Here is a 104,106-nt window from a genome sequence, read left to right as displayed (position 1 = left end):
TGGGGGGGTGGGGAGGGGGTCGCGGGAGGCTGGACAAGGGGGGGGGGGGCTCCACCGCTTCAGAATAGAATAGAATAGAATAGAATCTTTATTGGCCAAGTGTGATTGGACACACAAGGAATTTGTCTCCGGTGCATATGCTCTCAGTGTACATAAAAGAAAATACATTTGTCAAGAATCATAAGGTACAGCACTTAATGATTGTCATATAGGTCTAGTAAGCAATCAGGAAACAATCAATAGTAATAAAAACATAAAATGTAAAATCATAAAATAAAATGAAATGTCAGCACAGGCTATAGTCATACAGTCATAATTGGGAGGAGATGGGTAATAGGAATGATGAAAAAAGTAGTGCAGTAATTATATAATAAATATATAATAAAATAGTTTGACATTATCGAGGGAATTATTTGTTTAACAGAGTGATGGCATTCCCGGGGAGAAAAAAACTGTTCTTATGTCTAGTTGTCTTGGTGTGCCAGTGCTCTGTAGCGACGTTTAGAGGTAAGAGCAGCCAGTTTATGTCCAGGATGCGAGGGGTCAGTAACATTTTCACAGCCCTTGACCCGTGCAGTGGCAAGAGTCCTCAATGGAAGGCAGGTTAGCAGCAATTGTTTTTTCTGCAGTTCTGATTATTCTCTGAAGTCTGTGTCGATCTTGTTGGGTTGCCTCCTCATCATGACCCAGCACTGAGAAGCCCGGCGGGGGGCGTCCCTATCTCCCTGCAGGGCCAGTCCTGCCCATCGCCCCGCCAAGCGAGCGGTCAGCCCCTGCCAGGATGGGGTGGGGGCTCTCCTGCTCCCCCAGCCCCACTGGGAGTGAGTGGGCGGGCGGGGGAGGGGGCAGGTGGGACTCCTGGCGGGGGGAGGGGCCGGCCGAGGCTGGCGAGGGAGCCCGTGGGTGGGTGGGCGGGGCGACCGGCGCCCCCGAGTGTCTCCTCCCCCTCTGACGACAGTAGCCGGGCGGGGCTCCCGAGCGCCCCGCCTCACCTCACCCGCCGCAGCTGGGGCTGTCTGCGCACGCGCCGGCTCGGGCCGGCCTCGGCCTCTCTAGGCGCGCCCAGGGAGCGACGAGAGGGCGCTTCCGGCCTGCCTCCTTCCTGCGCCGCCGGAGATGCGCGTGGAGCGCTGCTACTTCTGCGCGGGGCCGGTCTACCCGGGCCACGGCGTCGCCTTCGTCCGCAACGACTGCAAGGTGGGCGGGGGGGCCGGGCTGCTTGGCCGGGCGCCCGCGGAACTCCACGCCACGCGGCGGGGCGCCAGGGCTGCCCCCCCCACGCCACGTTCCGGCGCCCTGGCAGGGAGGGAGGGAGGGAGGGAGGTGCGCCCCTCCTGTTCTGAATGGGGGCGGGGGGGTGGGCGATGAGCCGCCGCCGCCCATCCTGAGCCCCCCCTCTCCCCCCCGCCCCCCCCGCAGGTGTTCCGGTTCTGCAAGTCCAAATGCCACAAAAGCTTCAAGAAGAAGCGCAACCCGCGCAAGGTCCGCTGGACGAAGGTCTTCCGCAAGGCCGCGGGGAAGGAGCTGACGGTGGTGAGTGGGGGGGGGGGGGCTGACCCGGCCCGGCGGTGGGAGGGGGGCGGTGCGGGGAGGGTCTCCCCCCGGCCTGGATGCTCACCCGTCCTCCTCCTCTGCTGCTGCCTTCTGTGCCCCACACAGGACAATTCGTTCGAGTTCGAGAAGCGCCGGAACCAGCCCGTGAAATACCAGCGAGAGCTTTGGCAGAAGACCGGTAGGTGCCCTCGCTGCCCGTGGGTGGGGGGCAGAATGCCCAGGGTCGCCCCTCCTGGACTGGGCTTGTGTGCCCACAGCAGAGGCACGGGTGGGCCCAGAATCACAGGGCTGGAAGAGACCACCGGGGCCACGCAGGGACACACCACCGAAGCACTCCTGTCAGATGCCCCTCTAGCCTCCGTTTGAGAACCTGCACAGGAGGGGAACTCCGCTGTCCAGCAGCCCTGACCCCCCCCCCCCCCAGGAAGGCCTTCCTGATGTGCCTGCTCTTTTCTGCCTGGCGAAGGTGGGAGGGGCTGTCTGACAGCTGTCTTACCAGCCAAAAGGAAACAGACGCAGGCAGGCTACATGCTCATGCTGTGGGGAAAGGGCTCGGACCTACCACTAGGAACCCCATTTGAAGGCCAAGCAACGAAGATAGCTGCCGCTTCCCCTTCTCCCGCAATACAAACCAGAGCGTGCTTCTATTCTTCCTGCGCTTTAATGGTCAGCTTTTAGGAACCGGATGAGCAGTCAAGCCAGTGATTTTGTCAGATGGCCGATGAGTTCAGCTGGGAGCAGGGCCAGTCAGTCTCATGAACTCTCAGCCGAGGCGACCTTTGAATCTGGGACTTCCCAGCCGATCAACTGTAATTTAAAACAGGCTGCAGTTAACCACCTTGAACTGGTCTGCACATAAAGGCCATCTAAACTAAATGTAAACACTCAGCCACGATGCCCCAGGAGCTTTGATTGGCTTCAGGCGCACACACTGTGATCCCTGGATCAGGAAGCTGGAAGAAGAAACTTCCACCAGGTGAATTTGTGAAAAGCTCATGTAAATGTGACGTCCTCTTTGCTTTTCCAGTTGATGTCATGAAGCGAGTGGAAGAGATCAAGCAGAAGCGGCAGGCCAAGTTCATTCTGAACAGGTACGCATCCCTTTGGGCTTCAGCTGGGCAGAGTTGGGACCCCAGTCGAGAGTTCTGGGCCCAGAAACCGTTGGACCGCTACGAGGGCGATGACAAGGACTAATTCAGGATCCCCGCAGAGGAGGTTCTTGGGAAGAGGCTGCCCACAGGAGGCAGAACCCATCCTGAGCACGGGGAGAAAAGACTTTCTTCTCAGGATGAATTGGAGGGGGGTGGGGGGTGGGAGGACATATCAGTGGCACCCCAGCCTGTCTCTTAAGTAGCCAAGGGCTGAATTTTCTCTCAGTTCTCATCAGCTGCAGCTTCCATGAGCAAACTCACCCTGTTCGTCCTTTTTAAAAAAACACAGAATGTTCAATTTGCGTTTAAATTCTACTTCTGTGGTATCTGTGGATTTTATTTGGTTTTGGAATAAATAAAGAACCTTTTCCACTTCCTCTTCCTCCAGATTAAAGAAGGGCAAAGAGCTGCAGAAAGCGCAAGACATCAAGGAAGTCAAACAGAACATCCATCTCATTCGAGCACCGCATGCAGGTGAGCCTTGGGGGGCGAGGAGGTTGATCACCTGGGGCATTGCGCTGCTTGGAAGTAGCTTTCCAGAGGTCCCCAGCGAAACACAGTTCACTCTACTTGTGAGCTATGATGCAGACCGCGTGTTCTCCTGAGGGCCTGGGCCTTTCTCCAAGCTATCTCTCCTAAGCTAGCAGAAGGGGTGGTGTTACTGATTCCCTGGAGCCTTTACGAAGGAAGTTCTCCTGTGATGAAGCTCAGGGACCCATCTCCGGCAAGGCCCTTGCGTACTGGGCCGATAGCAGGGCTGTGCCTGGCCAGGCCAGCCCTCTCCCCCCAGAGCGCTTCCCCACAGGGGCCGCTTGCAGAGGCTACAGTCATTCAGACTTCTGTGGTGGTAGACACAAATGCTGCCGGGACTGGGCTCCTGCCCACAGGTGGGAGGGAATCAGGAAGCTGACGTGGTTGCGAGTGAGACTTGCTGGGGATATTGTTTGTGGGAGCGCGTGTGGCCAAGCTGGAGCCTGCATGTGCTTGGGTGTGGGAAGTGGTTCAAAAAGGGATGGAAGTGGGGGGAGGGGGACACATGGGTCACTCGGTTGGGTAACTGTGATCATCACTGGTGGGGAGGGTGGACATGGAGGGTTTTACTGGGGATGGTCGTGGCCCCTGAGATCACACCTTGTTCCCACTCTGTTGGAGGCACTGCAGTGCAGAGCAGAGGTCAGGGGGCAGCGAGAACCACAGCAACATGGCTGCGAGAAGAACTCCAGTCCCTTTGGAATAAGAGATTTAATGTTGCGGCCAACAAGAAGAGATTGGAATGCCTGACTCAATCCTGAAGGGACTAGAGCTCAACAGTCTTTTTATTTAGTTTCAGGCAAAGCCAAACAGCTGGAAGAGAAGATGGTCCAGAAACTAGAGGAAGCCGTAGCCATGGAGGACTCTGCCTAGAGAGGCTGTTCCTCTGCAGGTGTTGTTGGCTGACCTTTGGGCTGGAGGCATCCCCAGAGCAACCACTTCTCCTTGGGTTCAGGGCTCAGCTGGGGCTGGTGGTCAGCCTGTTTTCAGAGGGCCCCGTGGGAATGCTGTTGTTTATATAATAAAGTAGTAAGTCCGTGAAAGAGTTGTTGCAGACAGCGCGAGTTTTTTGTGCTGAAAACTGCTGTGATTAGGAAGGAGCTGGAGTCTGCTTTCTGGCAGTTGTGTGGGGGGGAAGTGTCAGGGCCCTCCCTGGTGGTGTCTCACGGCCCGTCCTCTGTTTGGTGGGGCATGGCCCTCCCTCTTGGTCATTCCAAGTTCTACCCCTTTCCCCTGGCTGTTCCCTCTTCTGTCCTTCGGCTGCCTGCAGTGCTCTACCACGCTTGATTTGTTTTCCCTTGTTGTGGCCACGTGGGGCTTCTCTGTGAGGGGTGCTTCGTGCCTCTGGCAGGGCAAGAGGCATCGTGGTGGACTCCAATCTGGAGAACTGGGTTTGTCTCTCCACTCTTTCACATGAAGGCTAACCAGTCGCAGTTCTCTCAGAACTCTCTCAACCCCACGTACGTCACAAGATGCCTGTTGTGGGGAGGAGAAAGTGAGGGGATTGTAAGCTGCTTTGAGGCTCCTTAAAGGTAGAGAAAGGCGGGGTATAAAAAACCAGCTCTTCTTGATTTCTCATGCGCACGACTCTTGGCCCCACAACTGAGGAAATGCCATCACTGTTCCATGCGTGGGGGGCAAGGAGGGGGCAGTTTGCTTTTTTAAAGTGCTCGGAGGCTGTTGCTGGCTGCTGCAAGACGGTGTGGGTCTTGCGGCCTTCAATAAAACAAGTGGAACTGCCCGAGACACAGGACCGGGCCATGTCTCCAGCCGCCACTGGGTTCAGCCAGATCCTTGCCTCTCTTGCAGCGTGGGGCAGGACCTTCTGCCCCTGAGCCACGGCCCGTCCTGCCACAGACCAAGACTCTACAGAGTGGTGCCTGACACAGCCAGCAAAGGCGTTTGGTACTCTTCGAGTGGGGGGGAGGGTTACAAGTTGCCCCCTGGAAGCCCCTGTTGGGGATGGAGGCTGAGTGGCTGAGTTGCCATTGAACCAAGATGACGGGCTCCTCTGTACTGGTTGCTGCTTAGCTGCATCTGGCTTCCCCGGCTGCGTGTTGCGTCAGCATGAGCAAATCTTCCTCATCTTTCAGAACATTGGAGGTGCGCAGCCTGTAGATAATTGTGTGGTTTTATTAAGCCCTGAAAGTCTGAGCGGAGGGCCCCTCCCTTCCCTTTCGGTCTGCATTCCAATCAAATGAGGAGCTTTTTTTAAAAATAAGTTTTTTGTCTTTCTCAGAAAATTACAAAAAGAAGAGAATAAGACTCAAACACATTACATTGCATAAATTAATAATACAAAAATGAATTGGCTTTCAAGAGCTGAGAGGCGTTGATGCCTTTTGCAGCATAGAGCCACTTCACTCGTGTCCAAATTGCTGCAAATGTTGTGTCAGGCCAGGGCAGTGGCATCCGTGGGGTTAAAAAAGCACTCAGTTGGGAGGGGGGAAAGCCCAGGAGGGGGCCTGTGGAGACCAGCAGCCTTTTGTTCACTACAGGTCTTTTCTGGAGGGGAGGGGGGAGGAGAAGGCCTGCGTTCGGTTTGCGCAGGGTCTGTGTGGCAGGCAAGGGTTGTAGCTGCTGTAAGTTCCCTGCTTCGGTGCCGCCACCATCGTGCCAGCTGTGCCCCATTCATGTTCTGCAGAGATGCTGCCAGCAGCACAGAACGATGCTGGAGAGTTCCCAGCCGCCCCCAGCAATCCACAGGAAAGCCCCCTCCCCCCCTTTCCCAGCCTCCTGCTCCAGCCGACAGGCAAGGCTCTGTTGCTTGTGTCTAGCAGCCCGTGAGCGGAGCCTCCTGTGCTTCATTATCAAGCAAGTGGATCGTTTGCAAAATCCCGGCTGGAGAAATCCGACGCAATCCTTGTCTGTCTGGCTCCGGGGCTCCGCTCACTCCCAAATACTGTGGACGACAGGAGCGTGCGGGTGGGAACGGGAACGTAGCTGGCTTTGCTGAGTTGCAAGTGGCATCAGAGCTGCCCGAAGAATGCAGATGCCGTGAAAGGAGATGGGGGAAGGGGGGGAGTTACCTCTCCGACGTGTCCAGCGGGCAAGATTGTTTGGCTCTGCTGGAAGCGGGGGTCGGTGAGGCAGCAGCTGCACCAACTCTTTGGATCTCAGCCAGGTGTTTTGCATCCAGCCCTGCTTATTACGCTCCGTTCTCTGAAATCAATAACTATTTTATTTTAAGGCAGAAGGCGCTGAACAAGAGGACTCAATTCCCACCAAACGTTAAAAGGAGCCACACGTCAGGGGTTTTGCTGCAACCCCCCGGGACCCAGGCACAGGCCTCAAAAATAGCCCCAGCTCGGTTGTATCTGAATCGAACGCTCCTTTTGCTCTGCCTCTGGCTCGCTCGCTGCCTGGCCTTCGTTCGTGGCAGGGAGGACAATGCAGCCAAGGGAGGCACCGCTTGCCAACAAAGGCCTGGATGCATCCCAGTCCAGGGCCCAGTGACCACGTACTCCCTCCCCCTGCCCCTTCCACCAGTAGCCACGCTGCCTGGTTCTGCTGTTCTCAGCACAGCCTGGTCCCCTGGGTGCTGCTGCATGGCCTTCTGGGTCATTTGGCGCACCACTGCAGTCAGGCAGCAACGCCTTGGACCCCCCCTCCCCCCACCTGCTGTCGCTGCCTAGAACAAACACGGGCTGTCTCACTTGGTGATCTGACCTACTTTCTGGGACCTGCCAAGCGCTTCCTCATTACTGTCGACTATAATTCATGGCTAATTGACACATTGCTCGCTTGCAGGGTGAGCGCGCGGTGCCAGCTGCCGGGAGCCGGTGCTGAGTTTGCAGGTCATGCCAGAATCACTTTGGCCTTCATCGCCAACCCTGCAGGCTCTGCTTAAATATAGTTCTTATTAAACCCCAAAGGGGCAGATCCGGAAAGGAAGCGAGCGGTCTTATTTGGGGCACCCCAATCATAGCCTGGGCTCCTCTGCAAGGCCCCCTCCCCCTGTCTTCAATGCTCCATCCTCCTCATTAAGAGGCGGGGGGGGGGGGTGTTGCACAGGCCCTCACTGCTGTCGTTCCCTCATTCTGGAGATTTTTTGCCTTTTTTCCTCCTCACAGATGAGGAAAGAAACTGATAATCTTAGAAACTTTCAAGGGACGGAAGTGCCACTGAATGCAATTGGGTTTAAGTCCCTTTCCCCTCCTGTCCCCATGGAGACGACTCAAGGGGGCAGGCAGGCTGGCTAGAACTTCAGTTCGTTAGTTTCTCAGCTGCACTGCTTAGAATAACGGCAGATTTGTGAATATTGGTCCCCAAGTCCTGATATCAAGGACTGGACACATTAGAGAAGGAAATGAAGACGATTAAAGAAAGATGACATCTCATCTGTCTGGCTACAGGATGGCTTCATCCACGGATCGGAACGGAGCCTCTGGCCCTTCCCCAGGGAGTGAAATGAGTCCAAAATCAAAGGCTCTCCCTCCTCCAGTCCCGCAGGCGTGGAAAGTTGTGGAGACGGATGGGTTGTACCAGGGGCCCCTCCCTCTCCCACAACATCCTCTTTAATGTTCAGTTACCCACATTGCCACCAAACATTTCCCAGCCACAGTGCAAACCTAATGTCAGGTTAGGGGAGCACTGTCGGTTACATCTAGATAACCCTCCTATGGAGGAGTCCGGCCGTTCCCTAGGGGAGGGCTTTAAGAAAGCGGGTTTACTGGACGCCTTCTACTATGGTATTAACTGCTGTTTTAAATGAAATTCAGTATATTTTAACGATGGAGCCTCTGTGGGTTGCTGTTGTTTTAATTATATAGTTTGCTCCCGAACCTGATTTGTATTAGTTTTGTTGTACGCCGCCCGGAGCCCCTTGGGGATAGGGCGGTATAAATAGATAGATAGATAGATAGATAGATAGATAGATAGATAGATAGATAGATAGATAGATAGATAGATAGATAGATAGATAGATAGATAGATAGATAGGGAAGGGGAGCCCAGGGGGGCATCCCCGTATCTCACACCACAGGAAAGCACCGGACCTTGGCTGCACAGGAAGCTTGCCCAGGGAGTGCTCTATGGAAGACCCGATTCACTGGGGCAAGAATGCCTGCAAGAAACCTCCAAACAACGGGCATCTTGGAGCTGCCAGCACAAATCCTGCCAGCAGCAGAGGCAGCAGCTCAGCCCCCTCCCCCGCACAGCTCCAAGTGCTTTCAGCATTTGTCACCGCACCATCAAGGGAGCCTTGTGCTTGGCAATCCAGCTTCAGACATTCACTCCCCGGCAGCAACAGCCAACTCGATTACTGTCGCACACACCAAACAATCAGTGACGATATGATACTTCACTCCACAGGGATCTGTGTGGAAACCAGGGCTTGGGAAGAGACATTTCAACACGCCATCTATTAATGCTCAGGGGTTAAGCGAAGGTTGCCTTCATGTCAGCTAGGAAAAATGATGCAAATCACGTTCTTCTAGCTAGGTTTCAGCCTGTCTGGCGGAGAAGAGGAAGAGGACAGTTCACGCAGCCAACACGACAACAGCGCACCTTGCTCTGGTTTCAGGACTCACAAGCAGAGGGTCCAGAAAAATGTCAGAGAACACAGCGGACCAGTAATGTAACCGGCCAGTTGTCCAAGGAGGGCCCCTCATGGGGCAGGGTGCAGAAGCCAAGGGCTTCCCCTGATGTTGCCTCCTAGCAGTGGGTGCTTCAGGTTCGTTGCCTTTGAAAGTGGAAGTGCCCGTCAGCCAGTCTGGCCAGTAGCCACAGACTGGCATCTCCTCCACCAATCAGTCTAACCCCATGGTGGAATTTGGTACTAGATGTTAGTGGATCGTATCAGCTCTTCCAGCGTAATAATTGGCCATGCTGGCAGGGGCTGATGGGAATTGTAGTCCATAACATCTGGAGTGCCAAAGGTTCGCCACCACTGGTCTAACCCCTTCCACAGTTACCGACACTTGGAGCCATTACTACATCCCACGGCAGTACATTCAACCATGTGATTACTCACAGAGTAGAGAAGTAATTGCTGGAATCTGTCTTGAACCTGTTTGCCTGTACATTTCACTAGGTGCCTTCAAGTTCTAGTGCTTTGGGAGGAGGGAAAAAGCCACTCCATAAATCCTCTACACCCCACGTATAACTTGATAAACCTCAGTCCTGTTTCCTTAACCACCTTTTTCTCTAGACTCGAAAGTGCCAACGCCTTCAGCCTTTCCTCACGGGAATAGGGCTCAGACCTCTTGCTCACCTGTGGTACATTTTCCAGCTCTGAAATGTCCTTTCGGAGAGACGATGGCCAGAACTATCAGCCGTGTTCCAAACATGCATCCAGGACGCTCTCGGCCACTTTTATTTTCCATCCCTTTCCCTAATAAGTCTTAGCAAAGGAGTCTGCCTTTTTCACGGCTGCCACAACTGAGTTGACACCGACACGGAACCCCAAGATCTCTTTCCACCTTGAGCTCAGCCAGTTCAGACTCTAACTTGAGGTTAGGATTTTTGGTTCCAAACTCCCATCATTTTAGATTTTCCTGAACTGGACTTCATTTGCCATATACTGTTGCTCACTCATCCCATTGCGGGACGCCAATCTCATGTAGCAATCGCTGTTTAAATTAATATTTTAAAGTTTATGGGGCTGAGTTCTTAATGTTAGGTATTTATTGGTTGTTATTTACTTGCCCCTCTTGTTATTGTATTTTATGTTGATGTTGTACACCGCCCAGAGCCCTCCGGGGATGGGGCGATGTGCCAAATTGAATCAATAATAATAATAATAATAATAATAATAATAATAATAATAATAATAATAATAATAATAATAATAATAATAATAATAATAATAACAACAACAACAATAATGATGATGATAGGGCAGCACTTGAAACATCTTCGAATTGACAAAGTTAACATCTGTCAAATTCAGAAAGCAGCCCTGCTGGGATCCGCACGAATACTACACTGATACATTACAACTTCCTAGGCCTCTGGGTGAGGCTCGAATTGTAATGAAGGCCAACAACCAGCTAAAGATCTGGCAGCTGTGAAATCTACAATAATAATAATAATAATAATAATAATAATGATAATAATAATAATACCGCCATCCCCCAAAAAACACTAGGGCAGCACTTGAAACATCTTCGAATTGACAAAATTAACATCTGCCAAATTCAGAAGGCAGCCCTGCTGGGATCCGCACGAATACTACGCCGATGCATTACAACTTCCTGAGCTCTAGGTGAGGCTCTGGTGTAATGAAGGCCAACAACCAGCTAAAGATCTGGCAGCTGTGAAATCTACAATAATAATAATAATAATAATAATAATAATAATAATAATAATAATAATAATAATAATAATAATAATAATAATAATAATAATAATACCGCCATCCCCCAAAAAACACTAGGGCAGCACTTGAAACATCTTCGAATTGACAAAATTAACATCTGCCAAATTCAGAAGGCAGCCCTGCTGGGATCCGCACGAATACTACGCCGATGCATTACAACTTCCTAGGCCTCTGGGTGAGGCTCGAATTGTAATGAAGGCCAACAACCAGCTAAAGATCTGGCAGCTGTGAAATCTACAATAATAATAATAATTCAGAGAGTTCTTTCTGTAGTTCTTTAGAATCCAGTGTGGTTTTCACCATCCGGAATAATTGGGTATCATCTGCAAATGTCACCAGTGCCCAGTTTCAAATTTGATGAATAAATGAAATAGCATCGTCACTTTGGGAAACTGTCCTCCTACTCAGGGTGCCACTTAGGAAGCAGCGGTCCCAAAACAGCCTCACATAGCCTGGGATCATAGAAATGGATCTGTGATCATAGCCAACATGTTCTTCTTATGCTCTTTCTATCAGGAGATGCCATATCCTTTTGCACACTAGGACAGGCAAATGGCTATAGCTTAGCAACGCTTAATTACAAAATCATTCAATTACTGGTTGTAGTGGGTTTTCCGGGCTGTGTGGCCGCGGTCTGGAGGACCACAGCCCGGAAGACCCACTACAACCAGTTGAATCCGGCCGTGAAAGCCTTCGACAATACATTGAACACCTCTAAGGGAAGGAAATGTTCCAACAGACCCGGAAAATGGAGACACTCAAGAAAGCAAACCTGCTGTGCTCTTTATCCTTTCTCCTGCGTTGCAGAGACACCAAAACTATTCCAGCCTTTCTCACAGCAAAAAGGACTTTTACATCCCCACAGGCTAACTGCATATATGACCGCCCTGGAATGTGCATTATTACGTGAGAGGATCCACACCACCCGCAAAGAACTTGCAGCCACAGACAAGGAGTTGCTACCACTCCACATCCACATCAGTCAAAACGTGAGAAGCCAGGACTGGGACAAAATTGACAACCTCGCCTACAGAAAAATGGAGAAAGACACATTGCTAGCCACACACACAGACAGAAGCAGAAATTCAGCAAAATCCAAAAGCATCAGCATCAACAGAAACCCTCATTGGACACTTCAAGAATCATTATAAATTTGACTGAACTTTCCAGTGACGAAACATCCATCCTGGCCAAGGGAGGCAATTTTGCTGTTACTCCCACCAGAGTTCCCGTGGAAGACATAGTTGCTGACCTAGAATCAGCCATCCGGCATATTTCAGAAGAGGAAGCAGAGGAACTAAGAGGAGAAACAGCAAGGATATTACGAAAAGCAAAGGAAAGAATTGCCATTAAGAATCTCAGATCCAGAAATCATCATACTTCCAGCAGACAAGGGGAATGCGACAGTAATCTTGAAGACTGAACAATATCAAGGAAAAATCAGAGAACTCCTGGATCCCACAACATACAAAAAACTGAAACAAGACCCAACCAAGAAAATCACTTGCTAAACCAGCACATTGATTAAGAACTCCTCCATTCAACCAGACATACCCCAACGACTCAAGTCAGAAGCTCTTCCACCCCGGTTATATGGGCTCCCAAAAATCCACAAGGAATCCATTCCACTCAGACCAATTGTGAGTGCGATTGGTTCCCCCACATATGAACTGGCAAAATGTTTGACTTCACAGTTACAAAGCCACATTGGACACAACGCATTATGTTAAAGACTTAGCCCACTTCATTGAGAAAATTAGCAATCTCCATCTCAACCCCAGCGACAGACTTATCAGCTTCGATGTTGTCTCACTGTTCACCAAAGTTCCAGTGAAAGACACACTTGCACTCATCGGCCAGGTTTTTCCAGACGACATCATAGCTTTGTTGCAACACTGCCTAACAACCAGCTACTTCCAATTGGACAATGATTTCTATGAGCAGACAGATGGGGAAGCCATGGGAAGCCCCCTCAGCCCGGTGATAGCCAATTTTTACATGGAACATTTTGAGAAAGAAGCCCTCAAAACAGCACCCAGGAAACCTGCAACTTGGTTCCGATTTGTGGATGACACTTTTACAATCTGGAGACACGGCGAGGAGGAACTGCTGAATTTTCTGGACCACCTTAACAGCATCCACCCAAACATCCAAGCTGAAAAAGAAGGGAAACTGCCTTTTTTAGATGTCTTGGTCTTTCGCAGACCCAACCATCAACTGGGCCACACAGTATACAGAAAACTGACACACATAGACCGGTATCTACATAAAAACTCCAATCACCATCCACAACAGAAAAGGGGTATAATCAAAACTCTGACAGATCGTGCAAAACGAATTTGTGAACCTCACCTCCTCCCTGATGAAATCAGTCATCTAGACTGGGCTCTGCAGGCTAATGGCTCCTCCACTACAGAAATCAGAAGAGCTCTAAGACCAAGAGAAACCCTGAGGACTGAGGAGAAACAGCCCCCCACAGGAAAAATATTTCTACCATACATCAAGGGAATCACTGATCAAATAGGGAAACTGATGAAGAAACGTAACCTATAAACCATCTTCAAACCTACCAGGAAAATACAGCAGCGGCTACGCTCAGCAAAGGACAAGAGAGACCCCCCTCACTTCTGCAGGAGTCTATCGCATACCCTGCAGCTGTGGAAAGGAACCACGAAATGCAGCATTCAGACTCGCATTAAGGAGCACGAAAGACACTGTCGGCTTAACCATCCTGAAAAATCTGCAGTAGCAGAACATGTCTTAAACAAAACTGGACATAACATCTTATTTGAAAACATTGAAATTCCGGACAATTCAGAAGGTTACTATGTCAGACTGCACAGGGAGGCCATTGAAATTCATAAACACCAAGACAACTTCATCAAGAAAGAAGAGACTTTGAAAATTAACAAAGCTTGGCTACCAGTACTTAAAAACACCAGAAGCAAAGGCCAGGGGGATGCTAACTTCATGGACAATGGACTCCACCCGAGCACAGGATTTGCATTCACCAATACTACTGCTGAAGGGCATGAAAAAGTGAATCACTTCCTGGACTGCAAAGCCCCACCTGCAATACTATACTATCAACCACACCTTTGCATAGCAAGTTCCACCCAAACACTCACTGATTGGTTCCCCACCCGGGGACATGAAAATTTATACTCCACTAAAACATTCCCTTCTCACTGGACAAAGTGTGTAACAGACTTCCCTCTGTGATACACCTCTGAAGATGCCAGCCACAGATGCAGGCGAAACGTTACGAACAAGATCCACCAGACCACGGCCACACAGCCCGGGAAACCCACCAGAACCAGTTGAATCCGGCGGAGAAAGCCTTCGTCAATACTTCATTCAATTACTGCTAAACTCCTAACTTTCGATTTTTATCTTGCCTTTCCTCCAAGGGGCGCACAGTCTCACTTGCTCCTCCCACCAACCCAGTGAGGTAGGCTAAGCTGAGTGTGATTGAGGGAGCAGGGATTGGAACCCAACCCCACCTGGGTGGCTCTCTTCCCGGACTCAAGCAGCCACCTGGTGCTCTGCCGAGTCTGTCCTTTGGAACCGCGCTGGGGCTTTTGCGACAGTGCTGGGGGGCGGCCGGGGTGGGTGGGGGGACCTCTGCGCTTAACCTGGGCCTGCCCCACTCACGGCAAGGAGACGATAGGAAGCAGTTTCTTGTTTTATTTTACAATTGTTCACGAAATATATTTACAGCACATGGATTTTGCCTCAGTGCAGGACACAGTCAAGTTGCATAAGTAGAAACCTTTGAACTTGTATGAAAATCAAAGTACGAAAGAAAGCACATAGCCGAGTGAGACATCAGCTAAGGATGTAAAGAAAACACGTCGGTCATGGTCAGAGCAACGCTGCTTCTCCTGAAGGGGCTGCAGGCAGAAACCCACCTCCGGCACCCTCCGCCTCACGCACCTGGTACACCACACAACTGCGCAATGAGCCTGGAAACAATCCTGTACCGACTGCCCGCCCCCTGGCTCCAAAGCCCCGGCTGCCTCCTGGGGCACTCCCTGGCCCTCATCTTGGGGGAGGGGGCGTGGTAACAAGGCCCACCAGGAACTCCTCACAGGCGGGCGCCCCCCTTCCTTGCAAAACCTGTAGCAGATCACTGATCTGGGGGGTGGGGGTGGCTTGCCCTTTGAAGTGCAACTGTGATGTTGTTACCTTGGCAGTTTGGGAGAATAAAGTTATTTCAAGATATCAAATATCAGTAACAAACGTGGTTAAGCACAGCGTCCCGAGGCCATGCTGAAACAGCATTTCTTCACAGTGGTATCTATGAAAGGTTGGAAAAAAAGTCAGCATAAAACATTTCCACTTTTTTAAAGTATATGCAAAAATTATTTCTTTATATCAGCAATTATAAAATTACAAACCCTTTCTTGAAGTAACTGCATCTGTAAGTTATGATAGAAAAAGGTCTTGGGGAGGGGGACTTGAGACGGAGTTTGCATAAAATGGAAAGGGGGTGATCAGGCCAACCAGAAGGGGTGGGTGGGAGGAGAAGACAACTCAGTTGAGACGACAACAACGTTGAGTAGGCAGCACGGTAGTTCAGTGGAGACAGCTAATGACTCAACCCAAAAAACAGACACATTATTTGGAAACCTTTACAGCAGGGGAGATGAAATCAACATTTCAAAATATGCCATTAACAATTTTGCTCTTAACTGTAGTTTTGGCACTTCATTGAATCAGTTACTTCTTTTCAAAGACCAAAATACATATAAAAGATATTACAGCTCTTTGACATACCTTGCAAATATAGTACTTATGTTCTGCAAACACGGAAACAGAGTTAGTTAAACATTCCCACAGAGTTGCACACACATGCGTGATTCAGACGTCGATAACACTGGGTCAAGGATCTTGGCGCTGACATTTTGCATTTACTTGTGAGGAGTATCAGGCAGTTTCCTCCACAGAGCGGGTTTCAGACTTGAGTCGGACAAACTCTTTGGCTACATCGTCATTGTTCCGTTGAGAAAGGATCCGCAGGATCGTCAGCCCGGTGGCGTCCATGTGGATGCTCCGCAGCAGCGGGTACCAGTCCGCGCCGCTGCCTCTCTCGGCTATGCTGCGCAGCTGGATGACGGCCATCCCAATGATGCGATCCTCCCGAGCAAAGCAGTAGTCCTTCACGGAGAGGTGAAGCTCATAGGCCGCCACTCTTTCTTCCCGGCTCAGCAGGCTGAGGAGAAGAAGAAGAAGAGTGTGGATTTATATCCCCCCTTTTTCTCCTGCAGGAGACTCAAAGGGGCTGACAATCTCCTTGCCCTTCCCCCCTCACAACAAACACCCTGTGAGGTAGGTGGGGCTGAGAGAGCTCAGAAGAGCTGTGACTAGCCCAAGGTCACCCAGCTGGCATGTGTGGGAGTGCACAGGCTAATCTGAATTCCCCAGATAAGCCTCCACAGCTCAGGCGGCAGAGCTGGGAATCAAACCTGGTTCCTCCAGATTAGATACATGAGCTCCTAACCTCCTAGGCCACTGCTGCTCCAGAGGCTGCTCCAGAGAGAAGAGAGGTTGCAGACAGCACTGACCACCCTCCAGGCCTTTGCTACGACCAGTTTGGGTGGGCAGAAGTCAGCTCGGAGCGGCCCCCGGCACAGACGGTTTGGCCACCAGCGACACAGAGCATCCGATCAGGATGGCTAACCATCCTGCGCTGGTACAGTCTGCTTGGCGTGACTTGGGTCACCACCAGGCAGACGGTGAGAGCTGGATTTGCTGTGAACTGGGCAAACCTGCCCCCCTGCCCAACTCAGGGAAGACAACTGGGACTGGTCCTGTGTCTGCAGACCGCAGCCTCCTCGGGAGGAGAAAAGCCGAGCTCCACTTACAACTGGAATGTCTCGTTGTATTTTGGTGACCACGTGTTGCTCTTGGTCTTGGTGCCGTGCTTCCTCCTCTTGTCGCCGAGGCTGGGGCCCAGCATGCAAACCTCCACGAAGGGCCGGAACATGGCGCTGGTTTGCCAGTTTAGATTGTTGATTGCCACCACTGCAACAACACAACAGACAGGGTGAGGCCGTGGCTTTTTGGGCCAAGCCTCTGCCAGGCAGGTCGAGGGGGCTGCTTGCATCCCCAGCCCGAGGAGTCAGGCTGCAGGAGAAGTAGAGGAGTCTCCGCAGGAGATTCCAGAGAGACACGGCTGTTGAAGCAGCGGCTTACTCGTGAGTAGACCACCTTGCAAGATGCAATGCAAACAAGAACTGAAAGACACACAGTCACCAGTGCAGTTCTGTTTATTGCTAACTACTGTCAAAGTGCTCCGCCAGACCACAGGTGTTTCCAGGCACACATCACCCTGTTGCCTGTGCTTACTATATACAATTGAGGTGCCAATCAGGTGCCCATGCCTTATCTGTCTTTGCACACGGTACACAGTTGTGCACACAGCCCTAAGTATGCACACGGCACCTGCTGGAAGGAGGGTCCACCTGTCATCTAGATTTTGTCCATCTAAACACATGTTCTGACAACGGCCAGGTGGGGTGGCCAAGAGTGACCTCAACAGACCCAGGGCTGGACTTGGTAGAAGGCACCACACACATCCCGAACCCTGCTCCTCAGGGAAAGCAGGGATTCCTTGGCCACGGACCCAGTGGTGTAGACACCAAAGGAAGCACAGAATCCCTTCCTCCCCCCCAAAAGGATTTGCTGTAGAGTGAAAACATTATCTGAAAGGGTTGTGTCAATATGTGTCTGTGAGTGGGTCTGAGCTGGAGTCCCAAGGGTGGACTGACCCCAACCAGTTATGGACCATGGGATGCTGAGCAGAGCAGGAGGAAGAGATGAGCCAAGCCCCTGGATACAATCTCAGGAGCCATCTAACGGGGCACGCAGGGCCGAGGGACCGGGGAGGGGGCGGCTGGGGCCCTTTGCGGCAAGGGGCTTCGAACCCTGGGGAGTTCTGCCGGCAGCCCAGCCCCACCTGCAGAAGTGGGGGGGGGGGGCAAACAGGGCTGCTGACCAACTCACCTTTGACGGCGACTTTATGCTCTCCGGTGCCCGGATGAACGGCCAGGTCCACCTGGACCGAGATCTCCCCCACGGTGCTGTTGGTCGCCTGACCTGCAAAGGAAGGCCCGTTTCAGCAGGGAGCGGTTTCAATGGGGCATGCCCCAGACACAGAGGCCAAGGGTTTCAATGGGGCACGTCCCAGTACTCCCTCCTAGCATTGGGCTTCAGAGGTTCATTGGACCAGTAGCAGACATGTGATCCTTCGGGCCCGAACATGGGGCACTCCTCCCTAATTCTAAGCTGGTACAGTTGCTAATTTAGAGATGGGGCGTTTCCAGACCTGATTTTCCAAGGCTCCTTCGAGGGCGGAAGAAAGATCATTAAAATTCTGACCCACTGGAGGACTTGAGTGTTCCCTCGTCTGTACATCTTGCCCCAGATTCCTGCTGGAGCCAACCAAAGCCATACTGACTTCCCTGCACCTCAAGGGTGTCCCTAAAACCGCCCCCCCCCTTTTCTGCCCAGTTCCGAGAGCTTCCTTCTTAAGGATCGGAGGTTTGGGCAGTTTAGTCAACATTAATCCATTTAGCTCATCTGCCTGGATAAAGGCTTTACTTCCCAATTACTTTGTGTCTGTACACAACTGTGTGAGAGTAATTAAAGAGGTCTCCAGCGTTCATCTTATTTAATCATAGTGCTTCTGCAAGGCAGATTAAAACTCCCCCATGACTGTGTGGGTGAGCCGTGCCTGGCTGTGCCGAAGCATGGCAGCCGCCCAGAACGGCCCGGCCCTTCGCTGCTGTTGGGCTGGTTTCTGAACGGGGCTGGAAACAGGGGAAGCCACTGGGGAGCGAGGCTGGTTCTCACAGCTCCTCCTTCACCCAGCCGAAGATTCAGCCCCGCTGGTGTTGGCCTCTAAGTTGCAAAGAGCCAGACGCTCTCTGCTCCGTCTCGGAACCGCCACTCACACCAGGAGCAAGAGCCGGATGGAGCCCTCCTGGGTGTTTCTTCTCTGGCTCTCCTTTGAGGAAGAAGCAGCCTGTTCGAAGGTGCCGGCCCACTTACTTTGGGACGTCTGGGTATCAATGAACTTCTTGACCAGGGCATCTGTCGTCTGAGTGTAAAGGTTGAGCGCATATTTGAGGGACTGCATGTCTGGACTCTTCTCCAAGAAGGTCTTCTTCAGACCGCTCCCCCCGGCATGGAAGTATTGCTGGGAGGAAGAGCACGGAGGTGAGGGAGTGCTTGCCCAGCCTGACCTGGTAGGTTCCTCCCCCGCCCCCCCGCTGCCACTAGACAGAGGCCACGGGACGTGGGCTGAGCTGAACTCATGGCCCCTCCAGCGTAGAAAAAGGTCTGTTTCTCCAGCAAACATCCCTGCGGAGCTCTGCTGAACAGCGACGCAGGCGGCCACTCCTGCCCCAGACTCACTCCCTGAGGGAAGGGCCTTCATGCCAGCCCCTCCTCTCACCACTGCCCCCTCCCCCCGCCCTGGCACAGGCTGAGCGGCCCTGTCCCCTCGCGAAGGCGCACCTTGATGGTGGCCAGCACCACGTCCATGATGGTGCACTGCCTCAAGGTCAGGCTCCTGGCTTCTTCTCGAATGACGTGGTCCTGGAAAAGAACACACTTGCTGGGAACCCACCGGGAGCCACCACAGCCAGCGGAGAAGAGGAACCGTGGAGGCCAGGGCCTGGCCTAGCCAGCCCCCACACGGCCCTCCCGCAGGACCCCTGATCGAAAAGCACGGCCAGCACGCCCCATGGCAAGGAGGCCCCCGGGGTTCTCTGGGCATCATGCAGAGGCACCTACCTTCAGTTTCGACAGCTGCCCTAGGTCTTTGGCTGCACTGAAAATCATCTGGGGGCCCTGCGGACGGAACCCGGCGAGGACAGCGTGAGACGAGTCTGAGCTGCTTCCCTGAGCCCCAGCAGACCCTCCCACCCTTCTGCCCGGGGAGGCCCTCACGCCCAGCCCTTGCAATCGGCCATCGCCTTCAGGGAGCCAGGAAGGCTCTACAGGAAGGCCTGCCCCCCCCCCCGCACCCTGCCATGCTTGGGCTGGAAGGCCCCAGGGAGAGGCAGCCATCCTGTCCTACTCACTGCCTGGTTTGAAGACCCATGGACTGCAGGCAGGGAGGGTGCACAGTGGGAGGGGAGGGAGGGAGGGAGGAGGGGTCACCCTCCTTGCCCCTCTCTTTCAGCTGCCCCACTTCTGCTTCCCCACACCTGTGGTGTCATTGGGGAAGAAAGGGCTCCCCCCAAACCAGAAACAGTTCTGGGCTGGAGAAACTGACACCCACTGGAGGGCGAAAGCCAGGCTTTCCCAGTGGGGCAAGTGTTGGCCCTCGGGGGCAGGGAAAACGGCACGGGTGGGCAGGGGAGTGTGTAACCCCCACCCCCTTTGCAGCGCAGCAGCCATCTCGGCTGGGCAACATTTGGCCTCAGTGGGTGGTGGAGGAGAAAGACGTACGGTTTGGTCTGTCAGTGGGGGGAGCACGATCTGCGCCTCGATTCTGTTCAGGACCTGCTTCCAGAGTTCCTTTAATACCCGCTTCAGAACCGTCTTCTCGCAGATTTTGGCTGAGAGGCTTAAGCTGAAAGAGACGGAGCAGAGCGCCAGCCCCAGTCAGTCAGACGCGTCCGAGTCAGCTCAGGCGAGCGGCGGCGGCTTTTGGAGCTGAGCCTCTTTTGGCAGCTACAAAAGGCAGGATGCGGGGAGCCCTGATGCCGCCTGCTTTGCGCCTGTACGGGGGAGAAGGCTCCAAATACGTGGCGCAGAAGCCACTCCGTGGGAGGAGGAGACCGGAAGGGATCTTCCTGCAGCCTCAGTCAAACGCAGCCCCCTCCCCTCCCCCTGCTGCCCAGTGGCGCCTTCACACTGGATGCTGAAGGGGGCAGAGGCCTGGGGCCCTTCCAGTCCACAGATGTCATGAGCCACATTCTCGCTCATTCTGTGGATTCTGCCATATTAGACACCAGAGTATTCCCCCCTCCCCCGGCCAGGAGACAAGCACGGCTGGTGGACTGGGTTTTCCTACTGCATAGCTTCCCCATTCAGAGGGAGGGGCGTGGCCAGAAAGCCACGAGAGGTGTCCCTGGCAGACCCAGCAGCCGGAGTGCCACAGAAGCCGCCACAGAGGCTGATGCCACAGAACAATGCAGGAAAAGCTGTATGTGGCCGAGCAAGAAAGGCGCCCACCGGCCGGCACCCATTTGGACGGGTCTTCAAAGATTCCCACAGAAAAACGACAGCTGAGCTAATAATGTCTCCCCTTTGCAGACCCCGGAAAGGGGAGACATGATTAGCTCAGCTGTGGGAATTGCATACACAGAGTATATAGAGTGGGAATTGCATACACAGACCACACGCGCGTCTCATAGGAGGCCCAGAGGCTACCCTGACACAAAAGCCCATGTCCAGAGACACATGACCGTGTGCACGCATCATGGCCTTGTTAAGAGGGGCAGTGGGGGGGGGGGGAGCAGCTGCAGCAACCCTGGCCCTTGGGGCTGGCTGATGGGGGGCTGCAGCACACTCAGCACTTGGTGCATGAGCGCACTGTGGCTAAGAGGGCAACACGGGGCCCGAGGGGGGTCAGCCGCAGCACACAGTCCATGGTGCTGAGGCAATGGGAAGCATGGGCCGGGAGACCCCCTCCGCAGGCACCCAGCTCTGCCACAGCCCCTCCCCCTGGAGGCTCCTCCGCCCACAGACCCCCCTTAGCCTGTGGGCACTGCTTACGTTTTGTCCAGGAAATCCATCAGTGGGCGCAGCACTATTTCCGCCTCCACAGCGGGAGGGGCGGCAGCTCCGTTGCCTCGCATCTGGTTCAGCTCCAAGCTCATCTGCTTGACACAGTCCTCAATGACAAGCTGGAAACTTTGGGAAAAAGCACCCCCCCCCCCAAAGAGTGGGTGAGGGTGGAAAGGTGGAGGGCGGCTCATACATTTGATAAAATAAAAATAACAATAAATAAACTTGCCCTGGACTAAGCACATACTTCGCCCCCTGCCCCCCAGAGCCTCTTGGCCCCCCCTTGTAGCTCAGTTCTGGCAGCTCCAGGCCTCGAGTGTCCTCAACTGCCCTGTTCTATGACCTGCTTTTTAGTTTAGAAAGCCTTTCTGTCTCCAGAGGCAACCAGCCCTCCTCCCTCCTCAGCTGTGGCCACGGAGGAGGAGGAGAAGAAGAAGAGTTTGGATTTATATCCCCCCTTTCTCTCCTGCAGGAGACTCAAAGGGGCTGACAATCTCCTTGCCCTTCCCCCCTCACAACAAACACCCCGTGAGGTGGGTGGGGCTGAGAGAGCTCCGAGAAGCTGTGACTAGCCCAAGGTCACCCAGCTGGTGTGTGTGGGAGTGCACAGGCTAATCTGAATTCTCCAGAGAAGCCTCCACAGCTCAGGCGGCAGAGCGGGGAATCAAACCCGATTCCTCCAGATTAGATACACGAGCTCTTCACCTCCTACGCCACTGCTGCTCCTACTTGGCTGATACACCCCACTTTTCTCTACAGAACCAGGTGGCCTGCAGTAGCCCTGTGGGGCAGGAGGGGCGGAGGCAGGACTGGGACTGGCCCTGCTGGCTCTGTGTGCAGGAGCAGGGCGTTCAGGCACGAGTCCGCCGCTCCGTGGTGGCTCCATTGCTTCGGGGGGCAGCAGCCTGAGGAGGCCCCCGAGGACCCGGCGGGCTTCTTACCTGGCCCCATAGATCACACTGAGCTCGTCCAGGACGCCGCTGAGCTGGATCTGGAGCTCCTTCAGGGCGGCGCTGGCCTCGGGGTCCAGCTGAAAAGGGAGGCGGGCCGTTAGGTGCCCGTTAGCACCCACCGTTAGTGGGAAGGACCACACAGCCCTGGGGGTGGGGGTGGGGTGACATTAATGGAAAACCACGGTGGAAACTCCAAGGCAGAAACTACGGAGCGCCTGCTAATTCACCTGGGGTCTCACCTGCCACGCAGGGAAACGGAACTGGTGCAGGAGAGCGGCCCAGTGGCTTGCCCCCGCGGGGGATCCAATTGCACCCTCACCTGCCATTCAGGCCACACGGCGAAGGGCCTCCTAGAGGCTGCAGGGCTAAGGCAGGCCCCAGTCAAGCAAACTGGCCCCGTTCGGCCCCCAGCTGCGGCTGCTTCCCCATCGCCTTGGCCACTCCCCTTTTGGGTGGGGAGGGGTTTCCACGCTGCTTTGCATTAGTGTAGAGCGTCCTGCCGGCAGGAGGCTCCCTGGGCCCATGCTGTTTCCGGGGGCAGGAGATGCAGGAGGGGGGGCAGCTGAGCAGACATTCCCAGCCTTCCGGGGCTCTGCCCAAGGAGCCGGACCCAAGCGTGGGCGGGGTGAGCCAGAGGGAGCCAGGCACGCCTGCCCCGCCCACAAAGGGCCACGGGAGCAGAGTGGGCCTGGACCCCTCTGGCCCACGCCCTTTGATGCTGGGCAAACTGTGGCACTCTCTTGGGTCAGAAGGATGCAGGCAGAGCCAGGGGGCTTCGGGGGGGGGGGGGGGGGGGTTTCCATGCAAAAGCTCCTACTCTGCCCCAAGAACCAGCCCAGCAATGGCCTCCTCCTGCAAAGCTCCTACTCTGCCCCAAGAACCAGCCCAGCAATGGCCTCCTCCTGCTGCCCAGATGGTGGCAGCACCGGGGGTGACGGCCCCAATCCACCTGCTTACGCCCCTTGCCTTGCAAGAGTCCTTGTCCATTCTCTTCCCAAACTCCCTACAGGGTGTGGGGGGTGGGGTGGGGGGGCTCTTGGCCCTCCAGAATAGCTGGCTGGATACTGTGTGGAAGAGGACGCTGCCCTAGACGGGCCCCTTCCTGGCCTGATCCAGGGGGCTCTGCGTATCTTCTCACTGTGGGGCACCTGAAGCCGTCCAGAGAGTGCTCTCTGACTGCACGTGGAAACCCCTGCTGAGCAGACGGGCAGAGGGGCGGCCCAGGTGAGGTGGGCGGATCACAGGTACCTTCCTGGCTCTTTCCAGCCACAGTCGCCCGGGTGTGCATGGAAAAGAGGCTGCCCAGTTCCTGGTCAGGAGAGGGCAGCCTGGAGGAAGACGGAGGCAGCCTCCCTTTCCCCTGGCTCTGCAGATGCCGCACTGGACATGGGGAGCCCCACACGTAGGGAAGGGCTTGTGACGCACATGCCGACCACACAGCGACCTGCCCGCCTGTGCAGAAGGGTGAGATGGGGGTGGGGGTGGGGGCAGGAACCGGGGGCGATGGTGCATGCTGGGGCTCTGGCACCCAACTGCAGCTGCGCAGTCCTGGAAGGAGAAGAAGATGCTCGGCTGGCGGCTGAGGTCCAGGACCTCCACAGCCAGCTGCTCCAGGGCCGGCTACAGAGGGTGAGGGGGTGCCACTACAGGCAGGGTATTGGGGGCCAATCTGACCCCACAAAAGAGCCAGGCTCAATTCAAAGCAGGCTTTTAAAGGTGTCTGGTTCGATTCTGATTTCGAATGCCTTTAATGGCATATAAATGGTTTAACATTAACACTGCAAGATAATGACAGCCTTTACAACTTCTGACGAGTTAAAGTAACACCATTTAAAAATTTAGCCACCGCTTCCAACAGCTCGTAGTTGTGGCTGTTTAAAAGATATATAACCTTCTGTTTATCTGTGATGCCTTCACTTCCATGCAGGAAGGGGATTATGTGCTTCTTCCTACCTATCTCATAAAAAGGACAATCCAACAGCATGTGAGATACTGTTTCCACAGGACCCATGCCACACGGGCATTTCCTTTCTTTATGTGGAATTCCAAGGTGGCGTCCAAGGCTAAAGGAGGAAGGCAGGGCATTACACCTAGCTAAGGTGATTGCTCTACGCCCCCGGGCCTCAACCAGGAGATAAAGGTACCGGGCTACAATTAATGTATCCACAGGTATTCCCAGAGAGATCGGGGAACAGGTTTTGTTAGCTTCCTCTAGCATCTGTTGAAACTATCAAAAAGTCTCTTCTTGATAGCCCCAGAGACCTCCTGCTCTGTTAACATTAGCAGGTCCTCCAAGGAAATGCCCAACTCATTAAGTTTGGCTTCGATTTTAACCCACCACTGGGTTGTGTGGAGGAGTGCCTGGTTCCTAGGAAGCCGCCCGGGAAATGGACCAGGCCCTCCAAAGGGGGTCAAGGCCGATTGCAACTACAAGCAGGCGCAGGCTGTTCGAGAAGAACAAGAGGACACCGGGAGAGTGTTCATGCCGAGGACATTTGCAGAAGGAACCTGGACGGAGCGTCTAGCACACTGAGTCAAGAAAGTGGATCTGGGAAAGGAGCAGAAAAGGGCACCCATAGGCGACCAAAGAGCCCTTCCTTTACGGAGAAAAGCTAACGGGTTTAAAGGTTGCCAGGTCCTGAAAACGACAGCCCCAGGTGTGAGTTCGTGTGGGTGGGGAATTCAACCTAAATGGATAGACGTATGGGAAGGGCAAAGAGAGCAGGTGGGGAGAACGTCTCCCTTTCCCACAGTGCTGGGAATCCGGGTCACCTAAGAAGACTATGCTGCCACAGGAGGTGGTGATGGCCACTAACCTGGGTAGCTTTAAAAGGGGCTTGGACAGATTGATGGAGGAGAAGTCGATTTATGGCTACCAATCTTGATCCTCCTTGATCTCAGATTGCAAATGCCTTAGCAGACCAGGTGCTAGGGAGCAGCAGCAGCAGCAGCAGAAGGCCCTTGCTTTCACCTCCTGCCTGTGAGTTCCCAAAGGCACCTGGTGGGCCACTGCGAGTAGATGGACTCCGGTCTGATCCAGCAGGCTCTTTCTTGTGTTCTTATGACTGGTGGGCAGCTGATTTCTTAGGCCTATCCTGACACAAGATGCAAGCACCGGCTAGGATGGCTCAAAAAGGGCACCAACAAATTCCTGGAGGAGGAGGCCCCCCCACCGCCCCCTGGCAGCACAACAGAGCCTCTCTGCTGACAAACAATGTGCCACGGAGGTTTGGGGAGGGGCAATGTTTAGGCATCGAGTTGTGCCCTTCCTGCCCTGCTGCAGGGCGTTCTGGAGACAGGTGGGACTCTGAGGGACCGTGGTCCTTGTCGCACCTGACACTGCTTGTGCTTTGAAGTGGGAGGGTTTACAAGCACCCCTGCATAGGAGACACTTCGGAGCACTCTGGAAGCCTCCTGGCCATCATCGTACGAAAGGAGTTCTCACTGGGCCTTCGGTGAGGCTGGCCGCGGATCTCCTGCCCCCCACTGAGGCTGCCAGTTTTCCATCTTGGCAGAGCCTTGATTCCATCTTGGGCCCTGCCTCTCCCCTCCCAGCCTTTTTGATCGGGCGCCTGTCTTTAATTTTGCTTGCTCTTAACTTTGTTATTTACATTTTAAGAAACTGCTGCTGTGGAAATTTGTTTTAATGTGGTTAGTTTTAGTTATGTATTTTATGTGCTGTTATTGGAACAGCTGTATTGTGAGCCGCCTCGAGCCCTTTGGGGGTGAGGCGGCCTATAAATCTAATAAATAATAATAATAATAATATAGGGAGGCGGCTGATTTTCCGGCTTTACTTGGCCCATCCGAATGCGCTATTTGCTGGGAATTCACTTTTTGCACTGATTGTCCAGGGATATCAAGAGCCCGGCTACGACAGCACTCGGTGCCACTTCCGTGACTGAAAACGTTCACGTTCTCATGGCCTCTGAGCACAGGATTTAAACCCAAAGGGAAGAAAATGGACCCCCAGGTGGGCGGGCGGAGGGAGGCCAGTGGAGGGGGGGGTGTCTTGTCGGCCTCATGACCACTTGTTTGCACCTCAGCAGAGGCAAGCAAGGAGGCGCTTCCATGCCAAGACATGCTGGGACCAGGAATTGTCTGTCTGCAGAATCCATCAGGGGCGGTGAATCAGTGTGGGAGGAGGGGCTGGGGGGAAAGACCATGGGGGGCCCCCAATGCCTGGCCCACCAATCAGATTCTTCCCCAGCAGGAATGAGGGGCTGCATGGGGGGTGGGGGTAGCCAAGCCTGCCTGGAAGGCTCCGCACACAACCCCGAGAGGAGCGGCTCCCCCCCCCAGCCTCAGCTCCCCAGAAGTGAAGCTGGGAAGAGGCCGGGAGTCTGCCCTGCTCTGCTTCACAGGGTGAGATGACGGCCCCTCCAGCCCGTCAGAACTGCACCTGGGCCACCGCTGTTGAGCAGGCGGAAGCGCTCCTACCCATCCATGGGGCAGAAGGCTGGGTCCGAGTTCTGGCAAACGTTTGCACCGAGGAAGAGCTGACTGTGGCCCCCTGCCACAGTCCCCTCATCCGTTCCGTTCATTGGGGGGGGGGACTTCTGGAAGGTCTCTCGAGGGAGGCCACCAGATGACCCCCCCGCTCCCGGCATTGAGCCGGCTGGTTTCCACGGCATCAAACCACTCCAAAGATGGGACAGGCATCTGCCAAGCAACATTCCTTGGCCCTCATTCAGTCTATGCCAAGAGAAGTGTCCTGTGAAGAGCCAGCAGCAGCAGCACCGGCTCTATTGGGCTCTACTGGACCCTTCTGGTGACTCAGCCACACTGATGCACAGGCAGGGAGGGGGGTGAGGAGGAGGAGGAAGAGGAGGAGGAGGAGGAGACACCGGCCAGCACAAACCTCAAAAGAGAACCTCTCTCCTGCTTGCTTCTGTGCAGGACGCGGCAAGTTAAAGGTGTTAGACAAAGACAGGGTGACATGACCGACAATGCCCGGCACCCCCCTCCCCCCCACAAAGCAAACCATCACACCAAACAAACCACCACACAGAACCACAGCAAAGGTCCACTGGAAGCATTGGGCAGAAGATGGCACAGCAAGATGGAACTCCCCCTCCCCACCCAGGCGCCCACCGCCAGCCTCGCCAATGGCAGGGCTGGCTCCTCCCTCCAGGAATGGAACGTGGTGCCGAGCAAGCCACGCCCCCGGAGCAGCGGAGGGTCTCCTTCCTGTGCCCCCTGGCGCCCGTGGCTGGGGAGGGGCTGGGGTGGGGGAGGACACGCACCTCTTTCCCCCCCATGGCTTCAAACATCTTCTCCAGCTGGACTCGCAGCTGCTGGATATTGTTCATCAGGATGCAGGGCTGCAAGGAAGACGGGCGGACATGACTTTCGGCACCCTCCTGAGGGCTGCGGCTGCCAGGCAACCCCACAAGGCAGGGCCGTCGACGTGGAGGCTTTTCCGGAACCAGCACCCCCAGGGTCAGGGGGCGGGGCTGAGCGGTCTCCCCAGCTGGAAGTCTGGCATCCACCAACCAGCATCTTCACCCGACTGCCTCTGGGGAATTTTAATTTCTAGGGTCTGTATTTTTCTCTCCCATTTGAACGGGGCCACTTGGCACACTACCTGTACTGCTTAATAAACCCTGTTCAAAGGAGAGCCATAATGCTTGCCAGGTTTAATGTTATGCCTTCTGCCTTGTTGCATGGCAGATTTAATAAGCAAGAAAAGGCTAAAAGATTGTGCCCATGTAACGACGGCTCAGTTGAATCTCTGGCCCACCAATTACTACACCGTCTCAGATTCGAGGAAATCAGATCCAAGTATGTGAATCTCACTCCTTTACATTTACCCCATCTCCCTGATTTAATTAGATTACACTACTTGTTGGACAACCCTGATCCTTCTCTCTGTATGACAGTGGCAGACTTTCCCCTGGAAATTATTAAATGCCAGTAGATTTCCTTTGTCCTAACACGTATATCCTGTATTGTATATGCTTTTTAATCTGTTTTTATTATTGTTGTAGTGTTTATGCCAATAAAGGCTTGCTTCATAAATTTCTAGGGTGACAGATGATCCCTGCTCACCCCGCCCCCATTCTCCTGCTTCCCTTATCTTTTTTTGGAAAATTTTAGGAGATGCACACAAGCAGGCCAAGAAAGGCAAATAAAGCCCACAAATTGTTCTATGACAAACTCAGCAAGCAAGAAAGGTGCCCCCCCCCGCCCCCAGACACAGGTCAGGACGGTCTGTGGCAAGAAGGCAGCGGCAGCAGAGGTGGGTCTTGGTGTGCAGGCCTTCAGAAGAGCTGGATGCTGGACTAGATGGACCCTGCCTGCCTTTTCTGGCCCCCCACCCCATTCCCCCCTTGACTGAACAGCCCCCCCCACCCCGAACTGCTTCTATTATATCCGAAGGCCGTAGAAATGTGGCAGACAAAACAGCTTTGGACTCACCACGTTCCCTTTGTCACAGAAGGAGCTGAAATCCCGGCTGATAATTGCTGCATATTGAAGAAGCACTTTGTGGATTGTCTGGAGCAAAGAAGGGAGCCCAGTTATTGCAGGAACCGGGCAGTGCGCAAGAGCCCCGCGCAGAGTGTGAAAGACTTCCCCAGCTATCTTAGAATCCCTACAACTACCCTGCAAGGTAGGTTGGCAGGGCTGCAGAAACCTCCCCGAGGCCTCCCCCAGTTTCTCACGCACGCACGCTGCTGTCCTCGCAATCCCACTTGGGACCCTTCAACTCCCGAGTCCTGGCTAGCTTTTTAGGGCAGAGCCACAGCTGTTGGCAGGCAGAGAGGAGGGGGAGCTACTTCCAGGGGTCCCTTTCGCCCCTCTTTCTTGGTGGGAGGGGGCTGGGGGATAGGGGCCCTCTTGTCCGCTGCGGCTGAGGTGGAGGGTGTGGTCCTTCCCTGGGGACACATGCCGTTTCCATGGGTAATTTCCACAAGCCACAGCAGAGACGCTCTCTGACAGGGTGCCAGCTCAGCACAGGCGGCCGCTCGGTCACCCGTGAGGAGATGGCTGGAGAAGCCGGCTGCCGCTTCCAATCAACCCTCCCAGACACAACGGGGCAGATCCCAAGAGGACGTCGCTCTACCTTAGCAAACCTCCGCATCAGATGAGACAGGGCCTCGGGATTTGGGCACTCCAGCTTCTTTATGATCTCAAAACTCTGGTTGAGTTGTGTGAAAACGTCCACCACGGAGCAGGAGAAAAGGGCGTGGTCAGAAGTCTGCTGGAACTACAGGAAGAAGAAGAAGAAGAAGAAGAAGAAGAAGAAGAAGAAGAAGAAGAAGAAGAAGAAGAAGAAGAAGAAGAAGAAGAAGAAGAAGAAGAAGAAGAAGAAGAAGAAGAAGAAGAAGAAGAAGAAGAAGAAGAAGAAGAAGAAGAAGGAGAAGAAGAGTTTGGATTTATATCCCCCCCTTTCTCTCCTGCAGGAGATTCGAAGGGGCTGACAATCTCCTTGCCCTTCCCCCCTCACAACAAACACCCTGTGAGGTGGGTGGGGCTGAGAGAGCTCCGAGAAGCTGTGACTAGCCCAAGGTCACCCAGCTGGCGCGTGTGGGAGTGCACAGGCTAATCTGAATTCCCCAGATAAGCCTCCACAGCTCAGGCGGCAGAGCGGGGAATCGAACCCGGTTCCTCCAGATTAGATACACGAGCTCTTAACCTCCTACGCCTTCTGCTCCCTGGAAGAGCTGCTGTACTAGCTCAGGAGACCGAGTGGCTACTCTGGGAAGGGCTGTGGCAGAAAAAGGCAAGGGGCGGGCCCTGCCGGGCGGTCCTCAGCTGAGTGCTGCTTGCTCTTGTCCACTGCGGCTGAGGTGGAGGATGTGGTCCTCCCCTTCCAGGGTGCCACCCGGCTGCAGGCCTTGGACTGGGACACTGGGACTCCGGCCGCCTGTCTGATCCCGTTCAATCTAGGATGAACAGCTTCCGGGACAACAGTCTGGGCACAGATGCTGCCCTTCCTTTCAGGAGACCCCCTGATTGAAGGATTGGAGCACCTTCCTTATGAGGAGAGGCTGCAGTGTTTGGGACTCTTTAGTTTGGAGAGGAGACGTCTGAGGGGGGATATGATGGAAGTCTATAAAACTATGCACGGGGTAGAAAATGTTGACAGAGAGACATTTTTCTCTCTTTCTCACAATACTAGAACCAGGGGGCATTCATTGAAAATGCTGGGGGGAAGAATTAGGACTAATCAAAGGAAACACTTCTTCACACAACGTGTGATTGGTGTTTGGAATATGCTGCCACAGGAGGTGGTGATGGCCACTAACCTGGATAGCTTTAAAAAGGGTTTGGACAGATTTATGGAGGAGAAGTCGATCTCTGGCTACCAATCTTGATCCTCCTTGATCTGAGGTTGCAAATGCCTTAGCAGACCAGGTGCTCGAGAGCAGCAGCAGCAGCAGCAGCAGGCCATTGCTTTCACCTCCTGCAGGTGAGCTCCCAAAGGCACCTGGTGGGCCACTGCGAGTAGCAGAATGCTGGACTAGATGGACTCTGGTCTGATCCGGCAGGCTAGTTCTTATGTTCTTATGAGAAGACCCCGCACTTGGCCCACGGAAGGAAGGCGACCTGCACTTCTACTGGATTCTCAGTCCTCCCTCTCCAAGCAGACAGCTGCCGCCAGCCCACCCCCAGCCCAGGAAGAGCATTTTGCAGACACTTTCTGAAAGCAGCCGTCGTGCCAGGGTGGGATCGGGCAACAAGATGCAATGCAGGGAGGAGAGGGGGGCGGCACCTCAGCCCCCCTCCCCCTCCCAGCCAGGCCCCCGCCAGCAGCCCCCTCTCACCCCATCTTTCTTATCTCTTCCCAGGGCAGCGTGAAGGAACTCCAGGGAGACGTCCTCGTTTTCATCCAGCCACTCAATGACGAATGGCTCGAACCACCTGGGGACACAGACAAGCAAACAGGCAGCCTCCTCAGATAGATGCCGCTGCTCTTGCTGCTTCTTTTTTGCTCTAGCAGCCATTTTTCAGAACAACAACAACAACAAAACTGCACGCATACATCCTTCCACGTAACAGGAGAGGATTTTCGAACCGGAACGGTCCAGAGTTAAAGGGAAGGCGCTGCATCCAGACAGGTGGAGAGCCACAATCTCTGGGGTGTGTGTGTGTGTGTGTGCGGGGGGTGAAGGAGGTGAATAGAGGTGGCTTGACTTGGGCTACCCCCTTGCATGGACTGGAAAGCTTTCCCGCCCTGCAAAAGAGAGTCCCCCCAGACCAGGAGACGGCGGCTACTGTGCCATGGGAGGCAAAAGCCAGCAGCCTCCAGCCACCGTGGAGGAAGAAGAAGAAGAGTTTGGATTTATATTCCACCCCTTTCTCTCCTGCAGGAGACTCAAAGGGGCTGACAATCTCCTTGCCCTTCCCCCCTCACAACAAGCACCCTGTGAGGTAGGTGGGGCTGAGAGAGCTCCGAGAAGCTGTGACTAGCCCAAGGTCACCCAGCTGGCGTGTGTGGGAGGGCACAGGCTAACCTGAATTCCCCAGAGAAGCCTCCACAGCTCAGGCGGCAGAGCTGGGAATCAAACCCGGTTCCTCCAGATTAGATACACGAGCTCTTAACCTCCTATGCCACTGCTGATCCTTAGCAGATGGAGGATCATTTCTCTGGAAGACAGTCTCTGGGGCACTAAGGGCCAAGGAAAGCATTTGCCTCTTTCTGGGGCCACAGTTTAAGCAGACTCTGTTCTTCAGGATGCCGAGGCTGAGCCCTGAAAGGACACCTGAGTTCAACAAGCAGAATAAAAGCCCCCTCCCCCCAACCCCTCCCCCCCCAACTCACAGAGAATACTCAGGGGCAGCCTCTCTGAACGCCGGAAGGTCTCGCACATACTCGTTATAAAACCACTTCACTTTGAAGTGCAAATTCATATAATCTGTGCTCTTACATAACCGTTGCTTTTCGTGCTCTGTAATGGAGCGAGATAAAATAAAAAGAAAATATTTAATAAAGCTGCAGCTGTAAATAAAATTACTGCATCCCGACGCGCACCTTCGCCACATTACTGGCCCCAGCAAAATACATCCCGTCAGGCTCTCACACCCCAGGTTGGCTTCGTGTTGTTAGGATTGCGACACACACCGTTCCTTCAAGGTCTCTCGGTGCTGTGCAAAAAAGGGCCTCAGTCCTGGCACTGCAGCCCAGGGGGAGGTTGGCTCCTTCTCAGCACGGACAGCTCAGAAGGGCCAGACAGGATGAGACACCGGGCCAGAAGTCCCCTGATCCAGCTCAGATCCCGCCACTGCCGGACGTGGCAAGCAGGCCAGGGTGTGACCTGGGGGCCCCTCTGCCTCCCCACCCCGCGCTGCTTTTCTAGCCAAAACAGCTGGGCAGGCTATTGTGAGGGGAGCGTCACTCCACAGGCCCCCCTCACCCACCTTGGCCCTAAGCTAGCCAAGCCAACGAAAGGGGCTGGTCTGGACCTAGAAAAATACAGCAGGAGCCCAGCGGTTCCTTCGAGGCTGAGGACACCTGGAAAGGTGATCAATATGCCAGTCATCGTCTCCTGCCAGGATATGATGAGAGCCGCTCTGCTCCGATTCTATCCAGCAGCTGGAGTTATATGCAAATCCTGCCGCCGCTGCTAACGAGCTGGCCCCTAACCAAGCCAGTAAGGCCCATCAGTGCTGCCTGCACATCGCTCAGGTCTTTGGGGCCAAGAGCTCAAAGTGATGAAGACAGCTGTGGCTGCTGTTGTTGCATGGAAGAGCCCAGGGAGACAGGGTGATGCCCCCACCCCTGGGCCATTAGTGGCAGAGCAAGTGCCCACCCACCCCATTTGCCAGGCCCACCCAAGCAACGGGGCTCCGGGACGCTCCCCACATGAAGGAGCATCTCTGCAAGGAAGAGCGGCTGCCACAACTCAGAAACGACCAGGCCACACGTCTAGCTGCCCCGGGCATCTCTCTTGAGAAGCATCGGCCGCCTGCACCCACAGCCAGGGGCCTTGCAAAGGCCGCTGAGAGCGGCTGCAAAGAGCAGTGCCCCTAGTAGTCCGGTGCCACTCTGACTTGCGTGCCCAGCCACCGCCAATCGCTCGGAACAGGCTTCCGAACTCCCCAAGTGCCACAGAAGTCCCCACAGATATTCACAGCAGAGCTTGAAACCCCCCCCCCCCCCCCCCCCCCGTGTCATGCCAGCTTCCAGAACCTGCCCATGCGGAGAAACAGCCCTCGGCCTTTCGCCCATTACCTTCCAGAGCGTACTTCATGTCCTGTGCAAAGAGGGTCCACATGAACTCCGCACTGACTTTGCCCATGTCCAGCTCTTGAGGGAACCTGAAAGCAAACCCAAAGGCACGGTCAGTCTGGCTCCTGGACGGCGGGAAACGGACACCCCCGGTCCGCCATTCCTTGCAGCACCAAAGAAGATCCAGCTGCAGACCACCGGCGGGCGCGTGGAAGCTTCAGACTGGAGGGGTGACAAGCAAGTTCTTTGAGGAGGGAGGACATGCCCCACTCCTCTGTGGGCCCTGCACCGAAGGGGGGGTGGGCAACTGAGAGTCAGCACGGAAAGAGCAGCTCAGGACGGCCTTGATTGTTCACAAGCCTAACTGAGCGCACACGGCCATGTGCAAAGGGCACCAGTGCCCTCCGACTGCCTTTCCGAGCAGCCTTCCAGTGGGAAGAGACCAGGGCCCGCTATGCACGGAGTGTTTCCCTCGGGGCTCTTCGCTCCGCAGCGGGGTTGTAGTTGGGTTCTTCTCGCGTTTCTCTGTTTACACGTGAGGAGGCGTGTCGCTGCCTGCCGCGCAGCTTGCTTGCTTGCCCCCCAAGGAAGATGGCACTTGCTGCTCCTTGCCAGCCACTGACTCCCCCGTGGCCCGTTGCAGTGAAGGCTTATTTAGGGCAGCAAGCATCTGGCCTTTCGGATGCCCACGGCCACTGACACGCGAGCTTTCTGCCCTGGCTTGGGCGCTACTGGGGAGTGGGAGCTCCCCCCACCCCTCCACGATGTCGTGGTGCTTTGGGGCACCTCCTGGTCTCCCCACATCCTTCCTGCAGCCTCGCCCAACCCCCCTTTGCAGGGCTGTTTGGGTGAAGAATGCGGAAGTGCTGGGCAGGCACCTGTGTGGACGGGAAGGCCCATCAGTTCCCGGCCCGTTTCCCCTGACCCAGTTATCTGCAGCAGCCCCTCTCCTCACGAGCCCCAGGGGGATGTTTTCGGTTCTAGGCTTGCGACTGACATGTCATTACGATGACACGTCTATCAGGCCCTCTGAATTCAGCAGCCGTGGGGGAGCTGGGGCAGCGAAAATGCGGGGAGACACAACATGTGACATCTCCAATTCTGCTGCGTGGCATCAGCACCCACGCTGGCGCTGGGGAAACCACGCAAGCCCATCTCTGCGTAGAAAGGACCACGGTGAGTCACGGCCTGGCCTAAAAATAGCTTCCTGGTGCTGTCCTCACAGAAGGTGAAGCCCTGCCCCCTTCCCCCCCCCCCCGGCACTTTCTATTGGGATCACCAGCATCTGTCTGGTCTGGAGGTGCCATGCCCTGTTGGAGGGGTTGGTTCCTAGCAGCCAGCTTAAGATGCCAGCAATTACGAGTCCACAGCAAAATCGAGAACCCGAAGTCACGTAACTCCAGAAGGACACGATAGAGCCAGTGCAAGCTTTTGAGTCCTTCAGAGCTCCTCATCAGGCTGGATGTTAAGAAACCAAATTGGAGGTGGTGGTGGTGGTAAAGAAAAAGAACTCCCGGGCCCTGTGCGGAGGAGGGGGGGGGGTCTCGGATGCATCCGCAAGTGCAACAGGATTTGGAGCCTCTCTCTCTGCAAAACATTTTCTTCAGCTTTCCCTGGTTACTCCCTGGGCGTCAAAGTGTGGGGCTGCCAAGTCAGGCCCCCGGATCAGGCCCCCCACAGGGCCTGGGTGTGAAACTTGCTGCGTCTCTCTCTCTCTCACAGGCTCACACGCCTTCCTTGGTCCCCCTTTCAAAAAGAGGCCGCCCACCCAGGGGGTCCCAGGGAAACCTCGTTCCCGCCAGGATCCGGGGGTGGGGGGGTGGGTGCCTTGGCCTCTGGCTTGGGAATGCGGGGCCAGCTGGTGGGAGAGACCTGCTCCCCCATCTGCCAAGGCTGGTCAGGGCCGAGGGGGGGAGTTCTGCAGCGCCAGACATCGCAGGGAAGCCCCTGGAAAGCACCGCCGGGTTCCCAAAGGGGGGCCAGAGGATGCCGGACTGACCCTCAGAGGCCCAGTGGGGCCTGTGTCCAAATGTCTGGCTGGGGCCTTCCAGACTCTTCCCCTTGGGAGACGGTCCAGTGCAGTGGGGGGGGGGGAGCCTCGTCCCCTCCGTGTTTGGCATGAGCTGCACTGCGCCGAAAGCGTTCGCTGCCAGGGAAGGACAGGGACAGATTCCTCAGAGGGCTCATTCACAGATACGGAACGTGCCACAACTCCATCCCATCACAGCAGCTCCAGAAAGCGCCATGGCAACGGGGCTGCGTCCAGGGAGTGAGGCTGCCTGTCCTCCTCTGCAGTCAGAAGCCCTGGCCGGAGCCACGCAACCTTTTGTGGAGGCCATTCAACAACAGAGCAGGGCTCTGAAGGCGAGGAGGAGCAATCATCCTCTCTGCATGGCTTCCCTCCAGGAGGCCTCCCCCCTCGCCCCCCGCCCACATCAGCCTGACATCACGGAGTCTGCTGGAATTGCTCAGCCACATCCACACGTTAGAGAGCCTGTCCCCCACCCCCCAACCCCCAGGCGCCTCCTTGCTCTTCCACTGAAACACACGGGGGATGCCCCCCCTCCTCCTCCTCCTCCTCCTCCCCCTCCCTGGGCACAGGGCAGAAGAGGTCAGCCGGACCCCCTCCGCTGCTATTCATCAACAGGCAGCAACCGCAGGCCGAGGGAGCCGCCATTCCTGTGTAGACGAACCTCCGTTATTTAAAAGGATGGTGGAGATTATTCTCTCAGCTACCTTCTGAGGGTGGGAAGAGCTGTGGCAGGCGGAAGTGCCCCCGGGCATGCTCAGTGCTGACAGTTGCAGCGTGAAAGAGTGATGGGACAGGGAGAAGGGGGGAGGGCAATCATCGCCTTTCCCCGGGGGGCAGGGAGCTTGCTCTCTCCCGGAACGGCCCCCCCTCCCCACCCTCGGGCACCGGAGCACAGCCTTACTGGTTCAGGACTGGGGTGTATGCCGTCCGGTCTTCGTCAATGATGGTCACCATCAGGGTAATCAGCTGGGCCCAGAAATCCAAGTTCTTCGTGGTCGGGCCTTGCTCTTCTCGAGGAACATCTTGCTTTTTACCCTGTGGGCAAAGGTTTGGGAATTCCAGCGGCATGGAAGGGCGGGGGCGGGCACTTTGGCCCTTAGGGGGAGCCTCTGCCCTTTCTGTCCACAGTAGCCTCATGGAGTAGCAGGGCGGATCCACCTGGTGGCTCAGGCTGCCTCCCCTCCCCATCACTAGATGTCCCCAGGGACAGACTAGAATTCAGTGGTGGCGAACCTTTGGCACTCCAGATGTTATGGACTACAATTCCCATCAGTCCCTGCCAGCATGGCCAATTGGCCATGCTGGCAGGGGCTGATGGGAATTGTAGTCCATAACATCTGGAGTGCCAAAGGTTCGCCACCGCAGGACTAGATGTTCCAGCTAAACTCCCAGTTCATGTTGGACCTCCAAGCATTCCTTCAAAGCCGCAATTTTATAAGCATCCTCTCTGCTTGGGTTGGACTGGACTGAAAAGCCCTCCCAGCCGGCTGGGCAAAGGAGCGGCTGCCACTCAGCTGGGCTGAGATGCAGACAGAGTGGGGCTCACACACCCTCTCGGCTTCTTCTTCTCCCCCCCCGCCCTCGTTCATAAGTCGGGAGGTCCCTGTGATCACCCACCAAAGATCTCACCCAAAGCAGAATATGAGAGAACAGATTGCCCCTAGCCTGGGAAAGAGTCACCCAAACAGTCTTTTCACCACTTGTCCCCAAGGCCAAAGTCTGGGACACTCAGGTTGGGCAGAGAGGAGCAGAGCGCCTTGCAGGTGGCTGTGGGGGGCCAGAGGGGCCATTAGACACCACTCAGAAAGAGCCCCATAAGACACCTATGAGTGGTCCGGAGTTTCTTCCACAGGACAGCAGACAGCTCCCCTCCCCCCTCCCTTAAGCAAGAGCCACTGCACAGCTCACGAGGCAGAAGTTTGAAAAACAAGGGCCCCTTCTGCACAAGCAAAGTAATGCGTTTTCAAACCACTTTCCCAACTGTTTGCAAGTGGATTTTGCTATTCCGCACAGCTTCCAAGAGCACCGAAAGCAGTGTGAAAGTGCATTATTCTGCATGTGCGGAATGAGCCTAGGATCCCAAGGAAAGCTCTCTGCTGTACGAGGCACTACTGGGCATTTCCACCTTTTTGCTCCAAGCAAGAGCTGAACCTCCCTTCAGTGGTCCCGCTTCCTAGCAGCGGGCTTGCTGTTGGGCTGCCAGACCCGGCCCACCCTTAAGGGAGGTGTGATGCTGGAGGATGAACCACAGAGTGGTTCGGACTCGGGGGGCTCCTGGGTCAGGACAGGCAGGCCCAGGGGGCCCTTTCTGGTGAGGCTGAGCCCTGCTCAGGGGTGGCACGAAGGCAGCTCCCCAACCCAACTCTCGCAGGGCCGTGGGAGGGAGGAGGAGGCCTCCAGGGGTTCCTCAGCAGAGCTCACCTGTTCCATCAGCTGAGAGTACAGCTCGTAGCAGTTGTCAAATATGTATCTGTAGGTGGAGTCCAAGCAGGCTCTGACACAGTCCTTCACCACAGCGCTGGCCCGGGGCGGGCTCTGCAGCTCCAGCACCTGCGCAGTTGACAAGGCACGTTTCACGGCATGCGCCTCCTACCTCCAGCACTGCGCTGGCCCAAACGGGAAGGGGAACAACCCGGGACTTGGTTCCTTTACAATACTATGTGGGTTTTTCTCTAGACAATATGCCTGAAGCAAAAATAATAAAACCACCGGAACACAATAATGCCATTAAAATGAAACCGCAGAAATTATTTTGAGCTGACGAACTAACCGAGTATCTCCTTAGCTTTAGGAACTTCAAAAAATTCTTTGGGAGACTCTGAAGACACCTGTGAGGTGAAATGCTATGGAGTCTCCGCCACCACCTGGAGGGCCCGATCTCATCTGACCTCAGAAACTAAGTAGGGCTAGTCCTCAGACGAGAGACTTTCAAAAATCAAATACTGGGTGTTTTTGGTACAAGCCTGGAACGAGCGCACAGGTTCCATATTCCGTAAAAATTGCATCTTGGAAGAAAATGCCACTTTTGAGCCAGATGCAAGGTTTCCCCATGCACCCCCAGACGCCGTGGTCTCCAGGGGGCCAGGAATGCAACAGGATGTCCACGGACTGCCCTGCCGCTCGGCTTCTGAGTTCTCTGAGCGCTCCTCTCACAGCAGTTACCTTCAGGCGGAAAAAGGTGATGCTGGTGAGCAGATCCACTGTGGATTTCAAGTCTTGAAGCCTCTCTGGACTGCTGGCTGGGAAGTTCTCCTGATGCGTGAACATGGGAGCAAACAAGCCTCAGTTGAAGCCGGAGACCGGCATCGCCAACAAAACCCCTTCTCCTGCACGCTCACCCTGCGGGGACAGCCTGGAGAACATCACTGAGGAACCTGCCTGCCTGAGGAAAGGCTGCAGCAGAGCAGGGCCTCTTCACCCTTGGAGTGGCCCTTGGAGACTGCTTCTATCGCCCTGACTGCAGGGGGAGGAAAGGGGCCAAGGGGCTGGGTGGGGGCAGGACTAAGCCCCAGGCACAGGAAGACAGGACGGACGCCTCCTCTGGGCACTACTTCGGCTGCAAGGGGCTCGCCATGTTCCTTCCCTACAGGAGGCCTGTCCTGCCCGGCTGCTTCTGAGAGACCCTGCCCCAGAGTCGCCATGTACAGGCCTCTCTGTGGTGGCCCTCGTGTGTAAGGAGGGTGTGGGCCCCCGTCCTTGCCTAGGTGTGCCACCCAGCACTGCAAGGTAGGGAAATCCTTGCTTGAGCAGCATTTTAAGCATTCATCAGTATAGCAGACACTGTGAGTGTTGACTGCACTGACTTACATTTAGAAGAGAAGAAGAAGAGTTTGGATTTATATCCCCCCTTTCTCTCCTGCAGGAGACTCAAAGAGGCTGACAATCTCCTTGCCCTTCCCCCCTCACAACAAACACCCCGTGAGGTGGGTGGGGCCGAGAGAGCTCCAAGAAGCTGTGACTAGCCCAAGGTCACCCAGCTGGCGTGTGTGGGAGTGCACAGGCTAATCTGAATTCCCCAGAGAAGCCTCCACAGCTCAGGCGGCAGAGCGGGGAATCAAACCCGGTTCCTCCAGATTAGATACACGAGCTCTTAACCTCCTACGCCACTGCTGCTCCTTTATTTTTAGCCCATTTTATATTCTTAAAGTGGTCAACTAAGTTTAGAGCACGATTCCCAGTCTCCTGTTTCCACTCAGTTTCCCCCCCTTGTGCCAGAAAACAAAGAAGAGGCCAGCAGGGGGGGGAAGGGCCTGCTTCAGTGACCCCCCCCCAGCACATTTCCCATGCCTTGGCGGGGCTGGGATGGGAGGGGCACACACCTTGTATTTGGAGAGGTCGATCCGCAAAGAATTGTGAAGCTGGTCCAACAGTTTTATGAACTTTTCTCTCTGCAGGGAAGGGGGGGAAACACCACAGACGTCCGTGAGCGACACACACTGACGGCCTCACACCTGCTCCCCTCACACCAACGGCTGATGTCCGAAACAGAAAGGCGGGGGCTGCCTACGAAAGGTCCAGCCTGAGCAGGAGAAGAGCTGGCACAAGAAGTCCTTTGTCCTCCACGCAGGCTGAGCTGGAGCCCCCTGCCCACCCCTCATCCCCTCCGTGCTCTGGAGGCCGCCTGGGAGCCGGGAGGGCAGCGCTCCAGACACAAGCGGGAGAGCAAAGGCACATGAAGCACCGCTGGACCCAGGCCCCAAAGGGCTCTCGCTGCTCCCTTGGCCGAGGTCGCCAGGAGCTTCTTCACGGAGAGCTCCCTTTCAGCCACAGGACTCTCCCAGCACCCCCACCTTCACTACCTGGAAAAACGTTTAGCCTCAGCCTGGGCCAGGGGGCTCAGAAGCATCTCACGGCTGCACGGCCGGTCATCCTCTGTATCTTCCCAGCCACAACCAAGAGGCAGTGACTGGCTGCAAGTCCCTGGGAGGGGCCCCCTGATGCCCGAGTGGAGATCCCTGGTCCAAGGCTGAATCCTTCCCAGGGCCCCCTGGCCTTCTCCACTGCTGGAGAGGGGGCTGCATGGCTCCCTGCCCCCCTCCCTTCCAGCCATTCCTGCCTTGGCCCTCTGGTTGCCAGGGTCATCTGGGACCTCTCTGGAAGCTTGCCCTGCAGCTGCTGGGGTGAGGTTGGTGTCCAGTCTCCTCCTCCCCCTGCCTTCACCCTCAGACCTGGGCAGTACTACGAGGTCTCAGGCGGTGCTGGGTCTGAGGGGCAGGAAAGGCGGCTGCTGGACATTCCTCCGCCTTCCCAGATCTCCCTGCTAGGCCACGCAGCCTGCAGGGACTCCGGCCCAGGGCCCCTTCCTTCCCGAGGCCCTCTGGCCTGTCTAGGGAGGGGTGTGTGTTTGTGGTCCCGCCCCTCCAGGCAAAGGCTCGCCAGAAGCATTTTAAAAGCTTTTAACCTCGCTGCTGCTGCTGCCAATGCTTCCTGAGGCCTTTCTGGTCGTGCCTTTACAAATGGATTGATGCTTGCGTCAAAGGTAAATTAGCATTAGCTTGAGAGAGGCCAGCCTCTGCACAAGAAACCGCAGAAACAGAGGCAGGCTGGCCACTGCCCGTCTCGAAGGCTGCCTCAAACCTCTCGGCTGAAGGAGGGACCGGGCTCTGCAAGAGGCCTGGCTATGGTGTCATGAACCTTCAAATACGCTCAGCAACCTGCAGGCCGAGCAGACGAGCGCTGGCTTAGCCAAGCGCCAACAGGGCACTCAGCCGGGCTGCTGGATGGTTCCGAGTCAGGCGGCGCAATCTCTGGGCACCTGAGCATCTTTTGCCTATCAAAACAATGCTTGCGTAACACAAGCCAGCGGATGGCGTAAAACCACAGAGACACACGGCACGTGTGGGGAGATTTTCCATCCAATCTGGACTGGGGGACTGAGCTATTGACTCGGAGCGGGGTGTGAGCGCTAGCCAAAGGGCGGGATTTCTGCTCAGCTGCACTCTGCAAACCCACCCTTTATCTGGGCACCAGGAGAGAACATAAGAACATAAGAACATAAGAAAAAGTCTGCTGGATCAGACCAGAGTCCATCTAGTCCAGCACTCTGCTACTCGCAGTGGCCCACCAGGTGCCTTTGGGAGCTCACATACAGAATGTGAAAGCAATGGCCTTCTGCTGCTGCTGCTGCTCCTGAGCACCTGGTCTGCTAAAGCATTTGCAGTCTCAGATCAAGGAGGATCAAGATTGGTAGCCATAGATCGACTTCTCCTCCATAAATCTGTCCAAGCCCTTTTTAAAGCTCTCCAGGTGAGTGGCCATCACCACCTCCTGTGGCAGCATATTCCAAACACCAATCACCCGTTGCGTGAAGAAGTGTTTCCTTTGATTAGTCCTAATTCTTCCCCCCAGCATTTTCAATGAATGCCCCCTGGTTCTAGTATTGTGAGAAAGAGAGAAAAATTTCTCTCTGTCAACATTTTCTACCCCATGCATAATTTTATAGACTTCAATCATATCCCCCCTCAGCCGCCTCCTCTTGGGGCAGCAGAGGAGACACTTTCCCGCAACCAGAAGCAGGGCAAAGCAGGGCCAAAGCGGCAAGAGTCGGGTCAGTCCGCTCCGGCCACTTCCACACCGCAACAAAGGCACTTCCGCAGGGCAACGTCCCCACACTGTCCTTGCAACTGTCCCCTCACGGCTGCCGCTGGAGGGCTTGTTTCCACAAACTGGCCACTGCGAGGGCACCACTGCACAGTTCAGGCAGTAACAACGTCATGCCGTGCTTTAATAGGGGGATGGCAAACATAGGAGGGGACAGAGAAGGAAAAGTTCATCAATGGGGGCGGGACCTTAAAAGATCTTCCTGTTCCCATTCAGATTCTGAACAAAGACAGCTGGGGTGGGCTCTTTCAAAAAAAGATTGTATCAAACCAGGTTTGGGAAAGATCAGAGTAAAGCAGGAGAAAAGCAGACGGTTGGAGGACCACGGCACACACCGCAGCCCTAAAGGAACCTGCTTGCATTGGGCGCCCGAACAGGAGCACAGCCTTCGGGAGGAAGCAGATAAACTGAGGCTCGTCCCTGTGAGCAGAGTACTTGCCCCAAAGTTAGTAGCAGCGAACCGGTCGGAGGCCGAGACGTTGGTGGTGGCTGTCGTGTGAGCGTAGAAGGCGTTGATGTTAGCCAGCAAAGTGCTCATCACCGCAGGGACTCCGGGGCTCATGTATTTCGAAGACAGGCAGGAGAAATGCCTGCAAGACAAACCAGATGGCCGGCCGTTAAAAGACGGGGAATGCCTGGCGCCAGCCCCCGGAGCACAATCAGCTCTGCCAAATGACGTGGAGGCATTTTGACTCAAAAGCTGCAAATGCCTCCGCTGAGGAAAGGGGCAGGGGGGTGGGGGCTGCATGAGGACAGGGTGTCCTTCCCATGGATGAGAGGACAGGGCCTTGACCAGCGGCCCCCACTCTGGGGCTGCGCCTTGACTGGGGGGGAGGGGCGGCCAGAGCACCTGTCCTGCCCCCCCTCCCTTTCCCATCAGGGCATGTGAGTATGAGACGTGAATGACGCAGGCCAAGTAACCAAGAAGTAAACAGGAGAGCCGTTCTTAAAATGGGGCACAGCTAACACAACACCCCAACCGCGCAGGGATGGCAAAACATACACAGAACCGAAGCCGGCTGGGAAACAACCAAGCTCTCTAAGGTCCCCGGTCTCAATACCCAAACCTGGACAGACACCACCCCCGTCCAAAGCCGCCTCACTACCACTCGGTTTGAGGGAGAGAACCCCCTCCCTGGGCAGAGCCTTCTATGTACTCTGTCAGAATTCTGCCTGCACCCACGGAAGCCCTGGCGGAGTGGAGATCTGAACCCAGAACTCCCCAGCCCTCGTCTCTCCAAGGCACCACGCCAGGTCTCCCTCCGCAACGTACGTCATTGCTTGATAGATGAATTCAATCCCGTAACGCATGGCAAACTCGTCCACGATTTCCTGGGCATCGGCATCAAAGTAGACCTTCCAGGCTTCGTCTCCTTTGACTCCGGGGATCTGGACAACCCCGCTGGACTTCACTTCAGTCATGTAATGGAAGAGGTTCTGGAGGGGAGGGACAGATGTTTCACCTTCACTGGGGACGCCAACTGCCAAGAACCACTGGCAGAGTCGGCACTAGGCGGGGTTCCTCTCTGCTCTGCTTCCCTGACCAGGAGCACTGAAGCAGCTGGAGCCGGCAGCCCTCCCAGAAGACAGCGCCTGCCTCAACCTGAAGCTTTCCCGGCCCCAGAGGAAAGGGCTCCCACCCTGCAGGGCCTCAGGGAATGGGCTCTGGAGCTCGGCCTGGAGTGGGGGTCACATCTACCTTGAGAAGTCAGGGCATTTCCTGCTGGGAGAGACCTCTGCAAATGCCCCCGAAGCCTGTGTGGTGTGGCAACTCCCTCCCGCCAGCTCCACAGGTAGCCATGTCTCCTGCCCCACAACCAACTCTCTTGCTTTGGCCACCCCATCCCGACCAGTGGGCTGCCCCAGCGCAGGGGGCACAACAGTCTCTGCGTCCTCCAGAGCCCTGCCGGGGAGTGGGCGGCCGGCCGGAGGACAGTCCTTGGGGGCTGGAGTGGAGCTCTCTCTGGGATCGGGTGCGCGTCCTCCACATACCTCGTGCAGACAGGCGTACTGGGCGTGGTACGGAGTCCCCTTCTCCTCGCCTTTGGTTTCCACATTGAGCTTCAACCGAACGGCCCCCGACACCACAGACCTGTCCGTGCGCTTCTCTGGGGTGAACAGTCAGGGAGGGGGGAGTGACAACTTGGCTGATGCCAAGAACAGATTTTCAGCAGCTGAGCAAAGTGACTGTCCTATTTAGGAGCCCCCCCCCTCCCTTGTGTCCGCAAAAGGCTACAAGCAAAATAAGATCCCCACCCACCAAACGGAGAAGTGTTGGGTGGGACCCAGTGGCTCTGCTCTTGGCTCCGGGGGAGCAGGCCCCTTCTGCGTCTCCAGCAGACGACGCTCCTCCGCTAAGCCATGGCCCCTCCCTCCCTGCCACTGTCCCACCCACTTGCCCATCAGGCAGGGGGCCACCCTCCCCCCCACCCACGGAGCGTGAGGCAGATGCCAGAGGAACAGTGGTGCTCCAGAGCCAGCTTGGGGAACACTCGGCTCTCTGAAGTCAGGCTGCCGTGACGGCACGGGGGCCTTCGAACAACCAGGGGCAGCTTGGAGCAGTGGCCGGATCGGGACCACAGCCCCCACGTGGGGAGAGAATTCTTCGAAAGAGAAGACAAAAGCCCTGCTGGAAAGTCCAGTTGGAACTAATGGGCCACCCCGGACAGCTCCGGCACCACAAACGTGCCACGAAACACGCCTTCTCTTGGCCAGAAGTTCAAAGGGAAGGTGGCAAAGACATCTTAAGATCATGGGGGGGGGGGGGAGGAGACACACTGGGACTCAGGGAAGGCGGAGCACTCAGGTGCTGTGCCAAGAAACGCCCTGTCAAGAGGGTCGCAGGCCAGGAGAAGCCCCCTGCTGTGTAACGGGCGGGCGAGAGAGCAGCGTACCCAGGTTATACCAGACGTCCATCTCTCCGCTGAGCGTCCTCACTTCAATGATGGTCTGCCCCAGGAAGTCGTCCGATTCCTTTTTGAAATGCTGCTTCACACGAGATTTTATATCGTCATCTTCATCCCACACTCTGACTTTGATCCTGTCTGTGGAGTTGCTGTGGGTAATTCTCGCTGGAAACTTGCAAAGAAGAGAGGAAATGGAATTCCGGCTCGCGTGGAGATACTCCAGCCGCCCCGGCTGAAGGCGGGAGAGCAACGGCCCACACCTCACTCCAGCAGCCCACTTCTGCCAGGTGCAGCGTATGGCCCCGGGGGGGGGGGGGGCAAAGGCCGTCTGGGAAAACCTGTCTCACCTTTTAAACTCTGCTGGTTCTCCCTGGGGGCCCAGGTGGCACACAGCCCCCCCTCCCCCTTCTCTTTGCAACAACAAGCATCAAAGGACCGGCCAATAAAAGCACAGAAGGGTGCTGTGGATCTGGGCAAGAGTCTGGCCCTCCCCCCCACACACACTCCTGGCTGCCTCTCACAGGTACCCAAGAAGAGGCAGGGCGGCCCCTGCGATCCAGACTCACCAGGGGGTCAGGCTCCCTGGGCAAGAGCGGCTCATGCAGGCGGCCAAGAGGCTGGGGAGCAGAAAGGGATGGACGGCCAGGGAAAGATCACCCAGAAATCGCCAATGCAGCGTGGCATAGTGGTTAGAGTGATGGGCTGGGATCTGGGAGACCCAGGCTCCCTGCCAAGGAAGGCCACTGGGTGACCTTGGGCCAGTCATGCATTCTCAGAGCCTGGCCTACCTCACAGGGTTGTTTGCAGAGGAAAAGAATGTGAGCCATTTTCGGTCCCCGCTAGGGGGAAAGGTGGGACATAAATAAAAGAAAGAAGTTCCCGGGGGGGAGGGAGAAAACGTGCTCAGGGGAGTGATGTGGGGGCTGAGCCAAGTGCATGACGTGTGCACTCATCCCGTGCAAAGACAGAGCAAAAGGGATCGGGCTGGGCAGGGCTGGGGCTGCTGGGCGCTGAGTTCAAAATCAGCTGCCACAGAAGCCACCACTCTTCTGCCTCTTCGTTTTCTCTAACGTCAAAACCCGAACAGCTAATTCCAGGCTCTGATCTCTTCCAGTTGAAACAGAACGTTGATCCACCCTCCGTGGCGTTCCCTGTCTGCAAATCTAGGCCAGGGCACCGGCAAAACCTGGAACTGGGACATCTGGCTGATCCTCCCTGCCTTGAAAGGTCAATTCCCTCCTCTAATCTTCTCTCCCCCCCATCCCGCCCCACCCCCAGTCGTGGCAAGCCAGGCATCCAGATGCTCAGCTGATGTGGTTTGAGATTTCAGAGCCCGATCCAGAAAAGGTGCAAGTCGAGAGGCTGATTTCCCCAGCTGCAGGGGTGTGGGGGGGGGGCGTGGCGGCTCTCGGGGGCTTCTATTCCTCTGGGTAGATTCAGACAGCCACCTGCTTTAGGGGGAGGGGGAGCAGGGGGGATCTGTCCACAGCAGCGGTCCTCTCTCGCTGCCCACTCTGGGTTTTGGCCTCCAACTCAGGCCCTGGTGTCAGCCCAACCACGGGGGCACGTCCAGTGCTGGGATCCAGCCGGTTCACACCACTTTGGCAGAACCGGTTGTTAAAATGGTGCTTGTAAACAACCGGTTGTTAAATCATTTGAATCCCACCACTGGGCACATCCCCTGACCCCGAGTGCTCACAAGAGGGTCTCTGGGAATGCCACGAGTGTGCCGCCGGCTTCTCCTTCCTTTCCCATGTTTACACGCCCCCTTTCAATCCAAACGGGACCCCCAAGACACCAGGGGTCCCATCCCCATCCACTCTGAGGAGGGGCTTCCGTGCCCCCTCTTGGGTCAGTGCGGAGGCATGCTGGTCTGGGAGGAGTCAACCCACATCTCCTGCTGCCCTGCTGCCACAGAAGACCCCAAATCCTCCTGCATCCCCCTGCACACCCCACCAGCGGCCAAAGGCACCCCCTCCCCGCCGGCCACCAGCCCAGGAGGGGAGGCCCGAGCCCCTGGCTCCTGCTGGCCCCTCCCTCACGCTCTGCAGATGCTCCCCTCCGCCCTCCCTAACTCTGCTGAGAGCCAGAGTATTTTTACAAAATCAATCCTTCCCCACAATGAATAATTGAAGCACCAAGAAAATGCAGCCTTTGAGGGCGGCTTCAAATAGCTTCCACAAAGTTGCAAGATGCGGGTGGAGTTGCTGGGGGACAGGCGGCCGCGGAAGGCTGCCACAGGCCCCTTTCCAAACCAGCGGGCAAGGCGGGGGTGGGGGCAGCCACTCCCCGCCCCCAGAGGTCCTTTTCTGGAGGGGCTTCAGGCTTCAGGGTTCAGGAGCACGAGAACAGCAGCAGCAGCAGCTTCCCAGCCCCACCGATTCCGAGCCAGCATCTCAGGGATACACACAGCCTTTCCTAAAGGAAGCCACCGCACACGGACTGGGATCAGACTGGGCCTCAGGCATTGCCTGCCTGCCTGCCTGTCACTAAGCGCACCAGGGCAAAGGTTAGCTGTGGTCCCTGACCTGGCCAGAGTCTGGGGGGGGGGGATCTGTGCCTTCGCAGGGACGGACAGAATCAGGGCCGACTGTCCACCGTCCTGCGTGGAGGGGCCAAAGCACAACATTAAAAACGACCAGTTTCCATCACGGTGATGCAACGAGAACAACGACGCCAGTTGTGAGGGGACTGCTCCTGACGGTTCCCACCTCCTCTTTTTCGATTCCACCAAGAACGGGCCACGGAGCACTTGAAACCAGGCCCAGAACCTCCTGCTTTCCGAAACCGGCTGCTTTGAAGGAGACGGCACTACTGAAGGCTGTGTAAAGTGCATGAGGACGTAACTCCAATGCTGTTGCCAAACAATGCCCTAGTGGCAGCTTCAGAGACTGAACAGGGACTCTCCCCCATCAGACAGAGAGCATGGGCTCTCCTCTCCCTTACCCCACCCCACAACCTGCAGTGGAGTCCTGAACTCCCCCTCATAAGAACATAAGAACATAAGAGCAAGCCAGCTGGATCAGACCAGAGTCCATCTAGTCCAGCTCTCTGCTACTCGCAGTGGCCCACCAGGTGCCTTTGGGAGCTCACAGGCAGGAGGTGAAAGCAATGGCCTTCTGCTTCTGCTGCTGCTCCCGAGCACCTGGTCTGCTAAGGCATTTGCAACCTCAGATCGAGGATCAAGATGGGTAGCCATAGATCGACTTCTCCTCCATAAATCTGTCCAAGCCCCTTATAAGAACATAAGAACGTAAGAAAGAGCCTGCTGGATCAGACCAGAGTCCATCTAGTCCAGCTCTCTGCTACTCACAGTGGCCCACCAGGTGCCTTGGGGAGCTCACATGCAGGATGTGAAAGCAATGGCCTTCTGCTGCTGCTGCTGCTCCTGATCACCTGGTCTGCTAAGGCCTTTGCAATCTCAAATCAAAGAGGATCAAGATTGGTAGCCATAAATCGACTTCTCCTCCATAAATCTGTCCAAGCCCCTTTTAAAGCTATCCAGGTTAGTGGCTTTACGATCCCCTCCTTCCACACCTTAAGAGCACCAGCAACTCCATCGCTGGACAGGCCAGAGACACGCCGGCCACAGGGCCAAGCTGGGCCGCCTGGCCCAAAGGCGCCTCTGAGGAGCCTCTGATGAAGGAACCAGACAGGAGGAGAGGCAGGGGCTACAGAGCGACCCCCCCCCACCCCCCGCCGCCCCAAGCACAACTATTCCTTTTCTTGTCAACAGTCTTCAAAACCAAACACAGGATTATTTAAAGACCAAGCAGGGTCACAGAAACAATTTGCATAATGCAAAATAAATCCACCCGTGATCAAAAAGCCACGTGCTTTAAATCCTTGGCCATTTCTATTAATCTCTGAAGCTCCATGTAGATTGTTATGTGTAGCGGTTTGACTAAACCATTCTTATATGGTGAAATCCTTGGGCATTAGCAGGACGGAGGCTTTGCAACCTGCATTTTTCCTTGTCCAGGAGCTGCCCCCGGGGATTCCGACACTGGCCAAGCAGTTGCTGTGAGAGGTTGACTAAAAATGGCTTAGAGCTACACGGAGAATAAACTTCCCCAAGTTCCCCCAAGGAATGGAAAGTTATTCTAAAAATAATAGACTTCCTGCCCCAGCCAACTGGCCCTGGTCCCAGTCTGCTCCGTGGGGATATCTGCTTGGTTACTGCGACTCTTTTTTTTGTTTTGTTTTAATTATTCACTACAGCACGTGGAAACGTGGCCTCAAAACAGTACAGGGTGTGATAAGAACTAAGAAAAGAGATAAAAATAAGAGACTGAGTTGAACCGTCACCTTGGCACTCCCTTTCTTGAAACGGACACAGACCACCCGAAGTTTGAAAAGAGAATGACTTCACTCTTCCCCACCCACCCACCCCACCTCCCCAGTTCTGGACTTGATCGCCTCTCACAGCTAGAACTTTTAACCATGCCCATCCCGGGGGGGGGGGGGTTCCATTTGTTCCACCCATTTCTCCACCTTCCCCCAACTCAGGTTATCCAAATAGCCATTCCTGGCAAATGGTCATCTCCACCCAATTTGTTGTCTCCATAAAGGAAGTCTTGGAGGCGCTTCTTGCTCCTTCCCCAGGTAGGAAGGTCTTCTCTGACAGCCTCCCTGAAAGCAGAGCGAGGGGCTCCTGCCTCTCTTTGCCATCACGCCAGGCGGCCCTGGATGGAAGCGGGGAGGGAGGAAAGGATGGGGCAGATAATCCCACCAGACGGCCTTGCCCCTGCCGGGCTCCTTTTTCACCCCTCAAGTCAGCGGACGATGCTGAGCGACTGGGCTGGAGGGGGCTGTCTCCCAAAGCAGCACTTGGTGCTTCTAGCCCAACCCCCCAACCAGCTGGCCGATGCTTTGTGACTACTCTCCAAGCTGCCCTTGGGCCAGCCAGGGTGCTCAGAAAAATGACCTTTGGAGGTGGGAACAAATGGCAGAGGAAGACAGAATGCCCTTTGCCTGAAAAAATTCTGTGTGTGTGTGTGTGTGTACGAGCATGAGCATGAGCAAACTCTGTGTAGTTAATTTTGTCAATTTTATCACTGTGCTTTAAATTTAATTTAATGGGGTTTTATTTGTATGGGTTGTAAGAGAAAATTATGTTGTGCACTCCCCAGAGCCCTCCGGGGGTAGGGCGGCATATAAAACCCATTAAACAAACAAACAAACAAACAAACAAACAAACAAACAAACAAACAAACAAACAAACAAACAAACAAACAAACAAACAAACAAACAGTTCCAGTTGCTGCCTGTCGACTCTCTGGAGCAGGGGGAGGGTGCTGGTGGTCTTGCCTCATTGTTTGTCTGCTGGCTTTTCAGAGGAACTTGCTATTATTATTTGTTTTAACTGTGTTGAAAGCTGCCCCAGGGATGGTTTTTTGAATGAAAGGGTGGGGTTTAAAAGGCGGGCTTCAGGTATCAGGGAGGGGCTTCTGCTGCACCTGGGACCAGTGTGTTCCTGTGAGTCTGCTCAGTGGGAAAGAGCTGCAGGGAGCCTGTTTCCCCCCCCCCCACCCCCACCCATACACACCCCTCACTTGCTATGAGGGATGCACCAATTAGACCCAAATGAATGAGGTGGCAAAAGCAGCCATTCATAGACTTCCCTGTGTGTGTTATTTGAGTTAATTAACATTTATTTGCTTATTTTGGAGAGAACAGCCGGCTCACGCAGAAGCCGTTGACTCACGCCAGATGGCAAGTCCCAGCCAGCCAGCCAAAACAGGCACCCAGAGTCAGCAGAAATCAGCCATCAAGCTAGACTACAAAGGCAACACATTTCAAGTTATGAATGTGTTGCTCTGAGATGCACAGATTGCAGCTGGTTGTCAAACTGAACTCAAACCCTGGAAGCGTAAAGTGGGAGGCTGGGGCAGGCGTGAAGCTCCAAGAGAGCCTCTTTCAAAACCCCCCAGGGCTGGCTCAGCCTTCCTGGCCCAAAGTCTCCTTCTGCCCCACACTGGCCAGTCCTGCAGGTGCTCTGGGGCCTCGGGAGGAGCTGGCTTCCAGGACAGGGGGGGGGGGGCAGGAGGGACTTTGATTCAGTGACAGGTGGGCAGGCAATGGAGTTGCCAGTTTGAGGCCCTACCAGAGCAGCTGCACCTTTCCGAGCTGCAAGGGCTGCTGGGAGCTAGCAGAGAACAGACTGAATTCCAAAGGAACAGACATTCAGAAACCATTTGCATTTGGCAGGGAGAGGTGCTGAAATATCCCTGGCCGATCTTTCCTTATTGAAATGCTCTTTCTCGTGCTAGGAAACAGATCTTCAGGAACACAGGCTGGGAATGAGAAGGTGGCGACAAGCTTTGGCGGGGGCACTCGGAAAGGTCTCTGGGTCCCCCACGGAGGGCCGGTTGTGCATGGCTTGTGTGGCATGCTGTTGTGGCTTGCCTCGCAACACAAGGCTCTCCAGTGAAGGGAGAAGCTGCGTCCGGCAGAAGTCCCCCTTCCAGGCGATTGCTAAAGGCACCGTTAAGTGGACCCCGGAGCCGCCCTCTCTCGAATGAGCTCGCTTGCATCGGAGCCTGAGCCGAGCCTGGGTCGTCCTCTCTCCACAAATGTTTCCTCCTCATCCATTTCTCTCTTTCTCTCTCCCTCCCTGCAAGCGTGGGGGTTTTCAGCCTGGGGATTTCCCACTGGGGGCCATGCAGCCGGAGCCTGGTCAGCCACACTGCGGAGGAGCCGTTCTTTGGCCCCTAGCAGGATGAGAGGAGCGGGAAAGCTGTCCGTCCGTTCCCAAGCTGTGCTCCCGTGGGCTTTGCCTCGCAGAGGCAGCCTCTGCTGCATGTTGCTCAGGTAACCATTCCCGAAAGTCTCTCTTCCTGCCTCTCCGTCAGCCGTCTCCTCCCCTGCCGGCTCTCATCACTGCCTCCCCGTCCTCAACTCCAGAAGGCCTTCCCCCCACCCAGCCCTCCTGGCAGAAGCAGCACCCACCGGGCAGGCTGCACTGCAGGCCAGGACTCCCGGCAGCGTGGGGCTGAGCCCAGGAAGGAGCCCACACGTCCTGGGGCAGAGGGGCAGAGGGGAGGCCCCGCAGAGCACTCCCGAGGCCTCTCTCTCCAAGTGCCTCGACAAGGGAGGTGGCTGAGGGGGGCAGCCCAGTTTGGACCAAGGCTCACCTGCTCCTGGGAGGGCGCAGGCGGGCGACAGGTGCTGCACCATGAGGTGGCACGAGCCAGGCTGTGAAGCAGACAAAAGGCCCCGGGCCTCAAAACAATCCGAGGGGATGATGGCAACACAAGAGACTCAACGAGGGCAAATATTTATTTATATTTTATTTATTTATTTTTATTTATTTTATACTTTAAATTTCTATCCCGCCCCGTCCCCGAAGGGCTGGAACATGTAGACAAACACAAGCGGAGATCCACAAGGGACTTTCCAAGACAGGCCTGATGGGAGCCGAGGGAAAAACAGAGCTCCACTCACCTGTCACTGCTCTTCAGCAAGTGGTCCTCCAGGCAGGCAGACGCCGCTGGCCACAGAGAAGGCCTACAAGCTCCTTCTAGGTTCTGCTCCGCAGAGCGCCCCTTTCCTCCCCACTCTCAGTGCCAAAGGCAGGAGTTTCCCCCATCTAAACAGTCACATGGCCGGGGGGTGGGGAACGATCCTCCCCCAGTTCTTTCCTGTGTGAGGAGACTCACTGAGGAAACTCAAATTCTGCCCCTCAGTCTGACTTCTGCTGAATGCTGGGTGATGCTGGACATCTGCCTTGTGGTGTTTTATAGGCGTCTGTTCCACTTTGCCTTTTTTTTACCTCATCCCGCTACTTCTTCCTTTCCTCAGAATGTGACTTCAGGGTGTCCCGCCCCCCCCCACATCTGATTCCCACCCTCAGCCTCCCCAATGCTCCGTTCCAAGCCTCACATGAGTGCCTCTGAAGGCTGCCCTGAACCGCACTGCTAACAGCCAGGGACGTAACGAGGCAAACTGGAGCCCTGGGCAAAACCTGAGTTTGAGGCCCCCGCATGGGCAGCAGAAGGCGATGGAGCTCCCCCGTCCTCCTCCCCCCCTGATTATGCCCTCAAGTTTGGTGCAGTTTGGTTCAGGGGTCCAAAGTTATGGGTAGCCCCTATCCCCCATTGTTTCCAATGGGAGCTAAGGAGATGGGGGCTGCACCTTTAAGGGCCCAGAACCAAACTTCACCAAACTTGGGGGGTATCATCAGGACAGTCTCCTTATGATACCCTGAGATTTTGGTTCCAATGCCTCTAAAAATGCACCCCCTGCAGGCCATAACGTGAAAAAACACACAAAAAAACGCAGGAGCATGCCCTGAAGAAGAAGAAGAAGAAGAAGAAGAAGAAGAAGAAGAAGAAGAAGAAGAAGAAGAAGAAGAAGAAGAAGAAGAAGAAGAAGAAGAAGAAGAAGAAGAAGAAGAAGAAGAAGGAGAAGAAAGAAGAAGAAGAAAAAGAAGAAGAAAGAAGGAAGAGAAAGGAAGAGAAAGAAGAAGAAGAAGAAAAGATAGAAGAAGAAGAAGAGGAGAAAGAAGTAGAAGAAGAAGAAGAAGAAGAGGAAGAAGAAGAAGAAGAAGAAGAAGAAGAAAATGAAGAATATTTTTGATTTATATCCCCCCTTTCTCTCCTGGAGGAGACTCAAAGGGGCTGACAATCTCCTTGCCCTTCCCCCCTCACAACAAACACCCTGTGAGGTAGGTGGGGCTGAGAGAGCTCCGAGAAGCTGTGACTAGCCCAAGGTCACCCAGCTGGCGTGTGTGGGAGTGCACAGGCTAACCTGAATTCCCCAGATAAGCCTCCACAGCTCAGGTGGCAGAGCTGGGAATCAAACCCGGTTCCTCCAGATTAGATACACGAGCTCTTAACCTCCTACGCCACTGCTGCTCCCTGTAAAATTCCTGAGCCCTGGGCAGCTGCCCACTTTCCCAATGGACATTACGCCACTGCTAACAACAAAAGACAACCCCAAGCTCTCCATGGGCTTTCTCCACCACAAAACACACCCAGAGCAGCACCACGAGAACCTCGGGCCTCCAACCAAATTCATCAACGGACCTTTACGGTGCAAAGTCCATAAATAAGCCACGCACGGTGATGGTTTTCCTGCCTCCCTCCAAGATGGCCCGATATGTCCAGGGCAGCTTTTATTAAAAAGAGTTTCAATTCTAATTTCTGTCTGCAAACCCATCAAGGACTTTAAGAGGTCTCCCTGCAGCAGCAAGAGCTCATACATTTCTGTCTTCATTGCTGCGTACATAGAAGTTATCAGCAAGACGGAAACACGGAGGGCATCTTGAAAGAAAGGCACGCGGCTGAATCAATCAAATGTATGAACTCTCAGACAACTCCTAGGAATCATCGCCACAAAAATACTAATCACAGCTTTGAAACTGCCAGGCTGGCGTGAGATTGCTCTGGCAATGATACCCATCCATCTCATTCACTCACTCCCTCTATAGAAAGGGAAATATTTCCACAGAAGAACAAACTGCTGAAAAAACACCTCCCCTCCCCTCTGAGAGGGACATTACCCGGCACCCTTCTTAGCAGCAGTGGGGCTTGGAAGTCAGGCCTCCTCCCCAGTAATCTAGGCCTCCAACCACTACACCACGCTGCCTCATTCACATGGACTTCCCAACCACTCAAATGTTCATTCTGCAACTCAAATAAAGATAACAGCTCAGGACAAGAAGCTGAAATGCAAGTCGACGGCTTTGGGCTGCTCATGAGGAATTAGGTATCTAAGTTAAAGCAGTGAATAATCCAAGGGTCACAGAGAACACACATCGTAGCAGAAAGCAGAAACATAACAGATGTACTCACAAATAAAATTTTTCATCCCACGTTGGGTTGAGGTTTCCAAAGATGGTCTTTGTCCTCCTCTTGGTTTTGCCCACCTGCACGGTCACGTAGGGGTCGCTGGAGCCCGTCTTGTCCTTGGCTTGCAAACCTTGGGCACAAACCACTGTGGGGAAGGGGAGGGGGGTCAGGGGAGGCCCACGAGGCAGGGCTCAGCACCCACCTTCTGGTGCTGAGCCACACCTCCAGATCCAAGCCCAACTTCACAAACATGGTTTCCCACGGTGCTGCTGGGAAGGGAATCGTGTTCTAAGTGCTGCTATGCCAACACTAGAAGCCTCTGGGCCAAGATGGGAGAGCGGGAGCCCTTGGGGCTACGGGATGATTTAAGGATAGTGGGGGTAGAGATGTGGAGGCCTGGGGCTAAAGCAGGAAATGTGGCAACACTGGGAGACTGCAACCATGCGCACATTGACTAGGGAAGCACGTACTTGGGCATGCTGCAGAAGTTAGATTCGTACACATCATAAATGATCGTGCACCGGAGCAGGTGGCCCCAGAACTGACCCAGGGGGGCTTGGGCGTGGCTCTGAATGAGGGTCAAGACCTGGTCCAAGATACAGATGTTTCAGCCTTCGGGTCAATAGAAAGTTTCCTCCAAAGTCCAAAACATTCCCATTTGATTTCAAAGAGGGAATTTTATGAAAAAGAGGAGACTAGTTACAAAATAGCCAATGGGGAGAGTTAACATAGTCAGATCCCTACATGAGGTTTGGAAGGTACTTAAAATGGCCCTAGTTGAGGCCCAGAGAGAATGCATTCCCCAAGTTAGAAGACGACAAAGAAAAAGAAGAAGAAGAGGAGGAGAAGGAGGACGAGGAGCAGTTTGGATTTATATCCCCCCTTCCTCTCCTGTAAGAAAACTCGAAGGGGCTTATAATCTCCTTTCCCTTCCCCCCTCATAACAAACACCCTGTGAGGTGGGTGGGGCTGAGAGAGCTCCGAAAATCTGTGACTAGCCCAGCTGGCTTGTGTGGGAGTGCCCAGGCTAATCTGAATTCCCCGGATAAGCCTCCACACTCAAGCGGCAGAGCTGGGAATCAAACCCGGTTCCTCCAGATTAGAGTGCACCTGCTCTTAACCACCACTGCTGTCCTAGAAAAGATACCTGGACAGTCAACAACCCAAGTCAAAGAAGCCATAAAATACAAGGAAACAGAAGGGAGCACAAGGTCTGGCGCAATCCCTGCATGTTAACAAAATTAGGGAAGCAGAGAGTGAATTGCTAAGAACTTCAAGACAAGCAATAAGCATTTCTTTACATATCAGGAGCAGGAAACAAGCCAGGGAGGCAGCTGGGCCACTAGATGACAAAGGAACAGAAGGAGGTGGTTCAGGGACGAGCCACTTAGTATGTTCCTCAATGGCCTGTAGTTGAGGTGAGTTCAGACTTGGGACAGTTCAACAAATGGATATTGCTACTGCTCTGAGCAGAGACTGCTGGGTCGCAATTCACAACTCCAAGTATTTCAGCCAATATTACAGCTGTCACTTTTGGACCAACTGAAGCAGGAGGAGATAGCCTCCATCCATCCCCTGCTCCACCAGGGCGTGTTTCCCTGTCACAGCCTGAGCCAGTCCTGTTCAGAGAAATGACAGGGCCAAACTGCCCCTCTTCCCCAACTCACCAGCATTGTTCCCTGCAAGCAGATTTGCTGGCCTTGAGGGAGAAGGAGAGGAGTTCCACCATCAGATGGATTCTCTCCGAGGTGCAAAACACAAGATACGTGGCTACCTTCGTGCCTAGGGCTACTCGTCAATGTGATCAGCACCTCCCAACTCTAACCCTTCCTAAGGAGACCATCCAAGGCTAGGTAGGTTGGCAGCAGAAACAGAAGGGCCGGCTGCTGTTCTTTGCTGCCAGAATGGCCATGGAGGGTGTGAAGTCATGCGGTGATTGTAAAGAAAGCCAGCCGGGATGGTTGCCAGCATCTGGGAAAGGGCACGCCACTCTCTCTCTGGCAGCTACAGCCGCAAGTGTTCATCCATCTGAACTGACCAACACTGAGCAGAAAGCAACGCGAAGCCAGAAGAGACCGGAAGGCAGTCACTGCCGGCCACTCATGTCTGTGGGTCACAGGAGAACATGGCAAAGCACAGGGGAAACTTCTCCACCTGCTCTGACCGCAGCAATGGTGGCAACGAATCCCAGTGGGAACTCCATAGTTCCATGCATGCTACGGAGCACGTGCAGGGCTTGGAATCCAAGAGGTCCCAGAGACGTGGTCCAAAAACTGTTGCTCTCTATTTGATCATGCAGTCCATTCGTCCTTTCTGCCTTTCCCCCAAAGCATGCACAGAAACACCCCACTTCTGCTGCCCCACGGCCACAGGACACCAAGATGAAGTCAAAACACTCGGAGCAGAAAGAAGAAGGGAGCACTCGTGACAGGAAGGCACACTATAAACAACGTAACATGAAAGAAATGTACAGAGAAGACTTCCGACTAAAATCACAAATGCCCTCACCAGTGATGGTGATCTTTGCTGACCACTTCGATGTCCCATCCAGGACGCTTTGCTTGGCTGCCTTGGTGTGCTGCACAAAATCTTCCTTGGGGATCAGGAACACTTCCCGGATCAATTCAAACACTTCTGGCCTGTTCTTCTCCCTGATTTTCATTTGTTCCTTCATAGCTGTAATAATATTCTGGGTTTTATCTTCTGCCCCATGTTTTGAACTCTTTTCTGCAGCTCCTGAGAACAGAAGGTGGTAAGAAGGTAACATAGTTCAACAACTACATAAATAGTCCATCCATCCATCCATCCATCCATCCATCCATCCATCCATCCATCCATCCATCCATCCATCCATCCATCCATCCATCCATCCATCCATCCCATCCATCCATCCATCCATCCATCCATCCATCCATCCATCCATCCATCCATCCATCCCATCCATCCATCCATCCATCCATCCATCCATCCATCCATCCATCCATCCATCCATCCATCCATCCATCCATCCATCCATCCATCCATCCATCCATCCATCACACATCACACACTCATAAAGTGATGTTGAATGATGCTGGATGATGTAGAAATCTGGAAAAAATAACATTCTAGAATCTAGATGATTAGAAGGGTCAAATCTAATCATACAGACCATGACATGAACCAAGGTTTCCAGCAAGGTTTCTAGATATACAAATCATTATCTGTACATACCAAAACCTATTATATGTGTAGGTATGGACTGTGGCTGCTTCTTCTACATCCCCAAACAATATTTTGGTTTAACTGGACTTTCTTCAGAGTAAAGTCAGTATAATGTACTCAACCCTAACCATATTCACAACCATTCTGTTCTTCCTCCTCTAAACTGTTCCTAGAGAAACACAGATGTCTTGCTACCCATGCAACATAATCGGCGCCCTCACAAAACTCCCCAAATTACTCCCAATTTAGCCCCTTCCTTGCCTGGGACAGAAATCAAGAGATAACCCACCAAAGTTTGGGTCTGATGGAAACCACAAGTGTATGACAAGAAAAAAACAACACCCCTCACACAATTGGCTGGCTGCAGCACAGAAAGTAGTACCATGTTTCCCCAAATATAAGACAGTGTCTTATATTAATTTTTGCTCCCAAAGATGAGCTATGTCTTATTTTCAGGGGATGTCTTATTTTTCTGTGTTCTGTTCGTCGGGCATGCTTCCAAACAAAAACTTTGCTATGTCTTACTTTCGGGGGATGCCTTATATTTCGCAATTCAGCAAAATCTCTACTATGTCTCATTTTTAGGGGATGTCTTATATTCGGGGAAACAGGGTAAGCCGTGAACCAGCAGTTCATTGCATGTGAACGACCATTTGCCAGTAACAACCTCTGGCCCCTAAGAGGAGCAGCCAAGTGATTCCCACAAGAGCCCCCACATCAAATAGCTGCACACGACTGGGAAGTGAGTTACTGGGACGCAAAACCACAAGAAGTCTGACAGCACCTCTATTACGGCTCAAAGCTTTCTCGTAGTCTCGTTAGCCAACTGGATCAAACGCATAAAAGACATTGGGTGGGCGTTGATACAGTGGAAGAGAATGCACTCCTCCCTGTGGAGCTAAGAGGCAGAAGAGGCAGCCTGATTAATGGAGCCAGCAGGAGGGCTGAGCAAAGAACACAGCCCAGAGGAGCCCCGGCTGACGGGGCCAACCCGCTCCAGCTCAGCCACTCTGCCTCCAAAACTGCTTTGGGCTGGAGCTGCAACCCCCAGTCCTGGGAGGAAGAACTTCTGACCCTGCACTCGGGTGGCTGCCTGTTGCCCCTTTTAGGGGACCTCTTATTCTTTTACACCTATAAATGATTGATACACAATTAATGTATTAGCCAGTTTGTAATGTTTGTATTTCATTGGCCAGGAGTCACCTTGGAGGATGGAGAGGGGGAGGGGGGATCACAATCTCCAAACAATCCAGCCGGCTGCTGGAGCAGAAATGTGGCTCAGTCTCCAGCCTCTCCGGTTAAAGGCGCTGGGTCTGTGAAAGAGGGCCGGAAGACCTCCCACCTTATGTTTTAGAAGAATGTCCTCTGTACGTACAACTGAGGACTAAGTTTCGTTCCAGGATTTTAAGTATGATACAGTTTTATTCTGACTTAGATAAATTACGCCTTCTGCTTCCAGACACTGACTCCTTTGTATCCTGTAGGATGGCTCTGTTTGCGCGGGAAGCCGGCAAGATCGGAGTCAAGGTGGAATCAAAGTAAGCAGCAGACGTAGAATAACTCTCCATTTAGTATGATCTTGTGCCCTGTTAATACCCTGTTTCCCTGAATATAAGAAATCCCCGGAAAATAAGACGTAGTAGAGGTTTTGCTGAAGTGCGAAATATAAGGCATCCCCCAAAAGTAAGACGTAGCAAAGTTTTGTTTGGAAGCATGCCTGACGAACACAGAAATATAAGACATCCCCTGAAAATAAGACATAGCACATCTTTGGGAGCAAAAATTAATATAAGACACTGTCTTATTTTCGGGGAAACATGGTACTATCCATTTAACTAGTGGGAAAAACTCTAAAGTGGGAGTCTTGTGATTGCTGTTTTTACATTTTTCTGTAATTTATATTTTGTTTCATCTAATTTATCTTTTTGTTTTTTCTTTTTGTACCTTACATTGTGAAGGCTATACAGTAAAATGGTTGATTGATTGACTGACACACAGCAAAGGGTGGCCTCAAGGAAGTTCATGTCTTTCCCCCTCCAGATAGAACCATAGAGTTGGAAGAGATCACAAGGACCTTGCAGGAGCACACAGTCAAAGCACTCCTGACAGATGGTCATCCAGCCTCTGTTTAAAAATCTCCAAGGAAGGAGGCTCCACTCTGAGGTGGCGGATTCCACAGTCTGACAGACCTGACTGTCAGGAAGTCCTTCCTAATGTTTAGGTGGAATCTCTTTTCCTGTACCTTGAACCCATGACTCCCTGTCCTCATCTCCGGAGCAGGAGAAAACAAGCTTGCTCTCTCTTCCACGTGAATGACATCCCCTTCCAGTATTGAAACATGGCTATTATGGCCCCTTCCGCACATACAGAATAATGCACGTTCAATCCACTTTCGATGCATTTTGAAGCTGGATTTTACTGTGCGGAATAGCAAAATCAACTTGCAAACAATTGTGAAAGTGGATTGAATGTGCATTATTCTACATGTGTGGAAGGGGCCTATGTCGCCTCTTAATCTTCTCTTCTCCAGACGAAACGTACCCTGATCCTCTTTAGGGCTTGGAATCTAGACCTCTGACCACTTTGGCCACCAGCCGCCACTGGTTCGTCAACAAGCCATTCCCTGAGACCCACTGCAAGCCTCACCCACCCTCCAGAGAGCGACAGGAGCCCATCCCCCAGAGCCGGAGACAGCGCCATCCCAGTGGGCAAGGGATGCCATACAGACTCGAGGAAAGGGGAGAGCAGCCAGAAGGCCAAATACTTACTCTGCAAGCAGTCGGCGTTGAGGAGGTCTTGGCACTTCTCGTGGCACTTCACCCCACACTCGGTGCACTTCATCCCTTGCCGGGCGATGCCCCACAGGAGCCCCTCGCACTCGTGGCAGTAGGTGGGGGCCGTGGCTGTCCACACTTCAAAGTAATGCGGAGTCGTGGAGGACATGGGGTACAGGAGGGCCTGCAGAGTCTTTTTGAAGACATTCATTTTCTGTAAGGTGGGAGACAGAGATGCTCAGACAGAGACGCTTCAAGCAGGAGAGCCATTCACCGCTCACAGTTTTCCTCTGGGCATGACTAGACTCCCGTTACAAAGCTCTACGTGGAATCGGCACAGGAGGGACCTTTGTGCCAGCGGCCCGTCCAACTGGGTTCGATTTCCAGCTCTGCCGCCTGAGCTGTGGAGGCTTGTCTGGGGAATTCAGATTAGCCTGTACACTCCCACACACGCCAGCTGGGTGACCTTGGGCTAGTCACGGTTCTTGGGAGCTCTCTCAGCCCCACCCACCTCACAGGGTGTTTGTTGTGAGGGGGGAGGGCGAGGAGATTGTCAGCCCCTTTGAGTCTCCTGCAGGAGAGAAAGGGGGGATATAAATCCAAACTCTCTTCTTCTTCTCTTCTTTGGGGAACTAGATTAGCCTGTGCACTCCCACACACGCCAGCTGGGTGACCTTGGGCTAGTCACAGCTTCTCGGAGCTCTCTCAGCCCCACCTGCCACCTCACAGGGTGTTTGTTGTGAGGGGGGAAGGGCAAGGAGATTGTCAGCCCCTTTGAGTCTCCTGCAGGAGAGAAAGGGGGGAGATAAATCCAAACTCTTCTTCTTCTCCTCCCCCTCCCCTCCTGAGCCAGAGCTTCCTGTCCAAACCAGCAGTGACAGGAACAGGAACAGGAAGTGCGCTTGGTAGAGTGGTCCCCCCCACCAAACTAACACCTACCAGCCCCTCTACTGACCTAGAACAACCAAACCCCTGGTTCAAAACATCTACAGCCTCACCTGGGTGAGAGGAAAAGGAGACAGAGGGTTGTGTGTCGTCTGTCTCACAGTGATGACCTCACATCCCAAGTCTCCGGACAGCCCCTCCGAGGGGGGGGGGAGGAGTCCAGCAGACCCCCTCATGGCCTCGCCAAAGAGTCACCTTTGCCAGCACAACCTTTGGGAACCGGCCCAGTTCCAGGCAGGCAGAAGAAGAAGAGTTTGGATTCATATCCCCCCTTTCTCTCCTGCAGGAGACTCAAAGGGGCTCCTCGCCCTCCCCCCTCACAACAAACACCCTGTGAGGTGGGTGGGGCTGAGAGAGCTCCGAGAAGCTGTGACTAGCCCAAGGTCACCCAGCTGGCGTGTGTGGGAGTGAACAGGCTAATCTGAATTCCCCAGAGAAGCCTCCACAGCTCAAGTGGCAGAGCCGGGAATCAAACCTGGTTCCTCCAGATTAGATACACGAGCTCTTAACCTCCTACGCCACCGCTGCTCACTGCTAGGAGACTCAGAATGGCTCTCGACTGTGGCAAATAGTACCCAGAGCCACTCAGACGCCACTTGGGCAGGAGGCTGCTGCGGGCAAAGGAGAACTGAAGAGAACTCGGGGTGCCTCCTTACAGGAGGAAGAAGAAGAAGAAGAGTTTGGATTTATATCCTCCCTTTCTCTCCTGTAGGAGACTCAAAGGGGCTGACAATCTCCTTGCCCTTCCCCCCTCACAACAAACACAACAAAAGCGGAAGGTTTCCTGACTGGACCTTGTGCTCCAAGCTAGAACTATTCCTCTCAAGGGCTAAACAGCACGGCCCTGAGAGTAAGGAAGATCCACTCTCTTTAAAACATCTTGCACAAGAAGCATCAGTACAAGAAGATGCCCCTCCAGCCGGCCTTCTGGCCAAGGAACCTGCCGGTCGGCAGAGCAAGAGTTTGGCTCGCAAGGGGCTCCCCACCCCCACCCCAGAAGCTCAGCTCCGAGGGGACGCAGGACTGGCATGGCCACAGCAGCAGCAGCGCATGCGGGGGGTGGGGGGGTGGGGGACTACACGCTCCCTCCTTTTGAGTCCCAGAGGGTCTCATTTGCAGAAGTGACATTTTTAGGGACAAATCAATTTTGCTGGGCATAGGAAGTAGACTCAAATTTTCAGGATAGTCCAAAGCGTTTGTAAATTCTATGACAAATGTTTGCTTACTCTGGGCTTTTTTGTTTTTAAACCAATCGGCTACCTGACATTCTGATACCATCGGAGGGGTGACATGATCCCTGACTCGAAGAAGTCACTATTTCCAGTAACAAGACGAGGCTATTTTCCTTAAAAGAAGCAGCAGCAGCACTGACGGGGAATATGGCACCAAGGGAAGAAGAGGCCACGAACGGCTTGGGGAAAAGGAAGAGACAAATATTTGTGACTGGGGAGGGAGATTTCAGTTTCCTCTCCTGCCGGAAAATGTGTGCGCGAGAACATTTGGCGCAGCCCCACTCTCTACGGGGGGAACAAGCGGCACGCAGACACTGACTCGGCCCTCATTAAGCACACCTCAGCTGGCTGACCTTCAAAACAGTGTCCTGGCAGCCGACTTCCTGACAGCCCAAGGATCTGCGAAATCTGCTGCACTGCTCCGTAGAACCCCCCCCCTCCTCCAGTGAGTATGAACAATTCTCTTCATGAGTACCTGTGGGAGGTGTGGATGCGTGCACACGTATGGGAGGCAGCGCAAGGGCTGAGTCACAAATTATGGGGGAGTGAGTGTCACAGTCAGGTGTGACACACAGGTGGTGCTGAGTGACTGTGAGTGGGTGCCTGATTCCAGCAGGACCACGGCCTCTCCCCCCTGTTACCCTGACCTAAAAGGTGAAACTCCTTGGCCCAGAGGAGAAGCCCTCGTCACCCCCCTGTTTATCCCAATTGTACAATTCATTCGTGGGGCGCCATCTCTTTTCTGCCAGGCGAGTCTTCTAATGAACGCCATTTTGTTTTAATATCATAGTACTCAGTGGTGGGATCCAAACATTTTAGTAACAGGTTCCCATGGTGGTGGGATTCAAACTGTGGCCTAGTGCCAATGGGGTGGGCGGGGCATTCCGGGGGCGTGGCCAGGCATTCCGAGCTGGGCATCTCCGGGCGGGCTGTGGTGCGGACGCAGCTGCTGCTACTCGGTCCTTTGGGCAGGAAACGAATGCACGCAGGCGCAGGCTGCCACGCACGCCGGTGCACCTCCTGCTAGACTGCTTCAAGTTCTGCGCGCTACTGCTGAGAGGAGGGGCGTAACTAAGGCAAAAATCACGTGGCAAAATCACCCATTAGTAACCCCCTCTCGGCACACACAAATAATGAGTAACCTACTCTCGGGAACCTGTGAGAACCTGCTGGATCCCACCTCTGATAGTACCTCATTTCTTAACAAAATAAACGTTTTTCCAAAAAAGGGAAAACGTCGCCCGTCGTCTTCACCTGCTCCGGCCTTGCAGAGAAATAATTTTTAGTTGCCTCCTGTGGAGTTTCCACCTTCCACCAGTCACATGCAGCTCCAGTCAAACACCACACAACGCCCACAACGACACAATGCCTTGTATTCCTGATGAACAAAGATGCTGCGTTCCCCAGAGCAGGGGCGGCTCTGGTGTGCTCGATGCAGAGGCATTTCCCCAGCTGCTCGTGCTTTCTGCCCACCACTCTAAGGTCTTCCTGAAAGATGAGGAACATGCCGGGGGAACGGGGCGGGGGGGGGGGGGGGGCCACGATTCTCCAGCATCAGGGGCCCAAGTGTGGCACTTCCCTGACTCTGATGGGTCCTTGTGGCCAGAAGATTCCTCTCCTGGCAATGCAGCAAAGAAGTGGCCAGTGTGGCCCTGAAGCCTTTGGAGGGAAGGAGCCTGCAGGTGACCTTTCGGTGGGTGTCCCACAGGCAGGCCTGGGCCCGGGAGCTCCGTCTGGAGCCAGGGAGCCCCTCTGGGGTGAGCTTCACAAGCCCTCCGCCTGGCCTTCCTCTAAGGTAGCAAAGCGATTTGTTCTCATGGAAAAGAACCACAGAAATTATCCGTCACAGTGATGACCAAGACAGCCCCGTGGCAGCCACTCTGGCCGGAGACAGACCTCGGCACTAAAGAAACAGACAATGAGCTCGGAGCAGAGAAGAGAAGAGGCCTCTTACCAGGTCTTCGTTATTCAGAGACGTCCGGATGACCATGGCCAGTGAGATGCCGGACTTCCGAGCAGCAAGGGTCTGTCCGAGGCAAAAACACAGAGTTAGGCGGAGGGCAACTGTGGGGGGGGGGGGGGAGGGAGCAGTGATTGCCTACAGCTGCCTCTCCCTGCCCTGGCGCCCTGCAGGGCTTCTGCGCTACCAAATTCTGCCCATTTGTGCACTCAAAGTCCAGCATGAAACACACAACGGGACGCGGACAAGACACTTCCCCCATCTCTTTAGAGTCTCTAAATCTGAGAGCTGAGAACATAAAATACAAAAGTACCAATTAGGAGACCATACATTTGATGGCGGCCGGAGGGGGGGGGGAGCAAACTTGAGTGAGGTGCTGGTGATCAACATTTCCCCCCTCTCATATTTGATCTTCCCCTCCTCTTTCCTGGGCTCCAGATTTGTCCTTCCCTTTTGATGCTGTTCCCTTTTGCTCTCCAGTACAAAATGAATGATGTCTCTGCTGCCAGGTGGGCCTCTTGCATCAATCCCAAAGACTTTCCCATGAGCAACTTTCCACAGGCCAGTGTGGTGCAGGGGTTGGGAGTAGGTGGGCCACTCTGGAGGGTTGATCCCCCCCCTTCCACATGACCAGCAGACTCTTATCTGGTCAACTGGGCTGATTTCCCCATTCTTACATTCCTGCTGGGTGACCTTGGGCTAGTCACAGTTCTCTCAGAACTCTCTTCAACCCATCTGCCTCACAAGGGCTCATTCCGCACATGCAGAATAATGCACTTTCAAATTGCTTTCAGTGCTCTTTGAAGCTGTGCAGAATGGCAAAATACACTTGCAAACAGTTGTGAAAGTGGTTTGAAAATGCATTATTTTGCATGTGCGGAAGGGGCCAAGGTGTCTGTTGTTGAGAGAGGAAGGGAAAGAAGTTTGCAAGCCCAATCGAGGCTCCTTGCGGTTGAGAAAAGCGGGGTATAAATCCACCCTCCACCTGTCACATGCAGCGCCAGTCAAACACAACACAGCGCTTCTTCTTCTTCTGAGTCACAGCTGCTAAACCTTTTCACCCTGTTGTAACTAGTGCCTCTCACAAGCATACTCTGCTGCAAGAAAGGCTACCCTCCCAAGGGCAAAGAACCCTCCAATTCAATAACCAGATTTCAAGGGATTACAATCGTTTATATTATCATTCTAAGGGGTTATGCTGTCTGCTCCATTCCACACTCAGTTGTTCTAATGCTTCATAAGGGGAAAAGGGCTGGAAACAGGAACCCGGCAGTAGAAGGGGCAGCATTTCTCTAAGCAGCCCAACACGGCCTCCCTTCTGGGACATCAGGATGGCCACTTCGAAGAGCACAGATTCACTTGCAGCTGTGCTCTGCCTCTGGCTGAATGGAAACACCCAGACCAGACCAGCCTGGGATGGCCCAGAAACTGAACTCCGGACATCTATGTTCAAAGGTTCAGCTGACTTTGCTTTTCACCTTGTCTCAGGCTGAGTGTGTGTGAAACAAACAGGACCACACAGAGGAAACGCAGCCTCCCCCCTGCTGGCCCCTCCACCCCTCCGGTTTGGCTATACTCCAGTTTTGCTACTTCAGTCCACACACTGGGTTGTGGCTGTCCACACACAGCATGAAGCTATGGCGCCTCCAGGTTTCCTAACTGGCTGCCTTGCGATGGCTCTGCTGACCACTGAGACACTGAGACCACGTCCACAGCAAGCATCTGGCGTGGGCCCTGTTAAGAGGCAGCATCTCAAAAAAAAGGTTTAAATCGAAAGAGAGATCCCTGGAGGGTCTCTGTGTGAGCCCACCATTCCCAGTCACTTCTCGACTGCAGTGCTAAGAACACAAGAACTAGCCTGCTGGATCAGACCAGAGTCCATCTAGTCCAGCACTCTGCTACTCGCAGTGGCCCACCAGGTGTCTTTGGGAGCTCACATGCAGGAGGTGAAAGCAATGGCCTTCTGCTGCTGCTGCTCCTGAGCACCTGGTCTGCTAAGGCATTTGCAATCTGAGATCAAGGCGGATCAAGATTGGTAGCCACAGATCGACTTCTCCTCCATAAATCTGTCCAAGCCCCTTTGAAAGCTATCCAGGTGAGTGGCCATCACCCCCTCCTGTGGCAGCATATTCCAAACACCAATCCCACGTTGCGTGAAGAAGTGTTTCCTTTTATTAGTCCTAATTCTTCCCCCCAGCATTTTCAATGGATGCCCCCTGGTTCTAGTATTGTGAGAAAGAGAGAAAAATTTCTCTCTGTCAACATTTTCTACCCCATGCATATGATCGATCGGCTCCTGCATCAACGCCTTCATGGGTGTAGCTGCTTGCAGGTAACTGCTTATAGGGCGCTGCCAGCCTGCATGGAGGGTCCGGGGAAGCCATTTTAGAAGCTGGGATGCAGTTCTGGTATGAAATCCTGGCCGAAATCTTGCGGTAAACACATTTCTGTTTCTTTGGCACTGCTGAAGCCTGCAGAACATCAATAAACTTGAAGGACAGAAGCAAATATTATTGATAGAAGACGCCTCATCCTCAAGGGCTCCAATGGATTTTTAATTATTAATATTAAACCAGGAGCCCAGGAAAGGCCATCTATTTTCCTGCAGAGCGGAGTGCGGAACATTTACAGCCTCTGCCAACAACTCTTGAGGTCATTACGAGTATTAAATGTGAACAGTTCATGGGGAAAAGAGGAATTGCATCGCCAGCCCGGGAAATTAATGACAAGACTAACAGAGAAAAGGAAAGGGTTTCTGCACAAAGAATCCCACTCCACCAGGGACGGAGGGGCCTGGGATGCAGCCTGGGGCCACAGAAGTCACCCCTGGAGGGGTCGGGCTGGGCTTCAGGGGGGTCCCCAGGCTGAGCTGCGACCAGAGCCATTCCTGACTCCCAGAAAATGCAAGACACGCAAACAGAGAGGACGGCAGACTGCTATTGATCTGTTTTGGTTGCAGCAGCGTTGGACTGCGTCCTCTGGGGCTGACGAGGGCACTGAGAGGGCAGGTAGGAGGCAGGAGCTTATGGGGGAGGCAGGCTGCTCTCTCAGGGTCAGGATGGGAGGGTGGCTGGGCCTTGCAGCAGCTTCCAGGGCTGGGAGAGACTGTCAGTGCAGAAGCCAGAAGAGACAGAGAAATCGGTGGTCTGGGCCCTTGGCACACTGAGTTTAGGTGCATGCCGGAGGGATGGACACGTAGAAGGCTCCTTGGTCCCAGATTGCAGTCTCATCACAAGAAGCAGAGAACAAAGTACCGGCCAAGCTGTTCCTGAAGAAATGGGGCAGCTCCTTTCCTCGTGAGGCAGAGCAAGATGGTTATGTGAAAGGGCCACGCGGAAACGGGGAGAAGGGCGTGGCTAGGTGAGAGCCACTGGGGGTGTTGAGTCAAAACGTGGACCTTCTGGTCTGCAGACGCCACCTTGGATTCCACCCCTGGCGGCAATTCCAGGATCATTCCTGGCCTCACAAAAGGGTCAGTGTGGAATTCCAAAGGGGGGGGGGGCGCCAGGGCCCTGGGAGAGGTCAGCAGAGTCATGCAGGAGGAGAGTTTCCTGCTTGAGTGGCCGTCTGTTGAAGTGTATAACGTTTATTGTTGGGTCCCCCCCTCCTCCCCCACTGTGTGGCTCAGCCATCTTGCGCAAGCGACTGGAGAGAGAGCGCATCACAACGCGCCACACAAGGAAGGCTCTGAAGCAGCCCGGCTCCTCCAGCCCGACCATTCTGCTGCCAGAATGTAAGATGATGCTGCCTGTCAGCCCCCCCCCCCCACTGCACAGATGCCGTGGGATAAACAAACAACAGGCTGCAAGGAAGCCACCCAACTCCTCCTTTGCACAGCTCCCTCACGTTAATTCCCACAGGGCGCTGTGACAGCGGCGAGCGCCACGTTTAGAAGTTATTCGCCAGGACAGGGCAAGCGCTGGTCCCTCCAGCGACCAAGATGGGTGGCACAGACAGCCACCAGGCTGTGCTTTGGACTTCCCCTCACTGCCCCCCCACCCCCCCACCCCGGGATCTTCTTGGCCTCATTTTGCAGCTACGAGTTCGGCCTCTCTAATCTCACCAGGCACGCCAACTCCCACAGCAGCCTCAGCCTTGGCCACAACGACAGGGTCCTTTCAGCAAAGGACAGACCTGGGGACAAACTCAGACTCCCACACCGCTTCGGCCCTGGAGCCCAGCACAAGACGCCAGGCCACCTGAGCCTCCCAGCAATGCCCCGGCAAAGCACCCAGCTCGAGCAGTTGCCCCCCTCCCCCTCCCCCCGGGCTCCAGCTGTGCTCATGCAGTCAGGCCTTTTCACTTTGCTCAAACCCTCCTTCCCCATTTGTTCCACCTCCTCCGCTCAGCCCAGCAATGGGGACGGCCTATGAGCAGCTTTCCGGCTGCAGTGAGATATCCTGCACACCACACAGCTGCCCCTTGGGAATGTCACCCTGCTCCTGAGTGGAAGGGGCCGGGGGGGATCCAGGATCTCTCCATCCTGGCAGACCAGAGTTCCAGCCTGGGCGCACCACCACGCTGGCACATTTGGGCACTGCCTCCCCTGTCTCTCCCCTGGGGCTTGGGCATTTGCAGTGATACCTTGACTGGCCTGCTGGGGAGAGGGTCACGGCCAGATATGCACGAGAACCCCCTGCAGAAAACGTGGCCAGAGAATGAGAGGGGGGGGGGGCGCATGAGCAAACCCCATCCCTTTCAGAAAATAATTTCCAAGCTAAGTGAGAAAAGCTCCAGAGAGGGAAGCCTGCTTTCTGGGGCCATTTCCAGGTCCTAGTCAGAGACTCAGAAACACCCTGTTTAATCACCCTGTATCAAGAAAGGCCCCAAAGCTGGGGGGGGGGGCTTCCCCAGGTTCCTTTCAGCCCAGGAGCATTTCAGACCACTGCAGGCAGCTTCGAAGTCCTTCCTTCCACAGCTTTGGCTTAGCAACTCTTGGCACTGAGCTGAGTGGGCCTGACTTCCACGTAAACGGGCAGAGGACCGCTGCCTCGGCCAGCTACTAAACTGGGCCCGCTTGGCAGTGCCTTCCATCGAAATGTGTTCCATCAAATGCATCCCTCCCAGGGCTCAGACATCCATTCTGCCCGTTTAAAAGAGGTTCTGAACCTCTCCTGCAAATCTTTCTACGAAGCATCACGAAGACGCATTTCCCAGTTTCAGTGAACAGCTGCCTGGGAGCCCAGGATTAAGTATGACATTTCAAAGCCTCCGTCAACAAACAAGACGGCACTTACCATTGCCTGGGAAATCCAACATTGATGAGAAAGGAATAAGAGAAAGAAATAAGAGAAAGTCAGGAGTGGTACGGAATGATAATAAGCAATGGTGAACATGCTGATGGGCGCCGGCGCTGCAGAGAAGTCATAGCAGCGGCTAGCTTGATCTCCCCACTTCTAAAAGTGGAGGGATCCATGTAAGGGAACGTGTAGGAGAGGATGGGGATTCCGTTCTCATTTCCCCCTTGGAAGATTTATTCAGTGCAATCGACTGCTGTGATGAAATCGCAGCTAATATTGGTAATCATTTTATTGCAATAAGTACTTTAAAAAAAACCCTACCAGCCCCACCCCACCAATCACAAGCACTACAGAAAATGTCAAGTGTGCATCATGTATTACTAGCTGTTATGCATGGAATATATTAGTAGCATTCTCCAGAAAGCCTTTTGACCCAATGATAAAACGGCAATTGCACAACATAAACCGACAAAATGAGCCAGGATCTCAGAAAGCACCAAAAGAGATCGACCAGAAGCAGCAACAACAGACCAGCCCCTGGGGAAGAAAGACGCCTGTGCTTCCCCACGTTGCCAGAGAGCTGAAACGTTTCCACGCAGGAAACACGAAGACGGCATGACAGGAAGGGCAATTCCATCCTGCCTGTTTGATGACCAACAATGTGCACAAGCGTCAAGGGAGGAGAAGGCAGAGATAGTGGCCATCAGGAGATGGGAATTCACCCCCCAGCAGATGTGGCAACATTGAACAACAACCACATGCGCTAGCTGCCCAAGCACCCTGTTACACCAATACCACTCTATGCAGCACCCACTGAGACACCACAGGGAGAGAGTATATTAACCCATGCGCTGTACCAGCTGCACTGGTTGCCACTTGAAATGTTTGAGCTGTGGATTCTGCACTGCAGTGTAGACCCCCCCAAGTTCAAAAGTCCCCCCTCTTGCCTCTAAAGACCCGGAGAACTCCCTCAACCCAAAGAGACACAAGGCCACTGAGTGGGGGGTGGGAGATAAAAGCGCAGCAGCCACGCAGGCGGGCCACGCCCAGCACAGCGACCATCAAGCCGCCCGTGGCCTTAGAGGGTCAACGTGAGGAATCACGGGTGACTCTTTTGCTGTCTTCTGCTAACTTCACAGGCAGCAGGGCGGCCTCCAGCAATCCATTTACACGACAGCAAGGGACGATCCCTCGCCTCTGCCAGGGGCGTTCAGCTGGCCCGGCTTTAGACAAGGACTGGCGAAGTGGCTTGTGGTTTGGGGCTCATCCGTATCTTGCTTCCAAAGAGAAAAATCCCCCTGCTAAGGCAAGTGGAAGCCCCTTCCCACAGAACGGAGACCGCTCGTAGCTCACCCCGGGGAACTCACCACATCGCGGACGAGGGGAAAGGACTTCTTGCGTCGCAGGTCCGGCATGCTGTCAATGCCGTACAGAGCGCTGCCTGGCCTGAAGAGAGAAGAAAACAGGGATGAGAACAAGGGAGAGGGAGATCGGCACTGCCCAGCGAGCTCCTCCGGTCCACAGGTCCCATCGGCATAGTCCAGGTGAGTTCTGGGACTGAGGGATGCCTGGGCAGCCGAAGGGGTCTTTGGCCCTTTGAACTGCAGCATCAGGAAGGCAGGTGTGGTTTTAAATCCATTTTGCTGCCGGGTAAGTCATTCATCAGCACAAGACCACGCCCGGCCTCGCTCCAAAAACCAGCCTTAGCACTGGAAGAGGAAACTAACACGTCAGTGTAGGCCAAATGCACGGCAGATCTCAGAACTAAGCCAGCTCTGTACTTGGAAGGGAGAACACGAAGGAAAGTCCTGCAGAGGAGGGCCAGGACGACCCACTGCTGCTTCTCACTTCCCGGGGTCGCTGTAAGTCGGCTGTGACCAGACAGTCCTTTACACACACAGAGGGACGATGCAACACACGTTTGCTCTTTCATCATGGCCCCCTCAAATGGGACACATCCAGACCTCTGGCTTAGGACAACGGGTGATTATCAGATTCAAAACAGCAAACTCAGATCGGAGGGGGTGGGACAGCCACGACAGGGAACGCGGTCCAGGGAAGGCCAGATTCCAGCAAACTGCCCCCAGTTGGCTGATGGCCGGCTTTCTCGTGGAGTCTGGCCTTCCTGTGATTGAAGAAGAGCACGGGGTCGGGATGATTAATTGTCCTGGCATCGTAGCATAATAAGCCCTTTTAAGGATAAGAGGGCAGCATCACAGAGGTCCCTCGGCCAGTTCCAAAACCAGCAATAATTTGAGCAGTCAGCTTGACGTCATTTTTCACCTGCCTTTCGGCTACCACAAAACTCACAGGTGTGTACACCAGTCTCCCAAGCAGCCTACCAAGCAGGCCAACAGCTGATTGGCTACAGCCAGCTGGCTACATCATGTACTCCCAACCATCTGGAGCAGGGGTAGGGAACCTTTAACACTCAAAGAGCCATTTGGACCCGTTTTCCACGGGAAAAGAAAACACTTGGAGCCACAAATAATTTTTGACATTTAAAATAAAGATAACACTGTATATATTGGGTTTTTTTACCTTTTACTCCACTCATTCTGAGAAGCGCATGGATGCGCCCGCCCTGCTGCCTGCAGGGCGGGCAAGGATGAAGCCGGCGGCTTGGCCTTGCCAGCCGCCAGGAAAGCCTACTCGCCCCGCTCGAACGGGAGTGAGCTTAGAGGGGAAGCCCGCAGGCACTGCCCTCCAGCCGGGCTACGGGCAATTGGGTGCACTCCGCCTGCCACACTGCATGGGCAAGGATGAAGCCAGTGGCTCGGCCTCGCCAGCCGCTGGGAAAGCGCCTGCCCCACTCCAATGGAGCGGGCGAGAGGGGAAGCCCGCGGCGCGGCCCAGCCATCCGCGGGCAGCTGGTGCCCCCATCCTGCTGCCTGCAGGGCAGGCAAGGATGAAGCTGGCAGCTCAGCTCGTGGAGCCGCAGTGCAAGGGCAGAAGAGCCGCATGCGGCTCTCGAGCCGCAGGTTCCCTACCCCTGATCTGGAGCCCCTTCACATTCTGCACTGCTCCAGACCACCACACAGAGTGAGTCCCTGCTGCAGACCAGAGCCCCTGGTTCATGCAAAGGACACACAGACCCACCCCCAGTTCCCCACACTGCAAGTTGCAGGCTGCCAGCACTCTGAAAGCCCAGCCGAGAGCAAAGGGGGCCACAGAGCTCTCGGGGTGCGCCTCTTCAAAGGTATTCTCCCCGTGTCCTTAGACCCTGCCATAGGCCCTCTTTGGCCTCAGCCAACCCCCAAGTAATGGCATCCTGTTGCTTCTTTTACTGTAGGAGAACACAAGGACATGAGAAAAACCCAGCTAGTTCACTCAGTGGCCACCCATCTGCCCAGACCTATCTGGGCCTTTCCCCTGCATTGCCTCCTAGCACTGGGGTTGAGAGGTTTGGTTCCTCTGGACAAAAAGGGCTCCTTCAGTGACCTCGGCTTGTGGCGGAGGATGGGCCCCTCCCCCGGGAATCTTTTAAACATGGCCGCCACTCCTCCACTGGGGCAGGGGAAAGATGTGTTTGCTGGTCGCTGGCCTGTTCCTCCGGCCCATCGACTCCATTAGGCGTCCATCCCCAAGTCCGGAGTCAGCACCATGGCCAGCTACTACAACACATTTGTTTATGATAATTAGAAATCTCCTGTGTACAGCATGACTTATATAAAGCAGTTTCATGTGTGTTCATGTGATTCAAGCACGTGTTTTCCCAGTTGAGGTCACCCAATAGTTTCTGCTTCAGTCATCTCACTTATTTCTCTGTCCATCTCAAAACCTGCCTGTAGGTTTGGTTAAGGGGCAGTGGTGCAAGTAACCCTTTGGGCCTGGTATTCGTCGTCTCTGTGCCTTCTTTAAAACACAAAGCAATGCTGCCACCCCAACACGCTCCTCCCTATTTATGTCCAGACATAACAGCACGCCACTGATTTCCCCCATTCCACCAGGTTTTTAAGAAACCCACCAGGCATAGATGGCCATTGAGCACCAAGCCCTCCAGCCCCACTGCCTAGAGATCAGAGGCTTCTAAGCTTTATTGGCACAGAGGCCGGCCCCTCCCCACTCTGCTCTGAGGTCTCCTCACACGGTCGGTCGGCCCTCCTTTACTGCTCGTCCTCAGGCCATGACCTGCTCCCTGCCTCCTGTCAGCCCTCTGCTGGGAGACCTGCTGCTGCCGCCTTTTGGTTCGCATTTGTACAGATGCACAGTGTGTTCCAAGTGGATCAGTGCCTCACAAATCTAAATGCTTCTTTCCGACAAATTCAGCACCAGCCTTCTTTGAAATGAGGCGAGGGCGCCAACCGAGGGGTCCCCCACGCAGCATCGTGTTTCCTCCTCACAGAACACCACAAAGACAAATTAGGAAATGGGTCGGAAGCTTTGCTCTCATCCCAGTGTGGGTTTTCTGGAGAGGCCGCGCAGCCCTGTTTGGCAACAGGAAACATCAGGAAGTCAGCGATTCCTACTTTCATTCAGAACTAGTGGGGATGTGAATCCAAGCAGCTGCCAAGCAGCAGCGTGCGTCGTTCATGGGTGGGCGGTGAGGGTTCATGAGGCATCCCACCCACCCCCTGCTTTGTTTGTCTCATAAAACAGTTGGGCCTCAAGATTTCAGTCCTGTCGGAATTCTGATCACTGCTGCAGAATTAATGCAAAACTGGGATAAATGGTGCAAAAGATGAAAGAACAGCATGCGCATATAGGACTTGCAGCTTGAGTTAGAACGAGAATGCCATCACAGAGCGAGCTTACCAGTCTCTCCACAAAGGGATTAAAGATGCTTTAATAGCAGCCAAAAACATCAGTTCAGCTCCTCTGTAATGGAGCAGCCACAAGCACGGGGCACTCGGCCTCCTTTGAGCAACTGCTTTAGACGCTAGGAGGGGAATGGCAGGTCAGTTTCACGCTAGGATCGAAGAAGTGAACGGCACGCTCCAAGACACTGGGCTTGTCCTACAAATTAATATGAGGGAGGCCAAGTGCTTAATTCTGTTCATGTAATTCTGTTCCCCGGCTGCCTTTTTATTAGCTGGGATTATTCTATGTATGTTTTGAGGCAGATGCCCAGCTCCTGCTTGGGGAGACCATTTGCTTTATCCAGGCCAACTAGAGGCTGCCAGAACGACAATGGAAGAGCTTGTTTTATATCGCTGCACTGTTTAAATGGTGAGCAGCCTTCAGCAGTACCTCTTCAAGCACGGAAACATCCTAAATAAGTAAACAGAGCTACTCTGGATGGCGTGACCCCTTTCTTTGTGGTAAACTCTCCGGGTTCTCTGTTCTGTCAGATGCCATCGTATGTCAATCACACACACAGCACAGAGAACAGAATGAATAAATAGTTGGACCATAGGGAAGTCCCCGTGTTGTTTAGATAGGGAAATGTCAGCAGAAGGGGCAACACCGCATGGCTCTCTGGAAGGTTCTGGGAGCCCGGCTAACTCGGACCAGAGGTGCATCTAGTCCAGCAGTCTCGTTCGCACACACAGGGAGAGCCAACCAACAAGAGCGAAGAGGCCACGGCTCTGCCCCCTAGCACTGGTATTCAGAGGCTGACTGCCTTGAGCCAACTTGACAAATATTATACTCAACAACTGTGAGCAGTAATGACAAGAACTTGACTTGCTTGGTGGACATGATCAGACTCCTCCCGGAGTCTCAGTGGTGTCCCAGGACGCTTGGGAACGGAAGTTCCGGCCTTGGCCTTCTCTCTCTGCCCCCCTGCCCCGCCGTTCAGTCCTCCGGGAGGTCCATCGAGGTCTCCCAGATTCTGTGCTTCCCCAACCACCAGCCAAGGCAAAGCACCTGCTTCTTTCTCTTGCGCATCACAACACTGCAGCAGAGCTGAAGGAATGAAAGGCTGCACAAATGCCAGCTGACATTAGGCATACGAACATTTCTGCCAGAAGCCATCTGCGAACGGAGGCTTTGGTTTTAAGCCACGGAGGGTCAGCAGCATAAAGGAGGGCCTGAGGCAGGCCTGGTGGCCGGCAGCAGCAGCCTGTCGGCCCCCCTGAGCTGAAGGCCACGGGTCATCACCGGGGGGACGGCTGCCTGCCAGGGCTTGCCAGCTTGGTTCAGTGCCCCTCCCGACAGCCCCACTATTGTCTTTCTGGCCGCCGCTGCTCCCCAGCCGGCACACGCAAGGCCAAACTGCTTCATTTCAAAGAATCACACTGAACTGGTTCAGAATTCAGCTCTGGGTTTATCAGGATATTTACTCCGGAAAACTAAGGCCCTTTCCCCACTCACCTTTGCCCGAGGGTTGCTGTGGGCATTTCCTGGCGCGCGCCCTGGCTTCCCCACGACCCTGCGCTCTGCGCGGGGTCGTCCAAAGGCGCAATTTCGAAAGGCACCAGGAATTACGCGTGTCAAGGGGGCGAGAGAGAGGCAGAGTCGGGGCGGCTGCGTTCTCGCCGCCCCTGAAGTGGGGAAGGCAGCTGGACCCCGCGCTACTTGAGGAGAGTAGCGCGGGGCTTAAGGTAAGTGGGGAAAGGGCCTAAGAGAGGAAAATGACAAGAACCCACGGCAGGTACCTCCGATCTTCCTCAGATCACAAAGGCCACCTGTTGCAGCAAAACAAACAGGAGCCCCACAGTACCTGAAAGGCATACAGGTGTATCAAAGCTTGTGCTGCAGTAAACCTGGAAGCCTTTAAGGTGCCACGAGACTCACACAAGGAGGCAAGTCCAACACCACCATCCGACGCCTGTCCTGGGCATCCACGGCTTCCCTCCCTGACCTAGAAGGGCCAGCCCAGCCCCGTTGTCAGTATCAGAACAGGAGACCACCAGGGAATAGCAGAAGTCCTGAAACAGAGACGGGCCTCTGAACACCTCTTGCCCTGGAAACCCCATCGGGGTCGCCCGAAGCGAGCCCTTCCCACAGCCAAACTTTCAGCGGAATAGGGGACTGTGTGGAAAACTACAGCTGCAGCCTGAACACCCCCACCGCACCCAGAATCCCCTGCTTCATGCCAGCACCATGTGAACCTCCCGAGGAATCCCCGGGGGGGGGGGGTCTCGCTGCGGCATTCTTCCTAGGAAGTGGGTCTCAAGGAACCCCAACAGCTGCTTCTGAATAAACATGAAGGTGTCAGGTAGATGAGTCAGGATTAGAAGGAGAACTGCCTGGGGTCACCATTCAGGGGCAGAGAGGAGGAGGCTAGAGGGCCCTCCGTGTGCAGTCCAGCTGGCCGTGGGCCAAACTGCCTGGGCCCCTTGGCCACTCGCCACCCCTCCAGCCGAGGACAGTCCTTGCGGGAGCTTGGGAGCTGCCCTTCCCCACGCAGGCCACAGTCACAGTCTGAATCAGGCCCCACTGGGAAGAGAACGGAGCAGCCCCTGCAACTCCCCTCAGGGCAGCCGTGTGGGGCTCCGCACTGGAATCTCAGGCCTGTGCTCGGCACACCTGAGTAAGAGAACCACCACCACCCCCACGGGACTCTGGCTGCAAACAGTTTGGCCTCCAGGAAGGGTGAGGAGGACCACAGCTCATCTCCTCAATGGCAGCAGCAGCAGCACTTGGCAGCCACACAGACCCCCCAGAGCTGAGCAAACACTGCCTTTCCTTGAAGGAGTCCGGGTTGATCTACACGGCTCTCCTCTCCCACATTTCATCCTCTCTCATGGCCACCCTTTCAGGTATGTGAGGCTGAGTGTGTGTGACTAGCCCCAAATCCCCCAGCAAGAGTGGGGATCTGAACCGGAGGAACATTTGAGCCACGAGACTCAACAGCCGAACATTTGAGCCACGAGACCCACCTAGACCTCTTCTTTGCTTGAAGAAGGACCTGTCCAGATCTCCAACAAAGAGCTCTGTGGATGCTGCCCCGCAAAGGCCGGCCTCTCGGACGCAAATCTCGGGCACCAAGTTGGCCACTGTCTGGGTGCCACAGTCCAGCCGCACTCCCTACGAAAGTAGGCTGGGCTGTTCTGCGCCACAATGTTCCTTTCTAAGGGACAGATGAAATGCCGCTGCACAGCATCTGCTGCTCTGCGCGCCGCCCTCCCCTCGTGATGTTCTACAGCCCACATTTTTGGACTCCGCAGTCAGCAGTGGAATATCTATCGAGCAGCCAGCAGGCTTCGGAGCAGCAAAATTACCAAGAATATTGAGCAGCCAGAAGGCTCCAGAGGGGAGCAATGCAATTGCCACGAATGAGGAGAAAGAGAACAGGAGTACAGGGAATTTATTGGGGTGGGGGGGGGATAGGAGATGAGAAAACTGGAGTAAAATGTTCTGGACGTATGCAATCTGTGGCGCTGATTGAGCCCTGCACAGCTGTCCAAGAGCGAAAATCTATTAACGGAAACCTGGGCACCCAAAATGCAACTCAGGAATGGCTCGGCCAGACCCCGTGAAAGCACAGAGAGCCCCACCTCAGAAGAAAAGCCTTATCAGCTACGATGGGGGCTCAGACACATTTCTGGCACCTGACCTGGTCCTGAGCACCAGGTCTGATTGGCAGAAACAACGCCAGAGTGGACGACCCACCCCCCCGCCACAAGCTGCCTCACAGCTGTATGGACAATTGGGAATATCTTGGTCTGCAAATGTTACTTCTATTAAAAGAAAACAGATCTACGTGAAAATAATCTATTCTCAACAATATTCAGAAGTGAGAATTATTCTGCAAAGAAAACAAATGTCAAAAGAATCAGTTCTCAACAATATTCAGAAACATGAGAATTATTCTGCAAAGAAAACAAATGTCAAAAGAATCAGTTCTCAACAATATTCAGAAACATGAGAATTATTCTGCAAAGAATAGTTTTCAAGTTTCTGAATATTTTTGAGAACTGATTATTTTGACATTTGTTTTCTTTTAATAGAAATAATAAATTTCAAACAACAGACAGAGTATCACAAACTCAGAATCTCAGAATCAAACAAATAACGTTCTGGACATTCTAAGTTCATATTTCAGTCCAGAGAGAAGACGCTGCAATTCTTGAAGAGGGGGGCGTCCCAACAACCACAAACCCCTCCAAACAGTCTCACAAAAACAGGGAATTTGAGGTGCTCCTGGTTGCTTGGGGGTTGTCTCTCTTTTGTTCCCCTCTTACACAACCAAGAACGTGCCCCTCCCACCAGAGGGAAGGATGTGTGAATCAGGCCATAGGGCTATGCTGTGTAGATGAGGCAAGCTGAGATTTCCGTGGCTCCTCATTGTGTGTGTGTGTGTGTGTGGGGGGGACACAGTGCAAGGCATCTGCCTGGCTTGGCTACCCCTTGTCAGGGCCATCCCCCAGCCCAGCCTTCGCAGCCATCACACCCGCAGGAGCAAAGGGAGGCTGCCAGCTTTTCACCTATCAGAGAGGTCTAAAATTGTGTGAGAGACACAGCAGCCGCCTCCTCCACAACTCCAGCCCGCCCCCACCCCCGAGTTCAGGCAGAGCTGGAGATTATGAATAAGCCCCCCTCCCACTTTCCCCAGCAACATTTCTGCTCGCAGCAGCTTTGGAAGAGACCATCCCTTCTCGGTCTGGCCAGTCTTCCTGAGATCTGCACTGTGCTTTAAACCCCGCAGGTCACAATACAGAACAGGGAGCAGTGCAGACAGTCTGGAGGGAAGAGGGGCTCTTGGCTGGACCCTGAGAGCGGGGAAGGAGGTCATAAGAGCAATCACATCAGTGTAGAAGGAAGCCACGCCCACCCACTCACCCACACACAGGTACACACTGTACAGACTGCACTGAACACTTTTCTCAGATGCAGTAGGAGGGTGAAGAGACAAAGCCAGAAGACTACAACAGTGGCACGCGACAAGCACCCACCGCGAGGCCCCTCGAGGGAGGGTCTGTGGCCTCCTTCTCAAGCAGGTAGGGTCCCCAGACTGACTACTGTGAAGAAAAGCAGCGGCTGACATCACTTCACCTGTCTGTTTGGGGCTGTGCTTAACAGGGGAAGTCAAGTCGTGAGTCAAGCAGTTCACCTCTAAAAACCCTTTTTGAACCTTGTGTCCCGCCAGGGTGGCCTCTCACTTCCTCCGCCCCTGGTCCAGCTCCTCCTCCTCCTCCTCCTCCTCCTGTCAACAGGACCACAATAGCCCCCCCCCCCCCGGTCGCACCCCAGCCCCACCAGGCTTCGCCTCCAGGGTTCAGTCCATCTACTCCCTTTGCAACGCTTCTTGACTGCTCCATTCCACAGTAACACACCCTGACTCGTTCTTCTCTCCCCACGGATTTTCTTTGGGGAAACTCTTATCCACGCACCAGATTCTTCCTGCCAATCACCCCACCTTCTCCCCCATGGATCAAAGGCGCTGGCTTTGGAAGGAAAACACCGTGTGAAGAATGCCGCAGTCTGAGGGGGCGCTGCTTGTGGCAGGGCGACGTACTTACCCGGCAAAGGCTTGGATGGCCAGCTTAGACGCCTCCAAGGAACCTCCACCGACTATGCGGGCCTTGAATGGAGAAGAAGGAAGAAAAGCTGCGTTACTCGGGGGGTGGTTTGGGCCGGCCTTCAGCCGAGGACAAAGTGCACCAGACACAGAACACCTAGGATGGGGATGCTAAGCAGGGCCAGCTCCACGCCAAAGCTAAAGTCATCCTTCTGGCTGGAAAAGACAACGGAGCCACGTTCAGCATTTAGAGAGAAACCTGCGCTGGCGACGGCCAGGATCCGCAGTGCCCCCCCACCAGGTTTCCCTTTAAATCCTGGAATGCAGCAAGCAGCAGCAGATACTTTTACCACAGGGCAGCCAAACCAGAGACCAGGTCTGGCAGCAGCAGCAGAGCCCTGAGCTGGCACAACTTATGACGGAAAGAGAACCACAACAGTGAGGGTGTACTCTGCGTATCAATGGGAGGCATTTGGAAGACACCAAGGAAGGGAGGGAGGACGACAGAAGCATGGGAAGCCAGGGAGACATGCGCATCTCACAACTCAAATGGAGGGACCCAAAAGGTCAACTGAGTCACAAACACACGCCAACAAAAGACATGACCCTTTTATGAAAATATATGATTCTGGAACCTTTTCATCCACAGAACTGCTGTCTGAAAGAGAATTGGAAGAGGGAGGGGGGGATAAAAGTTAGATCGAGGAGTCTGCAAGATACTGTGTACAGCTCAAAGCGAACAGCTACAGTCCTGCCTGCCGGCTGGCCACGAAGCCCTCCAACTTTCAGAGGGAGCATGAAGGAACAGAGCCTGAAGAGAGACACAGCTCACCTCACCGCCATCATTGCCAACGTTACAGCTGACCGGCAGAGCCCTGCTCGCGAGGAAGTTCAGGCAGCAGAGCCGGCCACTGGCCCTTCCTCACCTGACGCCACCACACAGCTGAGAGAGCCTGCTCAGTCTTCCCTCGAGCCAGTTCTGTTCTGGTCGCCACATCTCAAAAAGGATATTGAGGAGATAGAAAAAGTGCAGAGAAGGGAAACAAGGATGATTGAGGGACTGGAGCACCTTCCCTATGAGGAGAGGCTGCAGCGTTTGGGACTCTTTAGTTTGGAGAGGAGACGTCTGAGGGGGGGATGAGGGATTGAAGCTCTACTAAAATTATGCATGGGTAGAAAATGTGTGGACAGAGAGAAATTTTTCTCTCTTTCTCACAATGCGCTAGGAACCCAGGGGGCATCCATTATGAAAATGCTGGGGGGAAGAATTAGGACTAATCAAAAGGGAAAGCACTTCTTCCACGCTAACGTGTAAGATTGGTGTTTGGAATATGCTGCCACAGGAGTGTGGTGGGATGGCTACACTCACCTGGATAGCTTTTAAAAGAGCCTTGGACAGATTGGATGGAGGAGAAGTCGATTTATGGCTACTCAATCTTTGGATCCCTCTTTGATCTGAGATTGCAAAATGCCTTTAGCCCAAGACCAGGTACCTTCAGGAGCAGCTCGCATGTTTACAGAAGGCCCTTGCTTTCACCTCCTGCACGTGAGCTCCCAAAGGCACCTGGTGGGCCACTGCGAGTAGCAGAGAGCTGGACTAGATGGACTCTGGTCTGATCCAGCTGGCTTGTTCTTATGTTCTTATGTTCTTATGAGCCCTGTGAGGAGCCAGCCGTGCACCGGGGGCAGAGACAGCGGCGGCGGCAGCTCCAGAGCCAAAGGAAGAGGGCTTGTTTCTCTGCCAGGTATGGCACAAGAGCAGAGCCTGCATCAGAGGAAGACTAACTCCTTGCAGGATCTCTGTGGCAGCCGTCAACCCTCTCCATAAAAGCCCTGCTTGGGGGCAGGGAGAGCACTTCCTGCTGCGTCTCCTGTGCTTGCTGGATCTCCCAGCCTGCCTGCCCGCTTGGCATCCTGAGCTCTGGACCGGGGGCTGTCTGCTCACACCTGCCTGCAGCACCGGTGGCCTATCTACGCATGCTTCAAGTACAGCCACTCTGTCTCCACAGCTGTGTACCAAGAAGTCTAGAAACAGACAGGAGAGGCAGAGTGCACAAGAGCAAGTGACAGACAGAGGGTGCTGTTCTGGGCCCTTCCAGGCAACACACAACATCTACAGGGGGCACCTTTTGCTCCGATGCTGTGCCTCCCAGGAGGGTTCGACAGAGGGATGAAATTCCTTCTGCTCCAGCTGCCCAGGGAGAATGAGAAAGGATCTACTGCAGAGAGCCAGATCGAGAGCCGGCGTGGCACAGCAGATACTGATTCAGAAGAGAATGGGGGAGACCTGGGTTCAAATCTCAGCATTCATTTCACTCGCGTTGTTGCTGCAAAGAGACCAAGAGGGGGATGCACCCTCCTGAGCTCTGTGAAGGGGTGACGTGATCAGAGTCAACATTACAAGTTAGGTGCGGCAAAGTCTTGACCGACCCGTCCTCCTGGACTATGAACGGTTTCTAGCTTCATGTCGGTTTCACTCCCAAATTTGGAGGAAGGCCAGGGTTATGTGAATGCTGACATCCCAGACTCCAAATCATACTGGCATGTAGCATGTGTCCGTTTGGATTTAGGGATGCTGTCCTGGCGTGAAGATAGTTCTCAGTCCTTTTAAGCAAATTAAATCAATCCCTCCACAGAACTGGTAAGAAGTTGTGTCTACAATCACAGCCTCTGCACCCAGGCACAGTATAGAGTTGCACAAGAATGAGCACACAAACCAAACCACTACCTTTTGGCCTGGAAGTTGGAGGACAGTCACACAAGTCGAGGCACCTCAGTGCAGGTAGTCTGGCCTCTGCCTGTGGGCTCTGAAGGGAGGATGTGATGCAGCCCGAGAGGTGGGGGAAAGGGGAACCCCTGGGCCCAGGAACTACCCAGCAGCACAGACGCCCACCCCAGCTACGGCCAGCCAGAGAAAGGCCCCGCAGAGCTGCAGACCTGGGCAGTGTTTCATTCCCAGGAGAACAAGCAGGGAAAAGTCTGCCAGTCAGGCAGTTACTTCCTCACGTGAGCACCTACAGCAGCGATGGTGAACCTTTTCGAGACCGCGTGCCCAAACTGCAACCCAAAACCCACTTATTTATCGCAAAGTGCCAACACGGCAATTTAACCCGAATACTGAGGTTTCAGTTTAGAAAAAAAACAGTTGGCTCCAAGGCGCATGTTACTCAGGAGTAAGCTTAGTGAAGCAACCATGCAACGCTTTAAATGATTAAATCACGATCCCAGGAGGGTTTACTCAGAAGCAAGCCCCATTGCCAGCAACCGAGCTTACTCCCAGGTAAAGGATCATGCCCAGACCAGCCGAGATGTGTGTGTGTGTGTGTGGGGGGGGTGATTTTCCACCCTCCTCCCACATGATGAACTCTGTGCGCAAGTGCCCACAGAGAGGGCTCTGAGTGCCACCTCTGGCACCCGTGCCATAGGTTCGCCACCACTGACCTCCAGCCACGCTGTCCTCCCCTTAACAGCAGCCCAGTCAGCCCTCAGGGCAGGCAAGAGGCTCAAGGGCATGAGAGCTCCCCCCCCCCCGGGCTGCTGCCTGCCCCCCTCTGCCCACAGGCAGCTCATTGCCCCTCTAACCTGCACGGTTAGACTGGACAGAAGTAAGACCGGGCGCTGCTGCCAGGGTAGTAAATCTCACCCATGCATCGCAATTAAATCCAGCCATCTAAATAAACCCATTCAATTATAGCGCCTTAATTAAAGCAGAAGGGGCCGATGTGTGGGCCGGTGATTCAGGGAGGGCGGGGGGTGGAGTGGAGACGCATAACATGACCCCACGGCCCCTTCCGCACACGCAAAATAATGCATTTTCAAACCACTTTCACAACTGTTTGCAAGTGGATTTTGCTATTCCACACAGCTTCAAAGAGCACTGAAAGCAGTTTGAAAGTGCATTATTCTGCATGTGCGGAATGAGCCCACGTTAGCTACGATCCTCCAGCAGAACGGTGTGTTGTGAACAGCATCCCATTAGTCAAGGTTCTGCAAGCAGCCCGGCTGCATTTAGCAGCGATTCTCAAGGCATCTTACGTAAGACGACTGACACGCTGCTTTAATCAAGACGGAGAGCACCAACGGAGCAGCAGCCTGCTGCACCATCGCAGCTTTTCCTTCTGCAGCTGCTTCCCCCCCCCTTTGGAGGGGAGGGAACCACGGGACGCAGCAGCAGACCCCCCCCACAAATCCCCCCCCCCCCCCCGCCTGCTCCACTTCCTCTGATCTCCACCAACTGCAAGCACTCCAGTCAGGCAGCAGAACACCGCATTTATGCTGGCACACTCTCAACCCTCTAAAACATTTCCTGGTAACTGTTGACACACACACACACACACACAGACACACAGACACAGACACACACACACACACACTGACGTCCTGACCAACAGTGAATCTGTGTGTGGGAAATATGATGAGTGAACATTAATGAACTGCTTTCTAACGTCTTTGTTCGGGAAGAAGTCAGGTTCAATAATTGACTTTTTCTTGGTAACAAAACCCCCTGGAGACGGGACGCCATGGAATAAATTTCCCAGCACAACGGCACGGCCTGTAATTGTGGGTGTTTGGCCAGAGGTGGTGGGTAGCTTGATCTGAACAATTCCCTAATTAGTGCCTGATTGCTGGGAGGGAGGAATAAAGACATGACGAGGGAGGCCGAATGAAAGCATCAGCCTCAGCCACTTCACCACAGAGGAAACCATGCAGGAATAATAGATTCTAAAATTATCACTCCAATGCAGCGTATTAGAGCCACTTTGCCTAAAGGGCGTTTGGTTGCCTGGAGCAGACCACGGGGATGCTGGAAAGAGGCCGCGAGAGCTTCTGCCCCAAAAGGCAGCACAAGGGCCACTTGTCTGATCTAGAGGGCTGGGGTGGGGCGGGGCGGGTAGAGCCAAGATGAGCAGCTCCTGAGCTTGCCTTGTGGCTCACTAGTCCCCAGGGACCATGAAGATCAGCAACTCTGGACCAAGGCTGCTGCCATTCCCGGCTTGCCCACCTTGCTCTGCATGCAAGAGGACACTGGTGCCCCTCGGCCAGGTCCTGCAGCGGCTGCCGTACACCTCGGCCCTGGAGCTACCGCACAAGGGAGTGTGCCAGCCAGGCGGAGGAAACCTTGAGCGGCAGGCAGGGTGGGATCCAGCCGGTTCACACCACTTTGGCAGAACCGGTTGTTAAAATGGTGCTTGTAAACAACCAGTTGTTAAATTATTTGAATCCCACCACTGGAACCGGTTGTTAAGTTATTTGAATCCCACCACTGATCTGGGGGCAGGGCTCACATACTCCTTGGTGCTTGTTGCATCTCCAAATTATTTGGGCATTGCCGGGTTTTAAGCCAGTGCCTGATTTCAACACAAAACCATGATGGAAGTTTCTGAAGAGAGGCTCCGTGCAGGTGCAAAACCTATCAGGGCGTGGCTTCTGTGACTTATGCTTGGCTGTCAATCAAAGCATCCAGGAACTGGTACCTGATCATGGAAAACGACAACAAAGACCTTACTCAGAGGATTAACCCTGTTCTGGAATTGCCTCTCAGCCCCCGTACTATAGGAATCAGTCTCTCGGGGGAGTACCAGGCTCCTCAGAAAGGAGGAGACGGGCCAGATGCTGGGAGTTACGGAGGAGCACGGATGCTCGCCAGGCCTTGCTCCCCCCAACCCAGGCTGATCAGGCGGAACCAACAGAGGACGGGCCTCCTCCTAGCCGACAACACGCAAGCGCAGGCTTCGCCCTCACAGGAGGTTACAACGACTGCCGCGATCTGGGGGTGCTGCCAGGAGCCCAAACAGAGCAACCCTGTGGGAGGAGTTCCCGCTCTTTTCTAGACAGCAGAAAAGGATTTCGTGCCGACACAAACTTGAAGGATACAACAGGGTGGCAGAGAGTGCTTTTTCACAGGGGCTCAGGAGGTGCTGGGGCAGGGGAAGGCCGGCAGGGCTGCTGCATACGGCAGAAAAAACCCATCACTAAGCTGATGGTGAGGACACCACCACAGCTGCAAGCAGGGCCGCCTCAGGCTCTGCTGCAAAATGGTCTCCGCATGAGCAAGGGCAGCCTCTCAGCAGCCCACCAACAAAGAACCACCAGAGCGGGAAAGACGTCTTCTCTCGTCCACCTGGCCAGTCCGAAGCAAGTCTGCAGAGGACAGCCCAGCAGCCCAGCTAACTGGAGGGGCTGATCAAACAGCTCTAACCCCAGCCCTGCCCCCCAAATATAGAGGAACTTTCAAAAGCAAGCAGGGAGACAGGATTCACACTGCAAACCCCCGGAAGCAGCATTTACAAGGGAAACCTGGCATGCATGCAGGACTTCTACGGCAAAGGCCAGCAAATATTAATAAACCACAACAACAACAGCAGCAAAAGGAATGGAAAACACCACTTCAAATCTGCAGAAAGACTTGGTGTAATTGCTCTGCTGCAGAAAGACTTGATATAACCCCTCTGTGCACCTAAATAAAGTTTCAGTAATTCAACTAACATATTTGTACACTGAACTCCCCCTGCAACGGCTCTCAACTCAGCTTCTACACACCACAGCACAACAATTTAAAACTAAGCACCAATAACGTCAACAAAATGCCACCATGCAAGCCAGAAGTCAAACATAACACATATATAACCCAACCTATAAAGAGCAATCAAAAATAAATGAAATTTTAATTTTTTGAACAAACACAATAAAATTCTTACACGACAAAACAACCAGTCCAGAAAATCCACAACAGCTAGAATACACTGGCCGGCTGGAACTGATTCAAAACAGTTTGGCCATTTCAGAGGTCTGCAATTACAGCTTCAGAGTCACAGGTGGCTCAGCGTGGAACACAACACTTCAAAAAAGAAATCTTTAGATTTGGTACTATTGAAGTGATATGTGGGATGTGAAAATGACCAGTAGGTGAAGTGAGTGGCAGGCAACAATTTTTGTGGGATTAAAGGCCTCCTCAGTGATGCTTTATAGCAGGATGAAGGGGTGCCCATGTGCGGTGCCTGATTGGTCCTCACATTCCAGCTCCGTTCATCTTTAGCAAACAACCTGTGCATGGAGAAGGTGAGGGAAGTGACAGTCACAACTGAGACTTCGTAGAGCTTACATGACCCATCTACAGCGTCACGCTGACTCAGCTCAAGCCACAGTTTCCACAGCCAGCCTCTCTGATCACTTGGGAAGAGGCAGGAAATGTCTGGCCCCTTCCGCACACGCAAAATAATGCGTTTTCAAACCACTTTCACAACTGTTTGCAAGTGGATTTTGCCATTCCGCACAGCTTCAAAGAGCACTGAAAGCAGTTTGAAAGTGAATTGTTCTGCATGTGCGGAATGAGCCTCTGTTTCACAGAGTCTAAATGGAGACTTCCAAAATGCATTGATTAAGAAAAAGGGGATCAGATTCAATCCAAGCTGTGAAACAGAAATATCTGCCCCTCCCACACCTGAAAGTACACAGTGATGTATAAAGATGCCCTCCATGCCCTGCTAACTACATTATAATATATTTTTGTCAAGAAGTCATGGAACTTCGAGACACACAAGCCATTTCTGAAATATGAATCACTGAAGGTAGAAAAGCATAAGTGACAATAAGATAATACAGTCCACGCACCAAATAAATCCAAGTGTTTGGATCTGAGCCCTTCCAGCCTTTGAAATTGTGCTCCACTGAAACCTTGACCTTCCTCCAGGAAAATATACCGGACAGCAGTTCCTTGATTCAAATGGGGGTTACGTGGACCTGGGACTGAATGACCACAGAAGTGACCACAAGCCAGGACAAAACCGTGTTGCACTGACCTATAACTATTGTTCATCGAGTGGTCCTGGGGGCAAGCACGCACGGGCCTGCGCTTGTGAAGTCAGCAGCCAAAGAAAGGGACTGCGCAGTAAGACCATGAGGATGAACAAGATTTCAGCCCCAAGTGTGGAAAGCTGAGGCAGACGAGACCCTAACAGGAAGATACTAGAAATATGGCACCAAAAAGCTGGGCAGAGGGACATGAACTTTATGAGCAGGAGAATAACAGCCAGTGGGACCCCTGGTGTTAGAGACGCTGTGAATAGGTGGGGTTTTCACATTCCACAGAGAATATTGTGTGCCCCAGATGTCTGGCAAGTTTGAAACCATCATCAAGGTTTTCATCAGAAATAAAAGTAATGACAGCATGCACAGACTTCGGCATAACAGCAAGAGAGACTGCCCAGGAGTGCCCACCTCTGCCACCTCTGAACACTCAACACAACCTGTGTATACCCACACTCCTGCCCCCGATTGATGCCCCCACAACTGGGAACAGAATGCAGGTGGAAGCCAGCTGCTCAATGAAATCTGGATCTGTGCCCCGCAACGGAAGCTTGCACTGCCTAGAACTGTGGTGGCGAACCTTTGGCACTCCAGATGTTATGGACTACAATTCCCATCAGCCCCTGCTAGCATGGCCAACTGACATGTTAGTCCATAACATCTGGAGTGCCAAAGGTTCGCCACCACTGGCCTAGAAGCATCCATCCTACGAGACGGCATGGTACAGTACATTATAACACATAAAATCCCTCCAGAGGTCGATGCAATTACTACTTGGGCCTGGCCTTACAACAATATCTGAGGCCAGCTTGGAGAAAGCAGAGAGAGCGGCTTTGCCCCTTTCTGGCTGGCACGGTTAAAAGACTCTCAACAGGTTTTTCAGATACTGAAGAACCCAGAAAATATGAGACACTGAGGCGGATTCCGCATGGGCCAAAACCAGTGGTGTGCAAATGGTATAAACCCTTTTACATCACTTTAAGCCATCTTACACCATTTTCACACTGCTGTTTTTGGCCAGCTGGTACACATTTTGTAAGGTGGCACCAGACATACTTCGTTCTGTAGGTATCTGATTAGGGGATTTCAGAGAAACAGATGTGGACCGGGCAGAGCTCCACAGGCTGGAAAAGTTTCTGAATCCCCTTCTTGGATTCTCTTTCACTGAGCATGGTTAGTGCAGACCCTGGACCCCTTATCACAGTGGTGGCGAACCTCTGGCACTCCAGATGTTATGGACTACAATTCCCATCAACCCCTGCCAGCATCGCCAATTGGCCAGGCTGGCAGGGGCTGATGGGAATTGTAGTCCACAATATCTGGAGTGCCAAAGGTTCGCCACCACGGCCTTATCATGAAGAAAACAGCATGGATGTGTACATCAGTTTGGGTTGGTCAGATAGATTTCTATAACGCAACGTCAGAACTCACATGATCTTCTGCAGAAAATGGCTCTTGATCAAATATTGTAATCCTTTCCCCACAACAGTACAGAACATGTCTCAATACATGCAGCAGAATTATTTTAACAGTCTGACAGGGTTGGAGACATTTTCTAAAAGTGCTAATGGTTTTTGTAAATTGACAGCATGATCACAAAAGCATCTTGCAATTAAGCCTCAGTAACTGGATTTAAGTATTTTCTTTGGGACCCCCCACAAGTATGAGCTGGGCTGCGTACCACAGGGTTTGATTTCAGCCACACATTCTCCCACAGAAACCAGCATCTTTGACACTGACGTGCAAAGTGGGGAACGGGTTCCCATCACAGACACGCTGCTGCAATATGAAAAGTACAGAAAATGTCATACCTCCAGCTAGGATCTTCTCCTCCAATTCACTCATCTGTTTCTTGTAGGCCCTTAAAGCAGCTTCTTTAAAAGATGGCCGTATTTTTTTCTTCACTGGAGTTTGAACGGGGGCTTCGGGGACGTTTTGGTTTTCATCCTCCTGTGTTTCTGACTCAGCAGGCAGGGCACCAGCAAATTCCAACGCTTCATTGCCACACCCATCGTTATCAAAATGTCCATCAAGAGCATCCTCTTGCCCAGTGTCTTGAGGAGCCTCATACTGGGCCTGATCCAGCTCATATTCCTGAGTCGTTTCTTCTGTTTCACTGGCACTAGTTCTGTTTTCCAGTTTCGCCAGAACTTGCTCCATGACTTCCACATAATCAGTTTCATTCTCGACAGCAGGCTCACTGTAGTCTTCCTCATCCTCCACTTTGTAATAATAAGGCTCCGTATAGACATCAGAATCCAGAGTTGTGCTTGATTCATTGGCAGTTGACTGGGACAGAGTTCGAAACCTCCCCATAAAAGATGACCCGCTGTCCTCGTAGCCGCTCAAGCTCTGTGTGCTTTTATTCCACACCACTTCCAAGGCTGACTTTGCTCTCTGTAGAGTATTACCGAATTTAGGGAAGCTGAACGTCTTGTCTGAAAGGTCAATGCTCAGCCTGCTGTGCCAAGACTTAGGAGGTGCCTCTTCAGAGTCATCGCTTGGCAGCTCACTCTGGCTTCGGTACATCATGGGCTTCCTGTTCTGGTTCTGATACAGGCTGTTGGCGTTGGTTTCTGGGTAGTCGTCGTACTGGCTGACCCACTGGCTCTGTGTTTCACTGCTGAGGCAGGTGCCGGAGGGTGAGGTGCCATCCAGGGTGAAGTCGTAACTGTCCATGTCATACTGCATGTCAGAGAGCTGACCGTAGTCTATCTGTTGGTCAGAAGAGCTGCTCAGGTCATAAACCAAAACTTCTTGTGTTGATGAGTCCACTCCCAAGTCTGTGTTTTGATCCAGCTGATTCCAGTCTTTCCAGGGTGAAAGGTCATCTTGTAAGGAAACTTGAGAGTTGCTGTAGTGACTCCTGTCCCCAGACGCACATATTATCCCATTGCTTACCCCACTGTCTGCTGTCTCTGTCTTCTCAACTTCGTTTTCTCTTCTATAAGGTTGGCCCTCTTGATTAGAAGTCTGCTCTTGCAAACCAACGCACCAGGTGGATGGATCGTCGTGCGTCCTTTGCCAGAGTTCTCGATCGGAGGAAGACAAGAGCGAGCTGCCATTAGTTCTGCCGAAATACTGATTCTCTGAAAAATCCTCCGAATAGGATTGGCACAGTTTGGAAAAATCAGATTCCGAACGGCTGAGCTTGAGTGTTGTAAAGTCGTTCTGAGACGGCCAGAGAGGAGTCATGTCGGAGTGGCCACAAGACTTTGATTCTTTCCGAAGGCTCTCTGCTCCTGAGGACTCTTCATTATAAATTATCTTGTTTGGAGAACTGTTGCCTTCTGCAGCTCCTTTAAGGACTTTCACATTTGAGGACCCTCCCCTCCCCTTGGCGGGGCTTCTTTTAATTTGCGGGGCTGACTTGGATATCTTTGCATAAGTGTTACGATTGATATCTGACTCCAGCTCTTTATCGCTGCTGTCAGGTGACTCCCAATCGTGTTTTTTAGCTTTGAGATCAATCGCTAGCAATTTCAAGTCCATGCTCTCGTATGTCTGAGATGAAGGCAGATTTTTATCTTTCCTTTCTTTCACATCGTGGGAAAGAATATCAGTTGAAATTCCAATGCCAGTTCCTTTGAGCTTGTAAGACTTTTTTAAAACTAAATCTCTCTGTTGTGGTGTTTCAAAATAAACAAGGATGGGTCTGGGCTTTGCATTTGGGCAGTCCCTGTGTGGTCCCACTCGATGAGCAAATTCTACTTTAACAGAATGCTGCGCCTCCAAAAATCCCATTTTCTCTGTTAAAAGTTTGTATACCGTATTTTCAGTGTTTTCACATTTATCCTCAGGCACATTTAAAAACCGAAGACTTGTTTTGCTTCCTGCATGCCCTATTTGTTTGATATAGTCGTGAATGTCACGCGTTTCTCTTCTCGACTGTACAAACCCTGTTCGCAACTGTTCAATTTCACTCTGCACGACTTCAACGCTACTGGAGATTTCATCAATGGATTGTTTCAAGGCGTTGACGTGCCCCCTCAGCTCAGAGAGTTCGGTTTCGATTTGACTGATTCCCTGCAGTTCCTTGAAGATCATTTCCATAACATCCTGGGTCTGACTGATGCAGCCTGTCGAGCTGAAGCTGGGCTCAAGGGTGCTTGCCTTTGGGTGGCGCGCCGTCCGGTCCAAAGACTTGCTCCGCAGGCCCCAGGTTCTCTTCCAGGTGCTGAGCTCAGAGTCCGAGGAGACGCACTCCTGGCTCTTCTTCCACTTCCGTAGCTTCCGCAGTGCGCCCAGCTTCAGGCTGTGCAAAGTGCGCTCCCCCTCGGAGCTGCCGTCGGAGGGAGCCAGGCTGCTCATGCTCTTCCTGTTGCGCCTCACGGGCATCGTGGTGGGCGACAGCCGCTCTTTCCTCCGGCTGGGACCTCGCGTTTCACTCAAGGACTCGGAATAGGAGCTGCTCTCGGAAGATACATCTTGAAAGGTTTCCTCGTTATTATTTGTTAAGAAAACACTCTTTTGCAACCCATTTGCAATCGCTACCCGGTAGCTGAAAGTTGGGGACAGGGAAAAATCTCTGTTTTTCCCCTCTTCTTCGATTGAGAAATTGCAAGTAGAGGAGCACTTGGCAATCTTTTTGACTGTGCTTTTCAACGTATTAGTAAATTTGGGGTTTTTTATCTGTTCGGTTTGGGAAATATCTTGTTCCTTTTTGCTTTGACAACTCTCTTTCTTTTTTGTACTATTTCCCGATTTCTTTGTAAACATTCCTTTGTAAATCTTATATATGTAGGAAGAGATCAATTTCTTGAAGAGAGCAGACACCATGGAGGGCAATTTCAATTAACCCTTTCCCACAAGGATGGCAATATTCTAACCAGGAGAATAGTTGCTGCTTTTCCACATGATCACAAGATAGGATCCCCTGAACCAGCTTTAACTACTTGACAGGTGGGATGTGCTAAATAGCTATCAAAGTTTTTGTGTCATCTGACAGCGAATCAGCTCCTGAGAGAGGGCCGCGTGAAGCAAACTCTTCTTCTGTTTCCCATCGTCTTCCACACAGGATCTAGAAAGCAGGAAATGGTGTTACTGTCAATTCATCATTTTACATATTTGGTCTATTAGCAGTGCCACGTGACATTCTGCAAGAACAAACGTTTCAAAAAGTTGTATTGCATTAATCGAATGACTATTTTTGCTAGGCACATTAATCTAAAAGTAGGTGTACAACGACTGAAGTCACTTGCTGACTTGAAAAAGAGAAAAGTAAAAGTCATTTCACATAAATACTTTTCATAATGTTGTTTCAGATCCTTTGTATCCATAGACAATGGCTATTACATTAGAAATACAGGGAGGCCTCTAGAATAGGAAAAAATATTTTAAGTGCCCTGGGGAAGATGATTATAAGCTGCTTTGAGACTTGTTATGGTAGAGAAATGCAAGGTATAAAAACCACCCCTTCTTCTTCTTCTAGACTGAAGTCATAACTCAGAAATCTGTTGCTCTGGAATAACTATACAAATTCAGAGGAATTACAGAGGGAGTAACTGCTCAGGAGTAACTGCTTTGTAGAGTATTCAGGGAATAAGTGGGCATTCTTCCACCTATGCATCATCTGCTAAATCCAGGTCTCATCTCCTTGCTCCACCCCCACCCACCCCTCTTGCTTTGTCAGAAGCAACAGGGGCTTATTACCTGAGCAAATGGTACAAATGCAGGAACAAAATCCACCAGACCACGGCCACACAGCCCGGAAAGCCCACCAGAACCAGTCCTATCAGGAGGTTTTTAAAGAGAGGCTGGATGGCCATCTGTCTGGAGTGCTTTGATTATGTGTTCCTGCATTGCAGGGGGTTGGACTTGATGGCCCTCGGGGTCTCTTCCAACTCTATGATTCTATTCTAGCGTGCTGCTACTGAGGCACAAGAACAGATGGAGGCCCAAAGGGGCTGGAGAGTTTCCCACAAGATGCAGTTACAAGGTAAACAAAGCCAGCAACCACCTCCCTTTCTGCCAAGCAGCGACTAACATCTACAAACAAAAAAGCAACCCTGTAAATGTGGTTTCTGTTAAACCGCTTTGCTGTTTTTCACCAGCTTAGGTTGGCGTCTCTTTTAGCCAAGGCTGCTCCTGAGAGCCGGGCGGGCAGAAATGTCATCTGCCCACGTTCTCCTTGCGGCAGGGACCGGCTGCCTTCCGGCACTTTTTTTCTGCATCAGGATTCACCCAGCCTCCTCCTTGTTTTTATTTATTTCATGAGGTTCCTCCTATCCCACCCTTTCCCACTTTACAGGGTAAAGTTTAACGACCATCAATGGTCAATTCACACATTCTAGAGATAGCTGGCGTCAGCTTGCGAAACCTTCACATTCAAATGAACTAAATGGTGCCTTCGTGACAATTCCTGCATTATGCCACGTTAAAATAGGGGGAATAATTGTTTAATGAAGTTCAATTGGTCCTAGAGGGCAATAGCAGAAGACCTATAGTACAGTGGTGGCGAACCTATGGCACGGGTGCCAGAGGTGGCACTCAGAGCCCTCTCTGTGGGCACGCGTGCACAGAGTTCATCATTTCAGGGAGAGTATTAGCATTAAACCTAAAACCTAGTTTTGGGGAAGCAGTGTGGGTAACCCTGTTAAGTGCTGTTAAACCCCACTGATTTTCATGGGAAATAACTAAAGCATGATCCTTTACCTGGGAGTAAGCTCAGTTGCTGGCAATGGGGCTTGCTTCTGAGTAAACCCTCCTAGGGTCGTGATTCACCCTTTCGAAGCATTGCACAGTTGCTTCAAAGCAAAGCCACTGATTACCACCAAGCTTACACTCGAGTAACGCGCACCTTGGAGCCAACTATTTTTTCTATACTAAAACCTCAGTATTCAGGTTAAATTGCCGTATTGGCACTTTGCGATAAATAAGTGGGTTTTGGGTTGCAATTTGGGCACTCGGTCTCGAAAAGGTTCGCCATCACTGCTATAGAACAAGAAGGAAGCATCAGATCAGTCAGTCTGATCCGAGTGATCTAACAGGGACCAGGAGGGGGAGGAAAGACAGAAAGAAAATAAGGGTGGAAATGAGGAATGGGGAAAGGAAAGGACGGGCAGGTGCTGCAAAGCCATTGCTGCCATCCACCACTGGCCCAGCGGGACATCCCTTGTCCTGCAGGCCTTGAGGAGCAGAGCCAGGTCCCACAGGGTCTGGGTCTCATTAGACAGAGAGTCCCATCAGGCTGGGGCCAGGGCCAAGAAATCCCCAGCCCTGGTCAAGGACAGCTGGATACATTCTTGGGCCAGGGGCCACCCAGGGAGTCGTCCTCAGCTGAGCATAATGGGAGGTGTCGCAGGTGAGAGGCAGTCCCACAGGAATCAAAGACAGGACTGCCCCCCAGGACCCCCTTCCACAAAAGGGAGCTGTGCCACATGCCTGCAAAAAGATTTGACGGCAAGCCCCTACAAGTGACTAACTGGATGAAGGAGCAATGGACAGAAGAGTAACGTCTGTGTGAAGGAAGGGAAGCAGCCAAGGGACACACGTTGCCTCTCGGGGCTCAGGGGAAAGGGACTGCAATGGGGGCTACGAGACCCTTCAGGGTTTCAGGACTGGGGGACACACCAGAGTCAGGAAGCTGCTACTCCAGGAACAGAGAGCGTCTCTTTGAAAACAAGGCCCCCTGCGAGGTTCCAACCCTCGAAAGAGCCTGCCGTGCCAATATGGTCAGCGTGTCCGAGCAGAATGGGTTCAAGGCCCCTCTCAGCCAGGCAGACCTCTTGGTGCGGCTTCGAATAATCCTGCATCTCTCTCATGCAAATTATGCTCTCCAGGTGGAGGACAAAGCAGAGGAGGAGAATTTGTAAATGCAGATGAGTATTATGGAGAACATGTTTTACATTCCCAATCGTTATCCGCTGGAGCAAGAAGTGCTTATGAGCACTGCATGGGTGGACTGGCTGTTAAAGGAGAAATGCCTCTCGGTTTATATCCATCCCAACTGTGATGTTGAACAATTGTTAGCACAACCTGACAGATTTCACCGATTCAAATCAGGTGTGAGGAAGGAAGAGCCGGGCAACATCAGACCTTGAATTTGGTCCCAGTGATGATCAGAGATGCCAGCAACCCCTCCGAGCCTGATGTCCAATACCATGCAACTAAATTATTGCCACTGCAAGTCAAAATGACTTGTGTAGATTTACCCATGAGTGTACATAAACCACTCATTCTGATATATACTTCCTCCTGGGCTGCTGGGAAAACAATATCCCTGTCTGCTGCTCCAGCAGGCAATGCAAGCAAATCCCTATCAGCTGTGGAGTCTTGCTGCAATATGCTTAATTATGCCCCACGAAAGGGTCAGATTATTCATTTGATTACTTGCTGGGGTGACAAAATCTAACTTTGCTCCAACCAACATCTGGCCAAACGTATTTGCAGGACGGATTAGTGTCTCCAGCCAGACACTGGAGCGGGCCTTGCCTCATGAAATCCACCCTGCCTGCATGTGTGAAGCAGACCACTCCTGCAATAGGAAGGACTTACTGCACGATGCAAAAAACCAGAAACTAACTTTCCTGCAAATCTAATGGAAAGAAAGCTACCGCCGTCAGAATCTGTGACTGGTTTTGCAGTGGCCTTCGGGTAAAAGGTCAACCTGGTGCAAAAACAGGGTCATTACTGACCCATGGGGTAACATCACATCACAAAGTGTACTAGGTAGACTATGTTTTCCCGAGTCAGCTATGCTTTATCCCCAGCAAACTGGGTGCTCATTTTACCGACCTCGGAAGGATTTCCATCAGGATCGAACTTGCACTGCAGCTGACCACCTCGTGCCACAGGGCTTTTGACCACAGGGCTTTTGACCATTATCTTCAGAAATAACACACAAAGGACTACCACGCGTGGCTTCTGAAAACATCCTGAGTGAACACAGCTGGATCGACTTGGCAACTCCAAGCCTTCGTGGGTGAGGTAAATTGTGTAGCTCCTTCCCAATCTGGTTGCAGGCTTGGTTATGGGGCTGAAACAGCCTCGATTGCCCGGGGGGATGGCCTGTGCCAAGAGATGAACAGAGAGCGTGTGACTCTGCTGCTTCTCCTGGGCTCTCAGCCCCGTCAGTCACAGAATCCTTCTGGGCCACCAGTCTGGAAGCACCACCCTGCAGTGGCATCTGGGGGGCAGGCTTCAGGAGGGGCTGGTGCCGCTGGGGGACTTCGATCCCTTGCTATCGGCCTTCCATCTTGTCCCCGATGCTCTTTAACAGCCACATGAAACAGCCAGGTGAGGCCATCCAGAGATTCAGGCCCGGCTGTCACCAATATTTTGTAAATAGATGAGACTCGGCTCTGTCTAAATGCTGATAGTTGTGCTTTCTGACGGCTACGCTGTTGCTGCTGCCGCTGCTGCCATTTCACAGAAAGGACCTCCAGGAGGAAGAGCCCAGCCCTCCCAGTAAGCGCGGCTCCTGCCGAGAAACCTTGCTGGCGCTGCTGGAGAGGCCCTTGCTTGCTTGCTCCTCTGAAGGATCTGCAGGGGCACGGCTGGCTGCAGAGGGGGAGACACCTGCAGCCCCTGCCCTGCAGCACCTTTTGCCAGCAAACAAATGTGGCAGGTAAGGAAATTTTCGCCTCCACCTTTCTGATCTCCTCCTCCTGCATGTGATCCCTCAGAGTTGAGGGGAGAGGAGAAGTAGGGGTCTATACCAGTGATGGTGAACCTTTCTGAAACCTAGTGCCCAAACTGCAACCCAGAACCCACTTATTTATCACAAAGTGCCAACACGACAATTTAACCTGAATACTGATGTTTTAGTTTAGATTAAACGGTTGGGTCCAAGTTGTGCGTTACTCGGGAGTAAGCTTGGTGATAGTCGGTGGCTTTGCTTTGAAGCAACCATGCAACTCTGCCAACGGGTGAATCACAACCCTAAGAGGGTTTACTCAGAAACAAGCCCCATTGTCAGCAACCGAGCTCACTCCCAGGTTTAGTTCTTCGCATGAAAATCAGTGGGGTTTAACAGCGCTTAACAGGGTTACCTACTCTGCTTCCCCAAAACTAGGTCTTAGGTTTAATGCTAATAATTGAGCCCAGTGGCCCAGGCCAGCCTAGATCGTGGGGGTGGGGGCGACTCTGTGTGTTCCCACAGAGAGGGCTCTGAGTGCCACCCCTGGCACCCGTGCCCTAGGTTCGCCACCACTGGTCTATACCCTGTTTCCCCCAACCACAAGGAGTCTCAGAGCAGCTTACGAACCCCTTCCCCTCTGTTTTTGTTTGAGGAGGCTAAGGCCACCCAGCAGGCTTCATGTGGAGGAGTGGGGAAACAAACCCGGTTCTCCAGGCTCAGAGTCAGCCGCTCTGAATCACTCCACCCTGCTGGCCACAGGCCACCTCTTGAAAGGGGATCCCAGAGCAGGAGGCAGAACGAGAGCAAGGGACTTAGAGTTCTGCGTCGGGATGCTTCACAGCACAGAGCCGGGGGGTGGGGGGGCACCATACAAGAGGGGCAGGCGGTTGTTTTTCCGAGGAGGGCCCCCCCAAGGCCGGAGGGGGGGGGTTGCTGCGGGAGACCCCCGCTCCTCTGGCTTCATTGATCGCGGCGTCGACACACTCTGTCCGTCACTGGCGGCTTCATGCTGGGCTCTCCGGGGAGTCTCCATCACAAACTCCGTATTATTATGCCCCCCCCCCCACACCCCGCTTGTGCTGACCGGAGGCTGTTTTCGCTCTTTCCCTGGGTGGATCCCAAAGGGACCCGAAGGAAGGTCCTCCGCCCGCCTCCTTGCGAAGGGGTCCGTCCCTCTCCACCCCCCTCCCCCCGGTCGCTTTTGCACAACCTCCAAACAGAGCCCTTTCTGCGACCCCAGAGGCGAAGGGGTCAAAGCCCCGTCCAGGCTCCCCTCGCCCAACGGCCCTTTGCCGGCTGCTCCAGCAGCTCCCCGGCGGGTGGGGGGGGACCCACGGTGGGAGCAGGAGTTGGGGACCCCCCCCCCCGCAGGGCCGCTCCGCATGAAACTCCTTCCAGCAGCGGCGTAACCTCAACCCCCCCCCCTTACGGGCCCTCCGCTCCTCTGGGGTCTCTGGGGGCTCCCGGCAGCCTCGCTCGAAAGGGGCTTGTCGCCCTCCGACGGAACCCTCGCAGCGCTGCCGGCTCCGACGCCCCCCACCCCCACCCCGCGGCAGCCGCCAGCCGCGCAGCCCGGCCAGGGGTCTGTGGGCCAGCAGGCGCCCGCCGCCGGTGCTGCGCCACGGCTCTCCGGGGGGGGGGCAGGGCCGTGTCCTCCCGCCCTGCCCGCCGTCGCGGAACTTACCGGGGCCCCTGGGGCGCCTGCTCGGGGGGAGCGGGGGGGGGGCTCCGGGTGAGCGACTCGGGCACGGTCGGGTCGGCGCCGCCGCCGCCGCCTACGGGCCCGGGAGCGCCTCAGCAACCATGGCCGCCCGCGCCCCGCCGCCCGCCAGCCCCGGAGCCCGCCTCGCTGGCCGCACAGCCTCAGCCCGCTCGGGGGGAGCCGCCGCCGCCGCCATCCGCTCGCTCGCTCGCTCGCTCGGCTGGGCTGTCTGCAGCGCGCCCCCGCCGCTCTCGCTCGCTCGCTCCCGCGCCCCGACGCAGCCACCCGGCGGACGCGCCGCCCGCCCGCCCGCCCCGGAGAGCAGCTCGCCCCGCCGCCCCCCGCCAGGCAGGCAGGCAGGCAGGCAGGCAGGGAGGGGGGGGCGCAGCTCAGGGCCCGGCAGGGAAGGCGGCGTGGGCCTGCTTGGCCGGTGCCCCCGGGCGGCGCTGCGGAGAGACAGGCCAGCCCGCGTGCGACGCCCCCCCCCCCGACGGGGCTCTGGGCTGGGAGGGCAGCCCAGACCCGCGGGCCAAACGCGTGGGGGAGGGGGCAAGCGCGACGGCCACGGGCCAGCCAGCCAGCCAGCCAGCCAGCCATCCGGGGGCAGCCCTCGCGTGGCCCTCTTGGCGGGGGCGCCTCTGGAAGCACAACGGACAGCGCCCAGCTGGCTCCTCTCCCCGCCGGCGGCCCTGGGTGCGCGGCGCCCCCGACCCCTGCAGGGCTTTTGCCCCCAGCCCCGCTCTCGGCCCACACTCCCAGCTGGCGGCTGCTGCTGCTGCCCTGGCCCCCGGGGGGCGGGGGGCGGGTCCGTCCGACTCCGGGGACTTTCAGGGGGGCGGAGGTGGTCCCTGAGCTCACTGGTGCCAAAGGGAAGGCTAGAGGAGGCCAGCAGGCGGGCAGCAGAGCCCGCTCACCTGGGGTTGGGCAGGGACCCAGGCTCAAATCCAGTGCTGGGCTGGGATCTCCACAGCAGCTGGGCCGCCAGCCTCTCACCTCTCCACAGGGACCGTCCCCCCCACAGCGTGCCCTCCGTGTGCTGTGCACCACCCCTGGGCACAGACCGCTGGGTTGGGGAAAGACCATAGTCTTGGGCTACCTCAGGTGGCTGATGTGGGCTAGAATGGGGAGGGAGCAGCAGGGTCCACGGCCCTGGACCCCCCCGGGGGGGGGTGAAGGCTCCACAACAAGACGTTCCCCAAGACTAAGGGGCGGAGGGAGGCCGGCCTCCTTCAGCTCCCGGTCCTGCTCCGTGGCAGCTCCCTGCTGCTGAGCAACACTAGGTGGAAAAGGTTGCTCAGAGAGATAGCGTGGTAGCGTGGTGGTTAAGGCTGGCTGACTCCAGTCTGGAGAACCGAGTTCGATTCCCTGCCCTTCCATATACCGCCTGCTTGGACCAGTCACGGTTGTTCTCTCGGGACTCTCTTGGCCTCACCAATCTCACGCGGCATCTCTCCTGCGCAGGAGAAGGCAGCCGTAAGCTGCTTTGAGACCCCTTAAGGAAAGAGAAAAGTTGGGTATAAAACTTTCTCCTCTTCTTGTTGGGACCGAAAGGCGAGACTTTGGTAGAGCTCATTTAAAAAAATAAATAAGCCGGAGGTGTTAAAAACAGGCAGAGGTTTTTCTGTGTCCTGCTGTGACCCCAGTGTCGCTTTCCAGTTCAAAAAGTTCATCCTCCAAGAAGCGGCTGTTGTGTCTCTGTCTTGCTTCCGTGCCTCAGCCATGCCTTCCTCCCAGAGACCCGCTGCAGCATATTGAAGTGGACCAACTCAGCTCCGGCCCAAAGTGTTCCTCAGCTCCTGGGTTTCTAAACAAGCAAGAACATCTGTCGGCGTCAAGTTATTGATCTACCTTGGAACTGAAAAGCCTCCCAGCCCCAGCCTGGCCGGTCAGCTGTGTGTTCCACACGTCCACTCACCCTCTCCAGAGACACAGTTGTGCAGACACTAATGCTGACAGGGACATCTTCTGCCTCACACAGCAGGGAAGGTTTGTGACACCAGAACACAGGGCTGCCTCAGCAAACAGCTCGAAGGGCCTGTCCCCAGGAGGCATTCACACGAACCGAGGGCATCTTCTGCCAAGGGACAACTTCCGGTGCAGCTGGCCGCATTTGATGTGACCGCAGCCAGCACTACAAGCATGGGGATGGCTCATGACCATACTGAACGATCCCCCAGGCCAGGTGTCTGCATTTGCCCATACAAAACACGGACCGTGTAGAGAGGCAACCCCGAGGAAGAATTCTGCTTGCTTGGCTGCCAAGGATACACGTCCCTGAACACACCAACAAGCAAACATACACCGCTAGAGGAATTTAAGATCCATCCGTACCCATGCAGCCTCCTCTGATTCACTTCTCCTCCATGCCCCTTGGCAGGCATCTCCATGTAATAATGGTTGCATTACTACACAAACTGATGAGGCCCAAGAAAGGTGGCCGTCTGACAACCCCTCGGCATCTCCGGCCTTTCTGAGAGGGCTCCCTGGGGCAGCATATCTACCGGAGAGATTATCAGCACAGCCCATTCATTCACAGAGAGAGAGGAGAAGGCTGTGTAGCTACGTGTGTGTCATAGCACCCCAGGACAAACAATCAGTTATTTAGGAACAATCTGCCTTTAACTTATACATAGGAATCTTAATGAACTGTTTATGCTACACAATTAAAGAAATGTATGTATTAGTGCTGTCCAAAAAAACGTTTTGTTGCCAGAGAAATTCTAGCTGTAAAACAACCATTTCCCTGCTCTCAAACAGCCTGGGAGGCTGAACAGCTCACAAGAAATAAAGTCTTCCTGTTCACCTGCTATGCAGACAGCCCCCGCCCCCCCCCACTCTCTCAGCAGCCCTCCAGAAAGCAGCCGCTGTCAGCATAATTAAGACCAGTGCTGATCCTTAACTCTAAAAGACAACTTTCTAACTTAATCAGTGTCACCAGCTTGCAAAACGTGGAACAAAATGTGCGGGGGGTGGGCGGGTGGGGGGAGGAGAAATGCATCAGGATATTTGTGCCAGAAAGAACCAAACGAAGAGTGCAGTTGGTCTCTAGAAAGTATCTTGGAAGAAAGTGCCAATTTAGTCTAGATTCGCCAATTCCCCCTTCCTGTTGCAAACCCTGCCTGCCCCCCTGTCGTTTGTCTGGGGCCCCTATTTCTTCCCCAACAGCCGCGGTTCAGGGAGATCAGCGGGTCGCAGTGGGAGGAGGGAGGTGGGGAAAACTGAGGCCGGATCCGACCCTCATTTACAAAACCCAGATTTTATTTTATTTATTTAGGTACATTTTATACCACCTCTCCAGAAACCTGTCCCAGAAGCTTACAAAATAGAAATAATTAACATTAAAATCCAGCTTAAAAAAAACCCTAATAAAAACATACCACATCTTAAATTAACTGTTTCCTGAACAGAAATGTTTGGGTCTGGCACTGAAAAAAGGCAACATCTCCCCCATCTCCCGCCGCCCACAACAAGAGCCACCTGGATGCTGCATTATGAATGAGCTGAAGTTGGCAGATGGTTTCCAAAGGCAGCCCCTTGCGAAGGGCATGACAGTAATCTAACCCGTGGCCAGATCACATTTTCCATGGAATGGCAATAACTGGCATATGAGCCAAAGTGGATAAAGGTCATGAGATACCATAGAGAACATCTGGATCTCCAAGTGAAGGCCAGGATCCATCCACACCCCCAAGCTAGGAAATCTCCTTGGGGGAGTACCACCCCACCCCACCCCCTCCAGACAGACAGACAGGCTCCTCCCCCTCCTTAAACAGGCTTGTCATTGGCCAGCAGGTTCTCAGTCTGGAGTCAGCTTCAGTTTGGAAGCAGGACAGACGCAGGGGCCTCAAGTGGCAATATTACACGGCAGGGCAAGGAAAAGACTGAAGCCCTCCCAGAGGCGTACCTAGGGAAAATGGAGCCTGGTGCAAAACCTGAGTTTTGCGGGGGGGACACCCCCATGAGCGGCCGCTGCGATGCTGGAATCCACCCCCAAACAGCATCACTTTCAAGGGTGTTTAAACTAGGGAGCCCAGATTCTCCTTTTAAATCCACCTTAAAGGGAGAATCTGGGGTCCCCAGTTAAAACATTGAACGTGATGCTGTTTTAGGGTGGGGGATAATCCACCTCAAAACAGCATCACTTTCAAGGGTGTTTAAACTAGGGAGCCCAGATTCTCCTTTCAAATCCACCTTAAAGGGAGAATCTGGGGTCCCCAGTTAAAACAACATTGAAAGTGATGCTGTTTTGAGGTGGATTATCCCCCACCCTAAAACAGCATCACTTTCAATGTTTAAACTGGGGACCTCACATTCTCCCTTTAAATCCATGCCAAAGGGGGTGGATTTAAAAGGAGAATCTGGGGAAATTTGGGGGGGGGCCTGCTGTCAGGGGTGCAATTATTAAGATAGCAGCACCAAAAGTTCAGAGTATCTTCAGGAGACCCTCATGATGATATTACCCAGGTTCAGTGAAGTTTTGTTTTGGGGGGAAGTTTTGTTTTGGGGGTCCAACGTTATGGACCCTCAAATGTGTAGCCCCCATCTCCTATT

At 53.9% G+C, this 104,106-nt stretch overlaps 2 protein-coding genes across 2 annotated transcripts; one reads left to right on the top strand and one right to left on the bottom strand.

Annotated features, from left to right (window-relative positions):
• Positions 1 to 1,036: 1,036 nt before the first annotated feature.
• RSL24D1 (ribosomal L24 domain containing 1) lies at positions 1,037 to 4,279 on the top strand. The gene is made up of 6 exons (XM_048481880.1): positions 1,037 to 1,197; positions 1,420 to 1,533; positions 1,660 to 1,732; positions 2,582 to 2,645; positions 3,094 to 3,179; positions 4,036 to 4,279. Exons 1-6 carry the CDS (start codon positions 1,117 to 1,119, stop codon positions 4,107 to 4,109), a joined length of 492 nt encoding a protein of 163 aa, XP_048337837.1. The 5' UTR covers positions 1,037 to 1,116; the 3' UTR covers positions 4,110 to 4,279.
• Positions 4,280 to 14,230: 9,951 nt separating this feature from the next.
• UNC13C (unc-13 homolog C) lies at positions 14,231 to 93,055 on the bottom strand. The gene is made up of 33 exons (XM_048481679.1): positions 90,085 to 93,055; positions 81,103 to 81,125; positions 80,469 to 80,530; positions 71,487 to 71,565; positions 70,117 to 70,122; positions 64,874 to 64,945; positions 60,737 to 60,956; positions 57,273 to 57,500; positions 54,768 to 54,909; positions 53,823 to 53,831; positions 44,959 to 45,119; positions 44,057 to 44,172; positions 43,338 to 43,501; positions 42,504 to 42,654; positions 39,784 to 39,852; positions 38,627 to 38,716; positions 37,886 to 38,014; positions 36,366 to 36,499; positions 33,436 to 33,521; positions 32,026 to 32,152; positions 31,028 to 31,124; positions 29,323 to 29,466; positions 28,677 to 28,754; positions 27,503 to 27,580; positions 22,245 to 22,333; positions 21,292 to 21,429; positions 20,020 to 20,143; positions 19,360 to 19,416; positions 19,081 to 19,161; positions 18,613 to 18,760; positions 17,566 to 17,658; positions 16,425 to 16,584; positions 14,231 to 15,772 (listed from the first exon to the last, which is right to left on the bottom strand). Exons 1-33 carry the CDS (start codon positions 93,050 to 93,052, stop codon positions 15,487 to 15,489), a joined length of 6,609 nt encoding a protein of 2,202 aa, XP_048337636.1. The 5' UTR covers positions 93,053 to 93,055; the 3' UTR covers positions 14,231 to 15,486.
• Positions 93,056 to 104,106: the final 11,051 nt, after the last annotated feature.

This window comes from Sphaerodactylus townsendi, linkage group LG17 (genome assembly GCF_021028975.2).
Source record: "Sphaerodactylus townsendi isolate TG3544 linkage group LG17, MPM_Stown_v2.3, whole genome shotgun sequence".
NCBI lineage: Eukaryota > Metazoa > Chordata > Lepidosauria > Squamata > Sphaerodactylidae > Sphaerodactylus > Sphaerodactylus townsendi.
Note: the sequence above shows the minus strand (reverse complement) of the source record. Positions and strands in the feature narration are given on the sequence as shown.

Excerpts from the sequence above, each read along its gene's own strand:
- RSL24D1 (XM_048481880.1), top strand. The coding sequence starts at position 1,117 with ATGCGCGTGGAGCGCTGCTACTTCTGCGCGGGGCCGGTCTACCCGGGC. Across the intron at positions 1,198-1,419 it reads TCGTCCGCAACGACTGCAAG|GTGTTCCGGTTCTGCAAGTC; the intron begins GTGGGCGGGGGG and ends CCCCCCCCGCAG. Across the intron at positions 1,733-2,581 it reads AGAGCTTTGGCAGAAGACCG|TTGATGTCATGAAGCGAGTG; the intron begins GTAGGTGCCCTC and ends TTGCTTTTCCAG.
- UNC13C (XM_048481679.1), bottom strand. The coding sequence starts at position 93,052 with ATGGTGTCTGCTCTCTTCAAGAAATTGATCTCTTCCTACATATATAAG. Across the intron at positions 39,853-42,503 it reads TCGCTGCTACTAACTTTGGG|AGAGAAAAGTTCATAAAACT; the intron begins GCAAGTACTCTG and ends CCTTCCCTGCAG. Across the intron at positions 22,334-27,502 it reads AAGCCATGGGGGGGAAAGAG|CTGGACCCCGAGGCCAGCGC; the intron begins GTGCGTGTCCTC and ends CTCCCTTTTCAG.